The 144,179-nt window shown below is 39.7% G+C and overlaps 3 protein-coding genes and 1 non-coding gene across 9 annotated transcripts; 1 reads left to right on the top strand and 3 right to left on the bottom strand.

The window, feature by feature from the left end:
* Nucleotides 1–1,184: 1,184 nt before the first annotated feature.
* On the bottom strand, nt 1,185–26,478 carry ZCCHC8 (zinc finger CCHC-type containing 8). Of its 2 annotated transcripts, none has more exons than XM_039238540.1 (14): nt 26,119–26,478; nt 24,846–24,888; nt 20,433–20,507; nt 18,594–18,699; nt 17,036–17,113; nt 13,615–13,718; nt 13,431–13,496; nt 12,790–12,850; nt 12,178–12,320; nt 11,748–11,890; nt 8,772–8,893; nt 6,342–6,428; nt 5,947–6,064; nt 1,185–2,995 (listed from the first exon to the last, which is right to left on the bottom strand). In XM_039238540.1, exons 1-14 carry the CDS (start codon nt 26,315–26,317, stop codon nt 2,211–2,213), a joined length of 2,130 nt encoding a protein of 709 aa, XP_039094471.1. In that variant the 5' UTR covers nt 26,318–26,478; the 3' UTR covers nt 1,185–2,210. The 2 variants fall into 2 exon arrangements, with proteins under 2 accessions (XP_039094471.1, XP_039094391.1); XM_039238460.1 differs by having other exon boundaries at nt 5,947–6,067; nt 26,119–26,477.
* On the bottom strand, nt 19,684–19,818 carry LOC120223758. The gene has a single exon (XR_005526367.1). It is a non-coding gene; the product is annotated as a small nucleolar RNA SNORA9 (small nucleolar RNA).
* Nucleotides 26,479–31,451: 4,973 nt separating the features above from the next.
* On the bottom strand, nt 31,452–49,128 carry RSRC2 (arginine and serine rich coiled-coil 2). Of its 5 annotated transcripts, none has more exons than XM_039227967.1 (10): nt 48,983–49,128; nt 44,813–44,969; nt 43,529–43,572; nt 40,853–41,043; nt 39,789–39,992; nt 37,428–37,550; nt 35,359–35,438; nt 33,600–33,832; nt 33,073–33,162; nt 31,452–32,114 (listed from the first exon to the last, which is right to left on the bottom strand). In XM_039227967.1, the coding sequence occupies exons 1-10, from the start codon at nt 48,986–48,988 to the stop codon at nt 31,935–31,937; spliced, it is 1,308 nt and encodes a 435-aa protein (XP_039083898.1). In that variant the 5' UTR covers nt 48,989–49,128; the 3' UTR covers nt 31,452–31,934. The 5 variants fall into 5 exon arrangements, with proteins under 5 accessions (XP_039083898.1, XP_039083969.1, XP_039084222.1 ...); XM_039228038.1 differs by having other exon boundaries at nt 33,600–33,829; XM_039228291.1 differs by lacking the exon at nt 48,983–49,128 and adding an exon at nt 42,629–42,706 and having other exon boundaries at nt 40,853–41,065; nt 44,813–44,848.
* Nucleotides 49,129–49,415: 287 nt separating this feature from the next.
* On the top strand, nt 49,416–124,764 carry KNTC1 (kinetochore associated 1). The gene is made up of 64 exons (XM_039228412.1): nt 49,416–49,496; nt 51,830–51,998; nt 56,567–56,687; nt 58,652–58,767; nt 59,128–59,206; nt 59,792–59,869; nt 61,149–61,183; nt 62,435–62,545; nt 63,320–63,413; nt 64,023–64,075; nt 64,282–64,397; nt 64,730–64,784; nt 65,979–66,077; nt 67,693–67,736; nt 67,843–67,908; nt 68,006–68,081; nt 70,807–70,932; nt 71,029–71,118; nt 71,691–71,744; nt 72,373–72,434; nt 76,316–76,427; nt 77,487–77,630; nt 77,818–77,874; nt 77,967–78,068; nt 80,386–80,505; nt 80,601–80,744; nt 81,262–81,360; nt 82,155–82,258; nt 82,412–82,511; nt 83,056–83,190; nt 83,739–83,858; nt 85,563–85,635; nt 86,383–86,450; nt 90,489–90,769; nt 91,641–91,813; nt 92,263–92,360; nt 93,012–93,150; nt 93,669–93,725; nt 94,450–94,613; nt 95,693–95,797; nt 96,170–96,298; nt 96,924–97,040; nt 98,545–98,654; nt 102,579–102,786; nt 104,150–104,239; nt 106,134–106,305; nt 106,407–106,465; nt 106,834–107,050; nt 107,868–107,941; nt 108,209–108,419; nt 108,544–108,653; nt 111,501–111,547; nt 112,932–113,010; nt 114,199–114,317; nt 114,709–114,844; nt 115,549–115,644; nt 115,997–116,053; nt 119,048–119,102; nt 119,212–119,275; nt 119,825–119,954; nt 121,035–121,124; nt 121,614–121,759; nt 122,490–122,580; nt 123,838–124,764. The coding sequence occupies exons 2-64, from the start codon at nt 51,870–51,872 to the stop codon at nt 123,856–123,858; spliced, it is 6,627 nt and encodes a 2,208-aa protein (XP_039084343.1). The 5' UTR covers nt 49,416–49,496; nt 51,830–51,869; the 3' UTR covers nt 123,859–124,764.
* Nucleotides 124,765–144,179: the final 19,415 nt, after the last annotated feature.

The following is a 144,179-nucleotide window of genomic DNA, read 5'->3' as shown; positions in this document are numbered from 1 at the left end:
CTCTGAGCTGCCAGCAGAGGCCGACATGGGGCTTGAACCCACAGACCGTGAGATCATGAACTGAGCCTAAGCCTGTCACGTAACCGAGTGAGCCACCGGGTGCCCCTTTCTACCTCCCCTTTAAGGCTTAGCTCAAAGTTTCTTCTCTTTCCAGAAGTCTTTAAATACTTTTCAAATGAACACGCAAGCCCACAGCCCCGTGTGTTTGAGGCCAGTCCTCCCTCGGTGCTCCTCCTGCTTCCCAAATGGCCTCAGGACCTCGCCCTGGTCACGTGGCCACTTTGCTGTCTCTATAGTTAAGGCTGAAATAAGACTCATGCTTATGAGCCACCATCTTCTGCTAGTGTGCAGGCTACTTGAAGCAGATTCTATCATTTTCTCATTTTAATGCCCCAAAGTACATAGAACAACATGAGTTGTGTCCTCAGTAAGTAACTGAACAAGTGAAAAACAGAAGCCAATTTTGAAGAAACCAGTGCCTTACAGAGCTTTCGGTAAGGAGGCAGCACGGTGGTTCAAAGTGTGGATTCGAGGGTCAGCACGCCCAGGAGTTAGGGTCACTACGTGACTTACCAGCTGTGGGTCTGAGGCATTTCCTCTAAAATGTCAAGTTAACCCCACCTACCTAATATGGGGTTTGTGAAAATGGGGCAATGCCACAAAACACCTTAACATGAGATCCGTGGCTTCCGCTACGGGGAGAGCTGCTAGGTATCTCTGGTGTTGTGGTGCAGTTCTTACAGGGGCACTTAGCTCCTTCTGTGATTTAGGGAAGGTGCGGGTCCTCAGTTGAAGACCACTTCTTCTACGGTGACAAGTCCCTGTAACTCTCAAGGCCACTGGTTTCCTCTCACATACTTAAGTGGTGACAACACATTTACTTGACAAAAATAGAGTAAGATAATGTATCTAAAAGCACTACACAAACCTTCTCATGTACTTCAACTCTGAGAAAAAAGCCAAGACGAATTTAACATTTTACTCAATCTCTAGCACATTCTGTGAGGGCCTTGGAAATAAACTGCCCCTTTCATATGACAGTCTTTCCCTTTATTCTTTACAGAAGAGTAAATTTGGCTATTCAAGTCCTCAAAATGAAAAGGAAATTTGGAATGGTCTGGAATGACCGTCGTTGGCTCCCTCTGCTGGCCTGAGAGCAAGATCACACTACCTGAGACTAAAAGTTCAAGATCAGCTACATGTTTATTTTCAGGGATGCGAATGTAACAATGTGATGGCATTCCATTTAAATACAAAATAAACATAGTTCATCTCCTTCTTATATATCTGACAATTAAAAGCAATTTATGTCTACTTTTTATTTTTACCCATTAATTATCTTAAGGTTTAAATTTAGAAAGTTATTTTTGTACAAAGGCTAGCTGCCCTCTTTTTTTCCCCCAAAAGAAGTACTTTAAAAGATTTTGCTGTCTCTATAGTTAAGGCTGAAATAACACTGAAAACACTCAAACTTGCATTTTCCTAGATTTTCTTTGCTACCACAAATTTTTGCAACCACATAATTTACCTCCAAACTTACACGGTTGGGTACACTGTGAATCACTTTTTTTGTATTCAAAGTCTTAGATTATGTATATATGAAAGCTAATTTATTAAACCTTTGTACACAAAGATGAACGCACCTGTATAGCAAACTTATATGAAGAATGATGTTACAAAAAAAGTAAAAGTGTTATTAAAATTGATGTGTGTAAATCACTTACAAAAATACCCCAAATGGGATAAAGCTGCTCATCCCTGATTTTTCTCATTTGGTTGTCAGAGTTGAAATATGAATTTAAAATGGTTAGAATTTTTTTCTTTTAAAAAGTGATCTATTAAACTTATATACAGAATAATTAGCAAAATGTAGAAAGGGAAAACAATGTACAAAAGACAGATAAAAACCATCACTCCTGACAGACACTCACAACCCAAAAGTAGTATAAACCTTAACAAACTATCTCTAAACCAGCTCGTACTTACATCCCGTCCCCGTAAGTTTTTAGCGATAAGAATAAAATATAGTGAGCCAGCAAGTCCAGTCTTTCTGTTGTTTAAAACAGGCCTGACTTAAGGCCACAGTTAAGCCTTGGATAGATTCTTAAACATGGGAGGGACGAAGAGGAAAACAACTTATCTCCGTTTGGTGCCAACGAACAGAACACAGTCACAGACAAGTAAACAGCTCCTGGCGCTACGTCAAGCAGTTACTCAGAAGCCTTTTTGTTTTTCTGCTGGTTTCGGGGAGAGTTCTTTAACAAGCTTCTTATCCTGAGGTACATTCCAGTAGATTCTGCCATATTCTCAAATTCGAATGGCGTTATTCCAGTTGCAAACTTGCTCATGTCAGGTACAGGACTATGAGTTTTAGCGGCTATTGAGGGACTGGTGTCCACATGAAGGAGCTTCTGACTGCCTCCGTTACTCAAGTCACAGTTTGACACAATGCCGCCATTATCAAGAAGGGCGTCATCTTTAGAGTCTATCTGAGTAGACTCTTCCTTTTCCTTCTGACAAAGCAATGTCGGCTCAGAGTCTGGGCTCAGAGAACGTTCAACTTCCAATTTCCGTGTACAAGTGTCTGGTAACTCAGGCTCTTCAGGCATCTGCTTTTCAGAGGTTTTTCCCTCCAGGACGGGGAGGTCTAGCTCATTTGGACAAGGCGAAGAGGCAACCGAGTTCCCAGTTAAAGGTGTGTCAACAGGAATATCGGAATCACTGTTCACACTCTCGGCCTGCTCAAGGGCGGCCCATATCCGCCTCTGCTGTTCTTCGAGTTCTTCCAGAGTCAGGGAGTCCTCATCCATAGCTACCGACGCTGTTCTGGCCTGGGGGGAGTCGCTGGGAGTCAGCGGTGGGGTGCCCTTGGGGAGCGGAGGGGTGAAGATGGGCGGCGGAGTCCCCTGGGGCAGAGGAGGGGGAGTGCCAGGGGGCAGTGGTGGCTGAAACTGAAATGCTTCGCCGCTTGGAGAGACGTGTGGGACCTCCGCATCTGAAAGAAAAAAGTTGTGATACTTCAAGTTGTCACAGCATTTGGTTTTGAACTCAGGTGCGCCCAGAGAGTCAATGGCCAAAGATCACTGGCTGGAGAGGGGATGCCCTGGACCCGCCTGAATCATCAGCACCTGAAAAGAACACCCGCAGGGAGTGCCAGGCTCTGCTGGCACCGGGAAATCCACCTGTTTGCCGTGTGCTGGGTTTCAGAGTGAGGGAACAGCAGCGAAGGCACGGAGGTGGAGAGTGATCCCCAGGCTGTCTGTGGGGACCGCAGAATGGGGCTCACGGAAAAGCGTGGTGGGACAGTGGCTGGAAATGCAGGCTGGCGGGGCTGCAGGAGCCCAAACTGAGGAAACAGGGTGGGGCGCACTCTGGCTTATTTCTGCACGTCTAGTCCAGACTGCCCGCCTCAACTGTGGGTTCCTGTAGCTCGTGGGTCCCTGGTCATCACCACTATATGGCCCAGACGCGACAGATCCGACCTTTCCCTCAAATCTGAACTCCGCTCCTTTGTGCTCTTCTCACTAATGGTACCACCAGTGGTATCTGATTGAAGTCTCTTAACCAGAACCTGCTAATCACTGGAGAGCCCCTCCTCTCTCTCTGCACCCCACCCCCAATCCTTGGCTCCCGGGGACCTACTCTCTCCTGCAGACTGTCATGGCCAAGACATTATTTCAGGAATTCTGGCGTCATCTGTGCTTTGGACCCCTCCTCCTAATATCCATTCTCCAAACTATTATCTCTGTGAAGCGTGCGTCTGGGACCACTGACCTTCCCACCTCATTAGAAACCTTCAGTGCTTCCCATCAGGACAAAGGCTGGTCTCCTCTGAGCCTCATAAGGCCTCCATGACCACACATTTGCGTGCTCGCCCCATGTCATTTCTTCTGCAGGGCTGAAACCCCAGGTGTCACTCTGATTTGGAACCAGTGTGCTGTGATGTCTCACGCGTCTGCATCTGCATCTCCCACGGACTCAGATGCCCTAACCCTGCTCATCTCCACGGTAAGTCCCTGAATTTATCCCTCCAGATGCAGCTCAAAGTCCTTCTTGCTCAGGGCTCTACCACCTCATCCAGCACGGCTGCGTGGTTTGTCCCCTCCGACACTATTACATCCTGTAACCAGCTCTGGGGCTCAGTATGGGTCATCACAGGCCACCGTGTTTATATTAAAATGGCGTTTATAGCTCTGCATGCCCAAGTGGAAACTCAGGGCAGCAGTTGTGTCTCATGAATCTTCCTACCCTCAGGGTCTAGTAGAGGTATCCAAAACAGTATAGGTTTTAAAAATTAGGCAAATTCAAAAAATATATTTAAAAAAAAAAAAGGGTGGGTAGAGCCTGGGTGGCTCAATCAGTTAAGCACTGGACTTTTGGATTTCAGCTCAGGTCATGATCTCATGATTTGTGAGACTGAGCACTGTGTCAGGCAAAATAAAGAACTGAGAATGGATGCTGTTGTCAGGCTGTAGGTACCAAAAGCCTGGCGTGTGAACTCTACTATGGCGTCAAGAACTCCTAAGGCTGAGACTAAGCCGAGTAAAAAATCTGGTAATATAGTTTGGGGGCTTTGATTTTGGATTTTAAGGGGATTTAATCTGTGACCTTTCAATTCTCCCTGGGAATTTGGAAATAAGAAAGGTAAATCCCTTACAATCATATCAGGGCAATTTATATTAATAGTATCTTATTATTAGGGTATCTACATTCATTTTATCTTCTTTTTCCTTTTTTAAAAGTTTATTTATTCCGGGGTGCCTGGGTGGCTTAGTCGGTTAAGCGTCCGACTTTCGCTTAGGTCATGATCTCGCGGTTCGTGGGTTCGAGCCCCACGTCGGGCTCTGTGCTGACTGCCAGCTCAGAGCCTGGAGCCTGTTTCAGTCTGTGACTCCCTCTCTCTCTGACCCTTCCCTGCTCACGCTGTCTCTCTCTCTCTCTCTCTCCTAAAAATAAATAAAACATTAAAAATAAATAAATAAATAAAAGTTTATTTATTCTGAGACAGAAAAAGGGTTCGTAAGTGTGCAGGAGGGGCAGAGAAAGGGGGGGAGGAGAGGGAGGGGGAGAAAGAGAGAGAGAGAGAGAGAGAGAGAGTGAGAGAATCTCAAACAGGCTCTGCGCTGACATTGCAGAGCCCAGTACAGAGCTCCAGTACATGAACCGTGAGCTCATGACCTGAGCCGAAACCAAGAGTCAGATACTTAACAGACTAAGCCACCCAAACGTCCCAACATTTATTTTATCTTAACGTTGCCATTTCACCTCACCTCAACACATCTGCCAGCTGTTAAGGACTGAAGTAGCTGGGTACAATTTGGGATGGGAAGCAGAGCAAGGAGTGAGTTTTCAGTCTGGGATTCAGAGTAGTTTGGAGTTTATCAAATTAACATAAAGTTCTGATTCATCCCAGAGCTTTCTGGGGGCAAAACCTAAACTACTCCCCAGCAGTCCCAAGGGGAAGCCCAAAGGAAGCGTGGACAGCTCTAGGGGGCGTCTACTGACTTGCTGAGAAGGACTATCACAGTCCTGCTCGGCCCCAGCTTCCATGGCTAAGCCCGCAGGGTTAAGGGAATAAAAAGCCAGAGGAAACCAGAGGGCAAGGTGTTTGCTCCACTGTGCGTTTCCAGGACAGGAAGGAGGGTGACTTTCCGGGGGGGGTCAGAAGAACGGGAGGAATCACTGGGAAAGCCTGGCTCACCTCTGCCCCAGAGCGGAGGATCTCCTGACTCAGGAACTCCATTAACTGGCCCGCTTGGCCCTCACACCAAGCTGTCTCCCACCATACCTTTTATCGGTATGAGGGGGTGTCGCTCTCATCTCCAAGTATAGAATCAAAGCATTTCATTAGTGCTCATAAGCTGCCCGGCTTTCCTCCTGGAACTCAGGAGCGTGCACATTCCCTCCACCTTCTCAGTGAGATCAAGACCACAGGAGGAAACCCACCTGAGTCGAGCTCCATGTCTGCGGGGGAGGCTGCTGAACTGCTCTCCTTCCTCTGCTTCTTTGGACTGCTTGGGCTGGACTGGGACGAAGACCTCTTGCTGCCAGACCTCATACTCGGCTGCTGGAGGGGCCCAGCCACGCACAAGTTAATGGGGTAGACAAAGAAGAGTCCAAGCCTTCCCTTCCACCCCGCAGAAAACCAATCTGGAGCTAAGTGCAGGTAAATGGTGAATGTAGCCGCCCTTTTCCTTTGGACGCATCAGAACAGAACAGAACAGAACGCACAGAGTACTTTCAATGCAGAGCCAGAGAGCAGGAAGATGCTACTGAGTGATAAAATCCCACAAACAAAAGGCAATCAATTTTTATCAACCTCACCCAGAGAAGCTATTTACCGCTTGGAAGTTAGAAGTAAGGAAATTGGCGAACACCTCCTTCTGCTGACACGCCTGCATGGGTATGGACCCAAACATTCTCCATTCCTAATGATGAAAAAAGAAGGAAAAAACAAGCCCCTATTTGGAAAACATCATACTTGGAGATTCTATAAAACAGAGATCTCAAATTACATTTCCTTTTCTGGGGCATTAATGAAAATGACGGTACACTGAAGGAGAAATAAAAACCCCAAACATCCAACCAACCCTGCCTGCAAAATGATCAGAACTGTGGGGCGCCTGGGGGGCTCAGTCAGTTGAGTGTCCAACTTCGGCTCAGGTCATGATCTCACAGTTAGTGGGTTCGAGCCCTGCGTCAGGCTCTGTGCTGACAGCTAGCTCAGAGCCTAGAGCCTGGAGCCTATTTCGGATTCTATATCTTCCTCTTTCTCTCTGACCCTCCCCTGCTCACGCTGTCTCTCTCTCTCTCTCTCTCTGTCTCAGAAATAAAAAACATTAATAAAAAAAATTTTTTTAAATGATTAGAACTGAACACTAAAAGCTCACTTGACAAAATCACGTGGCCCAAAAAGGCTCTACCTAAGACAAGCAGAAGCTGCAGGCAGTGACTAGCAGACTCTTTTCCTGCCTCCCTCTCCCCGACCCTGCATGTACTAGCCCAGCTGACAGGGCCCCTCAAGACTCCCCTCTCCTACCACTTTCTAGCTTCTGTTCTTTCCTTTTCCATCCCCAGCACTCATCTTTTACATTCAACATCACTTCCTCTCTCAGCTCTAAGAGCACCTGCAACAGCTGTTCTCTACAAGAATCACTTTGGGCTCTTATCAAACCTCCAGATTCCAGAGGTCAAGTCAGTTAAGTCTAAGGGTGGGACTCAAGAATGTGCATTTCTTGGGTGCCTGGGTGGCTCAGTCAGTTGAACGACTGACTCGATTTCAGCTCAGGTCATGATCCCCGGGTTGTAGAATCAAGCCCTGTGTTGGGCTCTGTGCAGAGTATGGAGCCTGCTTAAGACTCCCTCGCCCTCTCTCTATCCCTTTCCCTAGCTCACACCCGCCCTCTCTCTATCCCTTTCCCTAGCTCACACCCCCTCTCTCTAAAATTAAAACAAAACAAAACAAAAAAAAAGGGTGTGCCTGGGTGGGTGTCAGTTGAGCATACAACTTCTTTGGCTCAGGTCCCCTCTTAGGTTCACTGGTTCGAGCCCCACATCAGACTCCCTCTCTCTTTCTGGCCCTCTCCCCCTCAAAAATAAACAAACTTAAAAAGGGGTGCCTTGGTAGTTCAGTTGGTTAAATGTCTGACTCTTGGTCTTGGCTCAGTTCATGATCTTGCAGTTTGTGAGTTTGAGCCCCATATCAGGTTCACTGCTGCTGGTGCAGAGCCTGCTTGGGATTCTCTTTCTCGCTCTTTCAAGATAAATAAATAAACTTAAAAAATATAATAATAATAATAAAAAAAGAAATTTTTTTAAAAAAGTGTATTTCTATGGAGCACTCCCCAGAGGACTCTGAGGTCGGCTGGTACTGGGACCATTTCCAAAGGCACTGATGGTTTGTGCCACGCAGTTTAGCTCTTAATTACACACTTGTCCTCATATCTGTTCACTAGACTCCAAGTTCAGACCTTTGGTTTCTTTGCCTCCCAATTCCTGAGAACACCTAGAATGCATTTTTTTATGCACCGCCACACCAGGTGCCTGGGTGGCTCAGTCGGTTATGCACCTGACTTTGGCCCAGGTCATGATCTCATGGTTCATGGGAGCTCGAGCCCCGTGTCAGGCTCTGCCCTAACAATACGGAGCCCGTTTGGGCTTCTCGCTCTCCTTCTCCCTCTGCCCCTCCCCGGCTTGGGCATGCACATGCGCACGCTCTCTCTCAAATTAAATAAACTTAAAAAAAAAAAAAAAAAAAGTGCCACCACTATCACAACAGGTCATTGTTGAGTCTTGAAACATAAGATGAAAGTTGGAAAAGACTAAATGTAGAAACCATTCTCCTATAGAATGAGAAATTTTACTTTAAAGAGGAAAAAGCAGAAAAGGAGTTACAGCATGGAAAAGGAGTTATGTTAACTTAAATTTATTAAAGGCAGAAATTTACTTTCCAAATAATTCCTAAGAACTTAGAATACTGCCTCAAAACCATCCCATGTTTTTAAAACATAATCTTTTAATTTTAGAAGAGTTTTAGATTTATAGAATCTAATCATTTCTAGCTCCTTTTCGTAGGGCATGAATCTGAAAATTTTTTTAAATGAACACAAGGTATCACTTAAGATTCTAGTCAACACAAAGGAAGTCACATAGCTAACAAGTAACACATTTAGTTCTTTACATCACAGTAACTGCTACATAAACTAATGTTCTGAACAATCCTTATAATAATAATGTCATATGCCAGAAGAACAAAAACACAGGATACTTACATCTGGAATTCCTCTGGGAGTAGATATATTAAAACCTGGATAGTTTACCAATTTCGAGAGATCGTAAGTGACACTTTTATTCTGTTGTGTTTCTCCAGCTTCTGTTTCCCCATCAGCAACATCTGTAAGAGACCATCAGAGGGTTAATACTGCTAGATGCCAATAAAGATCCCTCCCCAGACAGGAAGTATACCAGGAAAGTATTCTATTCGAGGCAACAGAATTATTCTGAGAATAATTATTCTGAGAATGGCTTCAGTCACAATTTTCTGAATCATTAGATTAGAACTTTTAAACAATGTGGACAGAATACTTTGACAATACTGAAAATCTTGGAAACCTGGGTTCTTCCAGGGGTGCTTAGAAGTCTAGTTTGCACTGACCTGACGACTTGCTCGATGCTCAATTCCAATGTCTTTATTTAATAAACAAACTTATACAGTCTTACTATGTCCCACAGAGTGTTTTAAATGGCTTCTAAGTATTAACTGTTAACCTTCACCACAACCTGAAGAGGTACGTACCACTTCACAAAATCACAGTACAGGTGACAGAAGGATACATGGGAACCACTTTATTATTTTGAAAACTATGAAGTATATCATGTGGTTGTTTATTACACCTAAAATAACACATCACGGGGATGCATCACCAAAAGCTTGAAAACCCGAAAGGACAAAATCTGGTTTTGTTAAAAACAAGGAAGGGTATCTATAGATTAAAACAGACTTAGGGTGGCTGAGCCAGATGAAAGACACTTAAAAGACTTCAATCATCTACAACTTTTATCCAAAGAATCTCTAATCGAACTAAAAAAGAGAAAACAAGAGAAATGCAAGCACCTACAGAAAACCTGAATGTCTGCGTGACCTGGGGATATATATATATTTTTTAATGTTTTTATTTATTTCTAGGAGAGAGAGAAAGAGAGAGAGAGACAGCATGAGCAGGGGAGGGTCAGAGAGAGAGGGAGTCACAGACTGAAACAGGCTCCAGGCTCTGAGCTGGCAGTCAGTACAGAGCCCGATGCAGGGCTCGAACCCACGAACCGCGAGATCATGACCTAAGTGAAAGTCGGACGCTTAACGGACTAAGCCACCCAGGCGCCCCTGGGGATATGTTAAAAAGGGCTGTCCTATATACCTCTTTGGCACTAATTGAAAAGGAGCAGCTTGGTGAATTTTTTAAAATATTTTTAAATATCTAAGTAATACAGAGGGGCCCGTGGGTGGCTCAGTCGGTTAAGCATCTGACTTCAGCTCAGGTCATGATCTCACAGTTCGTGGGTTCGAGCCCCGCGTCGGGCTCTGTGCTGACAGCTAGCTCAGAGCCTGGAGCCTGTTTCGGATTCTGTACCTTCCTCTCTCTCTGACCCTCCCCTGCTCACGCTGTCTCTCTCTCTCTCCTAGAAATAAATAAAACATTAAAAAAAATAAAGTAATACACAGAAACGTTTTCATTTTTAAAAGATTTAGAGCATTAGAGATAAACTACAATCTCAAGACCAATCCTCTTTCCTTCTCGGGGGAAATCACCACTGCTGAGTCTGTTGTATTGGTGAAAACTTTTTAAAAAAGTATTTATTTAACATTGACCATATTGCAGGCACCGTGCTACATGCTAGGGGATGTACTGGTGAATAAAACAGGAATGGTTTTAGCAATTACAAACCTTACTGTCTAGCTGGGGAAATAGAAATAGGGAAATAGAACAGAGAAATAAATGTACAGGACATGAAAGAAACAGACAGGGTCCAGTGATAAAGACTGGCAGGACAATGATAGATATACTTAAGGTGGTCGGGAAAGGCTTCAATGAATCTGAATCTAAAATCTAATTGGGGGGAAGTCTGGGTGGCTCAGTCAGTTAAGCGTCCAACTTTGGCTCAGGTCATGATCTCACAGTTTGTGAGTTTGAGCCCCACATCAGGTTCTCTGCTGTCAGTGAGCAGCCTGCTATGGATCCTCTCTCCCCCCACCCCTACCTGCTCATGCTCTCTCTCTCTCAAAAATAAACATTAAAAAAAAAAAATACTTTCAGGGAGCCTAGATGGCTCAGTTGGTTAAGTGACCAACTTTGGTTCAGGTCATGATCTCATGGTTCGTGGATTCGAGCCCCACATCAAACTCTTTGCTGGCAGCTCAGTCTGGAGCCTGTTTTACATTTTGTGTCTCCCTCTCTCTCTACCCCTCCTCCACTCACACTCTGACTCTCTCTCAAAAATAAACATTAAAAAAATACTTTTTATGTAAATCAGTCCTCAGAAAAAACAGAGAGCACTGTTTCATCCATGTGGAATTCTTTTTTTTAATGTAAGGTGAACGACATCATAGGTAAGGTGGTCAGAAATCAGTATTGCACAGAGATTTCATCATGTCAGCTCACACAATTGCTCTCCATTCACTCCTTAACTACTGCAGGGATTCCCCAGCCCAGATCTACAATGGTTTAGTTAGCCATTCTTCTTTAGGGTCTTAATGTTGGTTTCAATTTTTCATTATCATAGTCGATGCTACAAAAACACATACACATATTTTACTTGTGAAAAGGTGTGAATATTCATCTAGAGTAGACACCTACGAGAGGGATTTTAGATTATGAGAGGATTTATGTATCCTGTGTTTTAGGTCTCCTGGCATTCACTGATGAACAGATTTCTGTTACCACTTCTGAGCCAAGCAAGAGCTTATGAGGACCAGGTGGAGAGATGATTCTTGGGCCTGCACAGTCACTGAGCAGGTCCAGATAGCCAGCTGATAATTCTCGATGAGGTTTTAGTTCCTTCCTTACAAAACAAAGGGAACACCATCGTGATATTTTTTAGTTCACTCAGCACACACTGAACAAGCCAGCCATTCCCATCAGGTATTACTATAATTCTTTCATCACACACACACACACACACACACACACACACACACACACACACACACACGGTAACACTGAGGCCGACTCATCTAACCTCACACGCTATACCTTTCCCGTCATAGAGCGCGAGCCCGGAGCCCTCCAGCTCGGCCTCCTTGAGCCACCCTGGCGGGTACCCCAGCTGGCGCATTCGATATATAAAAGGCGGAAGGCTCTTGTCGGTCACGCCCAGCGCGTCCTGAAGTTCCTCACTACGGGAAAACAAAAGAGGAAGAAAAAAGCTCCTGTATTCTTGTTTGGATTAAAACACCCACCGTCCCTGAGGCGTTAAAACGATTCTGTGTCTCAGGCGCCACATGGTGACACAGAAGCCACACAGGCTTAACAGAGACACGGCTGAGACGGCAGTGGAAGTTTCTGAGCGAACGGAGTCGCAGCGTCTGCGCGCTGCCCACCGACCATCACCCTCCGGAGACACGGAACATTCCAAATGCCGGTGGAGTCGAAATGACATTCTCCGCCAAAACGACAGCGGTACCTGATGACTCCGGGCTTGAACCTCCCAAATCTCTCCTCCACCTCTTCCGCGTGGTACCGCTGCTGAAAAGTCTGGCTGCTCGTCTCGCTGCAGGCGTCCAGATACGCTCTTCGCTTCTCGCTTATCCGAGCGGCGTTCCGCGGCTGGGGCACACGCGGATGAGAAAAACGGGAACGAGCATTTTAGAAGTACTTCGGGATTCAAATAAAACCAAGCGCTCTGTTTCAGGTCAAGCACTCAGATTTTTCCAGTTTTAATACGGAACGAGCAAGTGGAGATATCAGAAAGATAAGCCAGGAAGAGAGGCAGTCACTTTAATTTCTTATCACCTCACTATTATCTTAACCTAAAATCAAGTTTTGAGAATAAACTCTAAAACTTAACTCTCATATTTCGTTCATCTCAAATACAGAATACTGTAATAAGTTCTTATTATTTTTTTTAAAATCCAAGGTCTTAAACTTTAAGCACAAATCTGAAAAGCTTCAAAGTCAAGGACCAAAAGAAAGTTACCACAGCAAGTTTCTTCATCTCACACAATGCCAGAAACGTGTTGAAAACATTAGAAAGCTCTAATTCAAAGATTTTTTTTTTTATAGGAGAAAAATTTACCATTGGGCAATCTTTCATTTGATGTTCTTCAGAACCACAATTGAAACAGTGAGGCTTTGGCCTATTTGGTCAAAAAACAAAGATTTGCATCATGTAAATGAAGACATACAAGCAAATCAATACAATTCTTTATGACAGCACAGGGTCTCAGAGAGACAAGCAAGCACGCAGATCACAGATTATGATTATCTGCAACAGTGAGTACACGTTCACTTCCCGTACTCAGTGGTTTAAACAAATAGTACTTCTATCCAGGTCTTGTAACCAAGAACCCTTGTGTTCCCGACTAACCTGTCACCTCTGGGTTTTGTCAGTGACTGATAACGGAAGAAGCGAGGCAAACAGATTACGTCTCATTTAGGTAGCTCGGGAAGGGGCGGATGGTTATAAGACAGCAACTGACCCGACAGCAACAATGAAACTTTCCACCCACCCCAGCATATCAGGCGTGAGCCAATGAGTTCCAATAAACAGATGACTGACTTAAACACTTAATACGTCTAAATATCAAAACTCTAGCTCAATCTGTAACTTCTTTATAGTAAGCCAGCAATAAAGAATATTAATTTTTCAAGCTAAAAGGTTTTGGTTAAAAAAGCTTTAAAAAGAAGAAGGAAACAAAAACAACTCCCCACACAAACCTTTTTGCCTTTACTTGTATTTCTTGCCCTTCTAGAGAAACAATGTGGCTGAAGACTTGCTGGTACCTTTAGTGAGTTTTATTAAGGAATAGTTATCATAGTCTGCAAAATTTGGTCATTTTTTTTTTAAAGGTGAACTTAATGGCAAGATGCATAAAAGATCTTCATTCACTATGTAGGATACTTAGGTATTTCCCATCCTTCGGTAAGCTGAGGGTTTTCATTTAGAAGCGGTTGCCCCAATTTATCAAGGCAAAAATTAGTAAAATACAGGACACTTCCTACAACCTGCAGAAAACAAGTCAAAAAATATTGCTATTTAAGCAGAAAAAAAAAGACATTAAATAATGTAAGACTATGATTAATTGTTTTAACGCTTTAATTTTGGAGGAAATGATTAGAAGTCATAATCAACTCCCTGGTTAAAGGAGCCAGATTTGGAGGCGTTAAGTAAAAAGCTCTCTCTTTAAAATGCCCGTGCGTCTCCTAGGTCACAGAGTTTCCCTCTCCAGGAGATCGTGACCATCAGCTGCACTCTCCTCAGACTTCGGAAATAAAAACTTTCATGTTTCCTCCAATTACCCGTCTCTTTGCTTCCCTTGGCAGCAAGACAATTCAGTAAAGTATTTACTATTTCCTTCCCCTCCCGCTCACTCTTTTCTTTTCCCTCTAATTCTGGTGGGGGGAGAATTCATACAGAAAAGTTGGAAAAACGGTACAGCGAACACCCAGATATTTACTCTCCTAGATTCAATAACTGTTGATACCTTACCTGCACGCAGGCACGTGCGCACACACACACACACACACACACACACGCACACACACACTTACTTTTTACTGAGCCAGTGGGAGGGGGTAAGCTACCACCCTCACCTTAGTCTAAGCCATTATCTTCTCCCGCCTGAGATTAATATGGTAATTTCCTAACTGGCTCCCAGCTTCCATACATAACCAGCGACAGACTATTTTTGTGACACTTCATCCCTAAGCACTTCAGGACGGGTCTTCTGAAGACAAGAACATTGGCCTACAAGCCACAATACCACTGCTACACCTAAGACAGTTTAAATAACTTAGTATCATCTGTGTCCATTCTATACTCCATTTTCCCAACTGTCCCCAAAATGCCTTTTCTAGGCTTTTATTTTCCAAGCGAGGATTTAAGATTCACATGTTGCATTTAGATGTTGTCGATTTAATCTTTTAATCTAAACCAGTCCCCCACTTTTTTCCTCAGATGGTCCTGCCATTCTCTCTTGGGAGAGGCTTCCATCTGGGAAGGCTTCCATCCCCTTCGTGGTGCTAAGCTCCCTGATGATCACCATGCAGCCAAACTCAGTGGACGGCTCAGTCTTCAGCTCTGTCAGCCACAAGTGACACAGGACAGTCACTTCTTCTGGCTTCCAGGACACCCTTCTTTCAGTGTTCCTTCTACCCTGCTGACCAATCCTTCTCATTTCTCCGTGTCCTGTGAGACTCGGTCCAGTCCCCCTCTCTACCTGCACTCCCGAGGCGATTTGTCCACCAGGCCCATGGTATGAAGTACAAGTATATGGAATGCCCTCAAATACCCAGTTCTGCCTCAGCTCTAAACCTGTATATTCCAGTTGCCAACTGACAGGTGTCTAGGACATGCAAACTCACGTATTTAAAGCTTAACCGGATTCCCATTCCCCTCCAAAGCTGTGCCTCTGGCCAGTTTTCCTGTCACAGGGAAGGCAAGGACCTCCCTCCAGCTGCTCAGACCGTCATTCTGATGACTCTCTCACTTTTGCCTTCCACACATCCAGTTCGTCAACACATTTGATCAGTTCTCCTTTCCAGGCAGATCCAGCTTCTAACCACCGCTCACGTCCAGCCCTGGTCCTCTAGACCGACCTGCCTTCTTCTCTCACCTGAGATCAACACTCACTTCCTAACCGGTTTCTAGCTTCCACACGTAACCGGCAGAGTTACACACTGTTCTCCACAGAGAAGCCAGCTCTTTTAAAAATTCAAGTCGCACCATGTCACATTTCTTAAAATCCTCCAGTGACTTCTCCTCTCACTCAGAGTAACACCCAAAGTCCTTACTATCGCTTTTGAGGCAAGATTTCCATCTTCTGCTCCAGAAACAGAAGGCCTGGGTTCAAACCCTGGCTTTGTCACTTACTAGCTAAGGGACCCAGGGCAAGTTACTCAGCTCTCCACATCTCTTTCTTCCTCTGTGAAATGAGAATACTAATAGTACCTTCATGAGCAGTATCTGTAATGAGCTTAGAACAGTACTCGGTAAATAGTGAGCAACATGTCAGTGTCTGCTTCTGCTCCAGGGCTTTCCACACCGTTCCTACCGTCTGGAGTCTGGGATACCCCTCACTGCCCGATAGCTCACTCCCTCTATTTCTTCAGGTCTCGGCTCAGAGAGGCTGTCACTATCTACTCACCATACAAACCAAATGCCCCATAGTTAGCCTCGAACTCCTTACCCTCATTTATTTTCCTCAGAGCACTGCCTCTCCCGCTAGAATTAATTCAATGAGAGCAGACTTTGTCCTTTTATTTTCGTTGCTGTCTCTGGAACCCAGAAGGGTCCCTGACAAGGGAGCTTTTGATGTTTATCAGTATTTGTTAAAGGACAAAATTAATAATACACAACAGTCCCCACATTTGAGGCAGGTACCACTCTGTGGCCCGGAACCCTAGAGTTAGAAGGGACATGGAAAGTTACGTAGTTCAAATTCTTTCGTTAGAGCACCCTGACGGCATCTCGGTCTTTGACCTCTCTCAGTCATGTGGAATTTGCTTTTTTAAAATGAGGCCTACCACTTCATTCTCACGTCTCTGACAGCAGTCTGCACCGACGGCGGAGTCGCACTGTGCCTGCCCCTGTGGTCCGGGCAGTCACTGGCCCTGGTGGGGCCCCGCAGGGAGTGATCTAACGTGACGCCTCGGCCACATCTGCAGAGACACGCTATCCTGTCAATATCCTGCAGTAACGCTGTGGGCTCATCACCGTCCTAGCAGCCCAGGTCCTTAAGGCTGTGGTGGGTTCATGGGCACGTCACTCTCCACACATGAAAACTAGTCTGCCCTGGACAGGATCCAGGACCACATCATCTGCTGAAGAAAAGAACGAGGCTGCAAAATCACACCGCTCCACTGCACTGACACAGCTGACTTCTGCAGAGGAACCGACAGGCCTGAGGGAAGGCTCACCCCTGTTACGCTTCTAGTTTTCACCTACCATTTGAGTTTGTCAACATTTTTAATCTCCAACCTGCCATCTGTAAAATTCCTTATCCTTCCCCATCTGTACGTGCAACAAGCACGCGCTCCAGACTGTCATCTGCGTTTATGAAAATGCACCCAAGGAAAAGATTCGTCGGGACAAAAATAAAGTCCTTCAATGTCTGCCTATTACGTGTGCAGTAGTTACTAGAAAGCAAACCATACTAGTTAGAGGCTGAAGCCTAAACTGTTGTTTGTAACCAATTTCATGAAAGGATGGTGATCATCTGATGACACATGGCTATGCCACCTTATCATTTCAATGCCACCCAAAGGACACAGGATAGGAAACACGTATCTGCAGGATTCAAAACTAAAATGTCCAAACTTACACTAAAAGCTTCCTTGTTGTTTTTAATGGCACCGGATTCTTCCACTTTATGGTCTTCTTGTAGCATAACACTAGATGGCTAAGGCAAAGGAAAACACACTTACAGGAGGTCACCAATTTTTAATTACTCCACAAATTTCAAATATTAGAAACTTAAACACCTCCCTTTATTTTCTAGTACATACCACTAAGGTATATAAAGTTCTGAATTCATCACTGTCACAATCAGGGTAAATTTGGAAGCTAGAGACGTTTGCGAGATAAATTTCACAAGCAGGAGAATTTAAAAATTATAAAAGATACAAAAGACAGAACCTTCTGAAGCATTTCCGTACACTCTGACTTCCGTGTTACTGAGTATTAATTCATGTATTAAATTGAACAAATATTTAAACTCTCAATGCTGAAACCGACAAAGTAGACTATCTTAATATCAGATAACCAGAAAGATTAAAACGTTTACGATTTTACATTAGTGGTCAATACTGATGATAGAACTCTCACAGACCCCACACCACTACAAAACTCTGCCGTGCTCCTTGATTCAAAACTCAAGTAATATTCGGTATGGTGTTTAGTGTTAAATGTATTTTGTTTTTTGAATCTTTAAAAACTGTCTAAGAGACGTAAAAGCTTACGGTGATAAAAATTTAATTACTCAGAACACGGTTCCCTAACTTCTCAGGATACACAGCTAACAATCCTTATCTGACAGACTCTACTTACCTTAAATTAAAAAAAAAAAAAAAAGCCCAAAAATCATAATTCTGATTTTTCAAAATAAAAATTCACGCTCTAATATTCACATAGTGAAATTTCTGATTCTTTGGGCATGCTACCGGCTTTTTCCAACCAGCAAAGGGGAAAAGTAGGATAGCATGTAAACCTGTTGGTTTTAGAGAAGAAGAATTCATCTTTTATAAGCTCCAGAAATACAGATTTTTTTTTTCTGCTTTAAAATTAATTTTCTGGGGGCACCTGGGTGGCTTAGTCGGTTAAGCGTCCGACTTTCACTTAGGTCATGATCTCGCAGTTCGAGCCCCGCGTCGGGCTCTGTGCTGACTGCCAGCTCAGAGCCTGGAGCCTGTTTCAGTCTGTGACTCCCTCTCTCTCTGACCCTCCCCTGCTCATACTGTCTCTCTCTCTCTCTCTCCTAGAAATAAATAAAAAACATTAAAAAAATAAAATAAAATAAATTTTCTGCCCCAAACCATGTGTCCAAGTGAAGCAATGGGGGGATAAAAGACTGATTTTGAGTGTGGCCAGGTCTGAATAGGACTTCGCCGAGAAAAGGAGCCACAATACAAAGGACTTTCTGTGGCTGCACCGGTCAGATCAGTGAAGGAAGCCCAGCTGAAGGATGGGAGGTGAACAGTTTTAACCACCCTGTTTTTTCTTCTTTTAAGTGGAGGTGACATACAATGGCATATTAGTTTCAGGTGTAGGACACAGTGGTTGCACTTAATCATTTTCATTTCATTTTGATAAAAGAGGATCCCCGGGGCCTAACAGATGGCAGTGAAAAGCATAACCTGTAAAGTCTCTGATGTTTGAAATACCTGGGGCAAAAGATTAAAGGAGGTCTTTTCCACATCAGTTTTCTGCTGTTCCTCAAATCTTTTTACTAAATTTGACACAAATTCCTCTATTTCTTGATGGTATTGCCTGCATGAGAGGACACAACAGTCAGAACCCAGAGTGAAACATAGAACAGACTGAAATCTTACCCATTATTAGAGGATGTCAGGAGTAAATGCAGTTAACTTGATTTTCAGAGGTTTATCAAATCACTGACTGTAACAGTCAAGAACCTATTCCTCAGAAAAATATATACATTGTTGCCGAGCTAACATAATGATTATGGTAACCTAAGGCACTGTTTGGCATGTAACAGTGGCAAGTATCTGTGCTGAGGATAGATGGATTTTTATTTATAAATTTTACATATTTAAATTTTGAATACATAATCTACATAAAACATGGTTCAAAATCCAAAAGAGGTAGAGGGGCTACATAATGAAGGGCTTCCTTCCTGGTCTCTGCCCTCGCCACCTTTTCTGCAATGCAAAGACAGCCAATACATTCTTCCCGTCTTCCTCCCAGAGACTCCCTATGACACATAAGGAAATACTATAAAAATGTTAAACTGGAAGAAACACCAAAATGCAACAGAAACGCAAAATGAAGTAGAAAAACTACTGAGGTCTACTTTCCCCAGGTTTCCAGGTCACGGATCACGTTCATCAAATATGTGTCAGCGCTAGGTTCAGGAGGTGCCCACGGAACCCACCCAACCTGCCCTTCCACCAGACTTGATCTTTTAGGTCTCTTTAGCTCTGACACTCGGAGATCTCTGCAGGTAAAATGGCAGCTATATTGTGCATAAATGAGACTTCCGTGAGCTAGAGCGGACGCTGATTCAAATCCAATGGTGATGACAGTGCTTGCCACCAGCTGTGTCCAGCACCTTGCTATTGCCACAGTCACCATCCTGTGTCCCCACCCTTCAGAGCAGCACGTGCTACCAGGGCAGAGATAAAGGAGGCGATGGGCCTGCCACACGGCTAACACTCTACATATGCAGTTACCTTCTTTTCCTTGCCTCGCAAGTAAGAGAACAATATTCAGTGACTCAGGAGAGGGGCAAACGACTGTCTGAAATGTCTATGACCATGCTCTGCGGAAGGGATGGGGCAAAGCCTCCAAACACTGCAGAACATTCTAGTAAGCACCGCAGGAATGCACTGAGTCACCCTTGACCCAAGCATGCCAGAAGGCTTGCAAAGGTCTAATTCTCTCTCTTTTACACATTCACACAAACACAAAATTATGTGGGTAAGCTTTGAAGAGAGCCAACAGTTACCAGATTCTGGGGGAGAAAAGACTAATATTACTTACTGCTGTGGTACCAGTTGTTGTTTTTATTAGAGGCTATTGGGCTCTTACAGGTACTCACTTAGCTACCTAAGAAGTGGGAACTACTCGTATCTGTTTTCCAGCCAGGAAACTGATACGCAGACAGGGTTGTGACCTGGGCCCAGATTCAAATTGAGGTTTATAGACTCTAATGTTCTTGCTCTTAATCACGATTCCCTAGGAGAGCCTGGGCGGCTCAGTCAGTTGAGGTCATGGTCTCCCGGTTTATGAGTTCGAGCCCTGCATGGGGCGAGCTGGAGTGCAGCTTAGAGCTCCGTGCTGATGATGCAGAGCCTGAGTGGGATTCTTTCTCTCTGCTCCTCACTTACTTGCATCCTCTCTCTCAAAAAAAAAAAAAATTCACAATTCCCCAAAATTTAAGTAAAATGGAATGGAATAAGTACAAATAAATACAGCATAATTATAGAAGATGTTTCATAACACATTAACTCATTATATGTAGAAAAAGGAAAATCACTTACTTTGAAATAACATTGTTCATAAATAGAATCTGTAATAAAGGTCCATCTAACTTAGTATCGTTCACCAATATTCCACTAAAATAGAAATTAAAACATAGTCTTAGAAGATATTAAAGTAAAACTCATACATGTATATATAAACACATAACTTTTGTAATTCTTAAGTACCAAAGATCATAGAATATTTTACAAATAAGATCAAGGACCACCAAGAACTCTTGTTTTCTCAAGAAAAATCCAAGTTTGCATCAAATCTTACCTATTTTAATGGTTTTACATAGAGGTACTCCTTACATATTTATAAAAAAAAAAAAGTGGGGGAGCACCTGGGTGGCTCAGTTGGTTGACAGATGGTCACTCTTGATTTCAACTCAGGTCATGATCCCAGGGTTGTGGGACTGAGCCCCATGTAGGGCTCTGCGCTGAGTGTGGAGCCTGCTTGAGATTTTCTTTCTCTGACCTTCCCCTGCTTCTGCTCTCACTCTCTCTCCAAGAATAAAATAAATCTTAAAGTTTCTTAAACATTTCACAAAAAATTAAAAAACTACAGTTAATCTTTCAGTTTTCAACCAAAAACATTTCTTTATCTACTGGATAATTTCTTTATAACCTGGAAGAAGGGAGGGTCTGAATAAATCAGCAGGTTACAAGAATATATTTCTAAAAGTATCAGCGAATTTAGCTTAGAAATATACAAGAAAAGGAAATACTTCAGCTGCCTGGAGGGCAGGGCACATTCCACTATTCTGAATCCCAGAGTCTAAAGCAGAGATGTAAAAAGTATAGTGTCCCTGGATTTGATTTTCAACTACTAGGAAAAAAGAGGGAGAGAGAGAGAGAGAGAATGTGGCTGTGGCTCTAAAACCTGCACGATGCACAATATCCCATATCCTGGCTGTAACCTGAAGAGTGGAGTCTCAGATTTCTCCTCTTCCCACTTGCCTCCTTTTCCTTTACCTCTACAGCAATGTAAAATAAATAATTCTATATTTGGAATTGATCAAATCAAGAAACAAAAGTAAAATATGAAGAAGTTCAGAAGTTTGTTTGAATTTGTACAAACTTTTTAAAAATATATGTGATGTTTTAAAAACCATACACGGGGCACATGGGTGGCTCAGTCAGTTGAGCGTCCGACTTCAGCTCCGGTCATGATCTCGCAGTTTGTGGGTTCGAGCCCCGCATCCGGCTCTGTGTTGACAGCTCAGAGCCTGGAGCCTGCTTTGGATTCTGTGTGTGTCTCTCTCTGCCCCTCCCCTGCTCATGCTCTGTCTCTCTGTTTCTTAATAATAAATAAATGTGAAGAAATTTTTTAAAAAATGAATTAAAAATAAAAACCACACACAACTGCACGACTCCTTGACTGGAGTCCAAATTGCACAATCAGCTATAAAGACATTCAGTTGGGGAAATCTGAATATGGACTGAGCTAGGAGTGTTATTAAGAAAATCATACCAGGGGGGTACCTGGGTGGCTCAGTCAGCTAAGCGTCCGACTTCGGCTCAGGTCATGATCTCACGGTTCGTGGGTTCGAGCCCCGTGTCGGGCTCTGTGCTGACAGCTAGCTCAGAGCCTGGAGCCTGCTTCAGATTCTGTGTCTCCCTCTCTCTCTGACCCTCCCCTGTTCACGCTGTCTCTCTCTCTCTCTCTCAGAAATAAATAAAAATACTTCAAAAAAAAGAAAAGAAAATCATACCAGGGACACCTGGGTGGCTCAGTCGGTTGAGCATCAGATTTCGACCAGGTCATGATCTTACAGTTTGTGGGTTCAAGCCCCGCGTCGGGCTCTGTGCTAACAGCTCAGAGCCTGGAGCCTGCTTCAGATTCTGTGTCCCTCTCTCTCTCTGACCCTCCCTGCTCACTCTCGCTCTCTCTCAGAAATAAATAAAACCCTAAAAAATTTTTTTCATTATTTTAAAAAAATTTAAAAAAAAAAGAAAAAAAGAAAACCATACCAGTTAATGAAAAAGTCTTGTTTCTAAAAAGTTACATGTTGAAATATTTAGAGTACAATGTGTATATGCAAGAAGGAAATATGGCAAAATATTAACTGTTGAATCTAAGTGAGGAAAATGTAAGTACTGTTCATTTTCCATACATCTGAAATTTTTCATTAATATAAAGCAAAAATTAATGTTTACTGGACAAAAAGGAAACTTCTGATCACAACAGTTCCAAAAATAAGAATTAAGCCAAGAGACTTGGGGTATAAAATTTATTTAAGTAATTTTGTTTCTTTTTTTTTTCTAAGTTTTATGTAGCATGCTTTATCAGTTCGACAACAGGAAAAGCAAAAAATTTTAAAAGAAATGTTTAAATTTATTCCTTTTTTTAGGATACGAATGATTGCCTCATGTATTGGCAAAGCCTATGATGATTTTTTGTAATGGATATTTGTTTAAATTATCAACTCTATGGAAAGTGTGATTACCTATCCTTGAATATTAAAAAAAACTGGGTACCTGGGCAGCTCAGTTTGTTGTGTCTGACTTCAGCTCAGGTCCTGATCTCACAGCTTGTGAGTTCAAGCCCCACACTGGGCTCTCTGCAGCCAGCAGGGAGCCTGCTTCAGATCCTCTGTACCCCTTCTCTCTCTGCCTCTCCCCACTCATGCACACCCTCTCTCAGAAACAAATAAACATTAGGGGCACCTGTGTGGCTCTGCTGGTTAAGCGTCCAACTTCAGCTCAGGTCATGATCTTGTGGTCCGTGAGTTTGAGCCCCACACGGGACTCTGTGCTGACAGCTCGGAGCCTGGAGCTTGTTTCAGATTCTGTGTCTCCCTCTCTCTCTGACCCTCCCCTGCTCATGCTCTCTCTCAGAAATAAATAAAACATTAAAAATTTTTTTTGAAACATTATGATTTTCGGGGCACCTGGGTGGCTCACTCGGTTAAACATCCAACTCTTGATCTCAACTGTCACGATCTCCCAATTTGTGAGTCTGAGTCCTGTATCGGGCTCTGCGTTGACAGTGGGAGTGTGCTTGGAATTCTCTTTCCTCTCTCTGCCCCTACCCCACTAGTGCTCTTTCTCTCATAATAAATAAACTTAAATATTTTTTTTAAATTATGATTTTCGAGGAATCCCAGTGATAGTCAATACATTTAATATCTAAGCAAAAGAGAGTTTAGATCCACAAAGTGTGCTCAAATAGAGGAAGAAAGGTAGGGCACTGGGAGGTTTCCAAAATACATCTAAATTCTGAAATTTTAAACCTTTAGTCACCAAAGTAGCCGGTTAGTTCAACTAGTACCAGAGACAAAAAAGTGCATGTACCACTGCATCAAGGCACCCCAAATGTGAGAACTTGACACCATTCCCCATGATAAATCTGTACTTAAACAAATATTTAGATTTACTGACCTGATAAATTTTTATTAGAGACACCAGTATTTAATTTTCTATCTGTTAAATCAGATGTCTGAAAGCAAATCTACTCACTGTCCTTTCCTCAAAAGCATACTTATTTCTCTTTCTAAAATGAAATCTTGCATCATTTCTATTTATGAACATACTTTAACTGCATAAATAAATCTTCAGCTAGAGTAATACTGTAATCTTAATTCTGATTTCCAGAAATGTTTGTGGAATAAAAACAGCTAGGCTGCAAACCTGTTTGTTCTGAACATGAAGCCAAAATTTTCTAGATGTGTTTCACAAATATTTTTACCCACTAAATCAGCTGAAAAGTTATTCAGGTGGGTGCCTGGGTGACTCAGTGATTAAGAATCTGACTTAGGCTCACAGTTCATGAGTTCGAGTCCCACATCTGGTAAGCTCAAGCCCCACCTTAGTTGAGCACAAGCCCCAGTTTGGGATGAGCTGGAGTCCCACTGCAGGTAAAATGTAAGTTCCACTTCTCTCTCTCTCTGCCCGATTACTTGCACCTACTCTCTCTCACTCAAAAAAAAAAAAAATCCAAATCTTAAAAAAAGAAAGTTATTCATGTATACAACAAAATGACTCAATATTTGAATATGTTATGAAATGATCACTGCAAGAAATCTAGCTAACCTCCCCCGTAAAATAACAAATAAATTAAATTTAATGCAGTTGTGAGACTCTTCAGCTCAGGTCTTGATCTCCCAGTGGAGGGGTTAGAGGCCGGTGCTGGGCTCTGCTGACAACTCAGAGCCTGGAGCCTGCTTCAGATTTTGTGTCTCCCTCTCTCTCTGACCCTCCCTTGCTCACGCTGTCTCTCTCTCAGAAATAAATAAAGCATTAAAAAATTTAAAAAAAAAAGTAAACTTAAATAAATAAATAAAGGATCATTAATGATTTCTTCAGAGTATGCTGAACAAATAAAATACGAAAATCCTAAGTATTCTTTTTACAAAGAAATTACAGCTAAATATTAATAACAGGATAAAAAATAAAAGACAACGATAGTGTAACTGCAATATCTCATACCTCGGTCGGGTCAGAATGTTCAATTTTCTTTTAAGTTCCTGATGTTATTACTTGTTAAGGAATATAAGCCCTCATCAAACAGCATCATAAACATAAAATTCAACTACTCACTTTCACTTCTGGTGTCAGAATGTTATTAATGTTTAAAGACCCGTAAATATCTCGAGATTGACACACTTAACAGAGCTCCTGTTCAGCTGCAGGGATAGGCATTTAAACCTAAACATAAAAATAGTTTTTTCATGTCTTCCAACATGGATATCCGAAGATAAGGTCATAGAGTTCAAAAGCGACTGACCACCAAAAATGTTATTCAAACAACGTACCCCATCAAAAGTTAAACAGCAATTCACTTATGAAAGAGCATGATAGGCGCCAAATACAGTAAAACTGTCAACGAGGGCAGAATCTAGGATGGAAACTATGGATCTTCACAGGACAGTCCTTTCAATTTCTCTGCATTTCGAAGTTTTACATATTAAAATGTAAAGGGAAAAGGCATCAGGAAGAAAAAATCAGACCTGAAAAACGATTTACCAACCGCTTTCAGGGTTTCATTTTAAACGGAAAACTATACGAACTGAAGTCATCTGCATATAGTTAAAAAACAACAACAACCACCCACCTCTAAGAATATAAATAAACATCCTAACAAAACTCGCCAGAAAAGCTGTGGTTAGTCTCGTAACTAAGCCAAACGGAAACTTACTTGGCGCGTTTTCCCCAGACCTTTGCAACGCACCTTCACCACGGAAAAGTCGTAGAGCTTTAAAACGAATTCGCAATCTTAACCGGGAAATTAACTATGTCTCCGTGCATGTCTCAAATCCTTACACCCCCAACTCTACAGATCCGAGGACCTATAGCTTCTGCCCGGCTCCACAAAACAGATCTAGGCTAAGGGCTGAGTATCCGACTATATCCCGATCTATAACTACAGCCCGACTGCATGAACTTAAGCTTGGCTGCAAAGAATAAAATCGGATAATGACTTTAGAGAGGAGGAGGGAAGTGGTGGCCAGTCTATAATCTAGCAGTCTGAAAAAAGCCCTAAAAACCAGCTCCAGCGTCGGGGGGCCGGGAGGAGCGAGCGCAGTCCAGGACAAGGTGCCCAGAATAGAAGAGGTTTGCGCCGGGACCTCCGCGGCTCCCCGCCCGCCTGCGGGGCGAGGGATTATTCGGAATTCTGGCCCCCCTGGAATTTCCGCCCGCGCCTCCGGGGCACGCCGCCCACCGCACGCCGGGGACCGGGCCCAGCGAGCGGGAAGGATATTCTCGGCGCGGAGCTGCTCGATGGTCTCCTCACACTGCCGAAGCCGCTCCCGCAGCTCCGAGTCGCCGACCCCATTCTCGTCCTCCTCGTCGCCGTCGTCATCCTTGAAGCGGGTGTGAACGGGCTTCGGAATCGATTCCTCTGGGTGGTCAAACGCCTCGAACAGCTCTAGGTCGCCAAAATCCACCTCCGCCGCCATCTTAGGCTGTGAAAGATTCGAGAAGAGGCGGAGCCGGCCGCCAGGCGGGGGCCGAAGGTTGTAGGGCGGCACCGCTCACTAGGGCTCCGGGCCGCGCTAAGGGTTTTCTCCAAACACAGGCCGCGAAGCTGCACAAGGGGCGGGCCCGTCCCGAGAGACTACGACTCCCAGAGTGCAGTGGCGTCTGGGAGTCACTTCCGAGGTTGCTCGGGAGCATGGCATGCTGGGACATGTGGTTTCTAAGCGACTCTTAACTCATTGTTTGCATTGCATACGGGGATTGGTCCTTTTTAAATGTGCCGGAAGCTTGACGAGGTCAGAATGTGTTAATATATGTTGTCTCTGTGATGCACCTAAGGCTGAAAAATCAGAGCACGACGCATATTTTATCACAGGTTCTGGTGTGCGTGCTAAATTGCAACAAGAGAAGAAGGAACTCTGTAGTTTTGCCACAGATTTCCTTTGTGATCTTGGACAAACTGCTTCAGTATATTGGGCTTGTTGCACTTTTTCATGAAAAACGAGCTAATCGGGGCGCCTGGGTGGCTTAGTCGGTTAAGCGTCCGACTTTCGCTTGGGTCATGATCTCGCGGTTCGTGGGTTCGAGCCCCGCGTCGGGCTCTGTGCTGACTGCCAGCTCGGAGCCTGGAGCCTGTTTCAGAGTCTGTGTCTCCCTCTCTCTCTGACCCTCCCCTGCTCACGCTGTCTCTCTCTCTCTCTCTCCTAGAAATAAATAAAAATATTTAAAAAAAAAAAGAAATGTTTTAAAAAAAAAAAAAAAAAAAGAAAAACGAGCTAATCATTAGACTTTTTAGTCCATTGCGGCTTTCGGTAGTTTCTCTAGTAAAATCACTCATTCTTTCAATAACATTTGTTATCACGTTCAACGTACTTGGCACAGGTCTAGAACTTGAGGATGAAGAGTGAGTAAAACAGAGAAGTTCCTGCTCTGGTGGAGCCTCTACGGGCTAGCCAAAGAAACAAGCAAAAAGTAACCCTAAATGGACCCACTCTTTTGAACTGAGGTGGATGTTGGTGAGTGTTCATCGTTTTTAAAAAATATGTGAAATAAAAACCCAGGAAGTTATAGATATGTAATGATTTACTTTGACAGAATCTGTGGTAATCAGTGAACTAACTGAGCAATTGAGGTTTGAACTCAGTCTCTTTAGGAGGGCAGAACTGATGGCGAGATTATGGCGGATGGATTTAAAATCATCCTCCTTGGAAGAAATCACATGTGAAATGAAAAGAATGGAGCAAGATGAGACTAGTACATTAAGCCAGTACTTACAGACCAAGTTAGGGATCCTCTCTCCACTCCTAAAACTGGGAAGTCATTTCAACATTTTAAACAAGTGGTGTGTTTGTGACCTGCAAATTTTCATTAAAAATTTTTTTTAATGTTTATTTTTCATAGAGAGTGAATGGTGAAGGGGCAGAGAGAGCCAGGATCCATGGTCAAAGTAGAAAGCCTGATGCCGAGCTCACACTCACGGAGCCTAAGATCATGACCTGAGCCAAAGTTGGATGCTTAACTTACGGAGCCACCCAGCCACCCTGCAAATTTTCATTTTGATAAAATGGTCTGGATTACATGGTAGAAAAAGGATTGAAGATCCAGCAAAAGTAAAATACCGAGTCTAGTCGATAGATTGATAGTGGTGAATTTATGCTTAAAAGTAGAAAATGTTATTTTTATTTTGAGAGAGAGAGAATCAGCAGGGCAGAGAGAGAGAATCACAAGCAGGCTTCACATAGTCAGCACAGAGCCAGATGTGGGGCTTGAACTCACAAATCGTGAGTTCATGACCTCAGTTAAAAAACCAAGTCAGATGCTTAACCAACTGAGCTACCCAGGTGCCCCAGAAGTAGAAAATATTTAGAAAATAAAATTAAAGCAACAGAAGTAATTGAAAGGTTGGATACAGGGAATGAGAGAATAGGGGTCATGAATATTTCTCAGGATTGACTTATGAAACTGGTTGAATAAATGATCATTTGAGATAGCAATGGATGCAGACTAGGTTGGATAGCAAAGAGGGAAGGTATGTGGTACCTTGAGGCAGTTTTATCCTCAGAGGCCTTTAAGAAGCAACTGGATTGGTGAAGGACATTTTTCAAGCATTTTGGTTACACTTTGATGTACTGTAGATAAAATTTGAGCCCCAGAGGAAGAGCAGCTGAATCTTTGAGTAAAGCTCCAAGAAAAAAATCCAAATTAGAGGTTAACATTTGGCTGGTCCACATTTTCAAAGACAGTAAATATAACTGCAGTAAAGGATGACATTGCATAAGGAAGAATACAGTGAGGAGTCAATGAGCCTTGAGACATTCCAAGGGCCAGGACTGCGGATGAGACTACAGAAATTGCTGAATGGCTAGAGTGAGAGCACTAGGAGTGGGTCCAATGGAAATTATATGTCTCTTAAAGATTTTTTAATGTTATTCATATTTGAGAGACAGAGCATGAGAGAGAGGGAGACAGAATCTGAAACAGGCTCCAGGCTCTGAGTTGTTAGCACAGAGCCTGACGTGGGACTTGAACCCAGAAACTGTGAGATCACCTGAGCTGAAGTCGGACACTTAACTGAGGCACTCGGGTGCCCTTAAAGATTATTTTTTAAAGAAATTAAAAAAAAATTTTTTTTTAATGTTTATTTATTTTAGAGAGACAAAGCGCCAGCAGGGGAAGGGCAGAGACATAGGGAGAGACAGAATCCAAAGCAGGCTCCAGGCTCTGAGCTGTCTGCAGAGATCCCAACATGCAGCTTGAACCCACGAACCACAAGATCATGGCCTGATCTAAAGTCGGATGCTTAACCGACTGAGTCACCCAGGTACCCCTAAAAATTTATTTTTAAGTAATCTCTACACTCAACATGGGATCGAGTTGCATGCTCTACGGACTGAGCTAGGTAGGTGTCCCTAGAAATTATGTTTAAATATACACTTTAATCACCTTTTGACCTATGAAACTTTAGCTTGGAATGATACATAAAAGCTGTTTCTATCTGCTTGAAACAGATTTACTTCTTCAATGATACTTTTTAAAATGAAACAATGTTCCTTTTTCAAAACTTGTTTATTTTTGAGAGGGAGGGAGAGAGCTTACAGAGGAAAGGGGCAGAGAGAGAAGTGAGAATCCCAAGTAGGCTTCCCACTGCCAGGGCAGAGCCTGATGCCTGGCCGGAACTCACAAACTGTGAGATCATGACCTAAGCTCAAGTTGGACACAACTAAGCCACCCAGGCAGGCACCCTCTTCCCACACCTTTTTAAAAAGGTGTATTATTTTGAGAGCTAGAGGGACCCACAGGGTGCAGGGGAGGGGCAGAGGGCAAAAAATCTCGAGCAGGCTCCAGACCCAGCATGGAGTCCTCAAGAACACTGGGCTCCGTCTCACCCAACTATGAAATCCTGACCCGAGTGGAAATCAAGTTGGATGATTCACTGACTGAGCCACCCAGGAATCCCAATACTTAAATGTAATAAAAGGCTTAATGTAATAAAAATCCAGCACCACCCAAGTTGGAAAACTCATCTCTGAATTTGCCTTTTGTTCAATACCCACACACAACTACGAAGTCCTAGTCTAATTTCCAAGTTCCCCTCCAAGCCAATTGCTCTCACCCTGTTCATCCTATCTAGCCCCAAATAGTAGTGTGGTCTTCTCTTCTTACCGCCCTGCCCAGCAACCACTTCTTATTTTAAGATATTTCCTGGACAGCAACCTATATTCCTGTTGCTTACAAGGATAACCCCCAACATACCCATCATGGACCACAGGACATTGAAACTGTTAAGCAGAGTAACAGCTACAGATAAAGGGGGGAACATAAGGTTAACACATAAAAACCATTAAGTAGGTGTCCCCTATAAAGTCATTCACAATTGGGCCAAGCATTTAAATGGTTCCCACTCCCCTTCCAGGACTCCAGTAATTGCTTATTCAAGTTTAATTTTGCAACTTAAAAATGATCTACATGTCTCCTTCTAGATCTGCACTATCCAATACGGTCCTCTCTGGCTATACAGAACTGGTGCTACTGGTAACTAGGGTCTGCTAGTCAAAATTGTGATGTGTTAAAATAGACACGTTGATTTTTAAAAATATGTAAAATCTCACCTAAATTACAGATTACTTGTTGAGCTGGACTAGTTTCATTTGTTCAAATTTGGTTAGATAGAACACTTCTTAAAATTATTGCTCTACATGAGGGCAGGATGGGTATTCACTATAATGTATGGTCAGCTCCCAAAAGAATATAGAAAAACACAGGACACAGTTAATGTGTGCCTTTATAAGGTCATGAAAATTTCTGATGACATTGATTTTAGAAGATATAGCTAACTTGAAAAATCTAAATTTGTGGGGACTCCAGAATGAAAAAACAAAAACATGGTGCCATTCCATTCCCCCAGAAACTTGACCCTCACTAAGCATGAAGAGCCATTTCTTCATAAAATCATTGTGCTCTGGAAAAGCTAAACCTTTACCAATTTGTAGCAGAAAATCTTACAATACCACATTTCTCATTCATCACAAAAACCTATCCAACAAGCAAGTTGACCAGAATTATGAACTCATTTCCATTAAGTAAACTTCCCTTGTACTGTGCTACTACACTGTGGTTTTCCAAAGGACTCTTGTAGTGAAAGGGGAAAATTATGACTTTGTAGTAATAAAAGCCAATGAATTACAAGTTCTCTTCTCCCCCTCCACCCTATTTATGCCCTATTTAATTTAGTGACAAAGTAGTTTTTTAATATTTAGTATTAGTGAAGATTTCAAAGGGATAATGAGCAAAGGGCATACCAAGAACTTGTTATAAGGCACTTTATTAAAATAAAAGTGCTTACATCCCTTTAATGTATTAATCTATTTCCTGAATAACATGGAATACTGAACAAATACTGTACACCAATTCTGTTCCTTAGAGTAGGAAAAGTTATTATTTTAATGTTTGTTATTCCTCTCAATTTCCTTTTACATTTTTGCTCACCATAGTATTGCCTAGAGCATATTTAACTGTTAAAAAAAAAAAAACAAATTTCTACCTAGTGTTCTCTAATAGCAATTGCAAAATGCTACAAAAACCATGAATGAAACAAATTCAAACAAGAATTCCAGGTAACTTAACACCAGTTTTGAGAAAACCATTTTTATTGTCATCACCACCCAGCTTATTTGAGCTGGATTATGTACCAAATGGCCAGATCTTCTAAAGTACATCTACATAACGCTTCTTTCATGTTTCAAGAGATGAAAATAACTGTACAAGGTTAAGTACAAAAGTACACAAGACAGCGGACACGAAATATCCATGTATGAGATTTTATCCCACCTGCAGCTTGTATATATTTGAAAAGTAGAATTCATGAACTAAAAAATATTGTCCTTCTAGAGTCCTGTCAAGTTTAATGGAAGTGTGTTTAACCTGATTACAACACTAACACCAGTATCACTGATCTGATATTTACAAAAAATCGTATTTTTCAATAAATTAAAGTCAATGCAACACCCATGCAAGCTAGAATGCTAGCTGTTTGGTGAACAAGGACCTGACATCAGAACCAGAAGTCTATAGAGTCCCAAATGTTAAGTCTGATCTTTTTCAAACTGCATCCATTCCTCGCATTGATGATGTGAAACCCAATCCCATTCCTCTTTGTGTGTGGGTCTGTGATCTTGCCATTTCATACTGAGCATCTAGATTTCTAAATACTTCTTCTTGTTGCTTCAAAGTCTTGTAACTTTCTTCATCAACTGAGCTACATCCAGCTTCATCTTCACTCTAAATATCAGATACAAAATATATTGTTAAAATTAACGGAGATGGGAAAAAAGGGTTTTTCTCACTTGATAATGTTTACGATAAATCATATTTTTAGGATATGGATTTGACCTCAATTACTTAGCTCCCATTGATCCATTCAGCACGTAAGAAGTGCAAGGCAATATTCTTTCTAAGTACCGGCAAAGACCAGGAGATAAGAAAAATCAAGTTCATTTTAGTGGGTATGAAGAAAAATACATAAAACACATCATACAATGTGTAAAATTTTGGAGAAAACCAGAAAATGGGGCTGGTGTGCTTGCTTTTTTAAAAAGGCAGGTGAGAAAGGACTATAAAAAATTGACATGTGAGCAGAGACCAAGAATGATGCAGCTAAATGAATGAAGAAAAGGGCAGTGAAAGCTAGCAGCAGATGCAAAGGTCCTTTGGCATTGTTCCTAAACAGCCGACTCAGTGCAGCTTACTTTAAGCCAAATACCCCTTCAAGGAAAAAAAACATATCCCCTTAAGTAGTAATACCTGAGTGTCTGCAAACTTTTTCAGGTTGTCATATGAAATCTAATACTAGATCTGTACATTTACACTTTACTCGGGGGAAAAAAAATCTACATCTTAAAGATTCTACTCAAGTGCGCTTAACTTTTTTAAATGAGCATTTTTTTAAAGCAAATTCTTTAATTTCCATTCATAATTTCATTTTTATTCACTAAAAAATGCTTATGATCTTGAAAAAGGTTCATCTAAGGTATAAGTTAAAATAAACACTTAAATTTAAATAATTTGTATTGTCAACTACCTAGTGGTAATAATTCTGTGAAATTAATCTGAAGAACATAAACAAAAAAGTATCAGAAAGAACCCAAAATTGACACATTACTAAAGTTAACTTTTAGGTTGAGGACTGATGTTAACCTGAAAATGTTAATATGAATTTTATTCCAACTGTGTAACTTACCTTAATACCCATTAATTTCCTGAATTTAACATTTTGGTCCTTATTTCCAAAATTCAATTTTTCCCATATTTCAGCAGACTGGGATTTGTCCTGTTAAGAAACACTAAACTTTTAGAATACATAAAATTTAGGTTATCTTTTATTATGCTATTAAATCTCTCTGTAACAAGGTCTAAAAGAAACAACAGCATTTATGGCATTCTACTAATGGAGCTTATCATTATTCTAAGATTTCTAATACAAAGTAATGAAACAAAGACATGGAAGTACTTCGTATTATATCCTTCATGAAAAAAACCTAGGCTAAGGAGCCTCTTTGCCCATTATAAATGTATGGCAATTTTTTCCCCCTAAAACTTGACTTAGATCATGCGTTTTTCAAAATTAAATAACTATGGTAAATTAAACTATTTCAATCAGGTGTGCAGAATAATAAATCAAAACCAATCCTTTCCAATCCAAAATTATTTTTTTAAACAACTGCTAATTAGGTATAAATGACAAAAAAGAGGAATTAAAGAACTTACCCCTTCTTTCTTGCCCTGCCAAAGCATTTTTCTTTTTTTCTCTTGCTCAGCAAATTTCATTGGATTCACAGCTGCTGGGTTGTAATAGCTGGGTACAGCTATTCCGGTCTCTGCCAAAGCTTTGGCCTGCAGGGCAGCCATCTGAGCAGCCATAGCTATCTGAGGAGTAACTTGTGTTCCTGATGCCAACAAGGCAGCAACATTGAGAACGGAGCCTCCGGTGGCAGCAGCTGCTGAAGAGGAGGCAAGTGCAGGTTTAAGACTAACCAAAGCAAACCTCCTGATTTACAGCAGTGCATTTATACGTGAGAACTAATCTATGAAAAGGCAGAAGAATATTTTCACTGCAGTAAGAAAATGTGTGTTACTTTATAAAGTTAACAGTTTAGTAAAAATTTATTGGACATATTTATAACAATAGGACTTCCTGGATATGATCCTTTATACATGCTTTAGGTATCTGAAAATAGTAAGAATTCTACTACTAATAAAAACATTTGTGATCTTTTTTAACATTTTTCATTTATTTTCTGAGAGAGGGAGAGTGAGCTGTGAGTAGGGGAGAGTCAGAGAGAGAGACATAGAATCTGAAGCAGGCTCCAGGCTCTGAGCTAGCTGTCAGCACAGAGCCCGACACGGGGCTCGAACCCATGAACTGTGAGATCATGACCTGAGCCGAAGTCAGACGCCTAACAGTCTGAGCCACCCAGGCACCCCAAATATTTGTGATTTCAATGAAAGCAAACTATGGTGCTTGAAACTAAACTTGTAACTCAATAAAAACTTTTTTAAAAAATATTTTTGAGACAGTGCAAGTGGGGGAGGGGCAGACAGTGAGGGAGACAACAGAATCTTAAAGCAGGCTCCAGGCTCTGAGGTGTCAGCAAAGCCCGACATGGGGCTTGAACTCATGAACCATGAGATGACCTTAGTTGAAATTAAGATGCTGAAGCGAGTAAGCCACCCAGGTGCCCCTAAAAACTTTTATTTTTATGGCTTTTAATCTTACAAAAGGATTTTCAACATTCATTTGAAACTTAAATGTGTATTTAAAATATTAAGCAAGTCACACACACATAAAACAAATATTAAGCCCAAATCCTATAAAGGTTAAATGCCATGCTTAGTGTTTCCATTTCAAGTGGCTGAGTCAGGAACTGCCTCAATTTTCTGTAAACAGAAAGACTGTCCTGACTACGTATTTTTCTGTCAGTCCGGGATGTAAGCTTAAAAAGGAAACAGCAATTTGTACCAGTTTAGAGAATTTCAAGAAGCACCAATTAACTAGAAGTGTCAACAAAAACAAGAAACACCTTCCTGATTACATTCCATACAATTCAATAAGCACTCTCTAATCATCTTCAGTCATCCACAGGCAATGTTTGCATTATATCTGAAGTCTTGATTTCTTAACCCAATTTAGTCATCATCTTTATTAAACTGCATTTTCTCAAAAATCACAGCTCAAAGACATGTGCAGTGACGGCTAAACTTTATATGAACAAGAACAGTGACTATTCACTTATCAAAATTATGTGCATCAACCAACTAAGAAATATGTATGCACGAAGGATTTATGAGGTATGAAAGTTAACATTAAAAAATAAGTTGCCGACATTTTAGTAACAAAATAAATAAAAGGTTACCATGCACTGCTGGTTAGCAAAGATCATGGGTGATTTTCTTCCCATTATTTTTCTCAACTTTTCAAATTTTCTACAAGGAAATGCCATATTTCCATAAAGAAAAAATAAATTACCTGCAGCTATTTCTTGTTGTTTTTGTTTTTCAACCATTTCTTTTTCTCGCTGTTCTTGTAATTTCTTTGCCCTTTCCAACCTGTCAAAGACAATTGTGGTGAATTTACTAACACTCAATATAAGACCAATAATTACCTTTGTATTTCTCCACATGAATAGACACAAGGCACTTAACACAGAATTTTAAATTAAATTTAACACACTGGTATCTGAATATGGGAAAAAAGCATTCATTCTTAAAGTATCAGTTAGTTAAAAGAACTATTTCAATACTGGTTTTAAACATTTTTAAATTCATGGAAATACCAAAAACTGGGATAGTTTTTACACACAGTTCTCATGGAGACTATTTTGAAAAAATAAAAATTATTCAGTCTTGAATTGGAAACATGAAACACAAATTCATCCCCAAATGAAAAGAAAACCAGGTTCTGGTTCACACTAAATTGACTAATACATATACTAAATATGCTGTCAGGTCAATATCTACTTCTTATACAGCAAGTTGTAAGTAGTAATATCATCTTCATGAGTTCCTGAAAGAGAAACCTCCTTTCTTCAAAGGATTACTGATTTCCCAATCGTAAGTTAAAAGCCACCCCTTCCTCCTTCAATTTGGTATAAAAGGACAAAAATTAGGGGAAAAGTTTTATTTTGGGGTACTATAAGTAGTAAAATACAGTGGCAGCAAATGGCCATTTATTTTAGCAATTGCTTAAGTTTACATAAAATAAATGGAACATCACACATGCCCCAAGTACAGACTTGATTTTGTCCTTGGGAATAAAAATTTCTGATTAGGGGTAACATTAGAATGTTGATTCATATATATGAAAAATATTTTCAAATGAGTTTAAAAATTTTGTCCCCCCCCCCTTTTTTTTTTAATAAAAAAGGAAGAACAGTCTACATACTATAGTTTCTTATTAACCAAAGATCTCCCTTCAAATTTCAAAGTAGCCAAGGAGCAATCTGGTATTCTGAAAAAAGTTATTTCATGTAAATTCATCTGAAAAGCCTAAGCAGATTAAGTCAAAATAGTTTTTAGAGCTAAAAACATCTTCAACAGTAATAAAAGCCCCAAATTAAAACATACCCAACTTATAAGAATATAGGGTTTAAAAAATACTGGTCAGACTTAATCAACTATTCTTTATAAATTAGTTCAAATACTACTATAAATTACTTCTTAATTCTGTTGATTTTAGTTTCAGAAAGAAAAATATAATTGACTACTACTGGTTGCATATTTAAAATGGCCACTGCAGGTTGGAATTAACACCATTCACAAAGGTGAATGGAATGAAGAAGGGGTGAGCTCACACCTTTGCTGCTGCTGCTGTTCAGCTGGAGTTTCTGCCAGGCTGGGTTCACAGGGCAGCAGCCCATCAGGTTACATTGTGATAACTGTATTTTTGTAATGAAAAAAAAATACAAACTCAATTTCATAATGAAAAAACCCAAAATCAAGAGTATAGTTTTCAGAATATGGGAAAACCTGCAAACAAGAACTTGGATTTTACTTTCCTTCTTGCCTTTCTCTAGAAGGCAGTTTTTCAACGATTTTTTGCACATTTTGGTCCGAGAGCCCTACTGTGTGTCATCCCACAATTACCGGGAACATCTCTGAAATATTTCAAAATTTAAACATACAGTGATCTTCTCATGCGATCAGCAGTAAATTTACAAGATCAAATAATCACCTTGCAATGTTAAGCAATTTCAGAGGCAAAATTTAAGAGTTCTTGAATCAGACTTAAGATTTCTAAAGAACTTTCGATTGCAAACCAAAAATATTTAAAGCCTAAATTTAAGAAAAATGAAACAGTTAATCATGAAGGAAAAAAACTGTTGCAGACACTGTAATCTTTCCAGTCGTACAAATTGGTACATGTTTAAAATGAGAATTAACAAACTACTTACTTACTAGTTTTACATCACAGAGCTGGCACAATATCATGGCTAGATTTAATTATTTGACTTACACTCTGAAAGCATTTCGTTTGTCCACACAATTATCTATTTCCAGATGGAAAGGAAAAGCACATCTAAAAGAAAATATACCCACCTCCTAGCTAAAGCTTCTTGTGCATCCATTGCTGTGTTTCTGCCTCTGAATGGAGGTGGACTAGGAGTTCGGCTTAAACTTCTGCTAAATCTTCTTGGTTTTTCAATTCTCTTCTTTCTATCTCTGTGATAAATCATATTTCACATGTTGCAATATGGCCAAGTAATAATAATTACCTCACTTAATCAAAGCCAATTACATGTACACGGTTTAACAAAAATCCAAATAGATAATGTATTTCAAACCCTTTCCTCTCCATCTCTTCCCTACAGCTTCCAAAATGTATCAAGGTTCCTTGAATATGCTGCTAGTTTTCTGCAAGTTCACGTAACTATCCCAGTTACAGATAGACATTTACAATGTTTCCAGTCTTTTGCTATTATATCCAGTGTTGCAAAGATGGCCTTATACAGTTATTTTATACTTACATAGGTGAATATATAGGATAAATTCTTAGTAGCAACATCCATAGTTTAAATGTTCTTAGTATTTTAATCTACAATGAATTAATTCATAAATGTTTCCAAAAAATCCAAAGCATGAAATCACTAGGACGAAAGAATTAGGAAAATGAAAAATAAAAACAAAACACGGTACAAATACCATAAATAATGGCCCGTATTACCCAAATGGAGAATAAAAATGAATGGTAGTTACTGTGAAATCCACTTACCCTAAATTCACTAAACTTCCTAATCGGTAAAGTTCAAATTAGTAACCTATTACAAACTAAAACTACTGATTAAAAACTGATATACTGGTGTGCCTGGGTGGCTCATACAGTTAAGCGTCCAACTTCAGCTCAGATCATGATCTCACAGCTTGGGAATTTGAGCCCCACATCTGGTTCTGTGCTGACAGCTCAGAGCCTGGATCCTGCCTCAAGCTCTGTGTCTCCATCTCCCTCTGCCCCTCCCCTGATCTCTTTCTCTCGCTCAAAAATAAACATTAAAAAAAAAAACTGATATAGTGATCAAAAGTGACATGCCAAGTTACTGTAATAAACAAAGTCTTTTTTTTTCCCCACACTTCAGTCTTTATAAACGTGAACAGTAGGTTAACAAAAAATGCTTTTCCATTACTTTAATATAAGTTCTGCATATACGCTATTAATAACTGCCTTAAGTAAACATAAGTATAGAATACATTCTCTGAATATTTAAATTTTTTCTCTTGTGCTCTTTTTTAAAGTTTTTATTTTCTTAAGTTTTTATTTATTTATATTTTAGAGAGAGTGAGGGGAGAGGCAGAGAGGAGAGAATCCCAAGCAGGTTCCACACTCAGCATGAAGCCGGATGCAGGGCTCAATCCCAGAACTCTGGGATCATGACCTGAGCCTGTATCAAGAGTTAGATGCTCACTTGACTGAGCCACCCAGGTGCCCCTTCTCTTGTGCTCTTTATTGCACTTGTCTCAACAAATTAAAACCTCCCCTCAATCAACACAGGTTTGAATTAAGCTCATCTTTTTCAATGTCTGACATAGCATATAGAATATAGTGGGTTAAATACATATATTGACTTTGTATCCAGACACACTTGGAACTTGGTCCTGAGAGTACATTTAATAAATGATTTGAGGTTTCTTGGACAAGTTACTTACAGTAAGTCCAATGATCTTAACTCACCATTGTGAGCGAGTTAACTCAATTCATTGTTCTGAGAATTGGATGAGGCAATACATGGGAAGGTCTTTGTTAGAACACCCAACATGTGGTAGGCATGCAATAAATATTAAGCTACTGTGATTTAAAATTTTTTTTTAACGTTTTATTTCTGAGAGGGAGAGAGACAGAGACGTGAGCAGGGGAGGGTCCAAGAAAGGGAGACACAGAATCTGAAACAGGCTCCAGGCTCTAAGCTGGCTGTCAGTACAGAGCACGACGCAGGGCACAAACCCGTGAACTGTGAGATCATGACCTGAGCCGAAGTCAGACACTTAACCAACTGAGCCACCCATGCGCCCCTAAGCTACTGTGATTTTAATGGGACTACTCCTACCTACACGGATAATCTGATTAACTATATGTAAGAATGCTATGCAAATGTTCAGGTTTGTTCTTTGTCAGAATGTGATTTAAAAACAAATTTTTAAATTTTTAGAAAGAGAGAGGGAAGAGAATCTCCCACGCTGATGTTGCGGAGCCCAATGTGGAGCTTGAACCCATGAACCATGAGATCATGACCTGAGTCAAAACCAAGACTCAGACAACTAACCGAGCCATGCAGGTACCCCATGATCAATATATTTTATAATTCTAAATAAAATTCTGATTCACAATTTTGATGTTTTCTTAGCGAGAGAAAGGTAAACACTCTGTGAGGGACCCATCTGATTTTATCCATGATGAGGATTACTTACCGACTTCTACTTCTTGTCCTACTCCTGCTTCTACTCCTATGCCTGTGTCTTGATCTTGAACGGGATCGAGATCGGATCCGACGTTTTCTCTCCCGGCTTCTGGATCTTGATTTCTTCCTCTCTCTGCTTCTGGATCTTGACTTCTTCCGCTCCCTACTCCTGGATCGGGACTTCTTCCGCTCTCTGCTTCTACTCCGATGACGCCTGAAAATAAAGCCCACAGATTTGTAGTTACTTAGAGCTGCGTCTTTTCAAACGATAGACATTATGAATTAATTATCTGCAATGTGTGCTATCAAGCTGGGCAATAAACTACTCTGTATTGTATATAGAAACGATAACTGAAGCTTTAAATGGAAGAAGTTGTAACAACAAATGGATCTTTATTATTGTTTGATGATGCCTCAGAGGGAACACAGTAAACATGCCAAAAATGCAATGCATCCTACTCCAAGTTAAGATTCTGTTTGATAGTTTAACGTCTCCTATTGCCTCACTGGAGTATTTGTGCAACTTAAGGATGACAGTCATACTACTGAAAAATTCTGACCCAGTCTGATACCACATACCTATTCCCACAGAAAACTCCAAACATGTATTAAACACTGCTTCTTTAAGCAACCCCCCCCCCCCCAAATTTCAGCCATGATCGGGTTTCTAAAATCTTTATGCCAAGGAAGGTATCAGCGAATTCTACACCAACAATGTAAAAGGATCATTTTAATGGTTTAAACATAGTTCACATAATTTTTTCACTACAAGAAACAGATAAATTATAAAGACAGACACAGACAAACAGACAGACACACACACACACACTCACTAAGTGAATCATAATCCTCCTTTATCCTCCAGTCTTGGGGACGTCATTTTGGAATAGGTCAAATTAGCAAATGCATGTATTTTCTTTCATTCATGTTTATTTTGAGGGAGAGCACACATACGTGTGAGGATCCCTAAGCAGGTTCCTCATAGATTTTTTTGGGTGTTGCTGGATTAATGAGAAGCTTTACATAACATAGCTCTATAGACGGCAGTAACTTATAAATACCCAAACCACTCACCTTTCACGAGACCTGGATCTTGAGTGACTTCTGCCTCTTGATGACTTTCTTTCTTTGCGTTTGTGTCTGTCCTCACCATTTTCAGATGAATTTAGTCGTTCTCTTCCTTTATCAGAAGAATGTTCTTTGTCATTATGTTCCTCAGACTTGTGTTTCTTAGATGATTTATCTTTGGATTCATGTCTTCTTGCCTGTTTTAAGAAGAAGTTGGTTCTTTCAGGAAAATAGTGCAACAAAGAGAGTTAGTATGGGTATCAGTAGACAAAAATGTTGTGATGCAACATTAGTAACCTTAGGAGTGTGTGGCAAATTAAAAAATGATCTAATTTCAAATCACCCAAATGTTGCAGATGAATACTACTAATCTTTCTCTTTATAAATCCCCCATATGCAGTTTCCTCCCCAAAGTAACACAATTAAAACAATTATTTTCAATGTTGAAATAATATTGGAAAACCATCATTGTCAGAAAAAAAGAGGAATCCCTAATGTTTCTTTTTTATCTAAAAGAGTAAGGGAAGTACACATACATCAAAACTTTCCAATAAACCTTTTAAGGAAACAAACCACATACACATATATACATCAACTTCTAAAACCAAAGTACATATCATTTTAGGTTTAAAAACAGTAACAAAGATGATCAGGACACGAAGAAATGCACCAGAAAACGCATTTCAATTAGGTAACTAAATAAGATTAATTTTACTAATTATTAGTATTTTCTGCAATTTAAATTACTTTACGCAGAGTTGAAGTGTCCTTTTTATATCTATACTGCCACATCCTCTCTAAAAGACGGCTCTTGATTTTTCTCCCAATGTCTAAACTGTGAAGCAATCACTTTTCATCTTGCAATATCCCAACGGGCTTGGAGTTCTATTACATTTCATGTACCTAGGGTAGAAAATGGCAACCGTATCTGTTTTTAATTTTTATGAAATCAAACTAGGCATAACATAATTAATCCCTACACCATTATACAATACCTACTTTCCCCATACTCTGAAAGACTAAAACCCAAGGCTTTTGCTTTCACAAAATATGCATTCAGAGACTGAGCTAAAATTAATTGCATGATCAAGTCTCCATCCTACACTCATATACCAAATTAGGACATGATAAATATTAGGTCTCCTCATGTGAAGCTGTCAAATCCATCTTTTAGGTAAAGGTTAAAATCCCAGACATCTCAGAATCATAATTTTAAAGCTGGAAGGAAATTCAGATGGTCTAAACTCCCCTCACTTTAAGTATGACTAAACTAAGATCTAAAGTCACAAAGCTACATGGTAGCAGCTGAACCCAGGCCCCATGTTCTTCTGTTGCCTAGGCCACTGCTTTTCTACCACAATAGGACACTTATCTCATGTTTCCCAAACAGGTCATAGCATATTTCTTTCCACTCAAGATTAACTTTTCTTAAAAACAAAAAAGTTGGCCAAACATTTTGGAACATGCATGATATATCTGAAAAGAATCATCGTATGTTATTTAATATTTTGCAGAAAAACAAGAGACCTGGAGACACACCTATATTTTACTTTCATTGCCAGTTCTCTATTAATATGAATTTATAAAAGTTATTTCCTTGATTATGCCATACAGTGGCAAACTGGAAAAGCTTTAAATGGTTAACTTCCAAAGGTTTTAGAGTTTATTTCAAACCAGTTTTCCAAACATAACATTACTATCAATTAAAAAAAAAACATTAAAACCCTTAACTGATTTAAGATATACTTAAGGGAAATAGGAGTTTGAATGACTAATAGTTACCTTATCATGAAGTAGGCTTATTATTTTGCTATCTGAGTCTGCAGCGTCTTCAGTTCAGTCTCTTCGCGCATTAGCACGCTGAGTATGATTTATTATAGAAATGTTATCATGTGAGCTAAACAAAATAGTCATTTTCACAAAAACTCTCCTAAATTAAAAACTTAACAGAGCTTCCATTAGGGGAAGAGGTGAAGTCCCTGCCCACATTCCTGGTTTTTGTTTTTAGGAGTCCCTTGCCCAGCCCCCGTAAGACTCTTCTCCTCCCTTTTTGGCTCCTACTTCTGTTCTTCCTTGTTGGCTCATTTCTTGTCTTCTCAGGTGGGCGAGCAAGTTAACTCCTCTGCAATACAGCTGCTGTCTTTCTTTTTCCTCAAGTTTTGCTGTCACTGCCACCTTTCCAGCTGTCCCTCACAGACCCTTTTATTTCAAAATTCAATACTACTTTTAGGGAAATTGAACTGGTTTGCTAATGAAAAGAGGACTCTTGTTATCTTCCATAAAGAAAAAGTAGCCCACAGATCTCTAGCATATTATTACTTAAAGATGATTGCTACTTAAAAGTCCTGAGCAGTCGTCAGGCATAAGGAGACTCGGGACCTCAGATTAATGGAAGCTCTGTGTGACAGGCCTAAAAAAACCAATTATAATCTTCATATGAAATTTTTATTGTGAATATTTCACAACATAATAAAATTAATAATTTTTGAATGAACTTTTCATATAACAACTATCTTCTTGAAAAATGATGAATCCATATCATGCTTATTTTATAACTCAATTAACCTTTTAAATTTCAAGTTTTGGTACTTACCTTGATGATATCATATATTCACACAAACATTTCTACCAGATATTTTACAAGTATTTTAAAGTGCCTATTCACTACAAAGTATTAATTACCTCTTTGCTTCTGCTCCGGCTCCTGTGTTTTCTTCCTTCATTGTCTGTAAATACATACAAAAGTTCACGATAAACAAAGATACAGAAATATTTCAAAAGCAAATCCTAATAGTCAGATACAGGACAATTTCTAGTCCTCTTCCCCTTTTTAAAGTAGGCTTCATGTCCTATGTGGAGCCCAACGCAGGGCCTGAACTTACCACCCTGAGATCAAGAGTCAGATGCTAACAGACTCTAGTCCATTTTGCTAAATTAAGATTCTACTTACAATCTTCCAAAGACTATTTTTTATGGCAGGGTGGGATTATTCTACCTAAAACTGTATATTTGAAACAAATCAAGCCATCTGTACAAACCAGATTATAACTGAGAGTAAGCAAAAAAAACCCCTCCATGATAAGTCAAAAAACAGATACTGTCTTTTAGTTTAAAACAGACTGTTAAGAAGAAAAACAAAACAAGAAGGCAAAGAGAATGCAAGAAAGGAAACAGGTTGAACTATTTGGCTTTAGTGGTCAAAAGGGTGTTATCCTTGAGAAAAATTTCCATTCAAATTGATTTTAATACTGAACAGTTTCAAATACATATGTAAAAATAGACACTTGAACTATTTTGTAGATAATTATCTGTGGGCATAAAGTAGAGCTCAGGTCTTAAAACTCTTAACTCATAACCATTCTACTTCTCACTTAACCTCTTCATTAAATAGCAATACTAGTAAAAAAAGAAAAAAAACTATAGCAAAACATAGCTATATGTTAAGCTATATGTTACATAGCAAAACTATAGCTTCCTATAGCCCATTAGTCTGTTCTTTTTCAGGTAAATGAATAAGAAACATCGCAAAACGCCAAAACCTCTTGCTTTACAAATATTCTAACATTAAATTAAACAAAACACAAGTTTAAACATGTTCTTGCAATGTACAACAAAGCATGTTAAATAACTTCAGAAAAATATACCACTACCCAGACAACATATTTCAACAACATTTTGCCAATGTTGAAAAGAATGAAGTGTAAACACCTCAGGGTTGACTAATTACTGTGACACAAATTTAAACATATATGTTTGTCTCTGAAGTTACAAATTTCTGAATGAAAACATTTATTTTTTTCATAATTGAAAAATTCTCCAAAAATTACCAATGTACTTTCATTATTCATTTCTCAATTGGGAAGAAAACATATTAACTGTATCAAAAACCAAATGCATGTCTTGTATGCTCTATATGGATTATAACAAATGCTATTAATGGTAGTTACAGTTTCCAACAATTCATACCTGACTTTCGTTTTCTTTCTCTTGACCTTGATCGTGATCTTGAGTAATGATGTTTTGAGGCTCTAGGAGAAATAGATACGTCTGACTGCTCTTTTTTCTTATCTCTATCTGGGGATGTCTTTTCTGGGGCTAGTCCATCTCGCTCTGTATCACTAGCCTAAAAGTTTAAAGAAAAATGATTGTAAGTTCTTAATTACACCTAAAATGTTTCCAATTTCTTAAAAGAAACGGAGGGAAGACAATGATCCTTCAGTTAAAAAAAAATGAATAAATCAGAATGGCTATTTCTAAGTACATAAATATTCTTTGTACCTGATAAACCTTAAGAAATTGAAATGATTAACCCAAAAACAAAGATATATGTAATTAGACTGAGGTCTTTAGCCTTGAAAAAAATCTTTATTTTCATAACTTTCAAAACAATGGGAGAAGGGGAAGAATAGGGCTCCATTCCCAAAGAACATTCATTCATTCAAGCAGAGAAAATACAGGCCATTTCAGATTTGTGAAGTTATTTACCTGACTTTACCAATATGCTTTTTTTTTTTAATTTTTTTTTACGTTTTATTTATTTCTAGGAGAGAGAGACACACAGCGTGAGCAGGGGAGGGTCAGAGAGAGAGGGAGTCACAGACTGAAACAGGCTCCAGGCTCTGAGCTGGCAGTCAGCACAGAGCCCGACGCAGGGCTCGAACCCACGAACCGCGAGATCATGACCTAAGCGAAAGTCGGACGCTTAACCGACTAAGCCACCCAGGTGCCCCACCAATATGCTTTTTTTAAAATGGCATAGATTAAAAAAGCCATTTAAAATAACCTGGTAAAAGTTAAAGAGACTCACTCAAGTCTGTAAAATCTAAGAAAACAACAGAGATAATGCTTCTATTATAAAAGAATACACAGAAAATTAACTTACCTATCTGAGAACCCAATCTTAATTTCATTAACCCTCTTTAATGAAAACAGCCCCTTGGCACAGTGCTGCTGCAAAATATGGTCTGCCTCTCCTCACATATGATCTGGGCTATGGAAACATTAAGTTGTTTCTGCTTTAAAGCTTTTATAAAATTTCACAATGCAAATTTTTTAAAAATCAAGAAAATAATGAATTGTTCATATACTTCCCAAAGAGTCCTATCTTACTTAAAATGAGAGTTTTTCACCTAAATATCAGTTCTTTGTTTTCCAATATATAGAAGGCAATTTCATCTGCCTTGCTCATAGCAAAGTATCCGGCACTGCAATCAATCAACAAACGAATTCCTGTTACTAATTTTCAGTTGTAACAACAGTATCACAAACAAAAAAGACATTGATTTAAACGACTCATAGAAAAAAGCTTCAGGAAGCTAAATAAAACCTGACTGTTCCTGAATCAGATTTTGATAAAAGGAAATAGTTTCAGTAGTATTCAGAATGTGGACTACTTAGCCCTTGACTTAAGAATGGCTTTTACATTTTTAAAAGGGCTATTAAGCAAGCAAGGAATGAGACAGAGACTTTATGTTGTCCACAATGTCTAGAATATTTACTACCATGTTCTTTAGAGAAGAATCTGAAGTGGATAAAAAGGGAATCACTATACATTTTCAGCAGGAGGAATAATCATATGACAATGAATTACTCCTTCCTTTAGCAAAATTAGACCAGAAAACAAATGCCAAGTAAAAGTAATTTAAATGAAGGGTGAGCAATCGCACTATTTCAAAAACTATTTACTGAAGAGTCACAAATGTGTCAAACTCAATGCTAGACTCAAAGAATAAAATGATAAAAGATTTACAAGCTAGTTGGGATGAAAGACATAAATGTGGTAAGCCTCTGACAATGGCTCAAAAAAAAAAAAAAGCAAGCACATAGAAAGCAACTAACTACCTGAGAGATTCTTAGAATCAATCATCCAAGGGTCTCCCCAGTTTTCTATGTATTGGGTGATTTCTGGAATCAAAATTTTTGTGGTGGTAACTTTCATCGCTTAGAATCGAGTTCAACTTTCTTACCTTACAAAGGAGATCCAGCAACATTAGCAAAACTCCCCTAAGATGGTATTCTAGCTCTTTGAGCTCTACTCTCTAATAATTCTGTATCACCTAATTAAGGATGATTCTGATTTTCACATTAATCATCTTCTTTTAATTCTCATCCTCATCATCATCCTTATGGACTATTTCAGAAATATCTGTGATGTTAAGTGCTGGTAAAGCTTACACTTGGTAAAATTGCAAAAACCTAAGCACTGCTATCACTTCTCTTGGGGGCATGGTGCAGAAGACCTCATTACTGGGCAACTGGCACATCTCACTCACCTTTTCAGAGATCATGACTAGGACTATAAACAACCTTTCCATGAAAAAATCAGCATCAAGCCCAGGTAGTACAGTTAAGTTTTCAGTCAAATACGTTTATATGCTCAACATCACAGAAGCCTGGCAATAGGGAAGGCAAATGCCCTTGGCATAAGGGAAGACACCCTGTAATACAAACTAATAACTTAAACCAAAAAGCCATTTTCACCTGTAAAATAAATTATAGAACAACAAAACCCCCCATCACTAAACAAGAATGAATGATAGGTAGCCACTTGGTCTACAATTACTCTCATGAAGCTATTTTACAGTAATAGCTTAATGAAAAGTATCAGAAAAAAAAATTAATTGAATTTCTCTGAGTTTTCAACTTTACTTCTAAATTTAGCAGGGATCTACATAAGAAATCCTAAATGCTAACTGCAAAGCTGTCCTCTACTCTAGCATTTGTTTTTTCAGAAGGCCACCAGTTATCTTAACATTTTTATGTCGTTTTAAACCCTAATAACGCTCAAGTACACAAATCTTTTTCCAGTGCAAAAAAGGTACAGTGAATCTAATAGTAGGCCACTTCTCCAGGGGACTGTGTCTTTTTATTGAAGGAGGCACTGCAGGCCCAAATGTTAGAATTGACTTCGTTTTTAAATTTGAGCCCAAGTAAAACAATGCTATTGTTTATTTAAAGTATATTAAGAGGCCCAGAACACTAAACAAAGGAAAACATTACATCGATTAGTTGCACAAACATAAAAAAGCCTTCCAATTGTTTGAAATCTTATCAGAAATCAGTTAATTCAATTAGGTATTGGGGGAGGGGAGTGCAGAAACAATCCTAATTCCAGAAACCTCAATTTTTATAAAGGAAGGGCAAACTATAAATTTTTCGTTATGTTTACAGTCCCACTTATTTTCAAAAAGGAGTAAATAGAACTTTCTAGCCAGTGGAAATACAATATGCTTGCATTTTTAAAAAAAACGGTTTCAGTAAAAATGAAGTAATCCCAATAATGCGATCCACCAGAATTGGGCATCTTATACCTAAAGCAGGCTTTTTAAGGGCCGTAGTTCTTATTTAAAATTAAACGGGTCGACGCAGGGTTCTTAAATTTAAAAAAACAATGCCAGTGATACGGCTTTATTATAATGCTTTTCAAAGACTTCAAAACGATTACATCACGAGCCTCTTCGGAAACAGATCAGAATTCGTAGTTCCAAAGCCTTCCCGTAATTAAGTCAAAATTTTTACTCCATTTGAGCAACACCTTCCTCAGGTCCTTCCTAAGAACAAACTAAGGTTTTAACGGGCGAAACATTAATTGAAATTATGCAACGAGAATCTTACTGGGCGTAAGCAAAAAAAAAAAAAAAAAAAAAAAAAACCCCACAAAAACAAAAACACTCGCTACGACTCTTGTCCCATTTTATCCCCTACAAAGACAACGCCTTTTCGACCCAATAGTTTTCGAAGACACCCCCCCCATCCTTTTTCTCTCTTCCCTAGCCCTTCCCCAACACGAACATAAATTCCCAAGCCCTAATGGAACTCAATATAAACCACTAACAACAATGAGTAAGCTAAACTGGACGCCAGTTTGTGGGCCGGAAGGAATACAGGGCTGGGAAAAAGATGAGGAAAGTTCTGGAAAAAAAAAAAAAAGACACTCTCTGCGGCTCCCCACCCCCATCGACACCGCCTCGTTTCCCCCTCCCTACAGCAGGCAGCCATGATGGCGGGCGCAGAAGAAGGCCGCGGCGCCATTTTGTCCACACACGAGCGGGGACAACAGCTCTGGTAGCCGTTCACCCACTTTTTGGAAAGTAGCATAAAAACAACCCCGACCTTAAACCCAGAGTCGGCACCTACCGCCATAGTCCAGAGTCGTTGCCGCTAGGGCGGCGCCTCCACTTGCCGCTCTCAACCGTACCGGCCGACCCGACGCTTCGCCACAGACTAAATCGCTCGCGCGAGAGACCCGGATGGCACAAAGGCGATGAGGCCCGGCGTGTCGCACAGCTTGCTGGGGGAAAAAAAAAAAAAAGGGTGGTGATAAGAGTCTCTATAGCAACGCGGTTGGAGGAGATGATTGGTTGTTCTTTTGAAGGGGGCGTGTAAGGCCAGGAGGAGGGCGGGGCTAAGAATGCACCCTAGATTGCGCAGCCTGGAAATCGGAATGGGTGGGATTTAGGGTGGGGCGACTTCCTATTTCGATTCTAAAGCAGTCTTGGCCTCCTCCGGCCGCCGTAAAAGGGGTTGGGCTTGTGTTCTCCCGCCAATTTAAACCCGTGGGCTAGACCCTGAAGAAATTAGGTACAGTTGTTGGGGGGCAAGAAGCAGGGCGCTAAGTTTGAGTGTTCCTCTTTAGTTTCTCCAGTTGCAGGTGAGGAGGGGGAAACGCGCTGCTCTGGAGACTTGGGGGTGGGTTCAAGTCGAAGTAATACCGGTCTCATCTCACTTCGCGGTGTTTTTCCCTCAAGACGCTGGCGGGAGAGAATTTGAAGTCGGTACTTGCTGGTCCGTTGTCCAGCTCCGAGCAGTTACGCATGGGGGCCTAACTGGCACTTTTAATTTCGTTTAATTTGCTAACCGGTTCTCCGCCCAGAGTGACCTCAAATCGTTAATGGAATCATGTCACTCGTCTGCTTATTATCTTTTACCTTGTGGCACCGAGCATAAAACCCCAATCTTGAAGTCGAGGATTGGTTAGCTCCGGCACTATTTCGTTTTTGCTGTGCTCTCTGACAGCTGCCCCAAACTCATTCCGGCCTCTGAGCCTGTGCACTGCGTCACTTTTCCTTCCGAGCTCTGCGTAATTGGCTTCTTGCTCTTGGGATCGAGCTCTGATGTCATCTCTTTACCCAGCAGGTTCTTCTTATGTGACGCCCTCCCCCACCCCCCTGCGCGTTGTTTGTAATTGTGCATTTATTTATTTAGTAGGGCGGCAGTATAACAGTTAATAGGCGTGGATTTGAGTCTCGTTTAATTACATCTTCTCGCTTTAGGTGACCTTGGCCATTTATTTAATCTCTGGCTCGCCCCTCTCTGCTGTAAAATGAGTTGTGAAGATTAAATGAGTAAAGAAAGCACTCAAAACTGCCCTGCATACTTATTTAATACGTGTTAACTCTTTTATTTGTTCTTCCTACACGAATATAAACTTCATAATGATAAAGGCCTTTTCTTTCTCCCTGGCTGTATTCGGGCTCCTAGAACAGTGCCTGACACAAAGTACCCGTCAATAAGCCTTTGTTGAATGACAAATGTGACGGCCCTGGAAAGTTGATAATATGTCTTTTTTTTCAGATGTGGGTCACAGAAACCCATAAAAGTATTCACTCCAACTTGTCCCTCCTGTCTTAAATCTCTTCTGAAGTCCCACCCGAACACCAGCCACTGAAACTATTGTCTGTTCTCACATGCCTTGTTTCTGTACCCAGCTTACTCTCTGTAAGAACTCTGCCTGTATTTAAAAACCTCCTGTGACTGTAGCCTAAATAGGACCTGCTTCCACCAATGAAAATAATACATTATCTAACACAAAAGATTGAGTGCCTGGCAGGAACCAAGCCTTATTCTGCGAATATTTAAAACCCCTAACAACCTTCAGAGATAGGTACAACTATGTCCCTATTACAGAGAATTGAGGAACAGAAAGATTTAAGTGGCTTGCTCAAGGATGACTGTTGTAAATATGAAAGAGCACAAAGTCAACAATCATTCCTTCCCTGTGCTGTACATTCCATGAATTTTACAACATATTTCTGCTAGCACTCATCCAAAGAATTGTAATTATTTGGTTGCTGCTCCCTACCTGCAATTGATCCAGGGATCGTTTTTCATCTTAGTATTTTACTCCCACGCGCCATACATACAATGGGTTATATGAGTCTTTGCTGATGAGATGTTCAAGTGACTCTCCTGGGATTATATGTGTACTCTGGTGCAGTCAGAAACCTGACCCAATTTTTCCCTTTTTCCCTTATCATTTTCATTTACTGTACATTACTGGAAACATTATAATGGACTTTTTTAAAACTTCATCTGGAACCTTACCTATCTTTGGATATCCCAGATTGTCTGACTTCAGAGCTTCCTCTATTCATTGCTGTCCTGCTAAAAGGTTTATTTCAGATGAAAACTTGTTATCGTTTCAAGCTAAGCACCCAAAATCCTGGAAGCTCTAGGATACATTGCTGAGATCAGATTTGTTTATGTTGCTAAACCGACACATTGTTCTCTGATGATAATCATAGCGCTAATTCCATTTATCTTATTGCTCCAAAGTATCTAGTGACTGCAGAAATAACACAAAGAAAAGTTTTCGGGGGCGCCTGGGTGGCTTAGTCGGTTAAGCGTCCGACTTTTGCTTGGGTCATGATCTCACGGATCGTGGGTTTGAGCCCCGCGTCGGGCTCTGTGCTGACTGCCAGTTCAGAGCCTGGAGCCTGTTTCAGTCTGTCACTCCCTCTCTCTCTGACCCTCCCCTGCTCACGCTGTCTCTCTCTCTCTCTCTCCTAAAAATAAAACATTTTAAAAAATAAAAATAAAAAAAAAACAAAGAAAAGTTTTTGTTGGATTGATACATATATGAATCTGTGTATACAAAGATGTATATAGGTATCTATATATTCTTTTTGTTAAAATTTTTTGTTTCCCAAGAACTCTAGTCTATGCAACAATATAATTTGTTTTCTATTTTACATATTGTCACAGAGAAAGTAGTGGTTCCTGACTCGAAGATAATCTCGGAAACATGTGGAGTGATATTGAGTTGCTGACAAATGATGATACAGGAAGCGGGTACCTAGGTGTTGGTTCAAGAAAAGAACATGGAACTGCTTTATATCAAGTAGATTTGCTAGCGAAAATCTCTTCTGAAAAGGTAATGATTATGATGCTGTTTTCATTTACAACATTTTTGCTCAGTGCTTCGTAAGCCTAGTAGCCACATGGTAAATGTTCTGTAAACGTACATAGCACTTTCTCAGGGAATCAAGGTTCAGTCTCACATTATTGGAAATTTCCATCTGAATTCTCTCTCCATTGTCTTAAGATCACTATTTCCAAAACTGAACATTTCGTATCTCTTCTTGACATTTGGACATATGGAATATGTATAAAGTGATACAAAGAATACCCACCACCAACTCAGGAAATAACACATTACCAGCAGAGTTGAAGCCCCTAGGGTCTTTTCCTTTTCCCATGCTCCCCTGTACTCCAGCCCTGAGTTAAGCACACTGCTGAGGTTATTTATCCTTTTCATACATTTCTTTCTACATTTTAATTTTCTTCTTTTATTTATTTATTTATTTTTAAGTTTATTATTTGTATTTGCAAGTGAGGGAGGGGGAGAGAAAGAGGGAGAAAGAGAGAATCCCAAGCAGGCTGTGCACTGACACTGCATAACTTGATGCAGGGTTTGAACCACGAAATGTGAGATCATGACCTGAGCTGAAGTCGGACACTTAACCCACTGGGCCACCAAAGTGCCCCTTTCTTCTTTTAATAATAATGCTACCATTCTCAATCCATGCTTGAAACCTTTTTGTTTGAATCCTATAGAAAATAATAGTTTTTTATCTTAGATTTTCATTTTCAGTAACTTCTGATAAAGTATTTCTTGTAAACAAAGGGGGTTTTTTGTAGAGAAAGTACATCTGATTTTTTTCTCATAGTATTATAGCCCAAGTTTCCTCCACTTTTCTTAAGTCAATGTAATATTTCATTCTCTAATTAAGAAATAAGTTTTAAATGAAACGAAGAAGAGACAAATTATTAGAAGAGTTGTATCTTTTAGGGCTTTAAAGACAGAGCCTCTTCTGTGGACCTTATTCATAAGCAGAGGGTATACTTCCTAACTCATTCTATAATCCTAGCATTATCTTAATATCCAAACAAGACAAAGATGTCACAAGAAAACTACAAACCAATATTTCTCAACAGAAATGAAAAAATTCTCAACAAAATATTATCAAATTGAATTAAACAATATATAAAATGAGTTATATACTATGACCAAATAGAATTTATCCCATGTATGCATGGTTGCTTAAACATTCACAAATCAATTAATGTTTAGGTGATGGATGTAGTAAATACTACCTTATTTTGGTAATCATTTCATGATATGTATCTACATTAAATCATCACACTGTACACCTTAAAGTTACACAATGTTATTTGCAAATTATATCTCATTAAGCTGAAAAAAAAATCAGTGTAATCCTTCACGTCAACAGACTAAAGAAGAAAAATCACATAATCTTTTTTTTAAAAAAAGCATTAAAAAAATAACATTTATGATAAAAATTCTCAAAAATAGGAATAGGGAAGCTTACTCAGTTTGATAACAAATATCTGTAAAAATCTTATAGCTAACATCATACTTAAGGTAAGAAGCTAGAAACTTACCCAGGTAGATCAGACCAAGGCAAGGATATTCCTCTCACTACTGCTTTCCAGCATCATACTAGAAGCCTCAGCTAATTCAACAAGACAAGTAAAAGAAGAGGCATACAGGAAGAAAGAAATAAAGCTGTCTTCATTAATATATGATTTGATTTTCTATGTAGAAAATTTGAAAAAACTCCTGAAACTAAAAAGCAATTATGCGGTGCCTCAGTGGCTCAGTCAGTTAAGCATCCAACTTTGGCTTAGGTCACAATATCTTGGTTTGTGGGTTCCAGCCCCATGTTGGGCTCTGTGCTGACAGCTCAGAGAGCCTGGAGCCTGCTTTGGATTCTGCGTCTCCCTCTCAACCACTCCCTCCTGGTGCGTGGGCACACATGCATTTTTTTCTCTCTCTCTCTCAAAAAATAAACATTAAAAAAAAAAAAAAACCATCATGGAATACTGCACACCTATCAGAATGGCCAATGTCGACAACACTGACGATACCCAATGATGACGAGGTTATGGGGCAACAGGAACTCTCATTCCGTGCTGGTGGAAATGCAAAATGGTGCAGCCGCTTTGGAAAACTTGGGCGCAGTTTCTCACAAAACAAAATTATTCTCATACCATACAATCCAGCAGTTGCACTCCATGGTATTTACCCAAAGGAGTTGAAACTTGTATCTATACAAAACCTGCACATGGTTGTTTATAGCAGCTTGATTTAAAATTTTTTAATGTTTTTTACTTATTTCTGGGAGAGAGAGAACATGAGCAGGGGAGGGTCAGAGAGAGAGGGAGACACAGAATCTGCAACCGGCCCTAGGCTCTGAGCTAGCTGTCAGCACAGAGCCCGATGTGGGGCTCAAACCCGTGAACAACATGATTCAGTCAGATCATGACCTGAGCGGAAGTTGGATGCTTAACCACCTGAGCCACCCAGGTGCTCCATATAGCAGCTTGATTTAAAATTGACAAAACTTGGAATCAACCAAGATATCCTTCAGTAGATGAATAGATAAACTGGCACATCCAGACCATGAATTCTTATTCAGCACGGAAAAGAAATGAGCTATAAAGCCATAGAAAGACACAGAGGAAACTTAAGTATCCATTATTAAGTGAAAGAAGTCAGTCTGAAAGCTACATGCTATATGATTCCAATGATATGTTATGGAAAAGGTAAAACTATGGACACAGTGATGAGATCAGTAGTTATCAGGGGTTAGAGGTTGAGGGGAGGAGGGATGAACAGGCATAGCACAGGATTTTTTAGGGCACTGAAAATACTCTGTGTAGTATAATAAAACAAATTACACATTTGTTTCCACCCACAGAGTGTACAGAAGGAAGCGTGGGTTATAATGTATACTATAGATTCTGGGTGATGATGTGTCAATGTAGGTTTATCAGTTGTAACCAATGTACCATCTGGTGGGAGATGTTGATAATGGAGGAAGCTGTGCATATGTGGAATTCTCTGTACCTTCCTCTCAATTGCCTTGTGAACCTAAAACTACTCTTAAAAAATAAAGAGGAGGAGGAAGAGCTATCCAAGCAGAGAGAACTGTATGGGTATGTCTCAGGAAGGTATAGCACAGTTCCTTCTTTCCAGTGCTTTGGGGTAACCTCTCACTATCAGAAGAAGCAAGTTAAGAGTATTAAGAGGCATCAGAATGTGGTGGCATTTTCACGAATTTCACCTGGTGGAGAAGGTGACTATTGAAACAGGTACAAAATGAACTGATTAGATGAAAACCCAGCCAGGGAAGAGTAAGAACAGTTAACACTGATTGAGCATATATTAAATGCAGGGCTGTCTTCTAAGCCTTTACACGAATTCATTCATTTAATGCTCATGCAAGCCAGTGTGTAGGTACAGGAGAGTCCGTCGAGGCATTTGCCCAAGATTACTTAGCTAGTGACAGCATTGTCAACCACTAAGCTGTCCACCTACTTCCAGATACATTTGCGTGCCAAGCTCCAATTACCAGAGGCTGAAATTTGGAGACTCCTATTTGGATTGCATAGTAATTTTTATTTTTATTTATTTATTTAAATGTTTATTTTTTGAGAGAGAAAGAGAGTGTGAGCAGGGGCGGGGCAGAGAGAGGGAGACACAGAATTTGAAGCAGGCTCCAGGCGCTGCACTGTCAGCATAGAGCCTGGTGCGGGGCTCGAACTCATGAGCCATGAGATCATGACCTGAGCTGAAGTTAGATGCTTAACTGACTGAGCCACCCAGGCGCCCCAGTAATTTTTAAAATATTGACTTGGCTGTCAGTATTTAAAACTCAGAACATTTTGCATAAAGATCCAATTTTCTTGATAAATTAGGTGTGGCCGTGCCAGGGTCGCATTTCCTCCGGGCTTTAATCTGGCTGGTTCTGCTCTCTTTATTGTTGTCTTTGGGAGTGTGAGTCCTCCCTTTTGCGTCCTTCCTGCTGCCCCCTGGCCGTCATATCCCAGACCCTGAGACCTTGTGCCAGTCATGGCTTGTTCGTTTATTTTCATGCCTACTGGCTCCTAGAGACATAAGATCCACCCTTAGGAAACAAAGACTTGCTCATGAGAATCCCTTGCCCTTTCCTAGCAATCCTGGACTGTTTCGTTTTGTTTTGTTTTTTTATTTTTTTTTTAATGTTTTATTTATTTCTAGGAGAGAGAGAGAGACAGCATGAGCAGGGGAGGGTCAGAGAGAGAGGGAGTGACAGACTCTGAAACAGGCTCCAGGCTCTGAGCTGGCAGTCAGCACAGAGCCCGACGCGGGGCTTGAACCCACGAACCGCGAGATCATGACCTAAGCGAAAGTCGGATGCTTAACCGACTAAGCCACCCAGGCGCCCCTCCTGGACTGTTTCTTTATTTTGGACTCTGAATGGATTAATGATATACCATAGAAAGAAAATCTTGACTAATTAAATATATGGACTTAAAAAAAAAAGGCTTGTCAAGTGTTAAATGTAGGTGCTTGGGAGTATGATGATACTCTTGGTAAGCATGGTTAAACTGTATAAAAACATTTTATTTTAGTCACGCTTTTCCCTCCCACAGGCCTCGTTAAATCCAAAGATACAAGCATGCAGCTTAAGTAATGGGTTTGTTATTGTAGTGGACCAATCAGTGATACTGCTTGACAGTGTTTGTAGATTGCTTCAACTGCATCTTATATTTGGTAAGTCTAATGTAATGAAATAAAATAAATTGGAAGTCAGATATAGCTTGCTACCAATTTCTACTGCATTGCCTTTTCTTTACTCCGTTATTTCTAAGATTGAAATTAGACTATTTCAAGAAATTAATCTTGAGTGCCTTTTTGTACAAAGAGTACTAGATGCAAGAGATCCTGAGATCAGCCCTTTTCCCAGTAAATCTAAAGGGTACGTGTAAAGCAACAATTGACTTTAGTTGCCAGGTTTTTAATTTTTTAATTTTTATTTATTTTTATTTATTTCTAGGAGAGAGAGAGAGACAGCGTGAGCAGGGGAGGGTCAGAGAGAGAGGGAGTCACAGACTGAAACAGGCTCCAGGCTTTGAGCTAGCAGTCAGCACAGAGCCCGACGCAGGGCTCAAACCCACGAACCGCGAGATCATGACCTAAGCGAAAGTCGGACGCTCAACCAACTAAGCCACCCAGGCGCCCCTAGTTGCCAGGTTTTTAAAATTAGAATTAACTGTAAAAAACCAGTTGAGCCCAATTGTGTTCAAGTTCCTGAATCCTGTACATAATTTCAGTATCAACAGGTATTTGAATACTTTTAGAATATATATAGCCCCATAAAAAGTTTTTAAATTACTTCTGAATTAATTCTTCATTGAGTTCAAAGACTTAAAGTATATGCAATACTTTAGAATAAATTAAGGGACAAGTCAGTGATTGTGCTGGAATATAGGTAAAAACGTTGTGAATGCTTTTTCTGAAATTCTGAGAGATGGTTGTTGAAGTGTTTAAAAACTTAGCAGAAAACGAGACAGGAGGTATGCATGTGAGAAGCCAATCCTGATTGCAGTATGGAGGCAAGGAACTCCTATTTTGTGGAAACTTAAGGTATCTACCCTGAATGGTCCACAAGATTCACAGCTTCACCATGGAATAGTGGGCTGGGTTAACATGTAAATACACTTGTGGGAAAGTATATATCTCATCTTATCCAAGAAGGCTATCCTGAGCACTCCAATTAGTGCTGCAACGTGCATGGCTCTTCCAAACTATCTACTGCTCTACTTTTTCTTTTTTCCAGAGAATTAACCACCTTCTTACATGTCATGTAATTTATTATCCTCTGATTGTTTACCATGTATTTCTGCCTTGGAATTTGAGCTCTGTGAAGTTGGGACTCTTGTTACTAATCTTTAGATATATGCAAAAGACCTAGGACATTGCTTAGCATGTAGTAAGTGCTCAGTAAATATTTGTTCACTGACTACAAGAGTAACATTCTTTTTAAAAATGTTTTTTAGTCTCTGTCTCTCTCTCAGAAATAAATAAAACATTTAAAAAAATGTTTTTTAAGTTTGTTTATCTGAGAGAACAAGAGTGCACAAGTGGGGGAGGGGCAGAGAGAGAGGAGAGAGAATCCTAAGAAGCTCCGCACTGCCAGTGCGGAGCCCAATGCAGGGCTCAAACTCACGGACTGTGAGATCATGACCTGAGCCGAAGTTGGACACTTAACCAACTTGGCCACCCAGGTATCCCACATCCTTTTTTAAAAAAATTTTTATTTATTATTTTTTAAATAATTTATTGTCGTTAGCTTACATACAGATACAGTGTATACAGTGTAGTGTTGGCTTCAAGAGTAGATTCCTGTGGTTCATCCCTTACATCCAAGACCCAGTGTTCATCCCAGCAAGTGCCTTCCTCAGTGCCCTCTCCCATTTTCCCTGCCCCTTCGCCCCCAACCCTCCCCCACATTCTTTTTTAATCACTACCTTTTGGAAGTATTTAACAGAAACTTGAATAGTTGACTTTTAATGACAGAATTTGTAAATTTCTTGTACTGGTTGAAAATAAACGTTTTCGAAGGAAGCTTGTAACTTTTATTGGGGGTGCAAAAAGATGGTTTTATTGAAGGAGGGGAACAGGACCTGTGGGCAGAGAGTTGTGGGCAGCTTGTAACTTTGATTTGAAATTTTCAGATACCGAAGTGGATGTAGTTGGCCTATGTCAAGAAGGAAAGTTTCTTTTGGTTGGGGAGAGAAGCGGCAACTTACACCTCATTCACGTAACATCTAAGCAAACATTACTCACTAATGTAAGACCCTGTTAATGTTTTTCATTTTTGTTACTTAAATTTGAAATTATCTCTTAGACCACGAAAACTATAATAAACCATTGCTTAATTTGTATTTTAAATTGAAAAAATAATGTTCTTTATGTGTAATTTTAAGAATCATACATTAGAAACATGAAGTAAATGCAAAATTGAAAAATTAAGATTTAAAGATTTCTTAGTATGCTTGTCCAGAATAGTTTTCCATTTGAAAACCAAAATGTTTGGAACATAGGCAGGATTATTGCTAATGATAATTGATAACCCTAGGCTTTAGAGAATATAATCCTTGATTGTATTTTTGGAGTTTAATCTTATCATTTGAAATGAATTTGCAATTAGGCTTTTGTTCAGAAAGCTAATGATGAGAATCAGTGTACTTACCGGAATCTTGTTATTGAGAAAGACGGTTCAAGTGAAGGTAAGTTTTTTGAATATTTTTTAATGTCCTCTGACTAATACCCAATTAAAAAATCAGATTTATAGTTAATAAATTATGCAAATTCATTTTTGTGCTTTCTATATAATATTAAATTTTCTAGTGATTCAAGTAATATTATTGTAAGAAATAAGGTTTTTATTTTAGCTCTTTTCAGAGGTTTAAATGTTCTTTTCCTAAATATATTCTAAACTCATTTTTACAGTTTTGAGAGTTCTGTAGATTATCAAAGAGACATTATATTCTCTTAAAATGTTTTTGTAGGTTTCAGCATATTATATTTTTACTTCAACAAATGTTAACTGGACTTTAATGTTTCAATATATCTATGATTATTTTTTTCTTGGCAAATAAACTTTGATTTATAAAGTTTCAAGGAAGTTAACGTTGTTTTTGCAAATAACTTACCAGCTCTTTGTAAATAAGCTTTATCTATATCGTTAGTATATTATTTGATGAATAGAATTTAAATGAGCAAATTGACATTTTTAAGCTAGGTCCAAACACTGGCTTAAATTTTATATCCATGCCCTTTTTAGAGAAACTGGCTTAATTTTCTTTTAATAGGTACCTATTATATGCTGTTGCTTACAAACAGTGGATTTTTTTGTATTACAAACCTTCAGCTTGCAAAAATTCAACAAGGTAAGTAATGGATTTGTCTTATTATTGATTTGCAGCAATATTTCTTACTAGTTTTTGGGTAAAATTTTAAATATTCTCTTTAAGAATATTATTTTAGGGGGTACCTGGGTAGCTCTGTCGATTAAGACAGACTTGATTTCGGTTCAGGTCATGATCTCACGGTTCATGAGTTCAACCCTGCATCAGGCTCTGTGCTGAGGATTCTCTCTCTCCCTCTCTCTGTGCCCCTCCCCCCTATCTTTCTCACAAAATAAATAAATATTTTAAACAAAACAGAGGGAGCCTGGGTGACTCAGTCAGTTAAGTGTCTAACTTTGGCTGAGGTCATGATCTCACAGTTTGTGAGTTTGAGCCCCAGATCGGGGTCTGTGCTATCAGTACAGAGCCCACTTTGGATCCTGTGTCTCCCTCTCTCTCTGCTCCTCCCTTGCTCTCTTTTCTCTCTCAAAAAAATAAATAAATAAACATTTTTTTAAAAAGAGAAAATATTGTTTTCAAAGAGTATACCAGGTGTACTCTTTTTTAAGTATTCGTATTATGTATTAAGTATTTTTTCCACTAGGAGGGTTGCAACAGAATCTGAAGAAATATACTTTGTTTATAGCCTTCAAGGGGTTTATAGCTTAGCTGGGGAGACATAACACACACTAGCATAGTAATAAATGCTCTTTGATGGAAAGAATGAACCTGGAAACTGAAGTCACTATATAGATGTGTTAACAGTAACAGGCAATAATCCATAGTATGTGCTAAGTGAGTGGACTGACCATATATCCCTCTGAGCTGAGAAAGGTTGAGGAATTAGTTTGGAGCATGTGTTCAACAAGTATTTTCAACCATCTGTGTGCCAAGAACATAGAAGGTCCTGGGGATGGATACTACAAGATACAGTTCTTCATAGTTTAATGAAGGAGCCAGACAAGTGAAAGAGCTCTCCCAAAATGGTATGCAAAAGGATGAAGACTTTACAGGTAGGACTTCAGAGCTTGGATAGAGGTTTTGGAGCAGGAAGAAGACCCTCTCAGGAGGGAGAAACATGGTCAGGGAAGGTATGGGGAGGCATTCCAGGGACTAAAAGGCAGCCTGGCTGGTGTCCTGGCTATGACAGTTTATGTCAGTGGTCAAGGACAAAACTGAAAAGTCGCCTCTTCTTTATTAGTTTCTGTCTTGTGTTCTTCTCATTGGATTGTATATAGTTTTGCCTTAACATGCAAAGGTGACTTACATGTATTTTATAGGTTAATACTGTAAATTTAGTCTTTTTTCTCCTTTCATGCAGCAATTGAGAATGTAGACTTCAACACAGCAAAAAAGGTAAGAAAACAAAACCACATTGTCTTCTTGATTCTTATATTTAATATAAGTTTTAGGAGAGTGTTTCCGGATATTGTCTAGTGGCTGATATTTTAGGAATTAGCTTGATGCATTTCCATTTGAAAATGCATTTATAGGAGCACCTGGCTGGCTCCTTTGATGGAACGTGCAACTCTTGGTCGTGGGGTTGTGAGTTCAAACCCCATGTTGGGTATAGAGATTACTTAAAAATAAAATGTCAGTGGTGCCTGGATGGCTCAGTCAGTTAATTGTCTGACTTTAACTTGGGTCATGATCTTGCGGTTCGTAGGTTTGAGCCCCGCATTGGGCTCTGTGCTGACAGCTCAGAGCCTGGAGCCTGCTTTGGATTCTGTGTCTCCCTCTCTCTCTGCTCCTCCACTACTCTGTCTCTCAAAAATATAAACATTAAAAACATTTTTTTAAATAAAATCTTTAAAAAAAAATACCTTGGGCCCCCTGGGTAGCTCAGTCAGTTGAGCGTCCAGCTCTTGATTTTGGCTCAGGTGATGATCCCATGAGTCATGAGATCCCGATGTTGGGCTCCACGCTTAGCCCAAGAGCTTAAGAGTCTCCCTTTCTTTCTCTCTCTCTGCACCCCCCACTTGTGTGTGTGCACGCTCTCTCTCTGTCTCAAGATAAAAAAATAAAAATAAAAGCTTAAAAGATATCTATTTAAAAAAAAAAAAAACAAGAGCTCTGGGGTGGCTCAGTTGGCTGGGTATCTGACTCTTGATTTCAGCTCAAGTCATGGTCTCGTGGTTCATGGGTTCAAGGCCGATGTCATTCTCTGTGCTCACCATGCAGAGCTTGCTTGAGATTCTCTCTCTCGCTTGCACTATCTTTCATTCTCTCTTTCAAAATAAATAAATAAACTTAAAAAATAAAAAAGTAAAAATACATTAATAACAGATTGATTTAAATTCATTTTTGGGGCCCCTGGGTGGCTCAGTCGGTCAAGCATCCAACTTCAGCTCAAGTCATGATCTCATGGTCCATGGGTTTGAGCCCTGCGTTAGGTTCTGTGCTGACAGCTAACTCAGAGCCTAGAGGCTGCTTCAGATTCTGTATCTCCCTCTCTCTCTGACCCTCCCCTGCTCGCTCTTTCTCTCTCTCTCAAAAATAAATAAAAAATGGAAAAAAATTTAAAAGAAATTCATTTTTATCAGTCTTTCCAGGAATTTTGACAGGAACATATATTTAACGTATTTATTTATTTTTTTTAATTTGCAGTTACAAGGACAAATCAAGTCCAGTTTTATTTCTACTGAAAATTACCACACTCTTGGTTGTCTCAATCTTGTGGCTGGAGATTTAGCCAGTGAAATTCCTGTGATAATTGGGGTAATTATTTCTATAAAATTTTATGTTTTTTCTTCTGAAGTGTTTCTCCATCAACATAGTTTTGGTTAGATTATGTATTGATTTGTAATATGTTAACAGAAGAGGGAAAGTATAAATTAAAGTCATAAAATTAACTCAGTAAGTACACCTCCGTTTCTCTGTTGGAAAATATTGCATTTTTATCTGAAATTTAGCTGAAAATTTAGCATTTCTTTCAATTATGAGTCTAGACAAAAACAACAACAAAAATCTAATTATATTCAAGAAATAAGCAAAAATTCAACATAATTAGAGCATTTACAACGTTTTTACCTACCAAATTTATATTTTATATTTAGAAGCAGGCATATTTCTCTATTCTGTATATCTAGTTAAATATTTCATTACAGTTTCAAACGATTTAATATTTATAATTTTTTTTCAAAAAGTTGTGGTTACTATGATGAAAATACTCAATCAGAAATGATATCTCATATTACTGGAGGAGGTCTTAGAGTTTACCCCATGTCTTTGGAGTGAGGTGCCTGAATATGCCCACTCCTTATTAAATATTCATGTGATAACAGTGAACAGCGAACTTTGCTGTTTTTACCACCTTTCTGTTCTGTTGAAAATAATCTAAGAGACGAACTAGAAGATAAAAAGCTAGTTGGGCTTAAATACATTAAGTATATTTTGAAATTAGTAATATGAACAACTTGGGTGTTTCTGCTTTGAGAAGAATTCAGATCTAAGAACCAAAAGTGCAATTGATGTGCTATTTTACCTCTGTAGGGAACTGGTAATTGTGCATTCTCAAAATGGGAACCAGACCCTTCCAAGAAAGGAATCACAGTTAAGAATGTCCTTGATGCAGAGATTATTAAAGGTAAAACAAGTTCAGCAGCTATTTGGGGTCATTAGTAGTAAGTTTTAATTTTCATGTCAGTATCATCCTGGGTCTGGCAAACAGGTCATTTTACCTTACTGCTCTTTGAAACAAGCCAGATTAGTTTGATAATTGTCCACATATGTGACTGTTCTTGACATGTTGTAGTTTTTACTCTTCATTTTAGGAGGTTTTACATTTTAGTGGTCATCTAAAAATATATAGAGGCAGGAGCACCTGGTGGCTCATTCAGTTAAGCATCTGACTCCTGGTTTCAGCTCCGTTCATGATCTTGTGGTTTCATGAGCTCAAGCCCAGCGTCAGGTTCTGTGCTGGAAGCCCAGAGCCTGCTTGAGATTTTCTCTCTCCCTCTTTCTCTGCCCTTCCCCCTCTCAGGCTGTCTCTGTCTCTCTCAAAATAAATAAACTTTAGAAAATATCCATTTAGAGGCAGGAATATGAGAATGGAACTTTTTATTTAGTTGTAGTTCTGCCTTTTATTTATTTTATTTAGTTCTGCCTTTCCATAAATATGGTAGTTTATTATTTAAATGTGGCTATCTGTAACACAGAAATGTAGTTCTTACATACTTTGCTTTCTCTTTTGTAGGTGCAAAGAAGTTCCAGTTGATAGACAATCTGCTTTTTGTTCTTGATACTGATGTATGTTTCTGATATTTCTCCTTCAGTGTTTTCACTTGGTATTATGTGAAATTTGTCAAACTTAACAAAGATGAGGACTTTAAGTGGGGTGGATTACTATCTGGTGTGCTATGCTTTATTTCAGTATACATATCGAAAAGATCCTACAATGTAAGCTCCTGAAATATTATTAAAAAGATGTATCTGTGAAATGTGTCTCTTTGCAGAATGTGCTGAGCTTATGGGATATTTACACTCTGACTCCCGTATGGAACTGGCCTTCTCTTCACATTGAAGAGTTTCTTCTTACCACAGAAGCAGAGTCTCCTTCATCAGTCACGTGGTACATTGTGATGCTAGTAGTGATTTCCTTTCTGTTAGAAACAGGTTTCTTGATCATTCATTTTGTATTACATTCTAACTAAATACCTGGACAGACTGACAGGGTCAGGATCATTCCATTGCTGGCCAAATTCATTGAGAACAAATAGGCAGTTCAAATCTCTGTGGTTATAGTAGGAAGAGTGTCAGTCTGGGCTATAAACATGAAGAAATCCGATTCAGTGTCTTTTGTGGGAATCATTTTTAACCTTTGAGAATATCCCTTTGACTTAGCTTATAATGTAGCCATTGGCAAAGTTTATTTGATTTACTAAATCTTCTTTTCCCTTTTAGGCAAGGGATTACAAATCTCAAATTAGTAGCTCTGACAACTACTGCTGATAAGAAGGTATTGGAAAATTTTATTTCACATTTGTCCATATTGTGTATTAGAAATAGCGTTAACTAATACAGAGGTTGTTAAGTAGTACCCATAACGTATTAACTCTTTATTGACACAGACTTGACAGATCAGAAGTAATCCTGCAGAGTTCTTTTTTCTCATTAAAAAAAATGAATTTAAGTCTCAGATCCCCATTTAAAAAAGTTTTTATTAATCTTATTTTTGAGAGAGAGAGAGAGAGACAGAGTGCGAGCAGGGGGAGGAACAGAGGGAAAGGGAGACACAGAATCCGAAGCAGGCTCCAGGCTCTGAGCTGCCAGCACAAAGCCCGATGCAGGGCTCAAACTCACGAACCGCGAGATCATGACCAGAGCTGAAGTTGGTTGCTTAACTGAGTGAGCCACCAAGGCGCCCCTCAGCTCCCCATTTAAAATTTTTTTTTATGTTTTATTTATTTTTGAGAGAGAGACAGCATGAACAGAGGAGGGTCAGAGAGAGAGGGAGATACAGAATCTGAAACAGGCTCCAGGCTGAGCTAGCTGTCAGCACAGAGCCCAATGCAGGGCTCAAACCCACGAACTGTGAGATCATGACCATAGCCGAAGTTGGACGCTCAACCGACTGAGCCACCCAGGCTCCCCATCAGCTCCCCATTTTAAATGGAGCATTGCAGGATTAAAAATATCCACAAGAGGGGTGTCTCAATGGCTCAGTCAGTTAAGCGTCGACTCTTGATTTTAGTTCAGGTCGTGATCTCACAGTTCATGAATTTGAGCCCTGCATCTGGGTCTGCACTGAGAGTGTGGAGCCTGCTTGGGATTCTCTCTCTCCCTCTTCCCCGCCTGCTCACTCACTTTCTCTCTCGAAAATAAATAAATAAACTTAAAAAAAATCCACAAGAAAATGTTCATTAGAGTGACTCATACAGTTCTGGTACTGAGGAATTACATTGACCCTAAATACAAATCATAGAGTGAATGTCAGGTGTACAGTTTTTCATTCAACAGATTTGAAAGGTGAAGTAGAGTATAATTTTATAGGTAATATTTAAATAATACAGCAATGGTCTTAGTAATAAAATCATTTTTTTCATTTAGCTTTGTACCAAGTGTTATCATCTAGGCCCTTGATATGAAGTGCTATCTTGTCATTGTAGGTTTATATGACCTATTAAATTAATTGCTCTTCTCTTTTTCTTAGATGAAAAATCTTGTGGTTTATTCATTACCTATGATGGAAATACTATATTCTTTGGAAGTATCTAGCATTTCATCTCTGGTCCAGTCAGGAATTAGCACAGTAAGTTGATGTGTATTTTGTACTTTATAGTAAAAAAACATTAAAAATAAGAAAGCTAAGGGGTGCCTGGCTGACTCAGAAGAGCATGTGACTCTTGATCTTGGGATAGTGAGTTTGAGCTTCGTGCTGGGTGTAGAGATTAAATAAATAAAAAACTTAAAGGAAAAGAAAAAATAAGCTAAACATAAGTGGAAAGTGGTGTAATACCTGGATAGATCTCAGATTTATAACTATATTTGTTGTTACCAGAGGTTCTCAAATACACTTGGCCAAAAACCAGTCTTCATATAAGAAAAAGAAAAGCATATTAATCAAATAAAACCTGAATCATCTGCTTATTCAGTTTTCTTGTGTCTTCACAGGAAATATAAATGATAAGTAATTTGGGAGGACGGTTATTGCTTTTATTGATTTATCTTTTAATTTTAATCTTTTAAAAAAACATTTGGGGGGGGCGCCTGGGTGGCTTAGTCGGTTGAGCGTCCGACTTTCGCTTAGGTCATGATCTCGTGGTTTGTGGGTTCGAGCCCCTCGTTGGGCTCTGTGCTTATTGCCAGCTCAGAGCCTGGAGCCTGTTTCAATCTGTGACTCCCTCTCTGTCTGACCCTCCCCTGCTCACGCTGTCTGTCTCTCTCTCTTAAAAAAAAAAAAAAAGAAAAAAAAAAAAAAGAAAAAAAACATTTGGGGGCACCTGGGTGGCTTAGTCGGTTAAGCGACCGACTTTCGCTTAGGTCATGATCTCGTGGTTTGTGGGTTCGAGCCCCACGTTGGGCTCTGTGCTGACTGCCAGCTCAGAGCCTGGAGCCTGTTTCATTCTGTGATTCCCTCTCTCTCTGACCCTCCCCTGCTCACGCTGTCTGTCTCTCTCTCTCTCCTAAAAATAAATAAAACATTAAAAAAAATTAAAAACATAAAAATAAAAAAACATTTGATGGCATTTGTTTCATACCATCACACACAGACAGACACACACCCACACATGGACACATTATGTTTTTCCAAACTATTTGGAATTTACTTGCAGACATCATGGCCTGTCATCCCTGTTTTTTGTTTTTTGGGTTTTTTTCTTTAATCCCGGATCCAGTCAGGCATCACATATGGAATTTTGTTGTCATGGTCATGTGGTAGTCTACTGTAATGTGTAATAGTTCCCTAGTCTTTTTTTTCTTTAAGACATTGATATTTTCCAAATCCTAGCCTGTTGTGCTGTACAGTGTCCCTCTATTTGGATTTGTGTGGTTAATTGCATAATAATTATACAAATGCTGAGCTTTCTTGGCAAGGATGCCACGTAGGTTATACTGTATTCAGCTGTGTTGTGTTAAGAGGCTTATGTACGTTTGTCCTTTTACTGGTGATGATGAATGTGATTACTTGGTTAAAGCAGTTCTGCCAGATTTCTCCCCTGTAGAGGTGCTTTTCCCCCTTTGTAATTGCTAAGTAAATTCTGTGGTGTTATTTTGAGACTTTGTAATATCCTTTTCCCCAACAGTTTTTCACAGTGAATTTAGAATCCATTGATGAATAATTCTCACCTAAACCAGTTGTTACCTTAGTAACTAAAATGAATTATTTCTATATTCAGTTTTAAACATTCCTTTTATTGTTGTAGGATACCATATACCTTTTAGAAGGAATTCGCAAAAATGATTCAAGGTAGGCTGTATTTTGTTTTATTAAATTAGTTGTTAAATAACAGCTAACTTACAGTTTACTTAATAATATTAATAACAAATACGTTCACCCTGAAAACTTTTTTCAGACTATCTGAAGACTCAGTCTCTGTTATAGTACTCAGGTGTCTTACAGAAGCTTTACCAGAAAACAGGTAACTTCTCATTTTCTTTTAAGCCTTACTCCTTAATGATAAACTTAAATTCCCTGATTAATAAAGATTTCACTGAAATTTCTTTTTCAATTCTCAGATTGAGTCGATTACTTCACAAACACAGATTTGCTGAAGCTGAGAGCTTTGCTATCCAGTTTGGACTAGATGTTGAGGTAATGATGAATTCATTTGTTCATCAAACAAGTGTTTCTTCATGTAGTAGAGAGACTGGGGAGACAGAATGTAAGGCATAATTGGAATTTAGTATGATCAGTCCTATGATTAAGATATGACTGAAGTAGACTAGGGATTCAAAGGAGAGCTAGATGGACATGTATTGGGGCAAAAAGATTTCACAGAGGAGATCATTTTTACATCAGATCTTGACAATGTTCCCAATAGTCCAGAGGAAAGAAGGGAATTCTAAGTGCTAGGATAGCATAAGTAAAGTGAGGGATGCGTACAGGGCTTCCAGAAACTCCCAGTAATTAGGGAAGAATGGGTTATATGCACCACGCAGTAAAAGGAACTGATAATGGACAAGTAGGGGATCAGAGCATGGGGAGCCTTGTGTGCGTTGCAGAGGATTTAGTTTATTCTGCAGGTGTTAGGGAGCTAATACAAGTATCCTGATTAGATTGTCACTTTGTAAAGCTGGAGAATTGTTTGGAAAGGGGCAGACTTAGAGGTGTGAAGACCAGTGGGAGCTTACTGCAGGAGACCGAACTGGTGCGGTGAAGTGGAGATGTGCAAGAGGGAGGGTCTGACATGAGAGGCACAGCAGAGGTGGAATCAGTGGGACTGAATGATCACACATAGGGAGGGACAGATGTAGGGATTGGACTGGCAGGACTCTGGCTCAGTATGTTTGTGAGATGGGGGTGGCACTTCCTAAAATGAGAAATACATGTGAAAGAGCAGGTAGTGGTAAAAGATGAAGGATCTGCTTCATAAAAATTGTTTGGAAGGGATCTTGTGAAATAAACCTGTCTGTTAGGAAGTAGGAGAATTATCTTAGCTGAATCTAGAAGTAAATAACATGAGGGGATGGCTCACACCACTTGGGAAGAATGTGTAGTGTAGAGAGATCTCATCTCAGGATGAGATTCAGGAGCACCAGCATGTGGGAAGTTGCAGAAGAAGGGCTGTTTACATACTTGGGAAGAAATAAAGAAGGAAACCCACAAGAATGTATGATTATAGATAGAAGTCAAGGAAAGAGAAACTTTAGAGTCTAGTGGAAAGTGATCAACAGTTTCAAATACTATAGATAAGATCAGGTATTAAGGGGCACCTGAGTGGTTCAGTCAGTTTTGTCCAACTTCGGCTCAGGTCAGGATCCTAGGGTCATGGAATCAAGCCCTGCATCAGGCTCCATGCTTGCAATGCTCTCGCTCTCGCTTTCTCCCCCCTCCCTCCCCCCTTTCCCTCCCCTTTTCCCTCACTCACTCTCTCCCTCTCCCTTCCCCTCCCTCTGCCTCTTTCCCCTACTCACACTCTCTTTCAAAAAAATAAAAATAAAAGATGACCACACAATTATATTGCGTGTCTAGTTTTTTAAGTCTGTCAAAGCATCTTTAGCAGCTAGAAATAGCACAAGTTAGAAATACCCCAAAGTTCAGGTTCCTTTTTTAGAAACTAGATACCAACTTTGATTCTCTAATTCTGAAAGCTAAAATTGATAAGAAACCATAGTTTCTCTATTTCTCTACTTCCTGAAAACTGCTTTCACTGATTTTTTTATTCTGTTCACTTTTTAATTTTATTATTATTTTTAAAGTAATCTCTACGTCCAATGTAAGTCTCGAACTCACGACCCCAAGACTAACAGTCACAGGTTCTACTACTGATTGAGCCAGCCAGGCACCCCCATTCACTTTTTTAAAAAATCAGTTATTACGAAAATTTCAGATGTTCAAAAAGGTAATACAACACTCATGTTCTCATCACCCTACTTAAAAAAAAAAAGATATTATTACCAATATAGTTTAAGACCTCCTTCTCTTCTTCCCAAATACATCATCCTCTTTGCCCCAACCTGAAGTATCCATTATTCTGATTTTGGTGCTTAATACTCCATTAATTTCTCTAGCTCTTTGCTCATAAAACTTTCTAAATATCTCGCAAAATTGTTTTGCATGCTTTAAGATGTTACACTTTTAAAACAACAGAGAGGTACCCACCACGCTCTTAGTAAGTATTAAGTCTTAAGAACAATCAGGTTTTTCCTTCATTACTCCCCAGGACTTTTCAAGGGATGTCAGTGACCTAATAACCAAATCCAACCCAGTTCCAGTTTTTTGTTTTGTTTTGTTTTTTTAGGGAGAGAAGAAGAGGAGCCGAGAGACAGGGAGAGAGAGTCCCAAGAAGCAGGCTCCATGCTCAGTGCAGAGCCTGATGCTCAGGGCTCAATCCCACATGGGATCATGACCTGAGCCAAAAATCTAGAGTCAGTTGCTCAACCGACTGAGCCACCCAGATGCCCCGTATGGTCCTTTTTTAAAAACCAGCTCCATGTCCCTTTGGAACTGCATAAATTCAGGTGCATTCTTTACCCTTCCTGGAGTGTCAGTTTTCTTGACTGTATAATGGGAATATTAGTATTCCCCCCATAGAGTTATGGTGAGGTATAAATGCTTGCTCAGGTTTTTATGAGAATTAAATGAGATAATTCACATAAGGCTCCTAGTACCCTTAGTTAAGGACTTAATGGTGTTCATAACTCTTTGTAATCTGGATTACCTTTTGGTCATCTAAACATTAGCTTCTTTACTGTTTACTCCTGGACCATATGAGGCTGCCCCCTTTTTCATAACAGTCTGTTGCCTGCAGCCTAAGAAGTCATCCACAGACATTATTTTGCTTCAAGTTGCTTAATGTGTCATGTCTCAATTACAGCTTGTTTACAAGGTGAAGTCCAATGATATATTAGAGAGGCTAGCCTTGAGTTCCGTGGACACCAGTGAGCAGACTGAATGGCAGAAACTTGTAGATGAAGCTAAGGAAAATCTACGTAAAATCCAGGTGTGTTTTCCCTGTCATGTATGAGAGTATTCAGATTTGGATTGATGGATTGAATAACATTTGGTCACCTCACTATGTCTGGCATTTCTGAACCAGGATGATGAATTTGTGGTGAATTACTGCTTGGAGGCTCAGTGGATAACCTATGAAACCACCCAGGAAATGCTAAATTATGCCAAAACAAGGGTAAGTTTTTATAACATTTGTACCTGTTTGTCTCATGCAAAAAAAATCTCAAATGAATTGTGTCTCCATCATAGACCTGTTTTTTTTTTTTCCTTTAATGTTTATTTTTGAGAGAAAGAGAGCATGAGCAGGGGCAGAGAGAGAGGGAAACAAAGAATCCCAAGCAGGCCCCGTGTTGTCAGCACAGAGCCTGATGTGGGGCTCGAACTCACAGACTGTGAGATCATGACCTGAGCTGAATCCAGACACTCAACCAGCTGAGCCACCAAGGTGCCCCATCGTAGACCTGTTTTTAAAGTGCATTTTTTTTGCTGTAGTTTCCCCTCAGTGAGCTTTGAATACCATTGCTAGTTTTATTCCTTAAAATTAAGGTGTAACAGATGGGCAAAATGTTATGAGTTGCTTTTATAAAATGCATTATTTTTTCAAGTATGTCATTTCTTTATTGTTCACTATTCATCTCAGAGTTTGGTGCTATTTGATAATTTGTTTCCTTTCACAGAAAATCCATCTTCTTTCATGAAAAACTAATTAGCAGGTACTCTAATTGTGTTTCTTATTGTTCATCTTAGCTTTTGAAAAAAGAAGATAAAACTGTTCCTGTCTATTCTGATGGCTTAAAAGAGGTAATTACATTGGACTTAATTTGAGGGTAAATATGTACCTTTACAATGTTTTTCAGTTCAAGATAGACCTATATTTTTTCAAAAGCAAGTTATTTTAATTCTTGTTTTCTTGTTGAAAATGGGAGTACTGGTACTTACAGAGTCATTTTGAAATCAGATGAATTAATTTATATAAATCATTTTGTGTAGTGCCTGCCACCTCTTAAGTACACAGATAAATGCAGACTCTGATGATGATTATCATGGTACAAAAGTACATATGTGTGCACGTGTATTTTTCAACTTTTATCTAGAAGTAAATTTTTGGTATAATCCAGCTTGATTTTGTTGTAAGGGCATTTATAAACCACTGGAAAAATAATTAATTTTGAAGGGCACCTACAATCAGTGTGCAAATGCCTTCTCTTTTGCAGTTTTATTTCATTTAATGTGATTGGAAATGTTTCCATTATCCCACCTTGTTTTTGTTTTGTGTCACATATTTTGTACAGTCATATTTATGGAAATTGACCAATAATGTGAGATGAAATGGCATGTGTACAAGACTTCTGAAACAAAATGCTTAATTTTTGGTGTTTTTAATTTTTATTGCTTGCAACATTCAGATTATCAGGTTATTCCTTTTTAGGTACTAAGGGCTCATGCAAAGTTGACTACTTTTTATGGAGCATTTGGACCAGAAAAATTCAGGTGAAAAATTCCTCATTTTTTAGTTTTAGATTATGATTTAGGTTTTAGTTTAGAGTGTCATAAAAGATACAACATTGCTTTGACTGAATGTGTTTCTGGGAATTGAGTGATGGAAAATATTATTTTCCTGCTGAGTTTTAGACACTCTTCTACACCATCAATGGGAACTGATAAATTTGAAAGGTGAGGTGCTGGGTGGCTCAGTCGGTTAAGCAACCGACTTCAGCTCAGGTCATGATTTCACGGTTCGTAAGTTCAAGCCCCACATTGGTCTCTGTGCTGACAGCTAGGTATGTGGAGTCTGCTTTGGATTCTGTGTCTCTCCCTCTCTCTGCCTCTCCCCCACTTACACTCTGTCTCTCAAAAATGAATAAAAGTTAAAAACTTTTTTTTTTTTTTAATTTGAAAGGCACGTTTAAATGCACATACCTTTGCCCTAGCAATTTCACTTCTGGTAGTTGATTCTATTAGATATACTAACATGTGCACCAAGAGTAGCATTCTTGACATACATCTATATAGATATATACATCTATATATATAATATAAAATATAAATAAGGTACGTATAAAGATATACCTTAAAGATAGGACAAGTTATAAGGCGCCTGGTTAGCTCAGTCAGTTAAGTGTCACTTGATTTTGGTTCAGGTCATGATCTCACGCTTCTAGCCCCTCATAAGGCTCCATTTTGGCAATGCAGAGCCTGCTTGGAATTCTTTCTCTCCCTCTCTCTCAGCCCCTCCCCAGCTCAAGCTCACACTCTCTCTCAAAATAAATAATTTTTTTTTCAAAAAAGATAAGTTAATTTATCAAAATAAATAAACAATGAAGAGAAGTTTTATTTTTTTCCTTGTGGCTAGTCAATCTCCCTTTCCCTGCTAATTGCAATGTTATGCTAACATTCTGGCATGTATTTGTCTGTCTCTGGACTTTGTATTCAGTTGGTTTTATATTCTTCATTCAGCATTACAAAATAGTTTTAATTAATGTTACTTTAGAACGTCCTGTTATCTGGTAGACTAGCCCTACTCTACTTTCCTTTTCAGAATTTGGAGGGCCATTTTCTCATGTTTGTTTTTCTGTATGATATTTGGAATGAGAATCAGCTTATCTAAGTTAAAGAAATCTTATTTTGGGACACCTGGGTGGCTCACTCTGTTGAGTGTCCGACCTTGGCTCAGGTCATGATCTCACGGTCTAAGAGTTCAAGCCCCGCCTCAGGCTCTGTGCTGCCGACACAGAGCCCACTTCAGATCCTCCCTTTCTCTGTCCCTCCCCACTTGTTCTCTTTCTCTCAAAAATAAAGAACTATTAAAACATTTTAAGAAATCTTATTTTTATTGGGATTTTTAATTTTTAAAAACATTCTTAAATGTTTTTATTTATTATTTAAAAAAATTTTTTATAGTTTATTTCTGAGAGAGACAGAGCATGAGTGGGGGAGGGGCGGAGAGAGAGGGAGACACAGAATCTGAAACAGGCTCCAGGCTCTGAGCTGTCAGCACAGAGCCCGATGTGGGGCTCGAACCCACAAACTGTGAGATCATGACCTGAGACGAAGTCGGACGCTTAACCGACTGAGCCACCCAGGTGCCCCTGGGATTTTTAATTTTTATTTAGTTTTATTTTATTTTTTTAAAAAATATTTATTTTTATTTTTTATTGGGAATGTGCTGAACCTAAGATCAATTTGGGGAGAACCAGGATCTTTACAGTATTGAATCTTCCTATTTAAGGACATTATGTATCTTTGTACTCATTCTGTCCTTTTTTTTTATGTTCCTGAGCAATATCCAGTTGCTTTCATACAGATTTTGTACATTTTTTGTTACTTTTTATTTAAAAAAAATTTTTTTAACATTTATTCATTTTTGAGAGACAGAGTGTGAGCAGAGGAGGGGCAGAGAGAGAGGGAGACACAGAATTTGAAGCAGGCTCTAGGCTCTGAGCTGACAGCAGTGAGCCTGACACGGGGCTCAAACTCACAAACCACGAGATCATGTCCTGAGCCAAAGTCAGATGCTTAATTGACTGAACCACTCAGGCGCTCCTGTTAATTTTTATTTTAAATTGTTTTCTACTGTTATAAATGGAACTTTTCACCATATTTTTTGAAAGGATAGAAAAGCTGTTGACTTTTTATTTTAAAAAAAAATTTTTTTTAATGTTTTATTTATTTCTGAGAGAGAGAGAGAGACAGCGTGAGCAGGGGAGGGTCAGAGAGAGAGGGAGACACAGAATCCGAAACAGGCTCCAGGTTCTGAGCTAGCTGTCAGCACAGAGCCCAGCGCGGAGCTTGAACCCACGAACCGTGAGATCATGACCTGCTGAGCCACCCAGGTGCCCCGAAAAGCTGTTGATTTTTTAAATTATTTTTTAACCAGCTACTTTATTGAATTCGTTTATTATTGATAATAATGTTTCAGCTGATCTTATTTTTTTATATAATTATATATTCAAATATGTAGTATATATGGTTATATATATAGTTGTATATTCAAATAATGATAATTTTGCCTCATTTTTTCCCTTTACCTAATCTCATTGACTGCTGCTTATAAAACAGAATTAAATATGGTGGTAATAGGCATCCTTCTCTTGTAACTGGCATTTATGGGAATCCTTATTTTGATTTATCATTTAAGCATGATACAGGCTTTTAGGATGTTTCTCTTTTTATAATTACAAGGATTTTAAGGAAATATTCATCTATTTCTGAGCTTTGGTTTTTTTTGTTGTTGTTTGTTTGTTTGTTTTTAAGACAATGCACATGAGCAGGGAAGGGCAGAGAAAGAGGAAGACACAGAATCCCAAGGAGGCTCTGCGTTGTCAGCACAGGCCCGATGTGGGGCCTGAACTCATGAATTATGAGAGCATGACCTGAGCTGAAATCAAGAGTTGGATGCTCAACCGAGCCACCCAGGCGCCCTATTTTTGGGCTGTGATCAGGAGTGAATTGGTCATACATTACTGGTTATAGTCAAAGACTAGGAATAACCTAAATGTTCAACTATGGAGGACTAGTTAAGTAAATAGTAGAAACCATGTCATGGAATAATATGTAGTCCTTAAAAAGAATAACATTTCTGTGTGCTAATTTGGTATAAGCACCAACTTAATATAAAATGAGTCTTTTAAAGAACGCATAGGGGCGCCTGGGTGGCTTAGTCGGTTAAGCGTCCGACTTTCGCTTAGGTCATGATCTTGCGGTTCGTGGGTTCGAGCCCCGCGTCGGGCTCTGTGCTGACTGCCAGGTCAGAGCCTGGAGCCTGTTTCGGTCTGTGACTCCCTCTCTCTCTGACCCTCCCCTGCTCATGCTGTCTCTCTCTCTCCTAGAAATAAATAAAAATATATATAAAAAAAAAAAAAGAATGCATAGTATATAGAAAATTCTGATTTATTTTAAAAATTTAAAATAGAGGCTTCTGGGTGGCTTATTTGGTTAAGCATTCAATTTTGGCTCAGGTCATGATCTCATGGCTTGTGAGTTTGAGCCCTGCATCAGGCTGTGTGCTGACAGCTCAGAGCCTGGAGCCTAGTTTAGATTCTGTGTTTCCCTCTCTCTCTGTCCCTCCCCCACTCAGTCTCTGTCTCTGTCTCTCAAAAATAAACATTAAAAATTTTTTAATACTTAAAACAGTGCTTATTACGTAGTGATTATCTCAGGAAGGACCTCGAAGAAGAGATATGGCTTTTGGGGAAGATAACAGAAGCTCTATAGGTCTGGGATAAGAAGAAAATATACTATTCACTGTATAAGCTTTTTTTTTAATTTTGAGGGGAAAAATACTAGTTAAAATGTCTCATGGTTTCTGCTTGTAACATGTAACGTTAATTTTTATTTTTAAACTACTAACTTTTTCCCTCTGACTTTTGCAGTGGTAGTTCTTGGATTGAATTTCTGAATAATGAAGATGACCTTAAGGATATCTTTTTACAGCTAAGAGAAGGAAACCTTGTTTGTGCACAGTACCTTTGGCTTCGACATCGGGTAATATGTTTTGTGTTTTGTTCTTAATGGCTTTGTGGCTCCTGGTATAGGTGATTGAATCCGTTGTCTTCACATGGATAAGAAGGGTATCAGGTATGAGTGTGTAATGGAATGTTTGATGAAAGTATCCTGATATTAAATTAGTGGTGAAAATACCTCAGAAACATATTTTATCTCATCATTCAGAATCTAATTAACTCCTAAACTTAGTTCAGAAGGCAATATTCTGGGGTACCTGGCTGGCTCAGTCAGTAGAGCATGTGACCCTTGATCCTTGGGGTTTTGAGTTTGAGCCCCATGTTGGGTACAGAGATTACTTAAAAACAAAATCTTAAAAAAAAAAAAAAAAAGCAACATTTTTATTAAATGATTTATTAATGGGCTTTCTTAAATAGTATTGCAGCTCAGGTTGTGGGAAAGGATTGCCCATTAACACTGCTACTCTGAATCCTTTTTTTCTTTTTTCTTTATTTCCTCAAGTTGCAGGAGAGTCTGGTTTTGGTCTTTCCAACAGAGAATCTTTTTATTTATCTAAAAAAATTTTTTTTAATGTTTATATTTGAGAGAGAGAGACAGAGACAGAGTGTGAGCAGGGGAGGGGCAGAGAAGGAGGGAGACACAGAATGCAAAGCAGGCTCCAGGCTCTGAGCTGTCAACACAGAGCCCGATGCAGGGCTAGAACCCATGAATGGCAAGATCATGACCTGAGCCGAAGTCAGACGTTTAACTGATTGAGCCCCACTCTGAATCCTTTCAATGTTGGTGGATATAGGTGTGATGTCATTAATGGACACATTGCTAACTAGGATTTGTACTATGACCTCCTGCTAGGTTCTTCTTCTCTGCCAGTTCCCCTGACACCTAATTTTTTAGTTGGTACTTTTTACCATGAAAGCTCATGGAGTTTGTGGCTGGCTGCCAACAACTCATCAGTACAGAAGAAATCACCCTTAGTGCTCATAATTAAATTAGTAAATTATTTGCTAACAAATCTTTCCATGTTGGGAGGCTGTCATTTTAAATCTGAGAGATCTTAATTTCTCACCCTGTATAATTTAGGCAAACTTTGAAAGCAGATTTGATGTGAAAATGCTTGAGAACTTGCTCAACTCAATTTCTACACCAGTCTCTTTGCAAAATCTTTGTCCATGGCTTAAAAATGATGTGATCCCATTTGTGAGAAGGGCTGTACCTGAAGGGCAGGTGAGTTGCCTTCAGTATTTCCATTCTGGATCATCCGAGTCTAGTCTTTGCCTTATGTCATAGTAAATTGCACTAACATCAGTTAGTTCTTTTAATGTCTCTGTTGAAAGATTATCAAGGGGGGTTTTAAATTATTCCAGTGGTTATCTGCTGAGTATTTTATTTTTAAATGATATGTCTATTTCAGAAAATTCTTGCAAAATGGTTGGAACAAGCAGCCAGGAACCTTGAATTAACTGATAAGGTAATACCAGTAAAATTTACACTGAACAGACATTTCATACACTCCTGGAGGCATACAACGTCACGTTTAATGGTTTCTATTACTCTTCACAGGCAAACTGGCCAGAAAATGGACTTCAGCTGGCAGAGGTATTTTTTACAGCAGAAAAACCAGTTGAGTCAGTGTTGGTGTCCTGTTGGCAATGGATTTCCTTGGTATGATCTGGAAAATGTATTTTTAGTAATAAAGCACTCAATTTATGTCAAAGAGTTTGTCTGCATGTACTTAGAAATATACCTACTCCTTAAATTTTCTGAGCTTTTCTTTCATGTACTTTTGAAATTCACAAAAGGAAAAATTTTCTTTTTTTTTCTTCCTGATTCCCCTGTCACAACTCCAACCTATTTTAATGCTGTTTTTCTCTATTGATCCATCCAAATGGGAAACAGTAGATAAACATACTCCTAAGTAGTGTAATTGGGATGTTCTGGATTGGCAGCATTTCATCGTCCTGTGAAACTTAATAATGCATTAGGATTAGTTTTCGCATTAGGATTAGTTTTCAAAGACTTTTTTAAACCAGCAAACCACTCCCAGTTTTGATTGGATTTCTTAGATTTCCAATAGCCATTATAGCTTAAGTACCAGTGAATTTTTTAAAAGATGAAGTTGAAAAAAAATTCTGGGTCTTTTTTGACTGAAAAAAAAATAGTAATGCAGGAAAAGGAACTAAGCTCAGAAATCCTGATGTTATATTTGATATTAATTTGAGGTTCATAAACTGAATTTATAATTTGGCTTCTCAATTTCTCAATTTCTTTTTTCCCTTAACTTTCTAAAAACTAGAAAGCATTCATTATATTGAAGAAAAAAAGTAAAGTACTCTCATATTTTAAGTAAGTTTGTCGGAGTGCCGTAAATTTGTTTATAAGTTAATATGTGAGACATCCTGGTACAATTTCAACTTGGAAATATTAAGGACTTAAGTACCAGAAGATGTGACTTTATATAAGGTCATAATATACATTATGAAATTGCACTGATCCCTTAAATTTCTAGAGCCTCATGATAAATAATAAACTCCCTCTTACTTTCTGATACAGCACATTCTTGCCAGTAATTGTACTTACTGATTATATACGGCTAAAAATTAAATGGGAATTTTTTTCTATACATTTCAAGCATATTGATGTATGTAATCAATATATGTTATATATAATGTATATTGATCATTATAATACATTTTTCCATAGGAGAGCTTTTGCCTCTTGCTATAAAATACTACTTTTGTCTTTTCCCTGTTAATTGTCTTTTATCAGTATTGAGAATTCTGTTCTTATATATAAGTTTAGAACATGTTATAGCTTTATGGGGCGCGTGGGTGGCTCAGTCTGTTGAGTGTCCAACTTTGGCTCAGGTCATGATCTCACTATTCATGGGTTCGAGCCCTGTGTCGGGCTCTGTGCTGACAGCCAGCTCAGAGCCTGGAGCCTGTTCAGATTCTATATCTCCCTCTGTCTCTGATCCTCCCCTGCTCACACTGTCTCTCTCTCAGAAATAAATAAAAACATTAAAAAAAAAAATATTCCAGCATTATATCTGATCTTGATCTGTATAGATGGGACATTGAGGGCCATCTAAGTGAGGTTTTGTACTTAAGTATAAAAATATTACATTAACATTCAGGGGTACCTTCCTGGCTCAGTCAGTGGAACGTGCAACTCTTGATCTCTGGGTTGTAGGTTCGACCCCACATTGAGTGTAGAGATTGCTTAAAAACTAAAATCTTAAAACAAAATAAAAATAAAACATTTAAAAAGAAATTACACGGGGCGCCTGGGTGGCTTAGTCGGTTAAGCGTCCGACTTTCGCTCAGGTCATGATCTCACGGTTCGTGGGTTCGAGCCCCGCGTCGGGCTCTGTGCTGACTGCCAGCTCAGAGCCTGGAGCCTGTTTCAGTCTGTGTCTCCCTCTCTCTCTGACCCTCCCCTGCTCACGCTGTCTCTCTCTCTCTCTCTCTCCTAGAAATAAATAAAAATTTAAAAAAATAAAAAATAAAAATAAAAAAATAAAAAGAAATTACACTAACAGGAAGTTTTTCTGCATTTTTTTTTGAGAAAATTGTTTTTAGATTTCTGTTGGATTCTGATCTGTTAATTTATACTTGTTAATGAATTAAAATTCTACAAAATTTAAAGGCTTTAGGTGCACATTTCCTCTTATGACCATAATCGTGGTCATGTCTTATTTTATCTGACACAATTCTTTTTTTTTTTTTAAGTTTATTTATTTATTTTGAGAGAGACAAAGACAACACTCCTAGGGAGGGGCAGAGAGAGAGAGAAAGAATCCTAAGCAGGTTCCACATGGCCAGTGCGGAGCCTGGTGTAGGGCTCAAACCCACGAGGCCACGAGATTATGACCTGAGCTGAAACCAGGAGTCAGACACTCAACTGACTGAGCCACCCAGGCACCCCTTATCTGAAATAATTCTGACTTTTTATATGTTTCCCTCTCACATTTCTATTTTAGCAGGATTATCAAAATACAGAGGAAGTATGTCAGTTAAGGACTTTGGTAAATAACTTGCAGGAGTTGATCACATTGCATAGGAAATACAACTGCAAGTTGGCCCTCTCTGATTTTGAGAAGGTAAAAGTCTAGATTTATCAGAAGTATTATTAGTTTTTAATCACAGCCACTATGGCCAGAGTTTGCATCTATACCATCTTTCTTTTGACATCCAGGAGAATACAACCACCATTGTGTTCCGGATGTTTGATAAAGTGTTAGCCCCGGAGCTGATTCCTTCCATCTTAGACAAGTTTATAAGAGTTTACATGAGGGAACATGGCTTGCAAGAAGAGGAACTTCTCCTGCTGTACATAGAGGTAACTTCTTTAGATCTAATCTTTTTTCCTTTCCTCTGTGCAGTGTGTCATTGTATTAAACATTTAACCTTTAAGAAATGTCATACTTTACCATTAGGGTTTATGCAGCATGTTGTATTGGCCTAGGTTATGTGGGATAACTGCCACTGACTGATGGTAACCTTGGGCAAAATGAGATAATATTAGGACTTCCTCCAGATCGTTCTTGTGAAATAATAGGAGCATAAGCTCAATAAATGTTAGCAATTATTTGCACACATTAAAAAACTGCAGTAATCTTACTTGTAAATTCTTCAAGAGTGTTTCCTTCTTAAGTTTTCTGTACCATATAAAACTAAAGGCCAAGGCTCTGGCAATTTTGTGTTTCTTGAGTATTGTTTAACATTCATGGCTAAGTAGTTTTTTGGGCTTTTTTTTCCACATCCATAAAAGCTACTTAACTATATCCATCAGTGTTTTTACTTTTTGCGTGTGAGAGTTTTAAATTTAAAAAATATATATCTTTATCATCTTTTAGGATTTATTGAAGAGATGTAGCTCAAAATCCACATCACTCTTTGAAACTGCATGGGAAGCAAAAGCCATGGCGGTAATAGGATGTTTATCTGACACAGATGTAAGTACATAGTGACCGTTTGAGCGTTGCATCTTTTCTTAAAACTTTTTCTCCGATCACAAAAGCAACACATATTTGTTAAAATTTTTTTTAATGTTTTATTAATTTTTGAGAGAGAGAGAGACAGAGTGTGAGTGGGGGAGGGGCAGAGAGGGAGACCCAGAATTCGAAGCAGGCTCCAGGCTGTCAGCACAGAACCCGGCATGGGGCTTGAACCCACAAACCGTGAGATCATGACCTAAGCCAGGCACCCCACAACACATATTTGTTAAGGAGAATTGCTGAGGTTTGGAAAAATAATTAAAAGAAAAAACACCCCAAATTCTATTTTCTTTAATTGTAAGAAGTAAAAACTTTCTTCTTCCCATTCTTAGAAGAACTACCATGGATGATGGGGTGCATATATTTCTAGGCTTCTCTATGATTATACAATTATGGAAACATGTTTTAATATAACACGCTTTTATTTTGCGTTCACACTGTTACTGGTCACCATTATAAAAATATGAATAAAATTGTGAAAAATATTTTTAAACCAAACTAGAGTCTGTAGGAATAGAGGTATATGATTTAACTTTGAGCAGAGAAAATATTTTTCTGAGTTTTCTAAATAATAAAATTACACTTTATACATCAAAGTTGGAAGAAATATGTACTTTTGCAATCAGGAAAAATTCTCAGAGTACCACACAGTGGATGTAAGGCATCTACTGTAGATTAGGCAGTGTCATTAAGTTGCATGAAACATAAATTTGAGGCCTCTTCATGATTGGTGTGTGTGTGTATCTTTGTAGCTCATATTTGATGCTGTACTTAAGATCATGTACGCGGCAGTGGTTCCCTGGAGCGTGGCTGTGGAGCAGCTGGTGAGACAGCACTTAGAGATGGACCATCCCAAGTAAGATGACAGTCTCCCAGACAGTTGTTTTGGTGTTGGATAAACCTCATGTTTTCACTTGACATTCATTTATGATTTTCTACCCTTTACTATGTCCCTTAGTATTTCATTAAAAAAAAAATACAATCCACTTAATATCAAATTTCCTTTTAGGGTCAAGTTATTGCAGGAAAGTTACAAACTAATGGAGATGAAAAAACTTTTACGAGGTTATGGAATAAGGGAGGTGAATCTCTTAAACAAAGAAATCATGGTAAGTACAATAGTTGAAGAATCTTTTAAGTCCTCTGTTCCGTTTTGAAACCAACTTGGGAAACATAATGAGGACTTTATATTCTTAAAAGCTAATAGAGCTGGGTTCCTCACTACTTTCCTTTTGTTAGATAGATATGAGTAGGATCTTCAGAGGTTCCTGACTGACTGAGTCAGTGGAGCATGTGACTCTTGACCTCAGGGTTGTAGTTTGAGCCTCACATTGGGTGTAGAGATTACTTAAAAAATAAAAGAAGATCTTTCAGAAAGGAGTGTATCAAATCATCAGGTTGTACACCTTAAATATATGCCATGTTTATTTGTCACACATTCCCCTGGGCAGTGGGGAAGAAGGTAGACAGAACTGTCATAAAATTCTGAATATAAATCAGAATTTATATTTATGTTTTAATTTTTCACGCATCTTCATCTTTTTGCTTCTTGTTTAATTTGATGAGTACTGTGCGCTTATGAACAAAGGATTTCTGGGTTCTCTGTAAGATTTCATAACAAAGAAATGTATATATTGTATATGTCTCTTTCAGAGGGTGGTCAGATACATTCTCAAACAAGATGTCCCATCTTCTTTAGAAGATGCTTTGAAGGTGGCCCAAGCATATATGTTGCCTGATGATGAAATTTATAGTCTAAGGATTATTGACCTGATTGATAGAGAACAGGTATGAAAGTTTTATATTATCCTTTCTTAGATTTCTTTGTTAACTAAATCTGTAAAAGGTCAAATCAATCAAATTAACCGACTAGATTAGCACAAAAAGTTATACCAAGATGAAAATATTGGATGTTAGATTGCCCACATTCTTTATTACTGTAGGTTCTTTAAAAGTATTTTGTGAATAGCTCTTGGGCTTTCATACTGTTTGGTGTTAATGAAACGTAGACTCATGTTTTATATATGCTGTAGGACCCTATGATTCCAGAGTAGAAATGGTTTTCCTTTTGTATTTTAAATGTCTTTATTTTGATATAATTCTATAACCATGAGTATACTTAAGAGTCACAACATACAAAGGGTTGTTTTTTAATTTTATCTTTTTGTCTGCTGTTGTCAAAACCAGAATTTTAGCGAGTTTTTTTTTTTTTAAACATCAGACCATATTCTGTTTTTTTAATGACATCTTTTCACCTTTAAGTAGAAAAGGAAGGGGTAAGTCCAAACTTCCTAGACTGTTCTTTACAGGTTTCTTCCTTTCAAACACTGTTCTAGGTCGAAGACTGTGTCCTTCTGTTGAGGTCTTTGCCTCCTGCTCAAGCAGAGAAAACTGCAGAACGGGTAATCATATGGGCACGACTGGCATTACAAGAAGAACCAGATGGTTCTAAAGAGGTGAGATTTTCACTAAATAAAATATAGATCCCAAATTATGGATATTGATCAACAGGATAGAAAAGATGGATACGCAAAATATTAATATCTGCTCTTCTCACTGCTGGAATGTTCTAATGTAAAAATCCCTGTGTAAATTCACTACATAGAAAAGAACCACATATGGCTGCTTTGCAACAGTGGCCTGGGCCCACACTGAATAATCTAGGATCTACAAACAAGGATTAATTGAAATAGTTGTTGTGTACAGAAAGGGTTTTCCATAAAGTCATGCAATATAAAGTGTTTTGTGTTGTATGGGACATAGTCATTACTATCAAATAATAATGTCGGCAGAGAACTCATGTAAATGTAAATAATCTTAGAATGTTGAACTTAGAAACAGTTTTAAGAGAGCCAGTTCACTTCTTGAGAGAGATGAGGAGCCAAATACCTAATTTATCCAGGATAGTTGAGGGTTTTTTTATCCTTTGGAAATAGATCTCCCCCATCCTATCTCAGCAGTCCACTTTAGTCATTGTTTACCTTTAGGGAAATGAGTTTGGTTATTTTCGTATCTAATATTTATCATAATTTTATAATGCTGGGTTAAATAGGTTAAAAGAATTGTCCACTTTCCTCTTCACATCAGCGTTGTGAGATGGGTCCTGTTGTCAGCTCCTTTGATTAAGTTCAGAAACTAACATTTTAAGATGAGTGACTTTCCCAACATTATTAGAAAGTGGCAGAACCTCAACTCAAACCCTCTGATACCAAAGTCCATGTTCTTGACCACCAGCTTGGACTGCGCCCCAGAGTGGAAGTATTTGCATACTTTTTGTGAACCTTGCACTTCCTAAGCATTTCACATATATCATGTCTACAATTAAAGCTTTTTCTTTTATTTTTCTTGTCTTTTTGTTTTAATCTTTTTCAGTCTTTTTTTTTTTTTTTTAATGCCTATTTTTTTGAGACAGAGTGTGAGTAGGAGAGGGGCAGAGAGAAAGGGAAACAGAATCTGAAGCAGGTTCCAGGCTCCGCGCTGTCAGCTCAGAGCCCAACTAACGCAGGGCTTGAACTCATGAACTGTAAAATCATAGCCTGAGCCAAAGCTGGATGCTCCACCAACTGAGCCACCCAGGAGCCCCAAATTGTTCTCAGTCTTGAAGATAATGATTATTTCTTAGATTTCCATTCTAAACCCAAGTGACTATTAATTATAGTGTAACTTAGGGGCACCTGAGTGGCTCAGTCAGGCATCTGACTTCAGCTCAGGTCATGGTCTCACAGTTGGTGGGTGCAAGCCCCATATCGGGCTCTGTGCTGACAGCTCAGAGCCTGGAGCCTGCTTTGGACTCTGTGTCTCCCTCTCTTCTTTGCCCCTACCCGCTTGTAGTCTGTCTCTCAAAAATAAATAAAAACATTATATATGTTAAAAAAAAAAAAAGTGTAGCTGGAAGGTAATTTGAGGGATTTGCATGTTCTGTGGTATTTCTAAATCATATATCCAAATGTTCATGTTGGTATTTTTCATGTTTACATTCTTTGCAATTCAATTATGATTCATTTCTCAGCTGCTCGACTCCCTCTAACACTGACCTCTGATTTTTTTCAGCCATTTTACTGGGTTTTTTTTTCTGATTTCATGGCTTTTATGTATTTGTATGTGTGCCAGTGAACTAGTAAATAAAGGAAATATGTTTTACTTTCTGTTTTTCTTTTTAGGACAAGGCCTGGAGAATGACTATAGCGAAGACATCCGTAGACATTCTTAAAATACTATGTGACATCCAAAAAGGTAGATTCTACCTTTGTACCTTCATCGTGATTTTGTTCTGAAGCTTGTCCTTTTCAGAAAGGAGCATCATTGACAGACCTCATCCTTACCCCTGGTTTTTCTTGCTTTGTCTTTGTTGACCCCACCCATTTTTCCTAATGAAAAGTCTTCCTTGCTTTATTCTTTTGATTAGTAGTGTAAAAACAGAAACCTCTAAAATCAACTTCCCGTTTGTTTTTATGCTTCAGTAAGCTGTTTGAGGCTAGACTGGATTTCTTTGGTGCCTTGCACTTACTGCTCATATTTCTCACTTATCATTTGGTCATGGTCAGGCAAAAACCTCTTTAAACTTGAATTTAAGTAAAACATTAGCAAAGTAACTTGGGGGGAAGAAGCTAAAATTTACTTCAGAAAAATTGCCATTTCTCTTGTAACCCATAAACTTCTCTTTTCTACCTTCAGAAAGAAAAATTAGATTTTTTGGTACTTAAAATCTCTTACCTCAGCTTCTGAAAAGCACTACTGAAGACATGAGATAAGAAACCCATAGCCAAGTAAAGCATTAGCTTTAAAAACTTCTGATAAGGGGCACCTGACTATCTCAGTCAGTGGAGTGTGTAACTCTTGATCTCAGGGTCTTGAGTTCAAGCCCCACGTTGGGCATGGAGCCTCCTTTTTAACAAAAATCTGATAATAGGGGAATTTGGATGTCTGCTGTAACTTAAAAAAAAATTTTTTTTTTGGTAACTTAAAAATTTTTAATTACAGACAATCTGCAGAAGAAGGATGAATGTGAAGAAATCCTGAAACTATTTAAAGCTGTTGCTAGCTTACAGGTAAAGATATTAAGTTATATTGAATATTACACTTTATTGATTATGTTACTTACTACTGCATTTTACATGGATGATCAATCAGTCCATCCTTAAAATTTTCTGTACTAGCTTTCAGAAATTTTATTTAGTTATTTTATTTAATGTTTATTTATTTTGAGAGAAAGAAAGCACAAGTGAGGGAGGGGTAGAAAGAGAAGGGGACAGGGAATCCGAAGCAGGCTCTGCAAGGAACCCAATGTGGGGCTCAAATTCACAAACCATGAGATCATGACCTGAGCCTAAGTTGGATGCTCAATCCACGGAGCCACCCAGGTGGCTCCAACCCTTCGGGAATTTTAAATACAGCATACCGGTTTTCCTTTTTTCTGTCATTTGTTAAAATAACCTGGGGTGCTTGGTTGGCTTGGTTGGTTAAGCATCAGACTCTTGATTTTTGGCTCAGGTCATGATCTCATGGTCATGGTTTGTGAGATTGGTGACACAGTTCATGAGATCTAGTGGGATCGAGCCCCCAGACTTTGTACTGACAGTGGGGAGCCTGCTTGGGACTCTCTTCCTCTCTCTCTGTTCCTCCCCCACAAGTGTGCATGTTTTCTCTGTCATAAATAAATAAAATTTAAAAAATAAAAATAAACAACTTTATGGAGATATAATTCACATGTCATACAATTCACCCATTTAAAGTATATAATTCAATGCTTTTGGTATATTATTTTTTCATAATTGTGTTAATATAAAATTTACCATTTTGGGGCGCCTGGGTGGCTTAGTCGGTTAAGCGTCCGACTTTCGCTTAGGTCATGATCTCGCGGTTCGTGGGTTCGAGCCCCGCATCGGGCTCTGTGCTGACTGCCAGCTCAGAGCCTGGAGCCTGTTTCAGAGTCTGTGTCTCTCTCTCTGACCCTCCCCTGCTCACGCTGTCTCTCTCTCTCTCTCTCTCATAGAAATAAATTAAAAAAATATTAAAAAAAAAAAAAAAAGTTTAAAATTTACCATTTTACCCATTTTTCAATATGTAATTCATTGGCATTAATTACAGTTACAGTGTTGTGTGACCTTCACCACCATCTACTTTTTGCTACCTCAAGCAGAGACTTTTTGCCCATTTTACCCATTTTTACCCATTAAGCAGGTAACCCCCTGTTCTCCTCTCTATCCAACCCCTGGAAACCTCTGATCTACCTTCTGTCTCTGAATTTGCTTTTCTATATATTTCATATAAGTGGAATCTTACAATATTAATCCCATTGTGTCTGGCTTTTCTCAGCATCATGTTTGCAGAGTTCATCCATGTAGCAGGTGTCAGTGCTTCATTCCTTTAATAACTAAATCATGTTCCAGTGTAGGAATGGACCGACAACATTTTGTTTATTCCTCTGTGATGGACACTTGGGTTGTTTGTTCTTTTTGGCTGTTGTGAGTGATGCTTTAGTGAACACGGTGAGCTCATCACCTGAACCCGCTGCTCAGACCCCATCTGTCTGACCTCAGTACCCTTGCTTATTCTATTTAGCATTGTCTCAACAGCAATAAACAGGTAAAATAAGATTACTGAAAATAAAAAATATATATCCTTGGGGGCACCTGGGTGGCTCAGTCGGTTAAGCATCTAATTTTGGCCTAGGTCATGATCTTATAGTTTGTGAGATCAAGCCCCACATTGGACTCTCTGCTCCTCCCCTGCTTGCATTTTCTCAAAAATAAAACATTAAATATATATATGTATATTTCCTTTAAAAACCATGAGCTATATTGACTGTACAACAGAAGCTTCATTCCTTTAGAAAAAGATGCACATTGAAAAGAGAAACCTCTTGGATTAATCGCTTGTATATTTTTCTTTGACTAGATTATACATGAATGATACATGATTCAAAAGGTTTTTAAAATTGTTAATTTTATGTTATGTATATTTTACCACAATAAAAAATAAGCTTAGTAAAATTCTGTACTGCATGTTGTAAGTAATAAGGAATTAATTCTTTGACCAAAAAAAAAAAAGGAGTTAATTTTATGTTATGTATATTTTACCACAATAAAAAATAAGCTTAGTAAAATTCTGTACTGCATGTTGTAAGTAATAAGGAATTAATTCTTTGACCAAAAAAAAAAAAGGAGTTAATTTTATGTTATGTATATTTTACCACAATAAAAAATAAGCTTAGTAAAATTCTGTACTGCATGTTGTAAGTAATAAGGAATTAATTCTTTGACCAAAAAAAAAAAAGGATTGAAAGAATATATAGTGAAAAACAAGTCTTCCTCCTATCCTGATACTCTAGCTCTCCAGTTTCCCACATGAGATGCAACCGCTGTTACCAGTTTCTTGTGTGTTTGTTTTTCTAGAAATAGTCTGTGGTTATATAAGCATAAACATTTCTGTGGTTCCTAATAAAGAGGGAACTGTGACATATAATGAATAAAGTCTTCCACAACTTTTCTGTAGTAAACATTCTCTTTATTTTTATAAATAAGTATTTCTACATGATACATCCCCTTTGCGAAAGATAGCTAATATTTGGAGGTTAAAGCATCACTTTCTAAATTTTATATTTTATAAATAACTGACTATACCATAGATTAAATTATGCAGCCATCAGAAATAATATTTGTGGAGTCTGTGTAATGAAAGGAGAAAGGGGAAATGCCATAGTGTTAACTGGAGGAGGTAACATATGAAATTACCCATCCAGCTACAAAATGCTGGTGAAGGAAACTGAAAAGAAATACCGAGAAACTGGTCACTGCTTATTAGTTAACCAGTGCTCAGCTCAGGTATGTGTTTGCTCCCAGGGGACACTGGGCACCATGAAGAGAGTTTTGATAGTTTTTGATTGTTGCAAGTGGTAGAAAGAAGGTGCATCCAGTGGGTGGAGGTTGGGGGTACTGCTGCAGTGCACAGGACAGCCCCCACAACAGACGATCATCTGGCTAAATTGAGAAACCTTTTTCTAGAATATGGCATCAAATCAGAAGGTCTAGAGGGCACCTGACTCATTGTTAGAAGAGCATGTGACTTGATCTTGGGATTGTGAGTTTGAACTCCATGTAGAGATTATTTAAAAGAAATAGAAGAGGAAGGAGAAGGGGAAGAGGAAGAGGAGGGAAGAAGGAGGCAGAGAAAGAGGCGAAGGAGGAGGAGAGGGAGAAGAAGTTCATCTCACTACCTCTGGGTATCCTTCCCTGGGCCTCAGTGGGATTTTTTTTATTGGGTCAGAAAAATAAATTCTAGGTCTGGAGTTAGCAGCCAAACAGGAGTTCTTACAGAAAAGAGCAAAGCTGGTTTGCTAATACTTAATCTGTCACTTTTGTTATTCAAGGATTCCCCCACAACAGAGAATGATCTGACACCGAGAAATGGTGTCAATAATGCTGACATTTAGAAAATCCTGGGTTAAGGGGTGCCTTGGTGGCTCAGTTGGTTAAGCGTCTGACTCCAATTCAGGTCATGATCTTTGTGGTTTGTGAGTTTGAGCCCTGCATTGGGCTGTCTGCTGTCAGTGCGCAACCTGCTTCAGATTTTCCATCTCCTTTTCTACCCCTCCCTTGCTCTCTTCTCTCTTTCAAAAATAAACAAACATTAGGGACGCCTGGGTGGCTCAGTCTGTTAAGTGTCCGACTTCAGCTCAGGTTATGATCTCACGGTTCGTGGGTTTGAGCCTCGTGTCGGGCCCTGTGCTGACAGCTCAGCTTGGAGCCTGGAACCTGCCTTGCATTTTGTGTCTCCCTCTATCTCTGACCCTTCCCTGCACACGCTGTCTCTCTCTCTCTCTTAGAAATAAAGCATTAAAAAATTTTTTTAATAAAAACAAAAATAAACATTTAAAAAAATCCTGGGTTCAAATGGTTTTTTCTAGTTTTCAAACTTTTTATATATAGTATTGTTACTTTGATAACTTGAAACATAAAGTCTTAAATTCTTAATTTACAAGGGAGTGGTTTTTGAGGGGGAATAAGGAGAGGCTTGAGACTCGCCAGTGGTTTTTAACAACAGACGAAGTGAACACATGTCTCATTCTGTCCTGCTTGCCTTGCTAGGAGAACTTCGAGGTCTTCCTCTCCTTTGGAGATTACAACAACAGTGCCCTGGTCGCAGAGCTCCGTGAACAGTACATCAGAGCTCATGAAGTCACACAGACTAAACACGAATCCTGGAGCACGGCAGAGCCTGCAGCCGCCAAGGACAAGAGCCTGAGCGCCGAGTCCAAGCTGCGCAGACAGGCGCTGGCCTTGCACATGTCCACGCAAGAGCGGGAGGCCGAACTGACCTTGAGAGCCTTAAATCACGGGAACCTGGATGCAGCATTGAGAAGATGCAGGTGAGCCCCGGCCCCATGCATACATAGCTTGTCTGAAAGGAACGCATGCTCCCTTGACTTCTTTGGTGATAGGGTTAGGCCAGTGACCTTTTCATTTTCATGGAAATCATTCTTGGTTTCTTATCCTCAGAGACTAGTTTGCATCACAGAGTGGTAGCATAGCAGGCAGGTAACTCACACAGAGTTGTTAGATAACCTAACCATTGAATTTAGGTCTCCTTGCCTTCCGACAGTTAATGGTATCCCAAATAAGTTGAAAGACAAAGCATATTCGAAGGCATAAAACATTTTAAAAGAGACTTTATTTATTTGCTTATTTATTTTTTAATGCTTATTTTTATATTTTAAGGTTTTGGTTTTTTTTTTTTTTTTTGAGAGAGAAAGAGGCAGCCCAAGCAGTGGAGAGGCAGAGAAAGAGAGGGAAAGAGAGAATCCTAAACAGGCTCCACACTGCCAATGCAGAGTGAGATGCAGGGCTCAAACCTACCAACTGCTGAGATCATGACATGAGCCGAAACCAAGAGTCGGACACGTAACCGACTGAGCCACCCAGCCACCCCAATGTTTATTTATTTTTGAGAGAGACAGAGTGTGAGTGGGGGAGGGGCAGAGAGTGAGGGAGACAGAGAATCTGAAACGGGCTCCAGGCTCTGAGCTGGCAGTCAGCACAGAGCCCGATGCGGGGCTCGAACCCACGAACCGTGAGATCATGACCTAAGCGAAAGTCGGACGCTTAACCAACTAAGCCACCCAGGCGCCCCATTAAAGAGATTTTTAAATGGTGGTGGTGGTCATATATTTAATCCACGAAAGGCAAATGCATTTGCTTTTGCTCTGAGTATTCTAACTTCTGACACTTCCTTTCTCCCAGAGACTTGTTTAAGTATCACTGCAACGCTGACACTGGGAAGTTGCTGTTTTTGACTTGTCAGAAGCTATGTCACATGTTGGCTAATGATGTTCCGATGGCAACACCTGTGGGCCTCAATCTTCCTTCTGAAATACATGCTCTAGCTTGCCAAGCTGCCACCATCTGCAGCCCAGGTGACAAGATTTATAACATACGTAGTTTTGTGTTCTGTGCTTCATTTCACATGGATCTCTCACATGCTGCCTCTTTACAATTGGTCTTTGCCCTAAAGACAAAAGATCGTTTTCTCCATTTTACAAAGGGCCAGTTATAATTGATTCTCCGTGGGGATTATTGTTTTAAAATATTTACAGATATTAACAATGTGGTTTTCAACTGTTGATGATAATCACTTTGATGGAATTGTGAAGTTCCTTGCCTCTCCACGTATGAGTTTACATCTCAGCCAAGATTAAGAAAAGAGTTGAACTGCATCATTTAGGGTAGTCAAAGCTGTGTGGAAACCTTTCTTTCTACCTTGTGGCCTTCTTTAGAATTTTGAATGGTAATTCTTAAAAGATTGTTTTCATTATTCCAAACGCATGAAAAATTGTTGTAATGGTTTTTCTCCATTTTCTTTCAGATTTTTTGCTAGATGCTTTAGAACTATGTAAATACACATTAACGGCAGTAGAGCTTTCCAGACAGTGCCAAATGGATGACTGTGGAATTCTAATGAAAGTACATTGCTTTTGAATTTCTTTTCCTTTAACCAAACCCCTGCCTACCCATTATGTACCACTTTTAAATCACTTGTATAGTTTATGAAAATACTGAATCTATCTCTTATGGGTTTTTTAAATTTATTTTTTATTTGTTTAATGTTTATTTATTTTTGAGAGACAGAGTGTGAGCAGGATAGGGACAGAGAGAAAGGGAGACACAGAATCTGTATCAGGCTCCAGGCTCTGAGCTGTCAGCACAGAGCCCAACGTGGGGCTCAAACTCACGGACCATGAGATCATGACCTGTGCTGAAGTTGGATGCTCAACTGACAGAGACACCCAGGCACCCTTATCGCTTGTGTTTTCTTATTCTAGACCAGAAAGCTTAAGGGCACGAAACCTCACTTTCAGTGACATTTATTGGCTTTAAGTTGCCCTATCTTTTGAAATGCTCGGCCTCAAATAAAGCATCTCTGGACATTGTCCTTATCTTAGAGTAATGATTTAGTTTAAAATGGCATTATCATAAGCCACAGACTACCCTGTTGTATTTGACCATCCAAACTACGTTTGGCTCTAATATATCTGATTCTGGGTTCTGCTTGGTGAAGATGGGATTTGTTTTGGAGTATATTTACTTGTATCTTTTCTGTGATTTCGTTTTTAGACTTCCTTTGGAACTCACAAAGATCCATATGAAGAGTGGTCTTACAGTGACTTCTTCAGTGAAGATGGGATAGTTCTGGAGTCACAGATGGTGCTGCCTGTTATTTATGAATTGATTGCATCACTTCTGCCTCTGGCTGGTAAATGTCACTTGTGTCGTTATTTTCTGTGTGTTTCTGCTTTATGCAAGTTTAAAGTGTGGAGGTTTGGAACTAGGACTGCACACAGGAATATGGTGCATCTCACAGGCATAGTGCTGACCAAAAGAAGCCAAACTCAAAAGAACACATACTGTATGATTTCATTTATGTTAAGTGCAAGGACAGGCTTATAAGGAAGCTGTGCTGTCTGAAGTCAGGAATGGTTACCCTCAGGGGTGAATAATGACAGAGTAGAAAGGGGGAAGAGACAGTTTCAGGTGCTGGTAAGGTTCTGTTTCTTGGTTTGGGTGCTAGGAGTGTATTCACTTTATCAAGTTGTAGACTTACCTGTGTATTTACCTGTGTATTTTTCTGTATATACTTAAATGTTCTTTTTTTTTTTTTTAAGTAGCAGTTTGCTTTAGAACATTATTTGATAATAGCATAATATTTAAATATTTTTTAGAATATGTGGTTTACAGTTGTTTTATTTACTGTTATGTATTTCTCTTTTGTAGAAAGCAAGAGACGTCCCTTGGATTCTATAAGTTTACCATACTGCTCTATTAATGAAGGTACTTGACATCAGAAATGTACACTATTGTATTACGATTTTATAAATAACAGCAAAACAGAAATTCCTTGAAATCTTGAATATATTCAAGTCTGACTTCGTGTTCTTGATGTACTTAATTATGACTGTCTAGAGGGCCAGGAGAGTGTGTTATGGGCTTATAACATTAACTTATGAATCTCTTCATAAATTTTGGTTTTCCCAATGGAGAAATGTTTTTTTTTTTTTTTTCCAGCTAGTGACTTAAGCATTTCAAAATAGATAAGTTATAATCAAACTTAGTTATTTTTTGGTTTAAATCAAGTCCATGTTAATTCTTTCATTTACTAGCTTTAAGAACCAATTTTATTTTATTTTATTTATTTATTTTTTAATGTTTTATTTATTTTTAGGAGAGAGAGAGAGAGACAGTGTGAGCAGGAGAGGGTCAGAGAGAGAGGGAGTCACAGACTGAAACAGGCTCCAGGCTCTGAACTGGCAGTCAGCACAGAGCCCGACGCGGGGCTCGAACCCACGAACCGCGAGATCATGACCTAAGCGAAAGTCGGACGCTTAACTGACTAAGCCACCCAGGCGCCCCAAGAACCAATTTTATGATGGTTATCTACATTGAAGACATAGGCCGTCCCTGAAAACAGTTTTTCAATAGTATGATCTTTCTTTCTTTGAAAAATCTAAATATTAACATACCTTTACTTAAATAAAGTACTTTTATTATTTCATAGGAGACAACCTCATTTTACCTATTATAAATTCCATCTCGGCCCTGCTCCAGAACCTTCAAGAATCTAGCCAGTGGGAACTGGCCCTAAGATTTGTCATTGGTTCATTTGGCACCTGTCTTCAGCACTCTGTATCAAGCTTCATGGATGCCAGTCTGAGTGGAAAGGTATAGTTTTGAGAACAAATGGTTTCACTTTTGAGGAATATAGACATAAATACCCCACCAAACAAAAGGATTTAGAGTCACATTTTCTCATTTGGCTCTGGAACAAGAAAATCGATAATTTGTCAGATTTAAGAAACCTATGTTGAGCATCTAATTAAGATTTGGGTGCGGTTCAAGGTACTTGCACACTTTTCATATTCAATCCTGACAACAGTCTTCAGGGTCTCCATTTTGCAAATGAGGGAGCAGACTGAGGGAGAGGAAATCATTCAGCTGAGGTTTTAGGTTGCAGTGATAGGTCTTTTACTCGAAACCCAGTGAACATATTAGGTCAAAACTCTATCTGCTGTTTGTTTTACTCTGACCTGAATTATTATAATTATTACCTGATAACAGCATTGAGAAGTTTTAGAAGACAAAGTACTTGTTGATACTTGCTTATGAAACTAATCACAGAGAGAATTGTATTCACTTCTACCATTCTGTTTATATTTGTTAAATGTCAGTTTTTTACAAAATTAACTTTAGTTTTTTATATATATGTACGTATTTATTTTTGAAAGAGAGGGAGCTTGCAAGTGTGGGGGGAGGGGCAGAGAGAAAGAGAGAGAGAATCTTAAGCAGGCTCCACACTCAGCATGGAGCCTAATGTGGGGCTCAATCCTACGACCCTGACCTGAGCCAGATTCAAGCATTAGATGCTTAACCAACTGAGCCACCCAGACGCCCCCAAAATTAACTTTATTTTAGTATAGCTTTCAAAATTGCACATTTTAAGCCTATCAACAGTGTATTCACCATATCACTAAGAGCTCAGTCAAGATATAGAGTATTTGAAAAGGTTCCGTTTTGCCCCTTCCCACTCATCTCCCCCCTCAGTCACAGCGTTCTGTCATCATAGTTTAAATGCCAGCACATTTGCATATAATGATGAATTTTCAAAGTTCCTTAATATTTCAGAAGAGTTTTCAAAGTCCAAAGTGTTAACCATTACACCATGGGGCCACCATTAAGAAGAGTTTTGAAAATGATGCTTAGATAAAAGTGGACCTAACTATTCTTTTGTTCCTTTCTCAAAGTTGTTTGGAGAGGCCACATTAGTTAAATCAAGGCATGTTGTTATGGAACTGAAAGAGAAAGCTGTTACATTTATCCGGGGAAACGCTACAACACTGTTGCACAAAGTGAGTATCTGTTCTTGGTAATCTCTCTCTCTCTCTTTTTTCTCCTGATTGCATCTGATTTCTCAGGATAAGAGTGAGAGGAGGAGAGGACATTAGGGTTTGAAGAGAAGTGATGGGATTGTCAGGGAGAAGAAGGTAAGGGTTCTGTGCCATATACAACGTGTCTGAGTTATTTCCTTAAGTTTATGATAATGCTAAAGGATATTAAAGCTAAGCGAACATGTTGGAACCAAGGTACTCCAAATGACCTTTCATGAAACACTTATTCTTTCCTAGAGGTTATAAGTAAATTTGATAATAAATAAGCATTCAGAGACCAAATTCTATTTTGGTTGTAAAGAATGTTCTTCTCTTGATGCTTTCTTCCAATAGGTATTTAACTGTCGCCTGGTGGATCTTGACTTGGCATTGGGTTACTGCACTCTCTTACCCCAAAAGGAAGTGTTTGAAAGTCTCTGGAAGCTCATAGATAAAGCATGGCAGAATTACGACAAAATTTTGGTACGACCTAAGCAAACACAGCTTCATTTCTTGAAGCATTAAGAGATTTAGGGGGAAGAAACGAAGTTGGCTTTGCCACTTAAAGATTTAGCAGAAGAAATGTGGAGCTAACTCACTTGTTTTCCACCAGCTTTTCGCTGACTAGTGACACACCAGTGAATGTACATGCAGCTCATAGGCATTGCTCAACCCAAATAATTATATTTTTATTTCTTAAATCTGTATGCAACCATAGACCTTCACTTCTTATACTTCTATATTTGAAGTGAATTTGAAACCTTAGACCCATGAGCCAGATTTTTTTTTTGTAGAACAAGTTTAATGGATGCAAAATTTCTTTTTGATGTTGTTTCTTTTAAAATTTGTCTTTTGTGGAGGTTTTGTTTGTAGGATAACCAAAATTTGGTCTTTTCTTTGAAGGAAAGCCAGACTATATTTGTGGCATCATACTAAAAGCTGAATGATCTAACTTATCTGAATAATGACTGTGTGTATGAAGCACTAGAAAGCATTCCACACTGTTATCACAAAGAGAGATTATGATTTTTATTGTGGGGTTTCATCTAAGAGGTCTTAGAAAGTATTTTATTTGCATTTGAATTTTAATTCTATTTTAATTTTTTAGGCAATATCTCTGGTGGGCTCTCAGCTGGCCAGCCTTTATCAGGAAATAGAAACAGAGCTTAAGTTCCGTGAACTCAGTACTGATGCTCAGTGGGGTATTCGTCTTGGCAAACTTGGTGTGAGTATTCTTCAGAGTACCATGAAGTTTGATCCATTTTGATGATTTCCCCAGGAAATCTTAAAACAAAGGCCTCATTGTCCTTTTCTTTGGGAAGAGGATATATGTTGTGGACTCATAAATTTTTTATTAAATGTACACGTTGATGTTTTCGAAGATATAATTACCATTTTCTGTTTTCTGTATTTTTAAGAAAATTAGAAGAGGCTTGACTTTTTTTTTTTAATGTTTATTTTTGAGAGAGAGAGAGAGTCAGAATGTGAGTGGGGGAGGGGCAGAGAGAGAGGGAGACGCAGAATCCGAAGCAGGCTCCAGGCTCCAAGCTGTCAGCACAGAGCCTTATGCAGGGCTTGAACTCATGAACTGTGAAATCATGACCTGAGCCAAAGTCAGACATTTTACCAACTGAGCCACCCTGGCGCCCTTGACTTTTTTTTAATGTTTATTTTTGAGAGAGAGCACGTGAGCAAGCAGAGCAGGGGCAGAGGGAGAAGGAGAGAGAGAGAATCCCAAACAGAGAGAGGGAGAGAGAATGCCAAACAGGCTCTGCACTAAAAGATGCAACCGTGAGATCATGACTGGAGCCGAAATCAAGATTTGGACACAACCGTGTTATATGGAAACCAACTTGACAATAAACTGTTAAAAAAAAAAGTTGGACACAACTGACTGAGGCAACCCCCTGAGGCTTGACATTTTTTTCTACTTAGCTTTCCTACTATTGATAGAAATATATCTAGCATTAATTAACATTTAAGCTGTTTCAGACCTAGCCTTTAGCCTCATGCTTTTGTGTTGCTATTTGGTTAAAGATAAGTCAATGTGGGGGTGCCTGGGTGGCTCAGTCAAGAGTCCAACTTTTGGTTTTGGCTCAGGTCATGATCTCATGGTTTGTGAGTTCGATCCCCCCATCAAGCTTTACACTGACAGTGTAGAGCCTGCTTGGGATTCTCTCTATCCCTCTCTCCCTGCCCCTCCCCTGCCCTTGTGTGCTCTCACTCGCTCTCTCTCAAAATAAATAAACATAAAACAAATTTAAAAATTGAAAAGATAACATCAGTGTGTATACAGGTATACTGAAGTTGAAGAACTCCTAGGGAAAAGTCATTTTTCACTTCATAAAAACAAACAAAACTTCTTGAGACTATGTATTTAAAACATTTTATGTTACTCGCAAAAGGAGGCTTATAAGGAATGTGGTCACTATGGAAAGGGTATGTGTTTTGCAGCTTAATTTAAATGTAGTAATGGGACTGGTTATTGCTAACAACTGACTGATGAAGAGCCAAAGGGTAGTGTGACTAAGGGATTTTGGACCCATAGCCAAATATACCCGAAATCTCAAAATGATGGTCAGTTGGGTAGGGGGATAAAAAAGAGTCAGAGGAATCTAGAAAAATATTTCTCTATAAAAAAGGATAGTAAAAAGGCAAGTCACCATGGTGTCCTTATTCTAGTACATTTCACCTTATTGGGAGTTTTGTCTTGCTCTTTTTATTTCTAGATTTCTTTCCAGCCGGTTTTCAGGCAACATTTTCTTGCCAAGAAAGACCTCATTAAAGCTCTTGTGGAGAATATAGATATGGACACAAGCCTCATCCTGGAATATTGCTGGTAACTCTTTAAACTTTAGTGGCGTTTTTGCTGTTAACAAACGGGTACTCCTTACTGCAAGAACATGGTAATAAGATAACTAATTATTCCATGAAGTCCATAGACCTTGGATGTTTTCGTTGTTTATCTCCAAACTAAGTGAATCCAGAACCAGATTAAATTCTTAGGTTTATCACCTTTTAAATTTATGGTTGAGTGTTTCCCAGACTTGCCTTGTGTTGAGCAGCGCCTGGGGCACCTGATTAAACGTACAGATTCCTGGGCCCCTTCCTGGTGGTTCTGACTCAGCAGATCTGGGCCAAGGCCCAGAATCTGATCCTTAATAGGAGGTCCGGATGATTCCCATGATAGGAAAGTTTGGGAGTATTGTTATGAGCAATTGAACTTCTAAATAAGATCAACTTAGGGGCAAAGTAATGTCAAATGAAGATAGAATGGAGAGGGGGGAAAATATAATAAAAAGTATAATTTAGGGGCACCTGGGTGGCTCAGTCAGTTAAGCATCGAACTTCAGATCAGGTCATGACCTCACGATTCATGAGTCAAGCCTCACACTGGTGGTATAGAGCCTGCTTGGGATTCTTCCTCTCTCCCTCTTTCTCTGCCCTTTCTCTACTTTAGGTCTCTCTTCCTCTCTCAAAATAGATAAACTTTTAAAATAAAAGTTTATTTTATTTTAAATAATCTTTATTTTAAAAGTTTATTTATAGGGGCTTCTGAGTGGCTCAGTCAGTTAAGTGTCTGACTTCGGCTCCGGTCATGATCTCATGGTTCATCAGTTCAAGCCCTGCATCAGGCTGTGTGCTGATGGAGCCTCCTTCGATTCTGTGTCTCCCTTGCTCTCTGCCCCTCCCCCACTCTTGCTCTGTCTCTCTCTCAAAAATAAATAATAAACATTAAAAAATTTAAAAAGAAGTTTATGTTTTCATTTTGAGAGAGAGAGTGAGATGGAAGCACAGAGAGAAGGAGAGAGAGAATCCCAAACAAGCTCAACACTGTCAGCGCAGAGCCCAGAACTGTGAGATCATGACCTAAGCTGAAATTGAGAGTTAGATGCTTAACCAACTGAGCCACCCGGGTAGGCACCCTTATAAATAAACTTTTTTAAGTTAAAAAGAAAAAAAAAAAGGACAGTGATGTTTCTTATTTAAAAAAAAACAAGGTGGGGACACTTGGGTGGCTCAGTCAGTTAAGCGTCTGTCTTCTGCCCAGGTCATGATCTCATGGTTCATGGCTTCCAGCCCTGCATTGGGCTTTGGCTGACAACTGGAGCCTGGTTTGAATTGTCTCCCTCGCTCTCTGCTCTTTCCTTGCTTGTGCTCTCTCACTCTCAAAAATAAACATTAAAAAAAATTTTTTTAATATGATTTAGGGAGCATTTTAAAAGATAATAAAAAATTAATAAGTAAATTAAACTAAGTGTTTTGTTTATAGATAACAGTACTGTAATAAGTAGGAATAAATAATATATCAGATGTTTAATAAATAGAAGGACCAGTTTCCTGGCACTTTATTAGTTTCAAAGTGCTTTCACACATCATTTAATTTTTACAATTTGTATTGCATATTAGCACCAATTTATATATGAAAAAACACCCATATTAGGTGACTTGCTCAATAATAAGTGACTGCTTTTAAAATATTGCTCCTCCCCTGCTCATTCTCTGTCTCTCTCAAAGTAAACAAACATTAAAAAAATTTTTTTAATGGTCCTACTTAAAGCTTTCCTTGATATGTGTTATTCTGTGTAGCAAATTAAGCTATCTTTCTAATAGGGCTTAAGGCATTTCAGTTGTCTATAACTTCATTCTTAATTTTTTTTTTCAAATTTTTATTTAAATTCTAGTTAGTTGACATACAGTGCAATACTGGTTTTAGGAATAGAATTCAGTGATTCATCACTTACATACAACACAAAATGCTCATCATAATAAGCCTCCTTTATATATTTTTATATATTTTTTTAAATTTTGTTTAATTTTTTTAAATTTTTTAATTGTTTTTTAATTTATTTCTGAGAGAGAGAGAGACAGCATGAGCAGGGGATGGTCAGAGAGAGAGAGAGGGAGATACAGAATCTAAAGCAGGCTCCAGGCTCTGAGCTAGCTGTCAGCCCAGAGCCTGATGTGGGGCTCGAACCCATGAACCGCAAGATCATGACCTGAGCCGAAGTCGGATGCTTAACCAACTGAGCCACCCAGGCACCCCTAATATTTATTTATTTTTGAGAGAGAGAGACAGAGTGTATGTGGGGGAGGGATAGAGAGATAGGGAGACACAGAATCTGAAGCAGGCTCCAGGCTTGGAGCTGTCAGCACAAAGCCGGATGCAGGGCTCAAACTCATGAACGGTGAGATCATGACCTGAACCAAAGTTGACACTTAAACAACTGAGCCACCCACATGCCTCAACAAGTGCCCTCTTTATTACCCATCACCCATCTAGCCCATTTCCCCCCCCACCTCCCTCCATCAACCCTGTTTGTTCTTTAAGAGTCTCATGGTTTTCTTTCCTTCTTCCCCCCTCCCATATGTTCATCTGTTTTGTTTCTTAAATTCCACATATGAGTGAAATCATATAGTATTTGTCTTTCTCTGAATTTTTTCACTTAGCATAATGCACATAAAAGCTCCATTTCATTCTTAATTTTTAAATCTTTATTATTTTTCTAATAAGATGCAACATTCTAAAATCAAAGTTCCATATAATCTTACCCCTCAGGAATAATCATTGTTAAAAGAGTTTGGACAGTATTGTTCTTTTATTTCCCCTATGCATATAAAAACATGCATTCTTTACATTTATCAAAAACTATTTATTACAAACTATTTTCTGGCATGCATTATTCACTTAATAGTATATTTTTAAGATTGGTACGTATAGGTCTTCTTTATGTCTCTTGTAGTCTGTTATTCCTTTGTATGAATAACTAATTTAGCCCTTTTTCAGTGGATAACTGATTTGTTCTCAGTTTTTAAATATTACAAACAGTTGTTGCAGCAGATGTCCTTATATGTGTATCTTGGCTATTTTTGTAAAGGATGTGAAAGTAGCATTGCCCTATTAAAGTAATTAAATATTTTCAATTTTATTATAAATTTATTCCCAATATTATGCCATTACATGGCTATGATTTTTTTTTTTTAAGTTTATCTTATTTTTATTTTGAGGGACAAAAGACAAGCAGGCGGAGGCAGAGAAAGAATCCCAAGCAGGCTCCTTGCTGTCAGTGCAGAGCCTGACGTGGGGCTGTATCTCATGCACTGTGAGATAAAGACCTGAGCCAAGACACTTAACTGACTGAGCCACCCAGGTGCCCCAAGATCTGATCTTTTATTTATTTATTTATTTATTTAATTTTTAAAAATGTTTATTTTTGAGAGCATGTGTATGAGGGGGGGAGGGGCAGAGAGAGAGGGAGACAGAGGAATTGAAGCAGGGTCTGCACTGACCGCACAGAGCCCAACATGGGACTCAAACCCACCAACCATGAGATCATGACCTGAGCTAAATATGCTTAACCAACTACCCAAAGTGTCCCAAGATCTGATTTTTTTTTAAGTTTTTGAGAGAGACAGAGACAGCATAAGCAGGAGAGGGACAGAGAAAGAGAGAGAGAGAGAGAGAGAGAGAATCCCAAGCAGGCTCTACACTACCAGCATGGAGCCTGATGTGAGGCTCGAACCCACAAACCACGAGATCGTGACCTGACCTGAAACCGGGAGTTACACACTTTCACTGAGCCACCCAGATGCTCCCCAAGATCTGATTTTTTTTAAAAACAGTAATTAACTCTGATGATGAGTATATGATCTGATAAAGAGGCTGGACAATGAGAGGGTTAGATGGGAGTGTGTTGGTGAGAAATTGTATGAAAACACATGCATGCAGGGAAGTTAAGGTGTAATTGAATACTTCTTTTAGCACATTTCAGTTGGACTGTGATGCAGCTCTTCAACTATTCATCGAAACACTGCTACACAACACCAACGCCAGCCAAGGCCAGGGAGACGCGACCACACAGTCCGCAAAGCAGCAGCACCCCAAACTCCTGGCCAAAGCCCTGGAAATGGTTCCTCTATTGACAAGCACAAAAGATCTGGTCATCAGTCTTAGCGGAATACTACATAAGGTAGATGAACAGCCACCTGAATATATCGGGTCGCTTTCACATCCCTCCTACCCTTAGTTAATTTAGGTACATAGAGTAATAAGCTGGAAAAGTAAGTCCTATATTTTTTATCAACTTTTAATTTTGATAATTTTAGATTTCTATCTTTTTAATATAGTTTAATGTAGTAGTGTTCCTCCCCCTTTCCCTGAAAATAGAAATAGCATTTTTTTTCAGACTTTTCAAAATAGCACACATTCTTTGAAAAAGATCAAATTAGAGACAAGTATAAATCAAAATGTAAAATCTCTATGACCCTATTCCCATAGATAAAAATGTTAGTAGTTTGGTGACTATTTTAAACTAAATATCCTGTTACTCTCTTTTTTTCACTGAACATATTGTCATTATGTGTCAATAACACCTATCTCATTTTTGACAGATACATATTATTCTATGTGGATGAAACATACTGTAACCAAGCCTTTAGGGATGGACATTTAAATTATCTCTATATTTCAGTATTAAGTATTGTTATAATGAACATCCTCATTATATGTATCTGTGTGTACACGCACACACACACACACACACACACACTCTTGCTCTCTTGTCTGATTATTTTCATAGGAGATCTTCCTGAGAATTGAAACTTTTAGGTCAAGGAGTAGTTTGTTGGGGGAGTAAAGGTGGATGAAAGGTCAAGGAAGATTTTAAGACTACAAGAAATAGTTCACAATTTACTGAAATTCAGCCAAAAATAATACAGACTTTCACAAAAGTTCTAGGTACTACAGAAATCATCTTCCCACTTAGTTCAGTGTTATTCATGTGACTTGAGTTGGCATTTAATAAATTACAAAATAAAGTAATGGTGTGTGGGCAGAAACAAAGAACAAAGAGAATACTTTCTTTCTTTTCATGAACATATATAGGTGCCACCCAGTTAATTTTTGCATTTTAGTATGTGGTTAGAGCCAGAATGGAATCCCTGGAGAAACTTTTGCTTGGATGCCCATACTTTTAGTTACATAATTTTCAAGAGAAGCATCCATTTCCTCATAGTGTACTTTTTCCATCTTAAATGGAAGACATGAAATTTTAATTTAAAGATCTTACAAAATTATGAAGCTTTAATATATTTATTCTTTCTAGAATTTTAGTACCCCAGGAACAGCTTTCTTTTTAAAATCACTTCTGAGACATTTTAATGTTTGTTTATCCTGATACAACTAATTTTAGAGATTTCAGTTCATTTGTAAAAGAATAATCTAACACTATGGCACACTTGAGATTTTACATTTTTGATCTGTACCGATGACCATAATAAAACCTGGCCTGATACCGTCTTCTCAAGTTTTGACATATTTTTACTTTTATACAGTTGGATCCCTACAGCTATGAAATGATTGAAGTGGTCCTGAAGGTTATCGAAAGAGCTGATGAAAAGATAACCAACATTAATATCAATCAGGTATACCTAATATATTAGATTTTAGAATTATCTTTATGCTTGTTATTGGTTCATTTAACAAAATTGTGGTCATGTAGGACCTTTCTAGACTGTCCTTTGAGCTTCATATTTCATTCCAGTTCCTCTTTTTTTATTCTTATTTTTCATTAAGTTTTTTTTTAATGTTTTTTATTTATTTTGAGAGACATTATGTGTGTGTGAGTGGGGGAGGGGCAGAGAGAGGGAAAGAATTCTAAGCAGGCTCCGCACTATCAGCACAGAGCCTGATATGGGCTCTCACAAACTGTGGGATTCATGACCTAAGCCAAAATCAAGAATTGGATGCTTAACTGACTGAGCCACCCAGACACCCCTGGTTCTTCTTCTTTAAAAGGGATACAGAAGTATGCTCAGGGTGCCTGGGTGGCTCAGTCAGTTAAGTGTCCAACTTAGGCTCAGGTCATGATCTTTTGAGCCCCAGCATGGGGCTTTGCACTGACCACACAGAGACTGCTTTGGATTCTGTCTCCCTCTTTCTCTGGCCCTCCTCCACCCATGATTCTCTCAAAAATAAATAAATATTTCTTGTGCTGTCCATATTTTATGGTTATCTTAATTCTATTTTGGCTTTACCAAGGCAGTTGAAATTTGTCCATGAGCATGAAGTCACTAAAGGACTGATTTGGAAAAATTCTTTTTTTTTTTTTTTTTTTAATGTTTTTATTTATTTCTAGGAGAGAGAGAGAGACAGCGTGAGCAGGGGAGGGTCANCATATCATTTGCAAATATCTTCTCCCATTCAGGAGGCTGTCTTTTTGTTTTGTTGATGGTTTACTTTGCTGTACAGAAGCTTTCTATTCTTTTTTAAATGATTTTTTTTAATGTTTTATTTATTTCTAGGAGAGAGAGAGAGGGAGACAGCGTGAGCAGGGGAGGGTCAGAGAGAGAGGGAGTCACAGACTGAAATAGGCTCCAGGCTCTGAGCTGGCAGTCAGCACAGAGCCCGACGCGGGGCTCGAACCCACAAACCCCGAGATCATGACCTAAGCGAAAGTCGGACGCTTAACCGACTAAGCCACCCAGGCGCCCCTGATTTGGAAAAATTAAAGCAAAATTTTGTGATTTAGCAAAAAAAAAAAAAGTGGGACCCAGAGTTAGATTCTACTTTCTATGTTAGTAGGTAGGACTGCGTCAATTCCAGTACTTTCAGTAACTTCTTAGTCTTTTCTGAATTTTGGTCATAGTAGCTTTTGTATCTTTTTTTTTTAATGTTTTGTTTTTTTCTGAGATAGATAGAGAGACAGCGTGAGCAGGGGAGGGTCAGAGAGAGAGGGAGACACAGAATCCAAAGCAGGCTTCAGGCTCTGAGCTAGCTGTCAGCACAGAGCCTGACACGGGGCTCGAACTCACGAACCGTGAGATCATGACCTGAGCTGAAGTCGGATGCTTAACTAACTGAGCCACCCAGGTGCCTCTAAAATGGCTTTTAAACATTAAAAGAAAATGGGTTGATCCAAAAAGTTATACAGGCACCCAAAATATCAGATATAAGGCTAAAGAGATGTAAAGGTATAGAGGATTAGTTTTAGATCTACTGCCTACATTTATAAAATGAAATCCAGTATTTTTGAGACCTCCCTCAGACTGTTCAAAGAGCGTACGGGGAACTTTCAGACTCATTTACAAATATCCCACCAGCAATAGGGTTCAATTAATTTCTCTGAGTATAATTTCTTTAATCATCATATAAATTATGGTTTAGAAGGATGATCTCAGGGGTAAAACTACAAAAAGTTTTCGTTCTCTTTATGAAAACAAGACCATCTCAGGAATGTAATTCTATGATACTATCAAGTTAGCTCAGAAACAGGATTGGTTTAAGCTCACAGGAAAATACGTTTATATTTTAATACAGGCATTGAGTCTTCTGAAACATTTGAAATCCTATAGAAGAATATCTCCTCCGGTGGACCTAGAATATCAGTATATGTTGGAGCATGTAATCAGTTTGCCGTCAGCTGCCCAAACTAGACTGCCTTTTCACCCAATATTCTTTGGCACAGCACAGAACTTCTGGAAAATTCTCTGTATGTTCCTTAACTTTTTATGAATTTTACTGAATAACCAAAATTACATTTCTTACGAATGTACTGAATAGCAAATCATACTCTCCTTGTTTACTTTTTAGCTACAGAACTCAGTGAAGAATCGTTCCCAACACTGCTCCTAATCTGTAAATTAATGAAGGTAATGGGTTGAGGCTTGGTTAAACATATCTTTATTCTCTCTAGTTAACTGAGACCCCATGTAGAAGGATTTTGTGCCGCTTTTATGTAAAAACCCTTAAAGGCAAGCATATAAATCAACCTTAAGTTTTCTTTCTTTTTTTAAAGTAAGTCTTTTTTTTTTTTTTTTTATGTTTGTTTATTTGGAGGGGGTTAGGGACAGAGAGGGAGAGAATCCCAGGCAGGCTCTGCACTGTTAGCAAAGAGCCTTTTGTGGGGCTTAATCTCACAACCATGAGCTCAAGACCTCAACCAAAATAAGTCAGATGTTTAACCAGCTGAGCCACCCAGGTGCCCCTATCCTTGACTTTTCTTTTCCTCTCTTTGAAGTTCTCTTTGGACACTCTGTATGTGTCTACAGCCAAACACGTTTTTGAAAAAAAACTGAAGCCAAAGCTTCTGAAGTTAACACAAGCTAAATCCTCAACACTGATTAACAAGGAAATAACTAAGATCACGCAAACCATCGAATCCTACTTATTGTCTATAGTCAACCCAGAGTGGGCTGTAGCTATTGGGATCAGTCTTGCCCAGGATATCCCAGAAGGTATGGATTCTTCCTCTTAATGGATTGGAAATGGTTGCTTGTTGTGTTGAACTTGCAGTAAAAAAAATTTACTCCTTCTTTATCTTTGAGAAGAGGCATTTAAAATTATTGATGGTAGTTAAGCATGGATGTTATGTGCCCTCTCTCTTCACTTGGTGCATTGCTAAAATTATTAAAATTTGCTGAATGTTGAAAAGGCTCCAGTGAAGTCAGCCAGCCTCCTTGGAGCTTATAAGGGTGCGGGGATGTGGGCGTTCTCTACTTTGTCTATAGGGATAGAAACTGATGCTTCCTAATAGCCACTCCTACTTCTAAGAATGAATCCTTACATATTCTTGCATAACCAAACAAGCACCCAAACACAGGCACTTACTGCCATGTTTTTAGTTGTAACAGAAGTCAAAAATAACTGTTTTTTTTTTCCTAAATGTTCATTTGTCAGGAACTTGTTTTTAAAAATAGAACATATTCATTGAATAGAATACTGTATAGTTGATTTGGAAAGATACCCGAAGTGTATATTAAGTGAGAATAGTGGACTATATAGTACATGTATGATCTTAGCCCGTTTGGGTTAAAATGTGTGCATGTACCCACAGACATACACACACATACACAGGAAACTTCTGAAGGAATAGAAGCTAAAGAAGAGTCTCTGGACTTTTACTTTCTACTTTATATCCTTCTGTTTAAATTATTTTTTTCTCTGAGTATGCATTCTCGTATTTAAGAAAAACACACCTCACTAATTTGATTAAAATACATTTGTTTTAAAAGGATTAAGATTTGTTTATAAATCTCTTCTTTATCTGTTCAGGGTCCTTCAAAATGTCCAGCTTGAAATTCTGCCTGTATTTAGCCGAGAGATGGCTACACAATATCCCATGTCAGGTGCGTCTGAACTGCGCGATGGAAGGCTCCTCTCTTTTCACTTACAAAGGGTGCTCCCTGGTGCACCTTCTCATCCCACTCTACCGATGGGTGTCTTCAAGGGTTGGATGCCTAAAATGGGTAAAGAAGATGAGGGTTTACGTAGATACGTGAAGGATGTAATAACTAAGGCAGGGAGAGACCTTGATTGATAAAGGTGGATTCTTCACCTCACTTGAGGTTTAGAACATGACCTTTTCTTCTTCTTGGGTTTTTTTTTTTTTAAAGGATGAAACGCGTGAAAAAGCAGAGGCTTTGTTGAAGAAGCTTCATATTCAGTACCGACGATCAGGCACTGAAGCCGTGCTCATAGCCCACAAGCTGAACACCGCAGAATATCTAAGAGTGATAGGAAAGCCGGCACATCTCATTGTCAGTCTGTACGAACATCCTAGCATAAGTCAAAGAATTCAGAATTCCTCCAGCAAAGATAATCCTGGTGAGGACAAAGCACCATGTATCTTTCTGCTCGGGAAGAACTGTCATTTTGTTTCTCAGTTATTTGCACTAAATACTTGGGTTTTTTTCTTTTTTTTTTAAATTCTTTATCTTGAATATCTTAGATATACACACAGCTGCCAAAGAAATCGCTGAAGTTAATGAAATTAATTTGGAGAAAGTCTGGGACATGTTGTTGGAGAAGTGGCTGTGCCCGTCCACAAAACCTGGTGAGGTGAGTCTGTCCTCTGAGAGGTTCTGTTGTCATATCTGTTGGCCCCGCACTGATAGAACCTTCCAATTAAGATCTCAGACTCTTAAAACATGGAATATTTGCTCCTTTTAATACCTTCTGTTATCTGATGAGTCTTCATGAGATTGTTTCCTTCTTCTTTCCATTTAAATATTGTTTTGTCACTATTTACCTTTTAATTGGTGATTCCAGATGAACTCTTGTATAAAAGAAGTGGTCTATTCTTAGATTCATATGAATAACTTTTCATTTTTCTTATATTCATGTGAGTTTGTATTTTGAAATAATTTTAAACATACAGAAAAGTTGCAGTAGTATAAGAGAATTCTTGGGGCGCCTGGGTGGCTCAGTTGGTTAAGCGTCCGACTTGGTCTCAGGTCATGATCTCACGGTTCATGAGTTTGAGCCCCATGTCCGGCTCTGTGCTGACAGCCAGCTCAGAGCCTGGAGCCTGTTTCGGATTCTGTATCTCCCTCCCTCTCTGACCCGTCCCTGTTCACGCTCTCTCCCTCCCTCCCTCTCTCTCTCTGTCTCAGAAATAAATTAAAAAAAAAAAAAAAAGAATTCCTGTACATCCTTCACCCAGCTCTGTCGATGTTTAACATTTTGCCCTATTTGCTTTGCCCTGTAATATATATATTTATAATATTTTTCTGGACTATCTTCGAATATATATCATACGGCATGCCCTTTTATCTCTTAACAAGTCTATATATCGTAAGAACAAGGCTTTTTTCTAACTTAACCACAGTATAATTATCAAAATTAGATCATTTTAAATTGATACACTGTTGATACAATACAAACATAGTCTTGAATCTGTGGTCCACATAATTTAATGAATTGTACAAGTAATGCTCTTTTAAGGAACTTTTCCCCCCCTGGACCAGGGTCTAGTCTAAGACTCTACATTGCATGTCTTTGTCATATCTTTAATCTCTTTTAATCTAGAACAGTTCCATAGCTTTTCCTTGTCTTTCATGACACCGGATTTCTAAAAAAATTTTTTCTTTAATGTTTATTTACTTTTTTTTTTTTTTAATATTTTTTAATTTATTTCTAGGAGAGAGAGAGAGAGAGAGCATGAGCAGGGGAGGGTCAGAGAGAGAGGGAGTCACAGACTGAAACAGGCTCCAGGCTCTGAGCTGGCAGTCAGCACAGAGCCCGACGCAGGGCTAGAACCCACGAACCGCGAGATCATGACCTAAGCGAAAGTCGGACGCTTAACCGACCAAGCCACCCAGGCGCCCCTAATGTTTATTTATTTTTGAGAGAGAGATAGAGTGTGAGTGGGGGAGAAGAGTTATTTTAGACCAGTTATTTTAGAAGCTATTCCTCGATTTGTGTTTGTCTGATATTTCCTCATGATGAGGTTCAATTGATGCATTTTGGGCCAGAATCCTACCTAAGTGATATCATGTCCTTCTCGGGGTATGACATTTGGAGGCACATGATGTCTATTTGCCATAATACGTGATGTGAGTTTAAATAACCTGGTCAAGATGTGGTCGGTGTCCATATTACATAGTTACTGTATTTCCTTTTGTAACTATTAGGGGAGGTGTTTTGAGGTAATTTAATAACTTGTTCTTCTTCAGACTCCTTTCCCCACCACACATAATCCAGTTCAACATCATTGATGATTCTTACTCCAGTCTATTTTGACTGTGATGGCATATTGATGTTTTTAAAGCGGGGCAACCATGGTTTGCAAAATGCCTCCTTCTTGTGATGTTTCTCTTAGATTCAGGTTGTGTGTTTTGGGCAAGAATACCATATAGATGATGTGTTCTTTCCCTTGTATCACATCAGGAGGCACACAGTGTCAGTTTTTTAGAAATAGTATCACTGACATTTATGCTGGGATTTGGCAATCCAAACACAGAATTTTCTGCACTACTTCTGCGTTTTTAGGCAGAACTCAATTAGGGAGCCGCCTTCTCTCCACCTAGGCAGGTATGCTTGAAAAAAATCTGTGTGTCAACAAATAACTGAAATGACGTTATGTTTTTAATCATTTTTTATATCCCTTAACATTCAACTTAGCAAGTATTTATTAAGTGTTTGCAAAGAGCAAGGACTGTGCTTCAGTGGAAACAGAAGCATATCTAGGCCACATAGAATCTGTGGTTGACTCAGAAACCAACATGTTTTAACTTACACGTAAATTTGGAGAACTGAACAAAAGCACCCTGAAGCCAGGAACTGTGACTGTCCAGACCACCTTGCACATTGCTGTACTGAATTACTGAAGGATTCATTTAAAATCCATGGAGTCCTTTCCTTTTAAAAATTATTCAGTTATTGGGGCGCCTGGGTGGCTTAGTCAGTTAAGTGTCCGACTTTCGCTTAGGTCATGATCTCGCGGTTCGTGGGTTTGAGCCCCGCGTCGGGCTCTGTGCTGACTGCCAGCTCAGAGCCTGGAGCCTGTTTCAGTCTGTGACTCCCTCTCTCTCTGACCCTCCCCTGCTCATGCTGTCTCTCTCTCTCTCCTAGAAATAAATAAAACATTTTTAAAAATAAATAAAAAAAAATAAAAATAAAAATTATTCAGTGACTGAGAGGCAGAAGGACAGGAACATCTGTTTTGTTCACCCAGGCAACCCTTGTGCCTGGCACATAGTAAGTGCTCAGTAAATATTTGTTGACTGAATGATGTGAGGACACTAGTTTTGAAGGAAAAATTTTTTCATAAAGTAATGGGTTACACTGTAATGTCTTCTATGTAAACATAATTCGGTATATTGGGTTTTTCACCTAAAAGATTGTGTTAGTTTCTGTAGTCCACAAATTTTTAGTTTTTTGACTTTGTTTTTCACTTTTTCAAAGAAACTATCAGAATTTTTTGAACTTCAAGAAGATGAAGCACTTCGAAGGTACTTTCTTTACTTATATGTGTCTGTAGCTTGTTGCCCAGTAGGAGTCTTACAATAAATCTGTCAGAGGTTGGTTTTGAAAAGACTGTTCTTCATGTAATTTGGGCCAGAGTCTCTGAGAAGAATCACTTCATTGATATATGGTACGAGTATGTACAGCTCTCTAGTGGAATAAATGACCATGATCCAGAATTTCTGAACCTTCAGTGAGTCCCTACTGATGTTGAAGGTTCTTTAGCAGAGAATGAGCCTCAATCAAAGGAGTACTCTTATTTGCTAGGCTAGGACTCTGGCCCGAGACCCCTATGTATTCTGTCCCCCAGGTGAGCTGGGCTTGTGCAGGTATGGACCACCAGTATTCCTTTCCCCTTCTTAAGACTGAGACCAACGAAAGCAGGTTGGTTTCACCTAACATGCTAAATCTGATTGATCATGGCTTGCCGACTATATCTGGGCCCAAATCAAAATGGCTATGGTAATCCATTAATGATGCCTGGCACAGGCACAAGAGAGGGAGTGGTGACATGCATGCCAGCTTTTTGCCATTCCTGGTCTAGACCAAAAGTAGGTCAACGCACTTGTGAAGCCCTACACCCTGCATCAGCCCTGGATCTGATAGAGAGGATGTGAAAAGGCAAACCCAAGAGAAGAATTTCTCCTGGTTTGGGCACAGCTGGCTTACCACCCCCTCCATGCTCTCCTTTCCTTGGACCCCACCTTGTCCTTGCTTAGTCTTTTAAACACAGGGGCACCTTTGTCTAAGCAACAGGTAGATTCATCCTGCAGTGTCTCATTGAACCAGCCACAATGGACAGTCTTACAGAAAAACGATTCAAAGAGAGAAAAAAAGAAAATCCCTAGGAGATCCCAGAGGGATACTTCATGCTAATTTTGTAACTTCCTGCCTTTTCCCACTGAAAGGTCCACCCTCTCCCTCGCCTGGTACCCCGCCAACCCCATCCATCTTGCCCTTCTCTGGAGGCGGCCCGTCAGGCCTGAGTCTAGAGGTTGAATTATGCCACTTAACAAGGTCCTGTGAACTAAAGTAAAATTTTCCATGTGTAGGATCCAATGTACTTTGCAGCTATAGTTTGTATTAATTTCTTAAATAGAACTTAAATTATCAGAGTTTGACTGGCTATTTTATAGATGAAAAGACTGGGGCCTGACATTTATTGTGTTTATTTTCTTTAGCTATGACTAGAACTCAAGAAAAGCATAAGCATCCATTAAGGGGAAAAGTAAAAGTGTCCTTGACCCATATAACCCTTCAGGTCCATGTTTGGAATGTCTAGTGACTTTTTTCCATGGACAATAAAACAGGTCTGTTGTTTGGGTATCACTAAATTAAAATCCAAATGTAATTTAAAATATTTTTTCCCAGAGTCCTGTATCTCCTTTTGTCTCGTCCGATTGATTACAGTTCAAGAATGCTGTTCGTGTTTGCAACATCAGCTACAACTGTAAGCCCTCGACACAGTCAGAACTCTTCTTTGCATCTCAGCTTACCCTTTTCTTCCTGCGTATTTACCATGCTTGATGTCATTAACAGATGATTACGACAGTGCTAACTTACACACTTAATCAAAGTACTGCATATTTTATTAGGTATTCAGGACTATATTATTTGTAAGCTCTATTTAGTGCTGGCTTCCATAACATCCTGTTTGGCAAACTGAACCTATTAACAGTTCCCACGGTTATCTGCATTCAAAGTTATTAACTCCTTGGTTGGTCAACATTCCTAATACCAGGGGCCAAACCAACTGCCCCAACGCCCAGTAGGACCTACTCCACCCTCCACTCGTGCCTCCCTCCCTCCCCACTAAACTTTAGCTGCACTAAACTTTCCCTTTTCCCTAAAGGCAACACCACTTCTTTGGCCTTCAGGCTTTTGCCTGTGGAAATGTTCCGAGGCAGTTGGAAACAGGGAGAGAAAGAACCAGGAGGGGCAAATGGGTCTTGGAGAGAAGGAAGAAAAGGGGAAATCTAAGACGCTTGATTATGTGTCCTCAACAACAAGGAAGGGATTTTTTCCCCCGCATGTTGGTTTATCTGATAGTCATTGTTTCAAGTAAAAATGGTGTTCCGTTTAAGGAAGCTAGTTCAGCTCACAACTATTCATAAACCATCAGACTGCAGTATGCTTTATGTGTACTTCCATTTGGTCACACACATTGATGAATACATTTTAATTAATTAATATGTATTCAAGTGTGAACTCCATGTATTCAAGAGGTGAGGTTTCGTTTCATAAAATTTTTACTGGTCCATTGAGAACCTTGTTAAGTGAAGTCACCTTTGGTTTTCAGTACTGTACATGCGTGGCTGTGATGCACACCACCACTGTGTGTGCCTGCCCTGAGTATTGCCAGCACTACTTTCACTCACCAGTGCAAGTATCAACACAGTGTAAAGGCAGATAACATCTTTGTGTTGCTGTGAAAGTAATGTTGACCGTTTCCCACCTGTAAGAGTTTGAGAAACACCTGCCAGGGGTCCATGGACCACACTTTGAGAACCACTGGCTCCCTGAGGGCAGAGATTGACTTTAATTTTTTTTTTTAATGACGCTTCTGCTACCTAAGCTGAAACTCATTTACCCAGCTGCAACATGTGTGTGTCTCTGCAAACTTGCATTGGTTTTACAGACGCTGGGTGTGCGCCAGTTAACTTTTGCCCACAGAGCACGAGCTCTTCAGTGTCTCCTATATTTGGCCGATAAGGAAACTATAGAATCTCTCTTCAAAAAACCCATGGAAGAAGTCAAGTAAGTAGAATTTTTTAAATTGTGTTAATAGGAAACAGATGAGTTCTTTGGAAATGTAACATTTAAGCCCCTTAGTTTGTAACAGTGTATTAGAATAGCTCTGTAAATGTAGTTCCTTTGCCTTGAGTGCCCTTGACCTTTTGGCAAAGGGGATGTAGGCCTCTGAGAACATCTTGTTTCCGTAGTTTTTTGAGGCATTTAGGAACTGAATGTTTTCTTGATCTTGCTCATATGGATTTACTTCTAATATTATATTCAGTTAATATACTTAGGAGCCTAACAAATAGACATCTAAAAACAAACAGAACTAATAATTGCCCTCTGGTGGCTTTTATCATAAATGTAAATGTGGCCTGTAAGAACGATTCCCATAAATGCCTCTGTTTTCCAGATCTTACTTGAAATGTATAACTTTTCTGGCATCATTTGAGACTTTGAATATCCCCATCACGTATGAATTATTTTGCAACAGTCCTAAAGAAGGAATGATTAAAGGTCTCTGGAAAAACCACAGCCACGAATCCATGGTATGTACATGGAGTTGTCTGAGGGTGGGGCCCCCATCTTCTCAGATACCCTTGTTTTCACTCAAATGCCTGACACCAGAGAAACGCTTCATTCTTGAACAGATCTGCTGCTCTGAGACTGTTCCTACTTTCCTATCCTGACAGGTGACAGGCAACTTGGAGGATCCCCTTACCTCTGCCCCTTAAAGCCTAGGCCCTAATCCCTACCCACAGGAGGACGCTTTCATAATCCCTTCCCAAGGCCTCTGTGTCCTCATCCAGATGGGGAGGGACAGAGACTGTCCCCATGTCAGGAGGGGCATTGCTCTCTTCCTCCTCATTGCCTGTGGGAATTTAGTCTCTGAGACAGTTGGAGCCTAGGGCATGGAGGGTTAGGGGCCAACAGGCAGACTGATCTTGGATGGAAGGAAGACCGCAGAGAAAGCTTCACGATGCTATTTGAATCCATGACAGCAAGAAAGAAAGAGAATAATCTTAATCTTTTTTACTTTCATTAGAGAGAAGGGGGGGCTTCACTGAAATTAGGCAATAGACACATCTAGATTATAAGCATATTTTGTGTGCACCCACTCTACCTTTTCCAAAGGTGCCTTTGATTTCCTGGTATCTTGAAACAGTATGGGTTTTTTTGTTTGTTTGTTTGCTTGCTTGCTTGCTTGCTTTTGAACCAGTATGATTTTTTTTAAATGTCTTTTCTGCTTTAGGCAGTAAGATTGGTGACTGAGCTTTGTTTGGAGTACCAAATCTATGACCTGCAGCTTTGGAATGGACTCTTGCAAAAGCTTCTTGGCTTCAATATGGTGAGACTCAGTGCCCTGGACGCCAGTTTATGTTAAAGCTTTTGCACAGCATCTCTTAAGCATTCTGCACTGATGCTTGTTATGGAACAGATGTATGCTGCAAACATTGACTTTTTTTGGGTTCGTGCCAAATTTAATTTGGTGTTAGACCAGGGGAAGTGCTAATGCAAAAATGACATAAATTTTGCTGGAAAGAAATTGATATTTGTGATTTAGTAAGTGAACTTCTTTGGTCGTTCTCATGGTAGATACATTTTACTGATACCTCTTTTGAAAACTTAGGAATCTGATACTTCATGTTGAAGTTTTCCATTTTAGTGATATTCAGAACTGTATTTTATTTTTTTCACAGATTCCTTATCTAAGGAAAGTTTTAACCGCCATTTCTAGTATCCATTCATTATGGCAGGTATGTACCTTTCTAAAGTAAATTGTATAGAACTTAATCTTTATACTTGATCCTTGTGGCTGCCGGGTGCACTGGGTGAAGTAACCAGCTCCTCAGTAAAGAACGGACTTAATGTCTGGGCTCTACAGTCAAGTGCAGAGCCTGCTTGGGATCCTCTCTCTCTCGCTCTCTCTCTCTCACTCTCTGTGTCTCTCCCCTGCTCATTCACTCTCTCTGTGTGTGTCTCTATCTCAAAATAAATAAATTTTTTAAGATGTTTAAAAAGAACAGACCTGATGTCCTATTAAAATGGTGCCAGGGGACGCCTATGTGGCTTAGTTGTTAAAGCATCTGACTCCTGATTTCAGCTCCGGTCATGATCTCATGGTTCATGAGTTTGAGCCACTCATCAGGCTCTTTGCTGACAGCTCACATCTGCTTGGGATTCTCTCTCCCTCTCTGCTCCTCCCTCCTACCCCCAATAAATAAATAGATATTTTAAAAAAATAAAATGGTGCTGGGACCCAGAATATTTAGCTCAGAGATCACCTCTTTGAGGACATCACTCGCCCCTGTTCTCCAGGTCTCCTGAGCTGCATCTTTATTTTATGCTCTCAAAACACTGGCTCTACTGTAACACCTGCCATGGTATAATTTGTTTAAAGTATACATTCAGCTGCCCCTCTTGGACTTGGAAGACCCTTAATTCAGACACCATGACTTACTCATCTTTTTTAAATTGCACAAGTTGTACACCACAATAATCGTTATAATATATAATCTATTCATAGCTTAATAAATTAGAACACCATCAAACCATGCTGAGTAAAACTTGAAACTTCTCCTTTACCATTTCCCTTCAAAATTATCTCCCCAGAAGTAACCACTGTTTATACTTTATCTTTTCTTCTAGAACTTTACTACTATCATAGAAGTGTAGAGGGAGGGATATATGTACATTATGGTACATATAAATCCAATCACATTCTAAATAAAGTGTTTTTTCCACATAACATTGGTGTCTTGGAGACTGTTCCATAGAGCTCATAGAGACCTACTTTTCTTTTCCTAATTGAGATATGATTCCCATATAAAATGTTCCCATTAGGGGCGCCTGGGTGGCTCAGTTGGTTAAGCGTGACTTCGTCTCAGGTCATGATCTCAGAGTTCGTGGGTTCAAGCCCTGCATCAGGCTGTGTGCTGACAGCCAGCTCAGAGCCTGGAGCCTGTTTCAGATTCTGTGTCTCCCTCTTTCTCTCTGACCTTCCCCTGCTCACGCTGTCTCTCTCTTTCTCTCCCTCTCTCTCTCAGAATAAATAAAACATTTAAAAATGATAATAAATAAATAAATAAAATGTGCCCATTAATTAATTAATTAATGAAATATTTATTTATTTTGAGAGAGAGAGAAAGCAAGTGTGTAAGTGAAAGCAGGGTGTAGGGGCAGAGAGAGAGAATCCCAAGAGTCTCTATGCTGTCAGTACAGAGCCTGATGCAGGGCTCAATCCCACAAACCATGAGATCATGACCTGAGCCGAAATCAAGAAAGAGTTAGATACTTAACCAACTGAGCCACACAGGTGCCCTGAAAACGTACCCTTTTATTTAATTTTTTAAATTTTTTAAAATGTTTTTTATTCATTTCTGAGAGAGACAGCATGAGCAGGGGAGGGTCAGAGAGAGAGGGAGACACAGAATCCAAAACAGGCTCCAGGCTCAGCTAGCTGTCAGCACAGAGCCCGACGCGGGGCTCGAACCCATGAACTGTGAGAGCATGACCTGAGCCGAAGTCAGACGCTTAATCAACTGAGCCACCCAGGCACCCCTAAAACGTATACAGCTTTTAAAGTATACAGCTAAGGGGCACCTGGCTGGCTCAGAAGACCATGTGACTCTTGATCTCAGGGTTATGAGTTCGAGACTCATGTTGGGGGTAGAGATTACCAAAAAAAATTAATCTTTCCCAAAAAAGTAAATAAAGTATATAACTAAGTGGTTTTTACTATATTCACAATGTTATGCAGCTATCACTGTTACCTAATTCTAGAACATTTTCTTCACCCTGGAAGTCTACCCCATACCCATTAGCAATCACTCGCTGTTCCTCCCTCTCCTACCCCTGGAAGTGTCTGTGCTGGACATGTCCTATCAATGGAATCCTGCACCACGTGGCCTTCTGTTCTCCTTTTACTCGGTGTCACATTTTCAGGGTTCATCTTATGGTAGCTGGTGTCAGGGCCTCATTCCCTTTTACTGCTGACTCATGGGCACTGCATGGACACGTGGGCATTTTATCTGTCCATTCATCAGTTGAAGGGTAATTGGGTTATTATGAATACTGCTCCGTGAACATTTGTGTATAAGTTTTTATGTGGATGTATGTTTTTTGTTTTCTCTTCAGCATATGCTTAGGAGTGAAATTGAGATCTTTACATTTAATCTTTCTGCTATCTCATGACTTTTAATTATTCTCCATAATATGGAGTAAAATGTACCGAGTCATTTAACCCCTCCCCTATGAGTAGAAATGTATGTTGTTGACTAAATCGTTTTTTGAAATCCTTTCTCTCGTCTGCTTGCCCCTTTCCTGTGACTCTCACACAGCTTGTGGCACACAACAATGTGAATCTTGTTTTCTGACACTTTTTTCCCCCAAACTAAACCATAACAAACCATTGTACGATTTGTATAATACAAGATTGTATAATAAGATCTTGAACTATATACAGTCATGAAGAGAATTATCCAAGGACGCCTGGCTGGCTCTGTCAGTAGAGCACATGACTTTTGATCTCAGAATCATGAGTTCAAGTCCCACATTGGGTGTAGAGCTTACTTTAAGAAAGAGAGAGAGAAGGAAAGAATATTATCCTAAAATCGAAGCATCTTGAACAGGGAGATACCAATTCATGATTTTAGTCTTAGGATTCAGAACATACGCTCTAAGTCTATAATTCTATGACCGCAAAACGGAGAGACTGTGGCTTGAATCCTATAATGTGCTTATTTCCCCAGGTTCCCTACTTCAGCAAAGCTTGGCAGCGTGTGGTTCAGATACCCCTACTTTCAGGTATTTTTCTCTCCCCTGAAACATTGACAGTAGCATTTTATAGCTCTGTGTGTGCATGCGTGTGTGTGTGTGTGTGTCTGTGTGTGTGCACATTATTGTTTCTTTTCAGCATCGTGTCCCGTGAGCCCCAGTCAGTTATCAGATTGTCGGGAGAGTCTCATCGCTGTTCTAGAGTAAGTAAATTCTTTGTTTCCCTACTCCCCCAAAAATCATATGTGTTATTTACAAAATTCCTTTCTAATAAACCTCTTTAAGTGGGGAACTCATTTTTCTTGTGAAGTTAAGCATACCACTTGTTTTTAAAATAAAATATTTCTCTTATTTTCACTATGTCTGCTCCCCACGTGGGGTGTAACCTGTAAATTTGTTCAATGAGCATTTCCTAAAATTAACCTTAATTTACATAAAGAGTATTTTTATCACTACCTGAAATCATGCAGTGTTGTCTCACAGATTTTGAGTCTTCTGAGAATATGTCTTTAGGCACATGTGGGCCTCAGACATGATCACAGTGGCAGCCAAGTGCTCTCTGTTCTGGTGGGTAGGATATTTTATTCCGCAAAGACTCGAGTTACTCATGACTAAGTGTATGTGATGCACAGGCACTGGAATGTTTAAAATCATTGAAGGCACAATCAGGTAACAGGTGTAGAAAGCTGGAAGATCCAGCATAATCTTGTGAATCTGACAGATCAGTAACAAATTCATGCACTCTCTTGAAGATGCCCGGTTTCAGATGATCTCGACATGATCGCAGTTGCCAGGCAGTACATCCAGTTAGAGCTTCCGGCTTTTGCACTAGCCTGTCTACTGCTCATGCCCCACTCGGAAAAAAGACATCAGCAAATTAAGGTATCGTAAATTATTCCTCTGGGCCTGCCAAAGAAACGAAGTCTCCCACTGCATGTCCCCCCACAAAACAGTTAAAGTTTCTTTTTACCAGACCTGCAAAGCATGAGTTCATCAGCCTGAGTGGGGCAGGAGGTTTGTATGCAGGTTTAGCAGGAGGTAACCCTGAAAGGTCAAGGGCCATCCAGGGTATGCCTTAAGAGGAGTTTGGACCTTGTTCTTTATCAGTGGGAAACAACCAGGTTTCCTGGGAAAGTACAGTAAAATGTTCAGGGACTGGTTTCGAGGGAACAATCCATGGGCTTGATCGGGGAGAGAGGAGGCAAGAGTGGAAGCATGGGAAGCTGTTGCGCTTGGTCTGGAGCTACTTCTCACTTGATTCACGGGCAGCAGCCAGCGAATGTGCAGAGAAGGCTCAAGGGGCTGTGTCCCCAAAGTAGGGTGGTGGCAGTGAGAATGAGCCTAATGGAGCTGCTTGACTTAGTGATCAGATGTGGGAGATGGGAGAGAGGGAATTGTCAGGTTGATGTATGGATGTCTGACTAAGGGAGCCATGAGCATTCTGAGGACAGAACTTTCAAAAAGAACTCATTCCATTTACAATACAGAACAAATAGAACAAAGCACTTGGGAATGTTTTGCGGTTTTTCCACAAAGGTAGTTTAGCCAGTAGATAGAGATCTACATAAATGAACGTGCATATTTTTTATCTGTCATTTGGTCTATTCATTCCATTTTTTCACAGCCATCTGTGCTTGTCTTTGACTTTGGGTTTTTTCTTGTTTTTGACTATTCATAAACACACCCATTAATGCTTTTCAAAATTTTAGTATTTAAATAGATTCCTTTCCGCACTTAGAATGACAAAATGCATGTTAAACAGCCCTTGCTGTCACAATAGGTATTTGTAAAATGTCTTCTTGCTTATTTCTCTAATTTATGTTATATGATAGAGTTGAGTTTTTTTCTGCAATAGAAATTGTTAAAGATATTCCAAATTTAAAAATGAAAATCTTTCACATTTGACAAATTAGTAGTAATAATACTTTTCCATTAACTGTGTTTGATATTTTTTTTCTCTAGAATTTTCTGGGCTCGTGCAATTCTCAGATCATTTTACAGCAATTAGAAGAGCATATGAATACTGGCCAATTGGCAGGCTTTTCACATCAAGTAAGAGGCACTTTCATCTCCTTTTTGCTATGAAAAATTTTATATTTTCATATAGGGTAATAATTTCATTAGGGTAATAATTTTCCCTAAATCAGAATTAGGCTGAATACTATCTCTACCTATTTGGTAATATATAAAGTTATTTTGCTTTTATTAAAACCTTAGTATACTAATTTTTTAAAAAGTAGAGACCCCGTCTATCTTATTTGCTGCTGTGCTCAGTGAAAAATCTGGAGCCTTAAATGCTTTTGTTGTAAGCAGATCTTCCTCCTAAAAAGTCCCAAAGTGCCTCAGAGCAATTACTTCTTATTGATTTAATCTGCTACTGAAATGGGCCAAAACAGCTCCCCTTCCCCACCCCCTTAAAAAAAAGAGGCTTAGTCACAACACAATGCTAATTTAACTTCTGATGATAAGGAATTTTGGGGTATTGAGTAAGGACTTAGAATTCCCCACATTTTTAACTTAATGATACCTGTCATTCTATAGATTAGAAATCTGATTTTGAATAATATCATAAGCAAGAAGGAGTTTGGGATTTTGGCAAAGACAAAATACTTTCAGGTGTTGAAATTGCACATGATGAATTCCAACAACATCACTGAGCTGGTAAACTATTTGGCAAATGAGTTAAGGTAAGTTAATTAAGAAACAAACAAACAAAAACACCTTACTGTAGAGTTTCCTTAAAATTTATCTTTTTTGGAGGAAAATACAAAACAATTGTGCAACTATTTGGTTGTAATGAAAGGCTCTGAATATTAAGCTGTAGCATTACCGTAGGTTGGTTGTCTTGTAACTGAGTCCCTTCGAATATGAACTTGGGAGTCAGACAATCAAGAAACTTTCCAAACCCTCAAAATAGGTGCCTTACAGTCCTGCTCTAAAACCTGAGTGATCGCTTTATTCCTTAGACACCTGCTCAGAGAGTTACTGGCTTTTACGTGACCTAATTTTTGCTAAGCTTGATTGTCTAATTTTCCAGCAGCCACAAGTTTAGAAATAAGCTTCTTGGGATAGGGTTGGGAATGGATTTGGAATGCGAAAAGGAGAAGGGAGAAATGGCTGGCACTAAGGAAGGGAAACCTGGTGAGGATGGAAGTCTTTCCTGGTCCATCCCCACATTTAGTCTAACTGCTGGCCACTTGGGACATGTTGTCCCTCTCTCATTACCACGCCATGGATTTCTTTCTGCTTGTTTACCACTTGTGATCCAACCATAGCTACACACACATATTTCAAGTATGGAATTTGACAAATTTTGACATATATATAGCCGTGAAGCCATCACCACAAACACGATAGCAAACATTTATCACCCCCTAGAATTTCCTCATGATGTTCTTTTTCTTTCTGATTCCATAGTTTAGATGAAGCTTCAGTCTTTATAACTGAATATTCAAAGCATTGTGGGAAACCTGTACCACCAGATGCTGCTCCCTGTGAAATTCTGAAGGTAAAGCTGGCCCACCATTACTCGGATTCTAACCTGACACTGTTTATATTTCTAGGGTTTTGACATTGAGCCAACTTGTTCTGGTGTCCTGGAGATCTATTTTTATTTGTAACTGTGTATATTTTTATATTTTGCTTTTCGTATAAGGGGCTCCTAGACCAGAAATCAAGAGGCCATGGTTTTACTCTCTGCGGCAGGGTGGCCTCCAGCCATTCACTGAACCTGTGTCTGCTTTACTTTTCAGATCTGGACTGCATGTTCTCTTGGGTGCTTTCCAGCATTATGATTCCTCATAAAGCCTTATTTTTCACATCGAAGCAAGTGAAAAACTAAATTTGAAAAACCACTGATTAATTTTATGCTTGGGCATTAATTTCTTTTAAATCTTCTCCTTTTTAATTACCAAAGACATGTATTTTCACTATAGAAAAAACAAATTTATAAGAGCCAAAAACAAAAAACCCTAATCTCTTGAAATCTCACTACTCAGAAATAGGATCACTGTTAACATTTTAATATACACCCTTCCAAATGTTTTCGTATATAAAACATGCACATAAATTGCTCTTAGTCCTATTCTGAACTTAAATATAAGATAAAGTTTTTTATTTTTTTAAGGCTTTTTTTTTTTTTTAGAGAGAGAGAGCACAAGTAGGGGCAAGAGAGAAAGAATCCCAAACAGACTCCATACTCCGCACAGTCAGATGTGGCGTTTGATCCTATGACCCTGAAATCATGGCCTGAGTTGGACACTCAACTGATTGAGCCACCCAGGCGCACCTGAAGATTTTATTTTTGAGTAATCTCTACACCTAACATAGGGGTTGAACTCACAATCTTGAGACCAAGAGTCTCATGTTCCACAGACTGAACCAACAAGGTGCCCCTGAAATTTTTAAATCATATTTAAATTATTGTGGGTTTTTTCCCTTCTTTGTTCCAAGGCAGACATGTTAAAGTAAACCTGCATTTTGTTAACTTTCATTAATAATTTCCCTTGATCACTTCCAATCTGTTGTGATCAACGGCATAGGCTACTTTTTTTTAAAAGGGAGATTATTGATTTAGGAGACAAATCTGTGGCCCTTAAAATATATCTGTTTTTTCTCTAGTCTATCTGTCTAAATGCCAAATAATTTTATATGTAGATGTTTAACAATACAGTTAGGTCTTAAATTTTCAGAATATCAGACTGTTTTCTATTGAAAAAACTAAAATGGCACTAATAAAAATGCTTCTGTGTTTCTTCCCATTTAGATGTTTCTTAGTGGATCATAGCAGATCAACGTTTTTTAAGAAGAACAAAGGGAAGTTCGGAGTCTACTATTAACTAATCATATTTATTAGGGCTTTTAATTGTGCAGTCACTGTGTTATAACTTGCCAAAGTTGACCCAACAAGTAACAACTAAGGTGCTTCATAGTAGTATGATTATGATTATCCTGTAATAAACTCATGTCTTGAGTTAATCAATCCTTTCTTTACCAGTTACTTGTATACCTTATGGAGACCATCTCAATCTTTTGCACCCCGCAGGATGGAAACTAAATGTACAAGTATTTTGCTCTCCCTCACAAGAAACTACATTGTCCTATTTCTTCATATACAAATAAGAATAATGCCCGTCTTTTTAATGGAATTCTAGTTAAATATGTATCTAAGTTTTCTACAGAGTGTATCAGTGGCCAGCCAGAAAACTAGAAACCACTCCAGATATTTCCGGCAGAGAAAGACTGGATGGAAGGAATTGGTTACAAAGGTGTTAAAAGGACTGAAAAGCAAAGGGAAGAGCCAGGGCCCGCTGGAAAGGCGGAAGGGGAAGGGGCTCTTAGCTCCTCCCACTTCACTATGGTTGCCTTCAGCGGCCCTCGGTCACCCTCAGTGATTGCTGCTGCTGCCAGGCTACCACCGAAAGAGAAAACAACTGTTTTCTTTTTCCAAACTTCTAATTCTTGTGCCAGTGCCAAGAATGACAGAACCAAACCGAACCCATCTGGCCAGGTGTCTGGGAGAGCCGGCCATAGGCTGTCAGCACCGGCAGTACGGAGGCTGGCCTGCAGGGGCAGTGTGGAGCTGAAAGCCAGCAGCCGCCACCCAGCGTGCGGAAAAGGTCATCACAACTCTTATTCTGCGCCTGTAGTCTTTTCCTATATATGTGTATAAATTGAATTTTATAAATCAGAATGAGTTTGTCTTGGTTTTTCCAGTTGAGAAAAACCTTATTTCTGGAGCGCCTGGGTGGCTCAGTTGGTTAAGCATCCGACTACAACTCGGGTATGAAATAATGACCAGTCATGGGTTGGAGTCTGTATTGGGCTCTGTGCTGACACCTCAGAGCCCAGAGCCTGTTTCGGATTCTGTGTCTCCCTTTTTCTCTGCCCTCCCTTGCTTTTGTGCGCGCGCTCTCTCTCTCTCTCTCTCAAAAATAAACATTAAAAATTTTAATGAATTGGGCGCCTGGGTGGCTTAGTCGGTTAAGCGTCCGACTTTCGCTTGGGTCATGATCTCGGGGTTCGTGGGTTCGAGCCCCGCGTCGGGCTCTGTGCTGACTGCCAGCTCAGAGCCTGAAGCCTGTTTCAGTCTGTGACTCCCTCGCTCTCTGACCCTCCCCTGCTCACGCTGTCTCTCTCTCTCTCCTAGAAATAAATAAAAATAAAATAAAATAGAGTATGTCAATGCATATTGGTGTATTTTAAAAAAAAATTTTAATGAAAAAAAATATTTCTATAAATTATAGCCAGTGTATCATAGATTAAAAACTTGGGTTTTGAGGTAAAACTAGTCTGGATTTGAATCCTGGCTCTGTAACATTTTAGGTGTGTGATCCTGGACAAGTTCTAGAATTTCTCAAAGCCTTAGTTCCCTCATTTGTAAAACCTCCTAAAGAGGTGTAAATGGTCCTCTGCTTGCTCTGTTCTGGACACTTAGACTACACCAGTATTTTCCACAAATCTTTTTCCATATTTGGAATTATTTCCTTAAATTACATTCCCAAGGACAGGTTGACCAGATCAAAAGGAATGAAGATGATCTTAAAAACTCTAAATGCACATTGCCAAACTACATGCATTTCAAAAACATTTTTTTTCTTTCCAAGATTTTATTTAAATTCAAGTTAACATATGGTGTGGTATTGGTTTTAGGAGTAGAATTTAGTGATTCATCACTTACATATAACACCAGTGCTCGTCACAAATGCCCTCCTTAATGCCCGTCATCCATTTAGCCCATCCCTCCACCCACCTCCCCTCAAAAGATTTTTTTCACAAATTCCTGTCCTACCAGCAAGAGGCATGTCTGCTTTACTTCTTCCCAACATGGACCGATCAGACTTTTAAAAACTTTTTGCTAATATGACAGGTGAAAAATGGTATCTTAATATTTACATCTGTATTTCTTTGATATTTGTGATATTTAAGAAAAATCCTCTGGCTGCATCTGAAAGTGGAGCCTGGAATGGTCTTCTTGGGCATAAATGTGCAAGGAATGGAAGGGGTCAAGTGGTGGCACCAGAAGGTAACAAATGGGAAATGACTGTGCATGCCTGATGGATTCACACTGAGCTGAAGGATTCTTTCCCAATCTCAACACTGCTTTCATTGTTCAGAATTAAGTCCCAACATGCAAAGGGTTAGCTTTAGGTACGCCAGAGAAGTAAATTTTTAAAACAAATATATTTAAACTTTTTAAAGCTTATTTGAAGTTCAAACATACAATTAGCCAGGATCCTTTTTGTTACATTATATTTTTATTAGCCTTGATTGTTTTCCACTCTTGTCTCCATACAGCCATTCTCTATACTGTTTATCCCTAAAACAAACCAGATCTTGACTTTGCCCTGCCTCACACTTTTCACTGGCTTCCCGTTTCACTTAGCACAAGACCCAAGTTGCCAACTGAGGCACACAGGTACCTTTGTTCAAATTAGAAACAATCCATACTGGGATAATGAGTTCTAAAAGTGCTCTCCTCTTGGTAGATCTGCTACAAAAAGGCAGTCCCTGAAGACAAGTCACATTTGTAAAAAGCACTGGATTTAAAAGCTGGATTTCAGTTACAAGTCCATGCTACCTGCCCATTCATGTGGTGGCTTACAAGGTCCTAAATGATTTAGTCCCCATCTACCTTTCCAGTCTCCATACCTACCCCTTTCTCCTTTGATCAGCCTTCTCCACCAGCCTAACTAAAGTCGCCTCCCCTGCTAACCACCGCCCCCATCACTTGCTATTGCAAGTGACTTCTCAATGCAATCGAAAGCTATCATAGTGTGTTTATTGATTGTGTCACTACTCATGTTGTCCCCAAACCCTAGAACAGCATCTCGTGTAATAGGCTTTTAAATATATATATATATGAGGGGGCCGCCTGAGTGGCTCAGTTGGTTAAGCGTCTCAACTCTCAGTTTCAGCTCACGTTATGATCTCATGGTTTGTGAGTTTGAGCCCCACATTGGGCTCTGTGCTGACAATGCAGAGCCTGCTTGGGATTCTCTCTCCCTCTCTCTCTCTCTGCCCCTCCCCTGCTCACACTCTATCTCTCAAAGTAAACCAAAAGAAATTTGTTATGTATGAAATAAATTAGCCTTAGCCACCCATTTTCAGGGTAAAATTCCTTCCTTGAATGCGTCACGATCGTGTGAACACATGACAGCACCTCATTACAAAGGGGGAAGTTGGCACCAACTAAAAAGTAAAGGGACTACTATATTTAATTCTCATGACTCATGCCCATTCTTTCACCATCTCCTGCTTTGAATGAAGTGGCTTCATTCTCATCGCTTTGACAACTTGGAGTAGGGAATGTTATTAGTGGAGTGCTTTCCTTATACTGCCTTCTGGAGGGAAAACCTGACCTGGAGAGACTCGAATATTCAGTCTTCCTTTTACTGTGTCTCCTGCGGCACAGAGATTTGGAAACTGTTTCCAGTGTTTGTGTTCATACATTGGATCCCTTGAAACGAGTCTAAATGTGAACTCACAACAGCTAAGTCTTAAACTACAGAAGATTAGAGAAGGATGAGGTGATGGTGGTGGTGTTTTCCAGCACTCTACATATTTGAACACAACGAGCAAACAAGAGCATGTGCTTCTAGACCAGCCAAACGATATTTTCTAAAGGGAAAAAAGAAATTTCAAGAGCAATTCTCTCTTTGAACTCTACTTCCAACGGTTGTGGGACTCAAGAATGTGCCTTCAGCTGGCTTTCCCCCGGTAACTAGTCTAGCTTTTTTTAATTAATTTTTAAAAATTATTTGAATATTTATTTTGGGGAGAGACAGAGAGAGCACAAGCAGGGGAGGGGCAGAGAGAGAGGGAGACACAGAATCCAAAAGCAGGCTCCAGGCTCTGAGCTGTCAGCACAGAGCTCAATGCAGGGCTTGACCCATAAACCATGAGATCATGACCTGAGCCAAAGTCAGATACTTAACCGACTAAGCCATCCAGGCTCATACACACACACACACACACACAAATATATATATGCACATACATGTATAAATATATATACATACATACATATATATATGTATATTTTAAAAGTTTATTTTGAGAGAGAGAGAGTGAGCAGGGGAGGGGCAGAGAGATCGGGAGAGGGAATTCCAAGCAGCTTCTGCACTGTCAGCACAGAGCCCAATTGAGGGCTCAAACCCAATATTTAAAAATATTTAAAAATATTTTGGGGCGCCTGGGTGGCTTAGTCGTTAAGCGTCCGACTTTCGCTTAGGTCATGATCTCGCGGTTCGTGGGTTCGAGCCCCGCGTCGGGCTCTGTGCTGACTGCCAGCTCAGAGCCTGGAGCCTGTTTCAGTCTGTGACTCCCTCTCTCTCTGACCCTCCCCTGCTCACGCTCTCTCTCTCTCTCTCCTAGAAATAAATAAAACATTAAATAAATAAATAAATATTTTAAAAATAAAATTAAAGACTTAATAGTCTTCACATTTAGTTTAATCGTTCATAAACGTGCCATGTGGAAGTAAGAATTCTGCATAGTAATGGATTGGTGGGTCACTTTTTCTCAGAAAGTTACATGCTTTTGGTTTAATCTGGATACTGGTGGGATTTTTCTGTATTTTCATTTTTTACTTCCGGGCATGGAGGAGGATAAGAGACATTGACAGTGAGGATGAAAAAATGTAAGTGATGAGGGTCATAAGGAAAATGAGGAGATCTGAGTGAAAGAAAAAAGACCCCAAAGGATGAAGGCCAGAAATCAAGCCACACTTTCATGTTTTCAAAGGTTGGCCTCCTTGAGGTCGACTTGAAACGAAAGGGGAGAAAACTCAGTTTCTCCCCAGTTTTCCCTGAATGTCTCTTGCTTTGCAGGGCTTCTGTAACAAATTACCATCAACCGAGAGCCTTAAAACAACAGGAAATTGGGGCACCTGGCTGGTTCAGCTGGTAGAGCGTGCGACTCTTGATCTCAGGGTTGTGAGTTTCAGCTTTATGATGGGCGGGAAACTACTTTAAAAAACCGGGAAGGAGCACCTAGGTGGCTCTATCGGATAAGGGTCTGACCTGGACTCAGGTCATGATCTGATAGTTTGTGCGTTCGAGCCCTACGTGGGCTCTATGCTGATAGCTCAGAGCCTGGAGTCTGCTTTGGATTCTGTCTCCCTCTCTCTGCCCCTTCCCTGGTCTCTCTCTCTCTCAAAAATAAACTTAAAAAACAAACAAACAAAACAGGAATTTATTCTCTGACAGTTCTGGAGGCCAGCAGTCCAAAATCAAGGCATCAGCAGGGCAGTGCTCCCTCCAAAGGCTCTAATGGAAAATCCTTCCTTGTCTCTTCCAGCTTCTGGTGGCTGCAGATGTCCTTGGTTAGTGGCCACCTCACTCCAGCCTGTGCCTCCATCATCACATGCCTTTCTTCATGTGTCTCTGTCCTTCTCTGTTTCTTATAAGGACACTTGTCATTGGATTTAGGGCCCACCCTAGTCCTGTGTGATCTCATCTTAATCTTTACCCTAGTTATATCTGCAAAGACATTATTTTTAAATATGCAAAGACACTATTCCAGATGGTCATGAACCTTAGAGTGGACACTGTTCAACCCACTACAAGCTCGTTCCTCAAAGTCTGCTGCCTTTGGGTGAAGTATATTCTCCTTTAAATGACAGTGAGCTCTCTACCTAGCTATCGATCAGAAACAATCATAATAGTAATTTTACTGGAGTAAACTAACATACAGAAAAATACAGAAATCATAATGGATTTTCACAAAGTTAACATTCCCATGTAATAAGCACCTAAATCAAGACACAGAACATTCCCACTATAGATTAGCTTTCTTTTTTTTCGATAAAATTTAAAGAGAATTTTTACTTGTGGTAAATGCACATAACAAAATTTACCATCTTAACCTGTTTGTAAGTATACAGTTTAGTGGCATTAAGTACATTTACATTGTTGGGAAACCACTGGTGTGGAGAACAAAGGCAAAAGAAATGTGCATAAAATTAAATCTCCTAACAACCTGCAACCCACCTACAAATACTTGAGGCAAGTAGAGAGAGTGACATTCCACAAAACTCACAACTGCCTTAAAGTTAATGCTTTGCTAGAGGCAAAAAACAACCTTAGCTTGACATTAGCTGGACATCCAAGATCCCGTAAGTCTTCTTTAATGTATAAATATCCCTTTGGAAACTTCCTTTATCTCTACCCCCCAAGATATATGTTAGCAACCATCCTTCAAACATATGGCCCACTGATATACATCTGAAGAGTCTCATTGATGTGGAGAACAAAGGGAGAAGGAAATGTAGATAAAATTAAATTTCCTTATAACCTGCACCCCGTTGACAAATATTTGAGGCAGGCTGAGTGGAACTCCCAACTGTCTTTTTTTTTTTTTTAATGTTTTTATTTATTTCTGAGAGAGAGAGAGAGAGACAACGTGAGCAGGGGCGGGTCAGAGAGAAAGGGAGACACGGAATCTGAAACAGGCTCCAGGCTCTGAGCTGTCAGCACAGAGCCCGACGCAGGGCTCAAACCCATGAACCGTGATATCATGACCTGAGCCGAAGTCAGCAGCTTAACCGACTGAGCCACCCAGGAGCCCCCCTAACTGTCTTAATGTTAATGCTTTGCTAGAGGGAAAAACAACCTTAGCTTGACAATAGCTAGGCCTCTGGGATCTTGTGAGTCTTCTTTAGCATATGAAAATCCTTTTGGAAACTTCGCTTTGTCTTTTCCTCCCCCAACTCCAAAGTATAGAATCAGTCACTCCTCACAATCCTGGTGCAGCTATTTCTGCCCACAGGTCCTGTCCCCACACTTTAATAAAATCACCTTTTTTACACCAAGGACATTTCAAGAATTCTTTCTTGGCCACGGGCTCCGAACCCCACCACATCATCATGATTAAGGTAAGCGTTATCTAAACAGCAGCTGGCCCCTCAAGGCCCTGGAAACCTTGCTTCCAAATTCCTTAGAGACTTACACTCTCCCTAACCTCCACCAACTAAAAAATATGGGATCGGTCACTCATCACAACCCCAGTGCAACTTTCTGCTGGAAGCTCTTGTCCCCATGCTTTGATAAAATCACCTTTTTTGCACCAAAGATGTCTCAAGGATTCTTGATCGTTCGCTCCTGGACCCCAACATTTCACATCAGGAACCACCATTTTACTTTCTGCTTCAGCGAATTTGACCACACGAAGGACTTCATATAAGTGCAGTCATACACTACGTGTCCTTTTGTGACCGGCTTCTTCCACTCAGCACAATGTCCTGGCACATCCATGTTGGAGCAGGTATCAGAATCTCCTTCCTTTTTAGGGCTGAACAATACAGGAACCATATTCACAACCTCCCTTGGATTTCTATGCCTAAATATTTATTTTCTAATAAGTAAATAAATCCCCTGATTCTAATTAATCAACAACGCTTGTTTCTTTAGCCTTTTCCTCTTTGATTACAGATTTTGGGTTTTCATTTTAATTATCCCACTGAGTCTACAGGAAAGCCAAAGAATCAGCAGATTTCAAAAGTGGGTAAGAGTAACCAGAAGGGAAGTTCTCAAAGAACAAATTTTTATTTCTCTATCCTCTTTTCTCTGAAGTTGATTCCCAGGCTAACCCCCCAGGATGTCAGCAATAGTGTAGATTTAACTCCAAGTCCTCAGGAGGGGGTCAGCCCACTAAAAGTCACCAAGATTTTGTGTTTTGTTTCCTTTTATTTTAGCATACTTACCCATTGTTTTGTAAATACCTCACATTCCAGGAGATTCAAGACTTCTTAAATAAACAACTCACCTCTTTATAGACCAGACCCATTGACTATCTGAATTTCTACCTGATTAAAAAAAATCACAATGTGAAAACAGGGTGGAATGTAATTCCATATCCCTATCAAATATTCTCAGAGGGATAAAACTTAATTCATTTTCATCATGGCTAATTCCCTGCCACCTTTATATAGAAATGTAGCACCTTCATCAGCACAGGCAAAGGACCTATTTCCTTTAATCCATCAGCTGTGAAACAGGTTTTTATGGTAGGCAACTTAAGTCATTTATTTTCATAGTTTACACATTACACAATGACTTGGGACTAAGTGCCAAGAAAAGAAGTACCAGATCAAATCCAACAACACTTCAAATATTAGCCTTTAAATGCCCATAGAAAAGCCTACCCAACTGCATTATCCTTTTTACTAAAAACTTTCTTTGTGTGGAATCGAGCAGGAATCTTCTATGGTAGGTAATGCCAGAACCTTCCAAAACCATGGGAAAGTGGGGGAAAGGAGGTGGAGAAAAGACCTCTCTCTCTCTCTCTGCTTTCCACTGTCACAGCCTATTGATGCAGAAAAGTCAACTTGTCTTTGAAAAGGGGAGTGCTCACCTTCACCAAATAGGTTTGACAGAGAAAGCCTGAGTTTTCGGTGTTTGGTCATATTTCAGTGTTAGATGCTAAACTCTCAAATCCAAAGAGAAGCCACACAAACTCTGTGGCCAGCGATTCCACCTCGCCTGTAGGATTCAGAGCAGACAACTATAATTATTTTATGATTGCACATAGAGCTAGTCCACCCTGTTTTTGAAATTATAAGACGAGGAAGGACCTGGGTTCATCTTGAGGACACACACACACACACACACACACACACACCCCTAGTCTAACCTTGAGAATTAACTGCTCTAGAGAACTTGTCATCATTTTCTATTTACCTACAAGCTGAATAGGTGTGTTTCTTTCATTTCAGGGGAGCAATGAATTATGTCATCTCTGGTCTCCCATGAGAGACACCTAAAGTGGATGAAGGTGGCTACTCTTGGTCTTGTGATTCTTGCTCCCATTTGGATAAAATTAATGCCTTTGCTTTGCTTTTTCAGAACCTTAAAGTCTATACTGACTTTGGCTACAAGTCATAGAAAACCCAGCTAAGAGTGGCTTTAAGCAAAGACGGCATTTATATCTTGCATAATCTTAAGTCTAGAGACCAAGTTCCCTCAATTTACCAATGATGTAATCAAGGGCCCAGATTCTTGCCATCTTTCCACGTGGCCATTCTTTACGGTGCTGGCTTGTCCTTAGTTTTTTTGTCTCCTTAGAATGCAAAGGGGCTCAGTGGCTTCAAGCATTACATCCCTAGACAAGAATTTCCAAAAGTCTTATTTTCCCCCAAAAGTCCTTATTTTTATTTCTTTATTTTTATTTGTTTAATTTTAGAGAGAGAGCATAAGCCAGGGAGAGGGGCAGAGAGGGAAAGAGAGAATCTTAAATTAAGCAGGCTCCATGTTCAGTACAGAGTCTGAGGCAGGGCTCATCCCACCACCCTGGGATCATGACCTGAGCTGAAATGGAGAGTTGGACGTTCAACTGACTGAGCCCCAAAAGTCCTTTTTTATACTGTGGTGAAATTCACACAACATGAAATTAACCTTTTTTAAAGTGACCAATTCAGTGGCGTTTGGTACATTCACAATGTTGTACAACCACCACCTCTATCCAGTTCCAAAATATGTTCTTCTCCCCCAAAGGAGACCTCCATTCCCACTAACCAGTCACTCCCCATTCCTTCCTCCCTGATCCCTGGACAGCCACTAATCTACTTTCTTTGTCTAAAGATGTGCTTATTCTGGACATTTCATAAAATTGGAATCATACAATACGAGGTCTTTTGTGGGGCTTTTTTCACTTGGTCTACTGTTCCCGTGGTTCATCCACAGCGTAGCTTGTAATGGTATGTCATTCCTTTTTATGAGATTATTTTTTTAATGTTTTTATTTATTTATTTTATTTTTTGAGAGAGAGAGAGAGAGAGAGAGAGAGCACGAGAAGGGGAGGGGCAGAGAGTGGGTGGGGGACAGAGGATGTGAAGCAGGCTCTGCACTGATAGCAGACAGCCTGACCTGGGGCTTGAACTCATGAACTGTGAGATCATGACCTGAGCTGAAGTCGGATGCTTAACCAACTGAGCCACCCAGGCACCCGGCTCCATCCTTTTTATGATATTCTATTGTATGGATTCACCACACATAGTTATCCAACCAACTGTTTGGATGTTTGGGTTGCTTCTGCCTTTTGGCTCTTAAGAATAATGTTGCCATGAAAATACTTGTACATGTATTTTTTTTGAGTAACTGATTTTTAATTCTTTAGGGGCACATACCTAGCAATGACATTGCTGGGAAATTTTCTGAAAAGGGTCCCCAGAAGACTGCCCCTCACATCATACTGGTCAGAACTGTGTCACAGCCCCGTGCCCACAGCAAGGTCTTGGCAAGGAGAATAAGACCACCCACCATGATTGGCTTAAACTCACAAGATTCACACCCTGTAGCTGGGTTTGAACCCTGTCACCTCTAAAGGACACGGACACTCAGAGGAGGGCCATTTGCAGAAGGTGGTGACCATGAGCGCAAACAGTGACGCAGGTAGGCAAATTCTCTGTCAACCACCCCTCTCAATATTATTAGAGCACTCTGTAACCTGTTCAAGGGTGTGAACTTCTCGGTTCTCGCTGCCAAGCAAACTTTCCTTTAGGGATTGTCTATTCTATAAACATGTGTCTTAATGAAGAAGTGGGGGGGGGGGCACCAGAATTGTAACAAACCGCATGCCGGCGGATCAAGGCCATATGAAGTAGAAGTCCTTAAAAATCCTAGAGGAAGGACATTGGTGGATCTGGAGTGTGGTCTCCATGCAGCACTCTCAGAGGGACCCCGGGAATGTGCTTCAGCTATTTACTTGTGTTCTAGAGTTTGGTTTGCAGACCCAGATTTCCCTTTGTCTCCACCACCAAGTCATGTGGAAGTCATTCGCTCATTTTTCCCACATTTATTTTTTTAACGTTTATTTAGTTTGAGAGAGAGAGTGCACGCGTGCAAGCGAGGGAGGGGTAGAGAAAGAGAGACAGAGAGAATCCCAAGCAGGTTCCATGCTGCCAGCACAGAGCCCCACACAGGGCCTGATAACCACAAACCATGAGATCATGACTTGAGCTGAAATCAAGAGTTGGATGCTTAATCGACTGAGCCACCTAGATGCCCCTCCACAAATATTTATTGTGTGCCCACACGTGTCAGGCAATGTGCAAGTCACTGCAGAAATAATGGTATATCAGAGACCCCTAACTCCCACCCTCCTGGAGCTTACAGGGTGGTGGGTGAGATTGAAGCTAAACAAATAATTGTGCTGATAATTATTTAATTCACATTGTGATAATGCTATGAAGAAGAAGCAGTCCAGTGAACTCTGAAAGTAGAGAAGTAAGGGTTCTGATCAGACCCCCACTCTCCCGACAACAGCCAGGTTAGAGAGGCTGCAAGTGATCCTCTAATGTGCAGTTTCAGGGAAAGCGGTTACAGCAAGAAAATGTCAAGGAACTCCCTCAATATGCCAGCAAGGCCAAGGGCAGGCTCCAAGGACACTACCTAGAGCATAATGGAGATCTATTTGTTTTCAACTTAATGTTCGAGAGAAAAATCAACTAAGTCTGAAGACAAATGATTGTTTGATAACAATAAAGGCCAGAGCAGGGATGTTTTTAAAAACTGATTTGCGGGGCGCCTGAGTGGCTCAGTTGGTTAAGCATCCACCTTCGGCTCAGGTCATGATCTCACAGTTCGTGGGTTCGAGTCTTACATTGGGCTCTGTGCTGACAGCTCAGAGCCTGGAGCCTGCTTTGGATTCTGCGTCTCCCTGTCTCTCTTCCCCTCCCCTGCTTGCACTCTTCTGTCTCTTCCTCAAAATAAATAAACATTTAAAAACGTAAAATAAATAAACAAAAAAACAAAAACCTGAATTGCTATCCCTCATGTCACTCTCGCTGCTATGCTGGAAGAGAAGCCTATGGCTCAAATGCCATGTCATGCCACGTTCTGGCTTCAGCTGACTAGAACAGGTGTTGGTACCCATGCCCAGGGATCACCCACAGGCTGACTGGCAGCCCATGAGGTGGCCTGGTATATAAGTTTTGCTCAAAAAGGCACTCTATTCACGGGGCGCCTGGGTGACTCAGTCAGTTGAGTGGCCTACTTCAGCTCAGGTCATGATCTCATGGTTGTGGGTTTGAGCCCGGCATTGGGCTCTGTGCTGACAGCTCAGAGCCTGGAGCCTGTTTCAGATTCTGTGTCTCCCTCTCTCTACCCCTTCCCTACCCCTTCTCTCTGTCTCTCAAAAAATAAACAAATGTAAAAAAATTTTTAAAAAGGCACTCTATTCTGGTGTGTTCATTTCCTAGGGCTGCTGTAACAAATTATTTCACACTTGGTGGCTTAAAACAACAAAAATTTATTCTCTCATAGTTCTAGAAGCCAGAAATCTGAAATCAAGGTGTTGGCAGGTTACCCTCCTTCCAAAGACTCTAAGGAAAATTCCTTCCCTGACTCTTCCAGCTTCTGGTGGCTTCAGGGGTTCCTTGGCTTATGGCCGACTCACTCTGGTCTCTGCCTCAGTCTTCACATGAACTTCTCTGTATCTTTCCTTTGTGTGTTTCCTAGTAGGACCCTGTGAGTGGATTGAGGACCCATCCAGAGAATCCAGCATGATTTCATGTTGATATTCTAAATTTAATTACGTCTGCAAAGACCCTTTTTCCAAATAGGTCACACTCATCATTAAGGTGCCTGGGGTTAGGCTGGGAAATATCTTTTGGGGGGGGGTCACCATTCAACCCACTACAATCGGATCATGACTATTAAACCCAACCATATCCTCCGCCCATTAGGGATGATGCCGGACAGTGACAACAATCCAGTCGAGTCTTTCCTTTGTGGAAGTTTGAACACAAGACAAGCAAGAAGTTGACACCTTCATTGGGGTCATGCAGAAGCAAAGAGATCCAGAAGGAGACAGTTGGCAGAAGCTATGAGTAAATAAGTAATAGACACGAGGTGGGAAGAAGAGCAATCAGAAGTCAGAGCAACAACCACATGAAGCCGTCCCATGAGAATGGCGACATTCTAGAGCTTCTCTTTCCTGGCATACCACTTTCATCAAAGTAAGTGAAAATATATATAATCCCCCCACCCCCACATTTAAATATCTTGGAGTGTGTCTAACAATAGATGGCTTCTAGTGAAGTAGCAGTCTTGAAGTGATTGACATTGCCAGCAGGTGGGTGAACCATGAGACCAAGAGGCACAGAATGGGTGTCAATGGTTGGAGAAGCCAGTGGCGTCCCCATTTCACTCCTGAGAACCCAAAGGCTGGAGGGGGGTGAGGCAGGGCAGAATCAGACATGTTTAGCAACATTCCCATAGAAGGAGTCAAAAGGAGACTCCCCTACATGATTATACTGAGTTGGTGTAAGAATTTGGTGCCCATGGCTCTTAAGTCTTTCAAGAGAAGGGCACAGAGGATGACAGTGGATGAAAACACAGATCACAATGTGAGTGTGTTGAAAAGTAATGAAAAGAGTCAGATTCAAAACACAAAGATATTGGGGCGCCCGGGTGGCGTAGTTGGTTAAGCGTCCGACTTTCGCTCGGGTCGTGATCTCGCGGTTCGTGGGTTCGAGCCCCGCGTCGGGCTCTGTGCTGACTGCCAGCTCAGAGCCTGGAGCCTGTTTCAGTCTGTGACTCCCTCTCTCTCTGACCCTCCCCTGCTCACGCTGTCTCTCTCTCTCTCCTAGAAATAAATAAAAAATAAAAAATAAAAATAAAAAAAAAAAACACAAAGATATTGTAGGATACCTTAATCAACTCATTTCAACTTACATACTTTTTATATATGCACAAGGATGAGACAGGAAATTAAAAGTTAACACCTGAGTCTATGGATATCAAATGAAGTGATAAGAAAGAAGGATGGCATAGTTTAACTGCTCATCATCTTCCTCTTATCCTGATCCGTAAAATAAGCATACGCCTTCTAACAGATGGCATTTTGGACTTAAGATAGTATGTTCTAGTTCTCCGTGAGGCTTGACAGCTTCCAGAGCTTTCTTGCTTTGCTTGGATTGCTTATACACATTTTGTTACCTTAGGTAACCTGAGTGTGCACTTGATTTCTTACAGTCTAGAAGATCCCAGGAAGCACAGAGTCAGACACAAGTTGGACAGGAAACAGTGATTATACTCAAAGCTTTGTGAACTGTGAAAAAACACACCCCAAATCTTGGATTAGAAAGAGATAAGGAGCGTGGCTGGTTTATTTCAAGAACCAACACGAACCCTCACTGTTTGAAAAGATTATTTAGGGATGTGAGGGTGATCTGGCTCTGACATGTCACCCCATCCATCACTAGGGTTGATTAGACTGATCTCGCTGGCTAGGCGCGTGTCCCCTTCCTGCCTTACTGCTCGATGTGCGTCCCTCCCATAGCTGTGCACTCAGTTGAAGAGGACGACCTTCCCAGATAGAGAAGGTCCGTTCTGGAGTGAAGGGTAGGGGAGTAGCTGCTCTCCCCTGCTAGAGCCTTCGAACAAGCTCTCACGGTCCATTTGTAGGAAGTGAAGGGTAGTCAAGTTTCCAAGACTCCAGACACATCCAAATGAGGCGCTGCATGTGGTAGTCTGCCTTTCTTTAAAGAAAATCAAAACGAAACAAAAATAATTTAGGTATTTGCTTTAAGGGTGATAATGTTTAACATGTTGAGATACAGGGGCACCTGGGTGGTTCAGTCATTTAAGTTTCTGACTCTTGATTTCGGCTCAGGTCATGATCTTGCCATTCAGGAGTTCGAGCCCCACATTGGGCTACATGCTGGCAGTATGGAACCTGCTTGGCATTCTCTCTCTCTCCGCCCCTGCCCTGCTAACACACACACACACACACACACACTCTCTCTCTCTCTCTCTCTCTCTCTCTCTCTCTCAAAATAAATAAATAAACTTTAAAAAATGTCAAGATACAGGTTAGTCTTTATCCTGGTGTTTCTCAACCCTTTTTTCCCATTATCACTCCTCCCCACATTGCCTTTTAGACATTTTCTGTCCTAATTGTCCCCCTCCATAAATTTTCTTATTGTAATAAAATACACATAACATAAAATTCACCACTGTAACCATTTTTACGTGGCATTAAGTACATTCACCATGTTGTGTAGCCATCACACCCTATCCAGTTCCAGAACGTTTTCATCATCCCCAAAAGAAACTCTGTACCCACGGAAAAGTCACTCCCCTCCCCCAGCCCCCAGCGGCCTCTAATCAGCTTTCTGTCTTTATGGAGTCACCTGTTCCGGACATTTCCTATAAATGGAACCATACGATATGTATCCTTTTGTGTCTGGGCTCTTTCGTCCAGCATCACATTTTCCAGGTGCAGCCTCGCTGTGGCAGGGGTCAGTACCTCACTCCTTTTTACGGCTGAATTGTATTCCATTGTGTAGACGGATCACATACATCTGTTTATCCATTCATCAGTTGATGGGTATTTGGGATGTTCTCATCTTTTGGCTCTTATGAATAGAACTGCTGTGAGTATTGTGTTTAAGTTTTTGCTTAAAAACCTGTTTTCAATTCTTTTGGATATGTTCGTAGGAGTGGCACTCCTGGGACATCAGGTTCCACTATGTTTAACCCGTTGAGGAATTCTCGAACTGTTTTCCATGGTGGCTGCACCATTGTTCATCCCACTAGCAACATAGGAGAGCTCCAACCTCTCCACATCCTTGCCAACACCCCCCCACCAAGAAATGCTAACACCACACATACACCATGTATTTGTTTATATACTGTGTTTCTATGCAGGGCAGGCTCTGTGTCTAATGGAAATATTTTCAGGGAGGTCACAAAGATTCAGAAGCCTGCAGGAATTTATAAAAACACTGCTGGCTCATGAAAAACACATCTGCCAGCTCTTTGGGCCAGCAGGGTGCCATGTGGCAGACCCTGATTGATTTTATTTTAATAAAGTGTGAATAGAATGGAAGTAGCATAATTCATGCGGTGGATCCCCTTTTCCTTAAAAAAATTTTTTAATGTTTATTTTTGAGACAGAGAGAGACAGATCATGGCCTGGGGAGGGGCAGAGAGAGAGGGGGACACAGAATCTGAAACAGGCTCCAGGCTCTGAGCTGTCAGCACAGAGCCCAGCGCGGGCCCGAACTCACAAACCATGAGATCGTGACCTGAGCCAGAGTTGGACGCTTAACCCACTTAGCCACCCAGGCGCCTCCCCACCCTCTTCCTTTTAATGGGGACTCGCTTAGTAACAGGTTTTCTGCCACAAAAAATAATGCTCCAATAAACATCCTTGTCCTTAAGTATTAGCGGTTTTATTTCTTTGGGCCAGATTCCCAGGAGTGGAATTAATGGGTGAAAGGGTATGTTTAGTTTTAATTTTCAGAACTGTTGCCAGAGAGCTTTCCCAAATGGCTGTAAGCTTCACATGTAAGACAGTGCCCTTTCCTCCACACTCCTGCCAGCGTTTGACAAGATCACTTGTCTCGCTTTGCGTCGTTCCCATGTCTTCTTGCTTCTAGAATTTTGATTTTTCTGACCACTGGTGAAGCTGAGGGTGTTTTTATATGTTCTCTGGCCATTTGGTTTTGCTCTTCTGTAAAAAGTCTAGTTATAATCTAAGTCTGCTTCTGTCCTGTTCAGGTCAGTTTGTAAAGCTCTTTAGATAGCGTCCCTTTGGCCATTATCCTCGGGGAGGGCTGCCAAGGGTCACATCTAAACTGGCCATGTGACCTTGGCAAGTCGTTCAACCTTCCTGTGCCTCAGTTTACTCATCTCTAAAGTAGTGACCATCATTATTCTCATCACCCCTGCCTCATAGCATTGTTCTAGATACAGATGAGTCTGTGCACATTGAGTCAACAGAATGGTGCCAGGCACAAAATGAGTCAGTACCAGTCGGTGACAGTTATTTACATTACAAATATATTTCCATCTCCGTTTCTTGAACTGGCTGTATTTATGGTATCCTTTGTCACACAAAACATTGTAATGTTTGCACAGTCAAACACATCCATCTTTTCTTTCCTCGCTTCACTGTTCCCAGGCTTGGTTAAGATCTCCCTCTTTCTTCCATGACGAATTTCCTTGCTCTGATAATCAGAGACACATAACTATCCATTTCCTTCATCTATTTCCTCCCCTTCTCCCTCACCCAGTAGGAAGAGACCTTTAGAACACTTTCACTTCTTCATCTTTACTTCCCTGCTTTCCCTGCTGAGACCCACGAAACTTTTTATTCCCCATCCGGCTCGCTGAGATCTGGCTGAGAGAATCTAGTATTTGTTAGAAGTCCCTTAGGGGCTGTCTGTTTGGCTTCAAGGGTCCTTCCCTGTTCTACAATTCCCATTTTAGATTTAAAATGCCACAGGCATACGTTCTTAATGCTGTTTTCTCTTTCTTCTTTTTTTTTTTTTAAACTTTTTAAACATTTATTTATTTTTGAGGGACAGAGAGAGATAGAGCATGAGTAGGGGAGGGGCAGAAAAAGAAGGAGACACAGAATCTGAAGCAGGCTCCAGGCTCTGAGCTGTCAGCACAGAGCCTGATGCGGGGCTCGAACTCACCGACCGTGAGATCATGGCCTAAGCTGAAGTCAGAAGCTTAATCGACTGAGCCACCCAGGGGGCCCTCTCTCTTTCTTCTTTCTCCTCCCTCAGTTTTCTTTGCAAGTTTACTTGGGGTTTGTCTAGGCTTTTCTCAGCTAGTTTCCTCAGAGGGAGCACTAGAGATTATATTCTCTGAATTCTTGGTTATCCTTGACTGTCTTCCTTTTGCCTCAATAGACGCAAATATTTTGACAACTGGATAGAGAGTCTTGGGTTGCGATCCCAGCTCTCCTCTCTGCAGACAGAGCGCCACGGTCATTGTCAACTACCTGATGCCAGTTGGATATTCCTTTCCTTTGTGCATATTTTCTGCTTTCCACTTGACACTTGCAAGATTGTTACAGAATATGCTGACATATGAAACTGCTGTCCTCAGACCTGCCTAGAACCCAGCCAGCCCTTCAGTCTGCAATCTCCGGTCTTTATTACTTTCAGGGAACTCTGCTTCTACTGTTTGTTTCATTATCTGGTGCATCTTCTCATCTTGGAATCCTACTGTGCCTGGGGTCATTCTTCAGAAGCTCCACTCGAGCTCTCCAGATTTCCCCACAGATTGCCACTGCTGTATCCTTTCACTCTGGGCTTTGAGACGTTTCTTCCTCTTGATCTCCCGGACTACGAACCTGACCCCGGGAGACACCCTACTCACTTTTAAATCATAAAATGAGTTTCTTAATTTTAGAAATCATGTATTTCAGGGGCGCCCATGTGGCTCAGTCGGTTAAGTGTCCCATTCTCAATTTCAGCTCAGATTATGATCTCAAAGGTAGTGAGTTCGAGCCCTGTGTCGGGCTCTGTGTGCGATAACAGCTCAGAGTCTGCTTGGGATTCTGTCTCACTCTCTCTTTGCCCCTCCCCCACTCACTCGCACATACTCTCTCTGTCTCAAAATAAATGAATATTAAAAAATAAAATAATCTGTAAGATTGAGGGTGTTAAAGTATCTCGTCAACTACATGAATATAGTCTAAATAGTAGGTGATTTGAATTTTCAAAAAATAATGTATGATATAGATATATTCATACACGTATTATACACGAGCAGATTCATGAGAGATTGTTCCTTAAAGATAATGATTTCTTTTTTTAATGTTTATTTAGTTTTTAGGAGGAGAGAGAGCAAGCAGGGGAGGGTCAGAGAGAGGGGAACAGAGGATCTGAGGCGGGCTCAGCACTGACAGCAGCAAGCCTGAAGTGGGGCTTGAACTCACAGAGCACAAGATCTTGACCTGAGCCAAAATCAGACGCTCAACCCACTGAGCCACCCAGATACCCCAAAGATAATGACTTCTTGAACTCACAGACCACCAGATCCCTTTCTAGTTTCATTAAAAGAGTTTGTTTGCACTGAAATATCTAGACAATGAAGCTATGGAAAAGCTGGAAAGAAACTGAGAGTATGTATGAGATGATGCACCCACTAGTTGAAGCCCCATGGGATTTGGAGTCTCCTCTCAGTAGCCTGGAGAGAGGAAAGTGGGAATGATGCTGTCTGCTCTACCAGCAAACACTGGTGCCCTTCTGTGTGTCCTGAGGGAGATTCGCTCATTCAGCTTCATTTCTGGGACATCAGTAAGACTCAGGTTGCTCATTTGAAGCCAAGGGAACCTTCCTCCTCAAGAATCCACAGCCACGCATACTCTTCCCAGAACCACTATTTTCTGCCTGTTTTATCTATCTCTTGCCATATAACCAATTACCCCAAAACAAAACCAATTACTTATTCATCTCTGACAGTTTCCATGAGCCAGGAATTCAGATGCAGAATAGCTTGTCTGAATGGAAGGACCCAGAGGCACCTGGGCGGCTCAGTCGGCTAAGCGTCCGACTTCAGCTCAGGTCATGATCCCATAGCTTGTGAGTTCGTGCCCCACGTCGGCCTTGGGGCTGACAGCTCAGAGCCTGGAACCTGCTTCAGACTCTGTGTCTCCCTCTCTCTCTGCCCCCCCAACCCCCCCCCCACCCCCACTCAACACTCTGTCTCTGTCTCTCTGAAAAATAGATAAGCATTAAAAAAATTTCTTTGAATGGAAGGACACAGAGGCTGGGACTGCAACCATCTGAAGGCTCCCTGTCTCACACATCTGGCTGTCAGAATGGTGTACCTAATTCGCAGGCCCCAGCACAAAGTGCAAAGTCATTAAGGACTGACTAGGGTAAGATTTTATTTTAAAAACTTATTTATTTATTTAATTTGAGAGAGAGAAAGAGCATGAGTGAGCATGAGCAAGGGAGGGATAGAGACAGAGGGAGAGAGAGAGAATCCCAAGCAGGCTCAGTGCTGTCAGTGCAGAGCCTGAGGCAAGGCTCCATCCCGCGAACTGTGAGATCATGGCCTGTTTTAAAAATTACTGAGAATTTCAAGGTGCTTGGGCACCTGGCTGTCTAAGTCAGTAGACCATGCAACTCTTAATTTCAGGGTTGTGAGTTCAAGTCCCATGTAAGGCATAGAGATTACTTAAAAAAAAAAACCAAAAACCAAAAAGAATTTCAAAATGCTGATGGCAGAGCTTTAAAATAGACCTTGGGTTCTTCTGACCATGAGGCCCTCAGCCGAGTGCCCAGGTCATATGCTCATGAGGGTGACCTTGCTGGCTGTGGAGCTGGCTGTCAGCTCAGGATCTAGCTGGAAGCAT

The sequence above is a fragment of the Hyaena hyaena genome, unplaced genomic scaffold, assembly GCF_003009895.1.
Source record: "Hyaena hyaena isolate Hyena2069 unplaced genomic scaffold, ASM300989v1 scaffold_0, whole genome shotgun sequence".
Taxonomy (NCBI): domain Eukaryota; kingdom Metazoa; phylum Chordata; class Mammalia; order Carnivora; family Hyaenidae; genus Hyaena; species Hyaena hyaena.
Note: the sequence above shows the minus strand (reverse complement) of the source record. Positions and strands in the feature narration are given on the sequence as shown.

Bases quoted from the DNA above. Each gene is read 5' to 3' on its own strand.
- ZCCHC8 (XM_039238460.1), bottom strand. From the start codon at position 26,317: ATGGCGGCGGAGGTGGATTTTGGCGACCTAGAGCTGTTCGAGGCGTTT. The intron at 20,508-24,845 runs GTATGAGATATT...TTTCTATTTTAG, and splicing joins AACATTCTGACCCGACCGAG to TGGAATATTGGTGAACGATA. The intron at 12,851-13,430 runs GTTTGTGTGGGG...TTGACCAAATAG, and splicing joins ATACAAGTAAAGGCAAAAAG to GCCAAAGCCTCACTGTTTCA.
- RSRC2 (XM_039227967.1), bottom strand. The intron at 33,833-35,358 runs GTAATTTATTTT...CCTCCTCTTCAG, and splicing joins ACAACAAGAAATAGCTGCAG to CAGCTGCTGCCACCGGAGGC. The intron at 32,115-33,072 runs GTAAGTTACACA...TCTGATATTTAG, and splicing joins GGAAATTAATGGGTATTAAG to AGTGAAGATGAAGCTGGATG.
- KNTC1 (XM_039228412.1), top strand. From the start codon at position 51,870: ATGTGGAGTGATATTGAGTTGCTGACAAATGATGATACAGGAAGCGGG. The intron at 108,420-108,543 runs GTGAGGACAAAG...TGAATATCTTAG, and splicing joins CTCCAGCAAAGATAATCCTG to ATATACACACAGCTGCCAAA. The intron at 122,581-123,837 runs GTAAAGCTGGCC...CTTCCCATTTAG, and splicing joins CTCCCTGTGAAATTCTGAAG to ATGTTTCTTAGTGGATCATA.